The sequence below is a fragment of the Bufo bufo genome, chromosome 2 (genome assembly GCF_905171765.1).
Source record: "Bufo bufo chromosome 2, aBufBuf1.1, whole genome shotgun sequence".
Classification (NCBI taxonomy): domain Eukaryota; kingdom Metazoa; phylum Chordata; class Amphibia; order Anura; family Bufonidae; genus Bufo; species Bufo bufo.
Window position 1 is genome coordinate 287502373 of NC_053390.1, and position 144179 is coordinate 287646551.

General features: G+C 44.7%; 2 protein-coding genes and 3 long non-coding RNA genes across 7 annotated transcripts; 3 read left to right on the forward strand and 2 right to left on the reverse strand.

Annotated features, from left to right (window-relative positions):
- Positions 1-19982: 19982 nt before the first annotated feature.
- On the reverse strand, positions 19983-29647 carry RASL10A (RAS like family 10 member A). Its single transcript, XM_040420271.1, has 3 exons — positions 29432-29647; positions 22983-23104; positions 19983-20613 (listed from the first exon to the last, which is right to left on the reverse strand). The coding sequence occupies exons 1-3, from the start codon at positions 29645-29647 to the stop codon at positions 20352-20354; spliced, it is 600 nt and encodes a 199-aa protein (XP_040276205.1). The 3' UTR covers positions 19983-20351.
- A 36947-nt stretch (positions 29648-66594) lies between these two features.
- Positions 66595-87990, forward strand: LOC120988902. The gene is made up of 3 exons (XR_005776201.1): positions 66595-66605; positions 66681-66685; positions 87814-87990. It is a non-coding gene; the product is annotated as an uncharacterized LOC120988902 (long non-coding RNA).
- Positions 72675-80768, forward strand: LOC120988901. Its single transcript, XR_005776200.1, has 3 exons — positions 72675-73139; positions 75585-75591; positions 80758-80768. It is a non-coding gene; the product is annotated as an uncharacterized LOC120988901 (long non-coding RNA).
- Positions 74266-117413, reverse strand: AP1B1 (adaptor related protein complex 1 subunit beta 1). Of its 3 annotated transcripts, none has more exons than XM_040416677.1 (22): positions 117296-117413; positions 112057-112118; positions 111139-111244; positions 110687-110822; positions 108166-108411; positions 107696-107886; positions 107396-107617; positions 107186-107306; positions 106997-107092; positions 106674-106789; positions 104990-105155; positions 104560-104658; positions 104126-104385; positions 103644-103848; positions 101206-101235; positions 97606-97740; positions 96632-96777; positions 96420-96549; positions 95637-95721; positions 94939-95025; positions 82928-83082; positions 74266-74687 (listed from the first exon to the last, which is right to left on the reverse strand). In XM_040416677.1, exons 2-22 carry the CDS (start codon positions 112091-112093, stop codon positions 74613-74615), a joined length of 2844 nt encoding a protein of 947 aa, XP_040272611.1. In that variant the 5' UTR covers positions 112094-112118; positions 117296-117413; the 3' UTR covers positions 74266-74612. The 3 variants fall into 3 exon arrangements, with proteins under 3 accessions (XP_040272611.1, XP_040272612.1, XP_040272613.1); XM_040416678.1 differs by lacking the exon at positions 117296-117413 and adding an exon at positions 117161-117183 and having other exon boundaries at positions 112057-112120; XM_040416679.1 differs by lacking the exon at positions 117296-117413 and adding an exon at positions 117132-117151.
- LOC120988900 lies at positions 83057-83671 on the forward strand. Its single transcript, XR_005776199.1, has 2 exons — positions 83057-83178; positions 83505-83671. It is a non-coding gene; the product is annotated as an uncharacterized LOC120988900 (long non-coding RNA).
- Positions 117414-144179: the final 26766 nt, after the last annotated feature.

The window sequence follows — 144179 nt, forward strand, 5'->3', positions numbered from 1 at the left end:
AGTTGCAGTAGTACAATTATGCAGTTTTAGATGATACAGAGTTAATTCTGCAAATCCACTGTTTCTAGGCTTTTTAGGTTTCTTAGTTTTGGAGCAGTGGGTTAGGTGTACCTGGTTCCTTTTAGATGTGTTGGATCCTATTCCTTGTCTTTCCCTACAAGCTGAATATTTTAGACAGGAAAACTCAACTGTCCCTCAGAAGGTTGGTGTGGCTGCCTGAAGCTATAAACCTCCACCATGCAAAGGTGTCTGTGGCCCTCAATAATGGCTCTTATCACCGATGATTCCTAGGAATGCTTGTTTCTTTTCCAGGGAGGCAAACTCTTCTCCTACTGGTCAGGGATGCAAGTCTATAGTCCGGCCACAGAAGGAAAACGCTCTTCTGCGCCTCACATCTGAGTATCACCTCCTAGCGAAGTTAGCTCCACTCACTAATCTGTGTCATGAAGTCTTCACTCTCTCTTCTCTCCCACTAATCTGATCTGACTACCTCAGATCTGCTCTCTTCTGAACTACATTTTTCCAACTAAACTCTGATCTGCCTCACTAGGCCCGACCTAGGTATATATATAAGACCTAAGCTTTATCCCCATCTAGTGGTGGGATGTATGAATTACACCTAATCTGCCTGGTAACGGATTTTGCAGATACACAAATGCAAAGTTATACATTACAACCTAGAGCTTGTAATAGAGTAAAAAGTGCTTTTGAGCAGTGCCCACACACACGTAGTGGGACGCTGCACCTACATATCTAGATAGTCGGGATTTCAACACCCAGAGAATTTCTCTTATTATTGAACTATTGGACTTTGTCCAAAGTAATAACTGTTTTCTGTTTGAGGGCTTGTCCTATAAAAAGGTATCCAGTACCGCAAGGTGGTACTATTTTTGAAGAATGGTTTGTGTATGTAAATGTCGTCTGTGTTTGACAGGGAACAGTCAAGTCCCTCACTGAATTTCAGTAATTTTTCACTAAACCACATCGCATAACTAATTCTGTTTCTTGATGTGTTGGTTGGTATAAGTGTGAGGCCCAAACTTCTGTAGTAAACCCACAGACAAGAACAGTTGTTAAAAGCCATCACCCATATTCACTGATCAATTTGCTTCTTCATGTAAATGATGCCGGTGAAGTGTGTCTGACCCTGAGACCACTGAGGTAAGACTGTGTGCAGTGTGAAAATGTAACCAAAGTCCCCACATTTACACATTCACTTTCAGACAGGAAGTTCCAGATCAAGGGACCTTTTTCATGCAATAGTGACTGTGATCTATCTCATGCAGAGTAAGCCGTTCAGAAAATTATTTCCCAACTGTAATCTGGTGGATTTACACATACCAATAATTGGCCAGATTATCGGGAACGACCGATTTTGCCATCTTAATGTGCCGCTGATCACCCTATGAATGTGCGAAACGCTCATTCATCTGGCGATCCTGTTCGTGCAGGCACTCCAGTCATCGTTCCTGGGCGTCAGATTGCGCTGTCTAAACAGTTATTTGCTGGCCAGAAACAATGATTCTGTATGGGGACAAGGGATCACAATAGCCACCCCTCGTCATACTGTGAAGGAGATCGCTGAGCGTCAACTGACTGTTGGGAAGGAACGCTTCTTCCCTTACAATAGGCTGTTCCACCGGCCTGTGTAAACCCATCTTAACTCCCTGGGTCAACGACCGTTCTCTAGAAGTCAAACATAACCTGTAATATTACACTCCAGAAATACATCCAGGCCTCTCTTGAACTCTTTTAGTGAGTTCACTACCACAGCCTCCTCTGTCAGAGAGTTCCATAGTCTCACTGCTTTTACAGTAAAGAATCCCCTTCAATATGTTGCTGTAGAAATCTTCTTTTCTCTATTTGTTGTGGATGTCCTCTTATCACAGTCCTGGATATAAACAGATCATACTATTAAAATGTACAGGTGAAACTCGAAAAATTTGAATATCGTGCAAAAGACCATTTATTTCAGTAATGCAACTTAAAATGAATTGCATTAATTCAGCTTAAAATTAGAATTTTGGGAAAAAAGGTTCAATATTCTAGGCTCAAAGTGTCACACTCTAGTCAGATAATTAATCCATACCCCCAGACAACAACTAAAGGCTTGAAATATCTCGCTTTGCATGTAATGAGTCTATCTCATATGTTAGTTTCACCTTTTAAGTTGCATTACTGAAATAAAAGAACTTTGCACGATATTCTAATTTTTCGAGTTTCACCTGTATATAGTGGCTCATCCCTTTAAACTATGGATGACCTTTTAGTAAGTGAAAATGTGTTTTTTGTACTCAGAGCTAGAAAATAATAATACAAAATAAAATATAATCACCTCTTGGGGACCAATAAAAAAATCAAAGCAATATACAGCATAAATAAAAACAGTATAAAACATAAGGAAAAGCAGACAATGTAATCGTCCTCTATGCTGTATGCAAACGTTGAGCAAATACAGTTTGATTAAATATTTGCAGTCTAGTGACATTAGCCAGCGGTGTACACTCTGTGTATTTGTAGTTATTTCCAACTATATGCCATCTCCACTCTGGTAGTTATTTCCAACTCTTTACCTTTGTGTATATAGATATATATATATATATACCCACTTTTGTTGGCAGCGTATGTAGACTATATAGACAAAGTCCAACAATATGTATATATATATCTCCCGTTATTATTCACAAGCAGTTCAGTTATTGGAACAATGTTGCATGTCTTAGGCTACTTTCACACTAGTGTTGCTAGAATCGGGCAGGCAGTTTCGGCAACGGAACAGCCTGCTGTATCCAGCAAATTGTATGCAACGGGATACCTTTTTTTTTTCCGGATCCGTTTGACAGATCCAGCAAAATAACTGATCCGTCTCATCTGTTATCATCTGCTTTCAAACGGAATAACTGATCAGGTTTTTAAACTTTTCAAAGATCAAAAGAACCAATTTCAGATGCAAATTGTACAGTGGCTATAAAAGAGGACCGAAGATCACATATCCATCAGATGCTGCCTCAGAAGATAGCAAACATGATGCCAGACCCCATTCAGTTTGGATTTTAGGCTCTAATCCTTGTTTCCCACTGGAGGAGATGTCTTCGAGCCAGACGACGCCGTCGCTATTGGGTTCATCCGATCACGTCGGCCCGAATGAGAAGGGATGCATTTGAAGTTCTTTTTCCCGAACTGTGGAATTATCCTGGCAAATTTATTAACTATTTACGGATGAGCGTCTCCAGTTTTGACGATCTGCTACGAAGGGTCTCTCATTGGATGGAAAGACCGGACACCATTTTCCATCAAAGTATTTCACCTGCAGAACGGTTAATGCTTACCATAATGTAATTAGTAATTTATTTTATTTTATATTTTGCTAGTAAATGTTATTTTTGTATACTTTTTTAATAAAGATTTAACGTAGGTTTTCCGGGTTCAAAAAGCTGAACCCAGACATATTTCCCTACCCCTTGGTACAAAAATTTTCTGTATTTGAAACTGTACTCTACCTAGCGCAGCTCTTGATTGCGCAGGCCAAGGGCTTCGGAGGCTCTGGAGTAGTATTGTTTACTGTGACTTCACCGGCTCCTATGGTCAGGATTTACCTCTATCTCGACCATTAGAGACGTTGACTTCACTCTGAGCAATGCTAGCCAGAAGCGTACGCCTATCGTTCTCCATCACTGGATTTTCCAAAAATCTCCTTTGCCCTGTGAGATTCACCACAGAACAAAGGAGAGCATTAGAGCATTTAACGGTGGTAAGGACAGTTTCAGGTCCAAAGCAAGGCCAACCAAATTATATAGCTTGTATGTTTTTTGGGGGGCTTGTTTTTACATCTTTGCTCATTTTTATTTACTCTTTATTTTATTTTTTTATAGATTTCTTGCAACTGGAGAGGAGTTTGACATCCCTCCATTATCAGTTTCGGCTAGGTATATCCACAGTTTTCTTGATTGTTAAAGATACCTGCCGTGCTTTGTGGGAGCTGTTGCATGAGGAGTTTATACCTCACCTAAGTAGGCAACAGTGGATCGAAATTTCAGAAAAATTTTGGGAGGTGTGCCAGAACTGTCTTGGGGCAGTGGATGGGAAACATATACGTATTATCAGTTCTGAGTACTTTAATTACAAAAAATATTTTCCCATCATATTAATGGCCATCGCTGATGCCCAGTACCGATTGGTGGCAATCTATGTTGGAGCTCATGGCCAAACCAATGATTCAATGGTCTTCAAAAATTCAGACATGGGGCGAAGGGTATACAATAGATTATTTGATTTTCCACCTCCTCAACCTATACCAGGTACTCATTCTCCCCCATGCCCTTCATGTTGGTTGGTGACAAAGCATTTCAGATGTGTTGCAATCTAATTAAACCTTATTGCAGCCGCGGATTAAACTGGAGCAAACCCATATTTAACTACCGCCTGACTAGGGCCAGAAGAATAGTGGAATGCGCATTCGGCATTCTAGTGACCAAACCCATTCAACAAAAAATAGAAACTGTTGATGAGGTAGTAAAGGCATGTGTGGTGTTACACAACTACCTCCTCATAAAATTAACCACTTCATGTCGAACAGATCCCTAAAGACAGCGATTTGGCCAGTATTGAAAATTTTGGACCAAGGGCCACTCTAGCAGTTTCCAGGATGAGAGACTCCTTTGCGAAATCTTTCTGCTCTGCTGCAGGAAGAGTGGACTGACAGGACCAAATGATTTAAATTAATTGTGTTATAATTTTTTTCCATCAAAAATGTATGTAATATGAATATATTCTAAATTAGCAGTTTGGGTGCATGGTTATGTGGGTGAGCGGGTACAGTAGTGTCTGTTTGTTGATTTTCAAAACCTGTTTTGTAAAATTAGTTTCAGTTTATTAAACTTTTTTTTAATACCATATCCTGAGACTTTTAGCATATATTGATCTCCCCAATACTTGTGTTGCTCCGCCAGCTTAGGCAAAATATGTGGTCACTAGAGCCCTCTACTCTCCTCACGCTGGAGGAGCGACAATTACTTGTGTCGCTTCGCCAGCGTAGGGAGATTATGTGAGGCCTCTCTTCTCCACACTAGTGTTCTCTTGTCTACACACTCTCCTCACGTTGGAAGAGTGACATATACTTGTGTCGCTCCCCCAGCGTAGGAAGATTATGTGAGGCCTCTCTTCTCCACACTAGTGTTCTCTTGTCTACACACTCTCCTCACGTTGGAAGAGCGACATATACTTGTGTCGCTCCCCCAGCGTAGGGAGATTATGTGAGGCCTCTCTTCTCCACACTAGTGTTCTCTTGTCTACACACTCTCCCCATGATGGAGGAGCACCAAATACTTGTGATTTGGCTATATTTAAGACGCCTCTGCACTTCTTCCAGGGTCACACAGGCCACATTTTAATAGGGAATCTTTTTTGACACTCAGCATTTCATCTGACAGTTCATTACAGTGGAGAAAAATGTCTAATAAATTTGCTTTCTCCTCATCCTCCTCTACAACTTCTCCCTCATCACTTTTCAAAGGGCCAACTTTTTAAAGGGCTTGTGTGGTATCTTAAAAAATTTAATTTCATTGTGTAAACATAATCTAGTTTCCTACAGAGTATAATAGTGTCCCTGCCAACTTTTCTTGAGTCTTCACTTCAATCTCCATGCTCCCACTGCACGTCCTTGCTCACAACCAGAACTTCCAAGTTGTAGGCATAGATGAGCTGCAGCCCCAACTCTTCCCATAGTGCTGTGTGCTGCGAGATCGGCCAGAAATGTAAACACCTACTACACCCTTCCCTAGGCTGAAAACTCTGCCCATTACACCCCCCATCATCCCCTTGCTAATGGTTCCTCCCACACAGCTTGGATATGGCAAGTAGTGGACTCCACCTACCCTGCTTGTGGACTGAGACCATCGATCAGCCCATTCCAAGATTACATGGGTCTGACATCACAATCATTCGGGTGGGCATTCGGACAGAGGGGATCATGGGAGGCCTGGTTGTAATATCAAAGGAAGTGCAGTCTCCACAGAGGACGCAGTCACGTGACCAATTTCCAGAGTGAGATAGAAAAAGTAGTGCAAGTGCATTAGTAAGTTGCAGGGCCTGGCAGAGGAAGCACAGAGAAAAGGAATCATTTATATCTGAATAACCCATTTTAAGTTTTAACCTTTTTACCATTGATAGAACATTTTAGGGTTAGTTTAACTCTCTTTGGTAATTAACCTCTCTGTCTCCAGCTTGGCTGCCTTAATCTGTCTTTTACATATTTTATTTTTTACTTATAGTTGTTTAGTGCTTCTTCACTACCTTTCTACTTTAGTAATTTAAATGTTTTCTTTCTCTTATTTATTGCCTCATGTACATTTTTTTTTATCCACATATTTATTTTTTGTTACTGTTCCTAACCCTTGTATTCCCACAAAGCAACTTCTATTATGCCTGGACAGCCCACAGGTATGCACTGTTCAGAAGGAAAATTTGTCATTCGATATACTTTTGGATATGCTTCATAACATTCAATACCCATGGCTTATAAACACTGTTGACTATTTTGCACCACCATACACCAATGGCCTGCTTTTTTTTTTCACCAGTACACATCTTTCTTGGGTATCGAATGTTCAGGCTTATAATGTACAATGTGGCAATCGCTATTCATGAAACCACTATCATATCATGGATAGCGATGGTTCAAGTTTAACAAGTTCAAGTCAACCCTCTGCATAGTTCTAACCTCACAGGGGTACTGATTATTCTCTACCTTCTCTGAGTGAGTTGTTCATAGTGAGTGTTATTCATGTATCAGTGATGTTTGGGATAGAGGCTGGTATATTTCCAAAAAGGTTCTAGAATATTGATTGTTTTTACTTAGTTATTATGTGTTTTCTAATAGATTTTAATATACAATTTTATTAGCCTGGGTTTTAACAGGGCAGCACCCACCCCCGATGGTCAATAAATTTGAAGGTAATACCTCTGCTAAGTTATGTGTTATATATCATCATTATTGTTGTGATGTTATTCAGAATTTTTACCTCTGTTGATAACATCTGCATGTCTTCAGGGAGAAGCATGTTCATGCCTGTCCTCAAAATCCTATCTACACTGTTTAACACCGAGAATGTAATCTATGGGGACAGCGGCTCCACAGAATTGCTGATTTGAGAGTCAAATGTAGCTTCCATTAGGAGGGGTGGTTCAGGGGGACAGTGCTGTTCTCAGTGAGGGAGGGTGGGAAGGGAGCAATGCTGCTGCAGTTAGGAAAGGGGTAATTTGAGCAACATTGTTGCTGCCAGTAGGGATGGGGTGATCTGTAGACAATACTGCTGTATGTGAGGGAGCAATAGGAAGAGAGGACAATGCTGCTGTGAGTAGGAAGAGAATGCTGTTTTCAGGTGTAGAGAACTGGGGACAATGCTGCTGTTATTGAGGGTGAGGTTAGAGGGACAATACTGCTGCCAATAGGGGAGGGTGTAAGGTATGATTTAATTAAGGGACTGGTGTGGGGTCTGAATTTATGTTGTTATAGAGATACCAAAAGGCTGCAGAAGCCAAAGTCTGGGCAACAAATGTTGCAGTCTTTGAGAGAAGATTTCATAAAAGAAGAGTTTGTGTCACAGTGTAGGGGGAGGGGAGGAACACCAGAATGACAACAGAAGGAAAATGACCAGGAACTAGGCATCAAGGCTAGGGAAAGGGAAATGGTGACCACCTAAGGAAACCCTAAACCTAGACCTAACTCCTGTTAGTATGAATAGACCCTGAAGGTGGGAATATTCATGCACCGGAAACCTAGGCCCTAGTAACCCTGAAAAGCCCTAGGATTAGTTAAGGGGTCTGAGACTACTTGTTCCTTCCCAGATGAATGAACCAGCGTCTCCCTGAGGCCTAGTAAACAATGAGCAAATGGGAGCAACAAAATACCAAGAGAAGTAAACTTATCTTCAATAGAAAATGGATGAGCAGGAACTCAGATGAAGACCACACACCAGCTCTTCCAACTCCAGGCAGAGAATATCACCCGCATGGTATGAAGTGTGAGTCCAGACTAAATAGAGGAGCAGTAATGACCACAAGCTACACCTGAGACAAGAGGTGTGGTCGTTACCAACAACAACACTGCAACAAGTGAAAACAGGCTGTCGGGTGACCTAACGTGCAGCCAGTCTCTCAGATCTTCCTACCTCTGTCACTGGAGGGATCGTGACAGTATATTGCCATGCTCAGAGTAATATTTTATGCATCTTTTATGAGAACTTTGGGGGTAATTTATTAAGACCGGCGTTTTAGACACCAGTCTTAAAGGGGTTATCCAACCCCTATAATGACATCCCAATGCACAGGCACCTCATATAGGTTATAGTTACCTGCTCCCTGGCACCCACTTCACTCCTGATCACGCACGGCCGCCGCTGCATCTCCCTGTCCTGCGATGGTGGGGAGGGGGGCGGTGTTCAGCCAATAGCAGGCTGGGATGGGGAAGAGCCTCCCTACCATCGCAGGTGACACGAGGGAGGCTCGCAGGTGCCCAGACATTGGCGGTGTCCTTATAGGGGTTGGATAACCCCTTCAATAAACCTTGCAGTGGTGGTGGATGTGCCTAAGTTATGCTGAGGCGCCGGACTCTACATGACTTACGCGTATCCACTGTCTGTCTAAATCTATGACAGCTCCCTCACTGGCATAGATTTAGACCATTTTCTACGCCTAAAACAGGTGTAGAGGATGATAAATTAGATGGGCCTACCGGCCCCTTCCCTTCGACTCCACGACACCTTTTTTGATCTGGTGTGCTCAGGAAAAAGTCACAGATTACGGAGCAAATAACCTTTGTGCGCAATTTGCGACTAGGGATGAGTGAACCCGAACTGTATAGTTCGGGTTCGTACCGAATTTTGGGGTGTCCGTGACACGGACCCGAACACGAACATTTTCGTAAAAGTCTGGGTTCGGTGTTCGGCGCTTTCTTGTCGCTTTTTGAAAGGCTGCAAAGCAGCCAATCAACAAGCGTCATACTACTTGCCCCAAGAGGCCATCACAGCCATGCCTACTATTGGCATGGCTGTGATTGGCCAGTGCAGCATGTGACCCAGCCTCTATATAAGCTTGGGTCACGTAGCGCTGCACGTCACTCTGCTGTTACAAGTGTAGGGAGAGGTTGCAGCTGCGACGTTAGGGCGAGATTAGGCAGTGATTAACTCCTCCAAAACACTTAAGACAGTGATCGATCTACAGCTGTGGATCATTGAACTGCTGCTATTCAATTGCTCACTGTTTTCAGGCTGCCCAGAGCGTTTTTTTGTCACTTTTTTTCTGGGGTGATCGGCGGCCATTTTGTGGCTTGTGGTGCGCCAGCACAAGCTGCCACCAAGTCCATTTAACCATCAATAGTGTGGTTATTTTTTGCTATATCCTACATCAGGGGCAAGCTGTCACCAAGTCCATTTAACCATCAATAGTGTGGTTATTTTTTGGCTATATCCTACATCAAGGGCAAGCTGCCACCAAGTCCATTTAACCATCAATAGTGTGGTTATTTTTTGCCTATATCCTACATCAGGGGCAAGCTGACACCAAGTCCATTTAACCATCAATAGTGTGGTTATTTAAATCTATCCCTAAAAGGGTATATTAGATTCAAGGTGCTGATAGGGTCATTCTCAATAACTTCACACACACGCTACTGTGCATATCCAAGTCTAATTCTGTCCGTAAACGTATACCTGTCACCCAGCGCCTAAATAATAGGCCTCAAATTTATATTCAGCTAAATCTGTGGCTATTGCTGTAGCTGCTCAAGTTATTTTGTGTCCGTCAAAGCACAGTTTTTGTTCTGGGTTGAAATACAATTCCCAACCTAGCAATTTTCTAAATTAGTGGTTTCTGCTGTATCAGGCCTACTTTAAATCTATCCCTAAAAGGGTATATTAGATTCAAGGTACTGATAGGGTCATTCTCAATAACTTCACACACACGCTACTGTGCATATCCAAGTCTAATTCTGTCCGTAAACGTATACTTGTCACCCAGCGCCTAAATAATAGGCCTCAAATTTATATTCAGCTAAATCTGTCATTACTGCTGTGCCTGTATTAGTGTAATACGGTACCTAAATAGATAGCCAGATAGTGTTAGGTGTCTGTAAAAAAACGCCTGAATTTGAATTCAATACATTGGGCCAAATAATATTTTTCTTATTGTGGTGAACGGTAACAATGAGGAAAACATCTAGTAAGGGACGCGGACATGGTCGTGGTGGTGTTAGTGGACCCTCTGGTGCTGAGAGAGGACGTGGCCGTTCTGCCACAGCCACACGTCCTAGTGTACCAACTACCTCAGGTCCCAGTAGCCGCCAGAATTTACAGGGATATTTGGTGGGGCCCAATGCCGTTCTAAGGATGGTAAGGCCTGAGCAGGTACAGGCATTAGTCAATTGGGTGGCCGACAGTGGATCCAGCACGTTCACATTATCTCCCACCCAGCCTTCTGCAGAAAGCGCACAGATGGCACCTGAAAACCAAGCCCATCAGTCTGTCACATCACCCCCATGCATATCAGGGAAACTGTCTGAGCCTCAAGTTATGCAGCAGTCTCTTATGCTGTTTGAAGACTCTGCTGCCAGGGTTTCCCAAGGGCATCCACCTAGCCCTTCCCCAGCGGTGGAAGACATAGAATGCACTAACGCACAACCACTTATGTTTCCTGATGATGAGGACATGGGAATACCACCTCAGCACGTCTCTGATGATGATGACGAAACACAGGTGCCAACTGCTACGTCTTTCTGCAGTGTGCAGACTGAACAGGAGGTCAGGGATCAAGACTGGGTGGAAGACGATGCAGGGGACGATGAGGTCCTAGACCCCACATGGAATGAAGGTCGTGCCACTGACTTTCACAGTTCGGAGGAAGAGGCAGTGGTGAGACCGAGCCAACAGCGTAGCAAAAGACAAAGAGGGAGCAGTGGGCAAAAGCAGAACACCCGCCGCCAAGAGACTCCGCCTGCTACTGACCGCCGCCATCTGGGACTGAGCACTCCAAAGGCAGCTTCAAGGAGTTCCCTGGCATGGCACTTCTTCAAACAATGTGCTGACGACAAGACCCGAGTGGTTTGCACGCTGTGCCATCAGAGCCTGAAGCGAGGCATTAACGTTCTGAACCTTAGCACAACCTGCATGACCAGGCACCTGCATGCAAAGCATGAACTGCAGTGGAGTAAACACCTTAAAAACAAGGAAGTCACTCAGGCTCCCCCTGCTACCTCTTCTGCTGCTGCCGCCTCGGCCTCTTCCTCCACCTCTGGAGGAACGTTGGCACCTGCCGCCCAGCAAACATGGAATGTACCACCAATACCACCACCTCCGTCACCAAGCATCTCAACCATGTCACACGGCAGCGTTCAGCTCTCCATCTCACAAACATTTGAGAGAAAGCGTAAATTCCCACCTAGCCACCCTCGATCCCTGGCCCTGAATGCCAGCATTTCTAAACTACTGGCCTATGAAAAGCTGTCATTTAGGCTGGTGGACACAGACAGCTTCAAACAGCTCATGTCGCTTGCTGTCCCACAGTATGTTGTTCCCAGCCGGCACTACTTCTCCAAGAGAGCCGTGCCTTCCCTGCACAACCAAGTATCCGATAAAATCAAGTGTGCACTGTGCAACGCCATCTGTGGCAAGGTCCACCTAACCACAGATACGTGGACCAGTAAGCACGACCAGGGACGCTATATCTCCCTAACTGCACACTGGGTAAATGTAGTGGCGGCTGGGCCCCAGGCGGAGAGCTGTTTGGCGCACGTCCTTCCGCCGCCAAGGATCGCAGGGCAACATTCTTTGCCTCCTGTCTCCTCCTCCTCCTACTCAGCTTCCTCCTCCTCTTCTTCCACCTGCTCATCCAGTCAGCCACACACCTTCACCACCAACTTCAGCACAGCCCGGGGTAAACGTCAGCAGGCCATTCTGAAACTCATATGTTTGGGGGACAGGCCCCACACCGCACAGGAGTTGTGGCGGGGTATAGAACAACAGACCGACGAGTGGTTGCTGCCGGTGAGCCTCAAGCCCGGCCTGGTGGTGTGCGATAATGGGCGAAATCTTGTTGCAGCTCTGGGACTAGCTGGTTTGACGCACATCCCTTGCCTGGCGCATGTGCTGAATTTGGTGGTGCAGAAGTTCATTCGCAACTACCCCGACATGTCAGAGCTGCTGCATAAAGTGCGGGCCGTCTGTTTGCGCTTCCGGCGTTCACATCCTGCCGCTGCCCGCCTGTCTGCGCTACAGCGTAACTTCGGCCTTCCCACTCACCGCCTCATATGCGACGTGCCCACCAGGTGGAACTCCACCTTGCACATGCTGGATAGACTGTGCGAGCAGCAGCAGGCCATAGTGGAGTTTCAGCTGCAGCACGCACGGGTCAGTCGCACTGCGGAACAGCACCACTTCACCACCAATGACTGGGCCTCCATGCGAGACCTGTGTGCCCTGTTGCACTGTTTCGAGTACTCCACCAACATGGCCAGTGGCGATGACGCCGTTATCAGCGTTACAATACCACTTCTATGTCACTTAGGGCGATGATGGAAGAGGAGGTGGCCCAGGAGGAAGAGGGGTCATTTTTAGCACTTTCAGGCCAGTCTCTTCGAAGTGACTCAGAGGGAGGTTTTTTGCAACAGCAGAGGCCAGGTACAAATGTGGCCAGACAGGGCCCACTACTGGAGGAGGAGGTGGAGGAGGATGAGGATGAAGCATGTTCACAGCGGGGTGGCACCCAACGCAGCTCGGGCCCATCACTGGTGCGTGGCTGGGGGGAAACGCAGGACGATGACGATACGCCTCCCACAGAGGACAGCTTGTCCGTACCTCTGGGCAGCCTGGCACACATGAGCGACTACATGCTGCAGTGCCTGCGCAACGACAGCAGAGTTGCTCACATTTTAACGTGTGCGGACTACTGGGTTGCCACCCTGCTGGATCCACGGTACAAAGACAATGTGCCCACCTTACTTCCTGCACTGGAGCGTGATAGGAAGATGCGCGAGTACAAGCGATCGTTGGTAGACGCGCTACTGAGAGCATTCCCAAATGTCACAGGGGAACAAGTTCCCTGGCATGGCACTTCTTCAAACAATGTGCTGACGACAAGACCCGAGTGGTTTGCACGCTGTGCCATCAGAGCCTGAAGCGAGGCATTAACGTTCTGAACCTTAGCACAACCTGCATGACCAGGCACCTGCATGCAAAGCCTGAACTGCAGTGGAGTAAACACCTTAAAAACAAGGAAGTCACTCAGGCTCCCCCTGCCCAAGGCGAAGGCAGAGGAGGAGCAAGAGGTCGCCAACGCAGCTGTGTCACGGGCAGCTCCTCTGAGGGCAGGGTTAGCATGGCAGAGATGTGGAAAAGTTTTGTCACCATGCCACAGCTAACTGCACCACCACCTGATATGGAACGTGTTAGCAGGAGGCAACATTTCACTAACATGGTGGAACAGTACCTGTGCACACCCCTCCACGTACTGACTGATGGTTCGGCCCCATTCAACTTCTGGGTCTCCAAATTGTCCACGTGGCCAGAGCTAGCCTTCTATGCCTTGGAGGTGCTGGCCTGCCCGGCGGCCAGCGTTTTGTCTGAACGTGTATTCAGCACGGCAGGGGGCGTCATTACAGACAAACGCAGCCGCCTGTCTACAGCCAATGTGGACAAGCTGACGTTCATAAAAATGAACCAGGCATGGATCCCACAGGACCTGTCCATCCCTTGTGCAGATTAGACATTAACTACCTCCCCTTAACAATATATTATTGTACTCCAGGGCACTTCCTCATTCAATCCTATTTTTATTTTCATTTTACCATTATATTGCGGGGCAACCCAAAGTTGAATGAACCTCTCCTCTATCTGGGTGCCGGGGCCTAAAAATATCTGACAGTGGCCCTTTCCAGTGTTGGGTGACGTGAAACATGATTCTCTGCTATGACATGAAGACTGATTCTCTGCTGAGTCGCTGACATGAAGCCTGAATCTCTGTTATGGGACCTCTCTCCTCTGTCTGGGTGCCGGGGCCTAAATTATATGACAATGGACTGTTCCAATGTTGGGTGACGTGAAGCATGATTCTCTGCTATGACATGAAGACTGATTCTCTGCTGACATGAAGCCTGAATCTCTGCTATGGGACCTCTCTCCTCCGCCTGGGTGCCTGGGCCTAAATATGTGACAGTGGACTGTTCCAGTGGTGGGTGACGTGAAGCCTGATTCTCTGCTATGACATGAAGACTGATTCTCTGCTGACATGAAGCCAGATTCTCTGCTATGGCATGAAGAGACTGATTCTCTGCTGACGTGAAGCCAGATTCTCTGCTATGGGACCTCTCTCCAATTGATATTGGTTAATTTTTATTTATTTTATTTTTATTTTAATTCATTTCCCTATCCACATTTGTTTGCAGGGGATTTAACTACATTTTGCTGCCTTTTGCAGCCCTCTAGCCATTTCCTGGGCTGTTTTACAGCCTTTTTAGTGCCGAAAAGTTCGGGTCCCCATTGACTTCAACTTCGGGACGAAGTTCGGGTCGGGTTCGGATCCCGAACCCGAACATTTCCGGGAAGTTCGGCCGAACTTCTCGAACCCGAACATCCAGGTGTTCGCTCAACTCTATCTGTGACAAATATACACCAAAAAGTGGCATATATCTGTTAGTAAATGCTCCCTTGAGCTTTACTACTGTACAAAATGCCTGCCTTAATGTAATTTGGAGGTTCTATCAGAAAAAAGGTGTCTGAATAATAGAGGCACTCCTGAGCATGGGATCCCCTTCTGTGAGCCACAGTGGAGAGACCTGCTACAAACAGCAGCTGTCCTTTGGGACGATGTAGAAAAACTACTGACTTCAATAGATGCTGCCTTGTGGGGGAGGAATGACTCTTACCAGGACAACCCCTTTAACACAGTGTCCAGCTTTTTCAGAATTGGTCCCTGATCTCTAAGGAACAAAAGGTACATCCACCTAGCCAATTAGTCCAACCATTTAGCAATAAATGGGGTGAGATTTTGCAGCCAGATCTCTCCCACATACAGTTTTATTATCCTCTCTTGAATGCTAGATGGTGACTTTCCTTGAGGTAGTGGTATGCTATTTTCATGTGATTGTAAATAAAGTTGTGACCATTTGACACATGGTTACAATGCTGTATTTATTTTGCATTCTTTGGTTTGATTCATACTTTTTGGGAGTCAAGATCCATCACGTATCACTAGGTCATAAGGCTAGACATCTGCCTTCTGCAGGACCATAAGGGTACTGCCACTGCAGTTTTTGAAGCCAAGACCAGGAGTGGATTTAAAAAAAGAAGAGAAGTAGTATCTGTTAATAATACTTTCTATTATTTTATAATCCACTCCTGATTTTGGATTCTTACACTGCATCAAAATGTCTGTAGTTAGGTATGGCTGCACCCTAACCTACTCATTGACTGCGTTGCCCCAGTAGTTGCCACCACTCTGGCAAATAGGATGGAGCAGAGAAGATAAGTTCTCCAGTGTGCACTTATCCTTGGTATAATGTATTCTATTACAGCACAATTACAAGCTGCTTGCTTGGGTTGTTCCATAACCCTCAGTGACTTCAATAGAGAGTGCTATGCACAAGCAAGTCTATGGGAACATTGGCAAGCGCTAGGCCATGTCTGCCACTGGGCAGGGGGGGGGGGGGGTGATCAGCCAGGGTACCAACAAGCTAGCTTTAATTGGGCCCTCCAGAATCAGATCATTATTAAATATCTTCCCACCCAGCAGGTCCTGTTGAGGAAAGCAAACCTATCTGCTCCCAGATGCTTTGTTCCAGCTCTGTGGGTCTCAGGCTGTCTTCAGTGCACTTTGGTTCCCTGCACGTAAATGTCAGGCACGGACGGGAGGTCATGTCCACCGCACGTCAATTACTCTCCCCAGTACTTCATGCTGCATGTGACCACAGTGACTGTAGCCACACTCCAAACATCTGGCTTCTTGGACTCCAAGAAGGAAATGTGTCCTCCAAGCAGCCTCAGCTGCTGCAAAGTATTACCCTCATAAAATAAGATCAGTCTCCTGTTAAATTCTGCTGATATCTGGAGCATCATGTATGAACTCTTGAAGACAGAAAGTGGAGACTAACTACAGCAGGGATCGGCAACCTTCGGCACTCACTCCCAGCATGCAAACATGCTCTGCTACTCTTCTAACTGCCCTATTTTCCAATCTAAAATAACAGATCTCTGACAGAAATGGCTCAAACGGATGCCAATGTGCATAACTGAGGCTCAGGATTTGTTTTCATACAGGATCTGTTTTTTCTTTATTTGTATGTTCTTCTGATGGATCAGAACCGAAAAATAAACAGTGATGTAAACTACATGTAAAAACAAAAGATTAAAGTAAAAAAATATTATAATAACACAATGGACACCTAGAGTCATGTGTCCCCCAAGTTCATATCTGTGATATACATTATATGAAAAGGATTATAATCTTTAGAATGTGCTGGGCTCTTATAGATCAGTCAAAGAATGTATACTACTGCCATCTGTAAAATTGATCCATTCTGGGGGGGTTTTCAGATGGATCCAAGTACATGGAGGGGGGGGGGGGCAAATCATTAAGCCTACTGGTCCATAAAAGTGGTGTCAGAAAGTTAGATTTATTTTTATTTTTTTAACGTTTCTCTAAAAATTGGGTGGGACAGGAGGGAATACACGAGCAGACAGATCATTAAGAAAGCCAGCTCTGTCCTAGGTTGTCCCCTTGATCCAGACTGTTGCATCCTAGGTGCACGAAGGAACGTTATTGTAGGTCCTTCCTCCCAGCAGCGGTTAGGATTTATAACCACCACTTTTCCCCAAAAAAACATTAGTGAATTTTTTAAAGTAAATTCTGTTATGTTTTTCTTGTATTTTTACTCTTTCATTTCTAAATACTCTTATTTTTGCTCCTGTGGTGAATGTGATTGCTGCTGTTATGCCAAAATTTCCCCACTGACGGACAATTAAGGAATTTTCTTTTTCTTCTTCTTCTTCTTAAGGCCGCTTGCACACAAACGTTTTTTTTCCCCGTTTAAGGTCCATTTTTTGCGTTCCGTATATGGACCGTATACGGAACCATTCATTTCAATGGATCTGCAAAAAAACAGAAGGTACTCCGTATGCCTTCCGTTTCCGTATTTCAGTTTTTCCGTTCAAAGATAGAACATGTCCTATTATTGTCCGCATAACGGACAAGGATATTACTGTTCTATCAGGGGCCAACTGTTCTGTTCTGCAAAAAACATAATGCACACAGAGGTCATCCGTATTTTTTGCGGACCGCAAAATACTGAAAAAGCCATGCGGTCGTGTGCAAGAGGCCTAACACTGCTTACGCCAGGAAATTGGTGTAAGTTACATCTGAAACCAGTTCTGATTTCAGCTTCTGCAACGGCAAATGTTCAAAGAAAAAGCTATATAGAATACGCTAATAGAATACAATGTACTAGAGGACACAGACTTAAGATAGTGGATAACTGGAAATGACTATGCCCCAAGTAGTGTGAGATTTTTGGGCTAAAAAAGGGAAAATGTGTGAGCCAGTAAATTACAGGTTTCTTGAGAAGTACTTGAATGGGTCCACAAATCCGGAGATGCGGTGCAGAACAGAACCCCACGGAAGCACTACGAAGTGCTTCCGTGGGGTTCCGTTCCGTGCTTCCGTTCCGCAAAAAAATAGAACTTGTTCAAGTGAATGGGTCCGTGATCCGCATGCAGCTGCCCCACGGTCTGTGCCCATGCATTGCAGACCGCAATTTGCGGTACGCAGCACGGGCCCGGCCAGCACACGGTAGTGTGCAAGAGGCCTTATTCTAAAACCTTTTGTGATAGATTTGCTTAACAGCCTTCCAATGGTACTGTGGGGACTTGTTGTGATAAAAACTTTAAAGGAACACTCCAGGCAAAACTGTGAGGCCTCTTTCACACTACCGTATGGCTATTTCAGTGTTTTGAGGTCTGTTTTTAACTAAACCGTTGTTCTGTTTTTTTGTTTTCCGTTGTGTTTCCGTTTCGGTTCCGTTTTTCCATATGGCATATACAGTATACAGTAATTACATAGAACAAATTGGGCTGAGCATAACATTTTCAATAGATGTTTCCGCAAAAAACAGAACGGATACGGAAGACATACGGATGCATTTCCGTATGCATTCCGTTTTTTTGGAGGACCCATTGACTTTAATGGAGCCACGGAACGTGATTTGCGGCCAAATATAGGACATGTTCTATCTTTGCACGGAACGGAGATACGGAAACACAGAAATGGAATACATACAGAGTACATTCAGTTATTTTTTTTGCGGAACCATTGAAATGAATGGTTCCATATATACGGACCGTATACGGAACGCAAAAAACTGCCCGCAAAACGGAAAAAATAAACGGTAGTGTGAAAGAGGCCTTAGGGTCCATTCACACGTCCGTTGTTTCTTTCCTGATCTGTTCCGTTTTTTGCGGAACAGATCTGGACCCATTCATTTTCAATGGGTCCTGAAAAAAATCGGACAGCTCAATGTCTGATTTTTTTTCAGGACCCATTGAAAATGAATGGGTCCAGATCTGGTCCAGAAATGTTCAGCAAAAAACGGAACAGATCAGGAAAGAAACAACGGACGTGTGAATGGACCCTTATGTGTATTGCCTGAGCGGTGGTACATGTCACCCAAGAATAGAAGTCATGTGCTGGCCCAAACTCAGGCCCTGAACTGGACATAATTGTGCACACCAAAGCTTTAGACCTGTCTGATAAAAGTGTCCTAACTCTAAACCAGTCCATTAGCTGGAGGGAATCCCCCTCAAAAATCAAACAAAACAACTAAATAACTAGAAAATAACAGAAAATGGATATAAACGTGTTTTTATTATATTACTTCAAATGCTGTTAAGAAGTGTAATGGAACAAAAATCAATATACACTTGTGGAAGATAACAAATCGCTGCATATATTAACTTCCCCCACCGCATGCCCATCTCCAGGGGTATGCACCAGAATTACATTGAACACGACATGTAAATGAAGTGTCATACATGTGATCTAGACCTTTTATGCAAGAGTTTCATGATAATGCTACTAATAAAATGGACATGATAACAGTGAATTAATGGAGGAGCCCTTTTATTACTGTGTGACATGACAGGTGGAGAGGGAGACTTTTTTGCTGTTGGTGTACAAAGGTCTGCCGTTATCATAGGCTTTGACAAGGTAATATTTGTGTTTGACATACTATTGAATCCTCATAGAACATAAGGCTGAGCGGAGGATTTAGGACTATTGCTTGTGTCAACACTGGCACTCATATAGCAAAGCTATCTCAGAATATGTGGCCTTGTTAGCAATGACAGTCAACTTGTTTCACTCTTCTAGTAAAGACAATGTACAGTAGTCCTTATCATTGGTAAATGCCTGAAAAAGGAACTAAAGCTGGGTATACAGTTAGTGAGCTCTTAAGCCTCATGCACTAGACCGTAAGTTTGGTCCATGTCCGATCCACATTTTTAGTGGATCACATGCGGACCCATTCATTTCCATGGATCCACAAAAAATGCGTGGCCATTCGGCAAATTATAGAGCATGTCCTATTTTTGTCCATTTTGTGAACAAGAATAGGTATTTCTACTGAGAGGAGTAAGAAAATTGCAGAATGCATACGGATGGTATCCGTATTTTTTTACGGATCAATGGTTTACGGACTGCAGAAAGGATACAGTCATGTGCATGAGGCCTTAGGGGCCTTTCACAGGGACTGATAATCATCTGAAAGGAACGCTTTTCTTCTCATTGAAGCAATGGATCGCTAAGTGAAAGGTACCATTAAATTCAGCTGAGTTAGAACTACAAGGCGTTGTGTCTGGTGACAGATTACCGTTAATGGGTCTTTCCATGATATAGCATTGCCAGCCTTGCCAGAAAGGGTAAAATCCTTCTCTTGGTACCATACCAAACACATGTCCATATGAGTGTGGCACTGCCAGGTACTGCGGCTAAGCCTATTCAAATGAATGAGGCTGCAGTAAAGGCACAGCCACATTTTGCATGGACATTGTTGTGTCAGGTACCGTCAGAGGGAACCTCATTAGTCAGATGGCCTATTTTGAAGATATCTGTGGAACCCCCATTAACTCTACACTGCCATTAAATGAGATCAATTGCTTTAGTGACAAAGACACTTTGAGAGATAGCTTCAGTGTATGAGGCCCTCTGTGCAAACTGTATGAGGAACGAATGATCATAGTAATGATTGTTCATCCCCTATTCAGTTTTGCAGAGCATACTTTACAAGTGGTGCCTCTGTCCTACATGATGCAACTTTCTCACATAACACTGCACCGCTCTCTGTGAAGCGCCCCCTGCAGGCAGATGCTGGGTGTGTGGCTCCTGCTTCTTGTCGTGGCGCTAATGAGTAGTTCCTTGAAAAGTAGCAGAATGTGCCAGTTGTTTCGAGCTGAACATTCCAAGTAGCCACATTTCCAGCTCTTCTTTACCAGAATAGACAGAACGTGGCGTGGTACAAAGCGATGCTTCTGCTGGTCTCTCTTGTTCCCAACCACCACGATAAGTGCGGGTTTGCTGGTGCTGCAGAATGTCAACCAGTAAAACATCATAAATGCCAGCCAGAAGACAGGAATCAAAGCAACAGAGATCAAACCTTCAGCACCGCTCACAGATTTCTGTTGCTGGAAATCTAGCACCACCTTCAAGACCATTGAAATCAATGCTGGTTTGTTCACTTATATCATTTGTGTCTGATCGGTAGTTTTTATTTTTTTTGCCTGACCCGGACATAAGTGATGGCAATGTTGTGCACTTTCTGTTCCAGCCCTGCATTAGTTTGTCATCAATTAGATTGGATGGTGAACAAATGTGAAGAATTTGTGTCAGATTTTCATTAACAGAAATCAGTGAACGAAATAAAAATTCTTTTTAAGTGTTAAAGTTTTTTTTTCCAGGAGATTGATATTGATCCCCTGTTCTCAGGTTAGGTCATCAACATCTGATCAGTGGGGCCTGACACCCAACACCGCCGCAGATCAGATGATTGAAGTGGCCGCTGTGGGCACGTCACGGCTCACCAAGCACAGCGCCATTAATTGTATAGTGGCTGTGCTTGGTATTGCAGCCCAAGCACATTCACTGGAGTAGGACTGATGAATGTGATATCACTGGTCTAGGCAGAAGCTGCAGTGCCATGGCATCTTCAAGCAGCTGATCAGCGGGGGTGCCTGGTTTCGGACCCCCAAATTGATGTCCTTTTCTGAGGATAGGCCATCAATATTGATCTCCCAAAAAACGCCATTAACACTTAAAAATGATTATGTATTAGAGGTTCAGCCTCTGTCCTGTCATTGACAGGACCAGAGTAAAATAACAAAAGCAGGATAGTAACCCATCTATGGCTACAATTAATCCCTACTCCTGAGAGTTTATCTCCATGTTACAAATTCACTGTTCAAACTATATTACACATTACAATGTGGTTCGGATAACGCAAGGTGAATGAAATCTGCTCTCAAGTGTGCATGGCTTACGTTTTTTTTTTACACTATAAGGGCTCGTTCACACGAACGCAATTTGCGTTCCATATACGGGCCGTTTTTCTGCATTCCGCATACGGTCCGTATACGGAACCATTATCAATGGGTCTGCAAAAGATGCGGACAGCACTCTGTGTGCTGTCCGCATCCGTTGCTCCGTTCTGTGGCCCCGCAAAAATTATGAGTCCTGTCCTATTCTTGTCCGTTTTGCGGACAAGAATAGGTATTTCTATAGTGGGTCTCCTGTTCCGTTCCGCAAATTGCAGAAAGCACACGGGCGGCATCCGTTTTTTGCGGATCCTCAATCTGCGGACCGCAAAAAACGGCACGGTCGTGTGAATGAGCCCGAACATTGGGGTTCTCCTTCCCTCAGGGGAAAAGCAGGGACTGGGTGACCAAAAGCAGTAGTGCTATATCGAAGCATGACATGTCATTGTTGCTTCCCTTTCTTATATGGCATTGTGTGGAGGTGTGCCATATGGGAACACCTTTCCACGTGCTTCCACGGTACCTGCTCTTACCTACTTGTACTGTAATGCAACTGAATAGCCTTTGTCAAATACTGTAATTTCATCCATCAGAGGCCATTGCTGGGAAATGTAGCAAGTCGAAATTTTCCCCAGAAAAAGTCTGACCTTCCTTCCTTAGGCCTCATTCACACATAAGTGGATTTTCACAGACCATACGAGTGTACTACTGTACAGCGGCGGCGGCACGAAGCGCACGGCATCATAGCAACCTATGACGCCGTGCGCTCGTGCACTCAGCAGGGTGGCAGGCCGGGTTTTCACAGACTGTGGTCCGCGAAAATCCACGTATGTGTGAATGAGGCCTTAAAGAGGACCTAACAGCTCTACTGACATGTCTGTTTTAGTGATAACTTGCATGCTAAAACATCTTTTCATACAACTCCATGTTGTGCCATCCCTCTATTAATCCTACTAGAAGTATATGAATGGACAGCTGGGTGTTACCAGTTGGGGGTGCACCAGCAGCACCCATTGGATAGTGTCAGACTGTGCAGAGACACTTCCCCAACTGATAACACTCAGATTGACCTTTATTGTAGACTGTTGGCAATTCATTCATAAACTTCTAGGAGGAATAATACAGGAACAGCACGAAAGAGTCATAGTAAAAGATGCACCAGAATTGTTATTACATGCAAGTTACTAAAACATATGTATCAGGAAAGGTGGCAGGTCCGCTTTAAGGATCTCTCCTAGTTTGGCAACAAAAAAAAAAAACATTAAAAATTGTATGAACCTGAGCAGAAGGTATTGAGTCCAAATAAGCATAGGGCACTTGTTGACAAGCTGATTTAAGGGTTTGCAATACAGTATGCACTTTCCTAATAAATACCGTAAGCACAATTTGTCATAAATGTCATTAATTGTATGATGATTGTACCTCTCTATGATTTGCTGCCTTAACTGCTTCACATGGTGGAAACTCTCAGGGCTACAGATATCAAAGACCAGTATGAAGACCCTGCTGTTCTGGAGACCCCGGAATCGTGGATCCAACCACTCCTGGGAAGAAAAATAAGAAGGGAAAATCAATATTGGAGCTCTAAGCATTTCGTTCTTCCATGTAAGATGTAGTGACAGCCTGTTATTTATATTTCCATGCTCCATTAAAATGCATTCACTGTCAAATATTTCCACACACCCCTCTAGTTCTCCCACTGACAGCCATTTGATAAAAACTAGTATGTACATAAATGTGTGGACATTTCATAGGACACGAGATAGTCCAACATCGGGCTCTCAATTTGTATATGGATGTTAGGATTGATTACAAACCATTTTATTGTGTTCCCTTTTAGACCCGGGGTGAACTGGTCATAGACCCTACAGGGAGATTTCCCGATGGGCCAATGCCCAGAGGGGCCTCCCAATCCCTTCAAATGGCTGGATACACAATGATCCGATGCTCTCAACAGTAATTAATGCTCAGAGCATCAGGTACTTATTCACATGGCCGACGGCTGCAGATGCCCTCCTGAATTCAACTGTATCACTGTCCTCAGTATGGCGATACAGTGGAATACCGCAGCAGGGTCGGCAGTATTTTGTGCTGCACTGTTGTATTTGCTTGTGCTAGGACGGTATTTTGTGCTGCACTACAGTATTGCTGGCCCCGCCTACTTCTGTTGTTTCTGCCTACTTCTGTAACCCCTCCTTCTATCAGTTTGGACCCGCCTACAACATTGGGCATCTTTGTAAGTTTTTTTCCAGGGCCACTTCAGGCTCCCAGTCTGCCCCTGTTTAGACCTCATGCACACTTTAAAGCTATGTGCACGGAGCCTGTATGGTAGCACACAGAGAACCTATAGGTCGGTATTACTGAGCCTCTGCCATTCTGTGTGCCTTTATATGGAGCAGGGAGAGCACCTGTATAATAAAACATAGGCATATCACCCATCTGTACAGCGAAAATCAGTAATACCTTCCTGTGCATGAGGCCTAATAGCATTTACTGGTCGCATACAATGTTACATCAAGACAGTATATATATACAGTTGTGTTCAAAATTATTCAACCCCCAATGCTGTAAAGGGTTTTAGGGAATTTAGTGTACATTTGTAATTGTGTTCAGAATGAAATCTTACAAGGACTTTTTAAAGAACCAAATGCAACTAAAATGACATCAATTGTTTTTGTAATACAGTATTAAATGTTTTTTTTGTGATTTCTTCATTGACACAATTATTCAACCCCTTAAAGACTACCACTCTTAAGAACAGAGGTTCATTCAAGTGTTTTCGATCAGGTATTGAAAACACCTGTGGATGTCAAGGAGCAGCAATCAAGCATAATAAGCACCAATTAGGCAGATTTAAAAGGACTTTGATACTCAGCTCCTTCTAGACATTTACTGGTGTGTTTACAAACATGGTGAAGTCAAGAGAATGGTCCAGGAAGACAAGAGAAGAGGTGATTTCTCTTCACAGGAAGGGCAATGGCTATAAGAAGATTGCAAAGATGTTAAACATACCAAGAGACACCATAGGAAGCATCATTCGCAAATTCAAGGCAAAGGGCACTGTTGAAACGCTACCTGGTCGTGGCAGAAAGAAGATGCTGACTTCGACTGCTGTGCGCTACTTGAAGCGCAAAGTGGAGAAAAGTCCCCATGTGACTGCTGAGGAACTGAAAAAAGATTTGTCAGATATGGGTACTGAAGTTTCAGCTCAGACAATAAGGCGCACACTGCGTAATGAAGGCCTCCATGCCAGAACTCCCAGGCGCACCCCCTTGCTGTCTCCAAAGAATAAGAAGAGTCGACTGCAGTATGCCAAAAGTCATGTGGACAAACCACAAAAGTTTTGGGATAGTGTTCTGTGGACTGATGAAACAAAACTAGAACTGTTTGGGCCCATGGATCAACGCTATGTTTGGAGGAGGAAGAACAAGGCCTATGAAGAAAATAACACCTTGCCTACTGTGAAGCATGGTGGGGGGTCAATCATGCTTTGGGGCTGTTTTGCTTCTACAGGTACAGGGAAGCTTCAGCGTGTGCAAGGTACCATGAATTCTCTTCAGTACCAGGAGATATTGGATGAAAATGTGATGCAGTCCGTCACAAACCTGAGGCTTGGGAGACGTTGGACCTTTCAACAGGACAATGATCCCAAGCATACCTCCAAGTCCACTAGAGCATGGTTGCAGATTAAAGGCTGGAACATTTTGAAGTGGCCATCGCAGTCACCAGACTTAAATCCGATTGAGAACCTCTGGTGGGACTTAAAGAAAGCAGTTGCAGCGCGCAAGCCTAAGAATGTGACTGAACTGGAGGCTTTTGCCCATGAAGAATGGGCGAAGATACCCGTAGATCGCTGCAAGACACTTGTGTCAAGCTATGCTTCACGTTTAAAAGCTGTTATAACTGGAAAAGGATGTTGTACTAAGTACTAAGATTGAATGTCACTTGGGGGTTGAATAAAACTAATAATGATGTGAGCACAGAAAATACATTTGTGGTTATTTCATTATAAATGTTATGTTATATTTGTCTGACTTACAAGTGCCTCTTTGATTTAATTGTAAACAAGATGACTGAAATGATCAAAATCAATGTCAAACTGACCAAAACACTCAATTTCAGTGGGGGTTGAATAATTTTGAACACAACTGTATATACAGTACAGACCAAAAGTTTGGACACACCTTCTCATTCAAAGAGTTTTCTTTATTTTCATGACTATGAAGGCATCAAAACTATGAATTAACACATGTGGAATTATATACATAACAAACAAGTGTGAAACAACTGAAAATATGTCATATTCTAGGTTCTTCAAAGTAGCCACCTTTTTGCTTTGATTACTGCTTTGCACACTCTTGGCGTTCTCTTGATGAGCTTCAAGAGGTAGTCCCCTGAAATGGTCTTCCAACAGTCTTGAAGGATTTTTCAGAGATGCTTAGCACTTGTTGGCCCTTTTGCCTTCACTCTGCGGTCCAGCTCACCCCAAACCATCTCAATTGGGTTCAGGTCCGGTGACTGTGGAGGCCAGGTCATCTGGCGCAGCACTCCATCACTCTCCTTCATGGTCAAATAGCCCTTACTTTCAAAGTTTTCCCAATTTTTCGGCTGACTGACTGACCTTCATTTCTTAAAGTAATGATGGCCACTCGTTTTTCTTTACTTAGCTGCTTTTTTCTTGCCATAATACAAATTCTAACAGTCTATTCAGTAGGACTATCAGCTGTGTATCCACCTGACTTCTCCTCAACGCCACTGATGGTCCCAACCCCTTTTATAAGGCAAGAAATCCCACTTATTAAACCTGACAGGGCATACCTGTGAAGTGAAAACCATTTCAGGGGACTACCTCTTGAAGCTCATCAAGAGAATGCCAAGAGTGTGCAAAGCAGTAATCAAAGCAAAAGGTGGCTACTTTGAAGAACCTAGAATATGACATATTTTCAGTTGTTTCACACTTGTTTGTTATGTATATAATTCCACATGTTAATTCATAGTTTTGATGCCTTCAGTGTGAATCTACAATTTTCATAGTCCTGAAAATAAAGAAAACTCTTTGAATGAGAAGGTGTGTCCAAACTTTTGGTCTGTACTGTATATACATACAGTGGATATAAAAAGTCTTCACACCCCTGTTAAAATGTCAGGTTTCTGTGCTGTAAATAAATGAGACAAAGATAAATAATTTCAGAACTTTTTCCACCTTTAATGTGACCTATAAACTGTACCACTCAATTATAAAACAAACTGAAATCTTTTAGGTGGAGGGAAGAAAGCAAAAAAAAACTAAAATAATGTGCATAAGTGTGCACACCCTCTTATAACTGGGGATGTAGCTGTGTTCAGAATTAAGCAATCACATTCAAAATCATGTTACATAGGAGGCAGCATACACCTGCCATCATTTACAGTGCCTCTGATTAACCCCAAATAAAGTTCAGCTGCTTAAGTTGGTCTTTCCTGAAATGTTCTTAGTCGCATCACACAGCAAAAGCCATGGTCCACAGAGAGCTTCCAAAGCATCAGAGGGATCTCATTGTTAAAAGGTATCAGTCAGGAGAAGGGTACAAAAGAATTTCCAAGGCATTAGATATACCATGGAACACAGTGAAGACAGTCATCATCAAGTGGAGAAAATATGACACAACAGTGACATTACCAAGAACTGGACGTCCCTCCAAAATTGATGAAAAGACGAGAAGAAAACTGGTCTGGGAGGCTACCAAGAGGCCTACAGCAACATTAAAGGAGCTGCAGGAATATCTGGCAAGTACTGGCTGTGTGGTACATGTGACAACAATCTCCCGTATTCTTCATACGTCTGGGCCTCGGGGTATAGTGGCAAGACGAAAGCCTTTTCTTACGAAAAAAAACATCCAAGCCAGGCTACATTTTGCAAAAACACATCTGAAGTCTCCCAAAAGCATGTGGGGAAAGGTGTTATGGTCTGATGAAACCAAGGTTGAACTTTTTGGCCATAATTCCAAAAGATATGTTTGGCGCAAAAACACTGCGCATCACCAAAAGAACACCATACCCACAGTGAAGCATGGTGGTGGCAGCATCATGCTTTGGGGCTGTTTTTCTTCAGCTGGATCTGGGGCCTTAGTTAAGCTAGAGGGAATTATGAAGAGTTCCAAATACCAGTCAATATTGGCACAAAACCTTCAGGCTTCTGCTAGAAAGCTGAACATGAAGAGGAACTTCATCTTTCAGCATGACAACGACCCAAAGCATACATCCAAATCAACAAAGGAATGGCTTCACCAGAAGAAGATTAAAGTTTTGGAATGGCCCAGCCAGAGCCCAGACCTGAATCCTCGCAATCTGACAGATTTGGAGTGTTTTTGCAAAGAAGAGTGGGCAAATCTTGCCAAGTCAAAATGTGCTGTGCTGTTAGACTCATACCCAAAAAGACTGAGTGCTGTAATAAAATCAAAAGGTGCTTCAACAAAGTATTAGTTTAAGGGTGTGCACACTTATGCAATCATATTATATTTTTTATATATTTTTTTCTTCCCTTTCAGTTTGTTTTTTAATTGAGTGGTACAGTTTATAGGTCACATTAAAGGTGGAAAAAGTTCTGAAATGATTTACCTTTGTCTAATTTTTTTACATCACAGAAACCTGACATTTTAACAGGCGTGTGTAGACTTTTTATATCCACTGTATATATAAAATATATTGTCCTGCATATTTGGAAATAATTTTGAAACGGGCCCCATGCACATAACAGTATGTATCTTATGGTCCGCAAAATTTGAATGACGTCCGTGTGATGTGTTGTATCAGTTTTTTTGTGGGGACCCCTTGACTTCAATGGGTCCATGGTCCACATCTTGCAGCAAAGAATAGGACATGTTCTGATGTTTGGGGAATTCACACAGGGATGCAGAAAGCACACAGATGCCTTCCATATTTTGTGGAGAGCAAAATACATATGGTCGTGTGCATGAGGCCTAATAAGACAGATGGCAAGTGTTCACCATGACAGTGTGTGCTTCATGCCAACAAAAATATCAAAAAACATAAATGACAGGAAAAGAGCATATAATTAAAGGGGCTGTCCAGGCTACAGATATTGATGATCTATTCATCAGTGTCAGATCAGTGGGGGCCCGCCTCCTGGCACCCCCGACAATCAGCTGCTTGAAGGGGCTGCAGTGCATTTGTGAGCACTGCGTCCTCTTCAATGTTTGCCTGTCTACACTGTAGCGGTGGTGCAATGTACAGTAATTACACCTGTTTGTCCCATTCATGTGAATGGAAGTGGAAGCTGTAATGTCACTGCGCCACCACTACGAGGGAGACGATATGCAGGTAAATAGTGAAAAGGACGCAGCACTAACAGGAGTGCGAGGCACCTTCAAACAACTGATCAGCAGGGGATGCAAGGAGTCTAACCACCACTGATATTGATGACCTATCCTGAGGTTATCAATATCTGTAGGTCGGACAACCCCTTTAATGCCACAACTGTGATGATTGGATAAGCTCATGGGAAAATGTCACACTTTCACAAAACTGTCAGAAACTATCAGGATTGCCAACCATCCATAAATTCCTGGACTGTCCACAAAAATCAAACAACCCTTTTCAGTGTCTGAAATAAAATTGATGTGTCCCTCAATTTTTAAGATGGAAAAATTGGAATTACAATCATTTTGTGGTTCACTAAAATGTGTTCACATCAGTATATTGACATAGAGACACGTATCGCTTGTAATCTTTATGGTTCCAATTTGTCTGTAAAAATGTTGGCTGTCCAGGATTTTTGGATAAATTGTCCATTAAAAAATCTGGTTGGCAAGCTTGGAAATAATATACTGTAAGGATTGTTTTATTAAGTATGGCAATATGGAAGTTCTCACCTGTCCTGCAGAGCCTGGGTATCTTGGCAGGTATGGTAAATCCAGGATTAGGAGCTCATACATCCTCTCGCTTAGAACAGCAGATGCTCGATACAGATGCCTGCTCTCTGTTGGAGTGTACTCCTCCTGGAACTCCTGGGCTACAAACTGCCGGATGATGGAGGTCTTCCCAACTCCAGGCGCCCCCAGTACTGCCACTTGCACGGTCTGCACCATGGTCATAGAAGCACATCTGCTCTCTCATACATGTCCATCAGAAACCCACTATTACCTTAGCATTATGAAGAAAAGTGGCATTCTCACTCTGAGATCTGCAATGACAAAGTGCAAAATGACCTTAAATATAGAGCTAATCCAAATATCCATATTGCTTTGTGAAAATTTAATAGGACAAAAATTATTATATAAAATAAAAATACAACGCATTACAAGGGGACGCTGAACCTATTGCTTGTGCAGTATTCATTTGATGTGCACCTACTGTATTTCAGCCTGGAGAAAGGTGGATTGTGGTGTTCTTCACTGAGCATACTTGACAGTAACTACCCCCATCATCTCTAGTTCTTGATGCATTCATATACAGATTCTGAAAAACCACCACAAATATAAATGGATAATAGCACTACACACATAAAACACACGGATGCATGGACATCACCACTGTGTTAGGGGAATGTGTCCTACCTTTGGGCTGATTTTAAGGCTCCATTGAGCTGATGAGTGCTAGCACTAGACAGGTAAGCAGATTACAACCCAAGGTCACCTTCAGGTGAATGTAAGAAGATTTTCTATGGCATGAGATCAATGACAGCACATACACTGCTCACTTCACCCCCTTCCTGTTATGTGCACATGCTGGACATAGCAGCTGTAGACTTACCCTTTGCGCCCACATGCAGCAGGATCTCAGAAGCAAGCACTAACCTTCAGCACTATGGACAGCGGCGGTGCATCCAGCTAGTGCTTTGGACTGTACCTCCCCCACTGCCTCTATACTGCTGAGAGCAGCAGGATTCTGGGTATATGCTGCAGAATACAAATAAGATCCCCTCCCCCTTTTTACTAAACTGCGGCATCTTGTATCACATCAGTAGAGGGGTGTCCATACACTAAAGTCTATTATTGCTGGGCTGCAAACACATATAATCTACGGTACCCCAACTTCTTAAAAGCCGGCATCACTTTCCAGTGATAGAAGTCCAGGGAAGAAGTCATCTACACCCTCACCTAAAAAAAAACTTTGTAATTTATTTTACTTTATTGGATAGTTTGACAGAAAAGTCAATTACATAAAACCATTAATTACATGTACAGTACAGACCAAAAGTTTGGACACACCTTCTCATTCAAAGAGTTTTCTTTATTTTCATGACTATGAAAATTGTAGATTCTCACTGAAGGCATCAAAACTATGAATTAACACATGTGGAATTATATACATAACAAACAAGTGTGAAACAACTGAAAATATGTCATATTCTAGGTTCTTCAAAGTAGCCACCTTTTGCTTTGATTACTGCTTTGCACACTCTTGGCATTCTCTTGATGAGCTTCAAGAGGTAGTCCCCTGAAATGGTTTTCACTTCACAGGTGTGCCCTGTCAGGTTTAATAAGTGGGATTTCTTGCCTTATAAATGGGGTTGGGACCATCAGCTGCGTTGAGGAGAAGTCAGGTGGATACACAGCTAATAGTCCTACTGAATAGACCAGTGATGGTAAACCTTTTACAGACCGAGTGCCCAAACTGCAACCCAAAACCCAGTTATTTATCGCAAAGTGCCAACATGGCAATTTAACCTGAATACTAATATAGTATATCTCCCATATACTTTATCATGTAGCTATAATAGCCTGCCTACATTCAGTGCGCTGCCTGTGCTGTTCATAGAGCGCCCTGCACTGATGAATAGCAGGAAAAGTCTAAGGCATATTGGTACACCATAGGCTTTTTCCAGGGTGCAGGTGCCCACAGAGAGGGCTCTGAGTGCCGCCTCTGGCACCCGTGCCATAGGTTTGCCACCACTGGAATAGGCTGTTAGAATTTGTATTATGGCAAGAAAAAAGCAGCTAAGTAAAGAAAAACGAGTGGCCATCATTACTTTAAGAAATGAAGGTCAGTCAGTCAGCCGAAAAATTGGGAAAACTTTGAAAGTAAGGGCTATTTGACCATGAAGGAGAGTGATGGGGTGCTGCGCCAGATGACCTGGCCTCCACAGTCACCGGACCTGAACCCAATCGAGATGGTTTGGGGTGAGCTGGACCGCAGAGTGAAGGCAGAAGGGCCAACAAGTGCTAAGCATCTCTGGGAACTCCTTCAAGACTGTTGGAAGACCATTTCAGGGGACTACCTCTTGAAGCTCATCAAGAGAATGCCAAGAGTGTACAAAGCAGTAATCAAAGCAAAAGGTGGCTACTTTGAAGAACCTAGAATATGACCTATTTTTAGTTGTTTCACACTTGTTTGTTATGAATATAATTCCACATGTGTTAATTCATAGTTTTGATGCCTTCATAGTCATGAAAATAAAGAAAACTCTTTGAATGAGAAGGTGTGTCCAAACTTTTGGTCTGTACTGTATACTATCTACCAACAATCTAACCTTCTATTTCATGGCTATGTATCCGTCTGTCTATACATCTATCTCATATCTATCTATCTCTCATATCTATGTATCTAACTATAGGTGCATTTACACCCACAGAGGTAAAGCCCATTGTCGGGAAGGAAGCGTTCCTTCCCGACAGTCAGCTGCTCGTTAAGTGGAGGTGAAGGACTACATTTATATGCAGCGATCACCTCCACAGTCTGAGGACAGGGATGGCTATTGAGATTGCTCCATACAGCTGCATTGTATCTGGGCAGCAGATCGCTGTTTAGATCCCACAATCTGCTGCCCAGAAATTATAATTTAGTTGCACAGGATCACCTGATGAACGAACATGCGGTGATCTGCGGCACCTTTACATCATCTATCTATTTATGTGTTTCATGTATATCTCATCTATCTAGAGTCTCCTGCATTTTGGGGTGCCAGTTAATAGTAAATTAACAGTAATAGTGTAACGGGGCGCCGAAGGCGCACTCGGTCTCCCATCAGCCGCAGACCTGCTGCTTAGCTTCGGGAGTGAGGATCTGTGTTTGGCCTCGTTCCCAGGGCGGCTTTGCTAGCTGGGAGGCTCCCTGCTCCTAGGTCTGCCTTGAGCGCCGAGCTGATCACTCGGTGCTCGACTTGTCTGTCTGTCGGTCATGTGACGCTGGCCACGTCACATGACCCTCACTCCCCACTATAAATACAGGCGGCCTGCTGGCTACAGGTTGCCTGTGATTTTCGTCTCTAGGGCTGTGTGTACTATTATTATCGCTTCCTACTTGACCTCTGATATTGACCTTGTTTGTTTCCTGACCTCGCTTTCCCCGCTCCCTTGGTACCTATGCTATCTCTCGGATTTGACCTTGGCTCGTTCTCGGATTTCGTCTCTTGCCTCATCCCTTGTATTGACGTGAACTCCCGGACCGACCTCGGCAACTTGACCCGCCATTGCCTTTCCCATCACTGGGTACTGTTGTCTTATCTACCTCCCTGTCTATCCGTTTGCCTTAGTCTTGTGTACCGCCTTCTGCCTTGGCTGTCTGTTCCTCTCTTTCGCTGTTCGCTCTGCTCTACACTTACGTAGGTCAGGGACTGTCGCCCAGTTGTGCCCCGTCACCTAGGGCGGGTGGTGCAAGTAGGCAGGGACATGGTTGAGGGTGGCAGTTTAGGGGGTGCACTTCCTCTCTACCTTCCTTACACGTGACAGAATCACAGGCCTCAAATTAACATGGACCCTCTACAGAGTCTTACCGAGCATATGCAGGGTCTCGCCCAAATTGTGCAAGAATTAGGGGAGAGGTTACAGGTACAGGAGACCGCCCAGACACCCCCCATTCTCGCTCCCGCCGCCATTCAGGTAAAACCGCATATTAAATTACCTGACCGCTTCTCAGGTGACCGCCAGAATTTTTTAGCTTTCAGGGACAGCTGCAGACTTTATTTCCGACTACGACCTCACTCCTCGGGCCCTGACCGACAAAGGGTTGGGATAATCATCTCTTTGTTTCAAGGGGACCCCCAGGAGTGGGCCTTTTCTTTGCTGTCAGACTCCCCTTGTCTGAATTCTGTCAACCTCTTTTTCCAGGCACTAGGGGTCCTTTACGATGAGCCTGACCGGGCATCTGTGGCTGAATCTAATCTAAAGGCCCTTACCCAGGGAGAGCGGCCCGTGGAAGATTATTGCACCCAGTTCCGCAAGTGGTGCATTCCCTCAGGCTGGAACGAACCTGCTCTCAAATGCCAATTTAGAGCAGGGTTGACAGAGAGGTTGAAGGATATGCTGGTCTGCTACCCCAGTCCTGACTCTTTAGAGGAGACCATGACCTTAGCCATCAGATTAGACAGACGGATTAAAGAGAGAGAGCGGGGGCATTTGTTTTCTCCTCATCCCCTTCTCAAACCTGAGACTTCTCCTACCGAACCCAAGATGAAGGCTCAGTTGGACGAGCCCATGCAGCTCGGGATGACGCGAAGAGAACTACGCCGTCATCGCGGCTCTTGTTTTTATTGTGGCGATTCCGACCACTGGGTTCGTCAATGTCCCAAAGCTCCTCCTTCTGGAAGATCGTCCAAGTCAGAGGGATCCAAGGACAAGGTATTCCCAGAGGTGGTAAGAAGCAAACTATTGCTGCCTGTCTCAATTTCCTTTGGGGTGTTAAAGGGGCCAGGAAGTGCTTTTGTGGATTCTGGGTTAGCATTTTGTTTTGTTGAACGGGTAGGGATCCCAATACTAAAATTGTCCACCTCGGTCCAGGTGGTTGCTATCGACTCTACTCCCCTCCTGGGGGGCACGATAAAACTCCGTACTCCTGGGATTACCCAGTCTGTAGGGGTCTGCCACTCTGAGAAATGTTCTTTTTTCATTTTAGAGAATCTTCCAGTAGAAGTAGTTCTTGGCATGCCCTGGCTTCAGCAACATAATCCGGTCATAAACTGGAGTTCGGGCGAGTTAGAGAGATGGGGTTCCAACTGTAGTTGAAGCTGGAGTTTCTATTGATGCCATTCCTCACTTTATTGCTGATTTTCATGATGTTTTTTCCACTGCTGAGTCCGACACTCTCATTCCCTTATGACTGTGTTATTGAGTTAGTTCCCGAGTCCAAGTTTCCTAAGGGATGCATTTACAATCTCTCTGGTCCTGAACGCACTGCCATGAGAGACTACATCCAGGAGAGTCTTAAGAAGGGACATATTAGGCCCTCCACCTCGCCCTTGGGAGCTGGGTTCTTTTTTGTTAAGAAGAAGGACAGTGGTCTCAGACCCTGTATTGATTATAGAAACTTATAAACTTATAAAGAAAGAATAAAATTACTATTAGGAATCAATATTCCATCCCGTTGATTCCGGATTTATTTAACCAGATCTTGGGTGCTTCTTGGTTTTCTATACTCGATTTGAGGGGGGCTTATAACTTGATTCGTATTAAGGAAGGTGATGAATGAAAAACAGCCTTTAATACCCCAGAGGGACACTTTGAGTATCTTGTTATGCCATTCGGTCTATGTAATGCCCCAGCTGTGTTTCAGAACTTTATGAACGACATTTTTAGAGAACTTATCGGCAAAGTTATGATTGTTTATCTTGATGATATTCTTGTCTTTTCACCTGACTGGAATACCCATGTATCTCACATCAGATCTGTTCTTAGAATCCTCAGGGAGAATCATCTGTCCGTTAAATTGGAGAAATGTGTGTTTGGAGTTCAAGAGATTCCCTATCTTGGGTACATTCTTACTCCACATTCATTGAAAATGGATCCCAGTAAGGTTCAGGCTATCCAAGACTGGGTAAGACCATCCTCCTTAAAGGCACTTCAACGCTTTTTAGGATTTGCCAACTTTTATCGTAAATTCATAAAGAATTTTTCTGTTATCGCTAAGCCCCTTACTGATTTAACTAAGAAAGGGTCTGCTCTTGTCAACTGGTCATTGGAGGCCTGTCAGGCCTTTGAGACTTTAAAAAATTGTTTTCAAGTGGCCCCAGTCTTGGTTCAGCCTAATCCTGAGGAACCTTTTGTGGTGGAGGTGGATGCCTCGGAGGATGGTGTGGGGTCCATTCTTTCCCAGGGGTCTTCCAACTTCACAAATTTAAGACCGTGTGCCTTCTTCTCTCGCAAGTTCTCTCCTTCGGAGAAAAATTACGACATTGGAAACCGCGAGTTACTGGCCATAAAATGGGCATTTGAAGAATGGAGGCATTTTTTAGAAGGGGCTAAACACTGTATTACGGTCCTCACTGATCATAAGAATTTAGTGTTTCTTGAGGCGGCTAAACGCCTTAATCCTAGGGAGGCTAGGTGGGCTCTATTTTTTAATCGTTTTAACTTCTCTGTTACTTTCAGGCCAGGAAGTAAAAATATTAAAGCAGATGCCTTGTCCCGGAGTTTTAATGCCATCCAACCTCCTGACGCTCCTCCTGAACCCATCTTACCGGCAAGCATCTTTGTGGCAGCGATATCCTCGGATCTTTCCTCTGAAATTCAACGAGCTCAGCAACTTGCTCCTCCACAAACTCTTTCAGATAAGTTGTTTGTTCCCGAGCATTTTCGTTTTCGTTTTATGGGTGAGTGTCATGACTCTGTTCTGTGTGGTCATCCAGGCATCGCTGCCACTAAGGAATTGCTGCTGAGGTCCTTCTGGTGGCCTACTTTGTCTAAGGATGTACGATCTTATGTTTTGGCTTGTGAGGTATGTGCCAGATCTAAGACCCCGAGAACACATCCCGCTGGTGAACTACAACCACTACCCATTCCCTGCAAACCATGGTCACACATTTCCATGGATTTTATTTCTGACCTGCCCCCCTCCGTGGGGAAGTCAGTGGTTTGGGTAGTGGTTGACTGTTTTAGCAAGATGGTGCATTTTGTTCCTTTAAGTAAGCTCCCTGATGCGAAAACCTTAGTATCCTTGTTTATTGAACATGTGGTACACCTGCATGGTGTCCCTGAAAATATCGTCTCTGATATCGTCTCAGTTTGTTTCCGGATTCTGGAGAGCTTTTTGTCAAAGATGCGACATCTCTTTATCCTTTTCGTCTGCTTTCCATCCAGAGACTAATGGGCAGACAGAACGGTTAAATCAGGCAGTGGAACTTTTCCTGAGGTGTTATGTATCGCACAATCAGCTTTTATCGAATATTGAATTTTTTCTTCATTTAGGTTTTATTGAAATTTTGGACATATTAATTTTGAAATTGGACCAAGCACCAAATTGAGATATCTCCCGCAGTAAGGATGGTAGAGAAATGCGTGGGTTAGTTATGTAGAGAAGGAGATCGTCAGCAAACGCCGCGCATTTATACTCTTGTGATCCGATCGTTATTCCCGTTATGTCTGGTTTGGCACGTATGTTCCATGACTAGGACGTATAGCAAAGGGGACAAAGGGCAGCCTTGCCGTGTCCCGTTATGGATTGGAAAGGGAGGGGATAGGGCCCCATTTACTTTGACTCTAGCAGTGGGTTGTTGGTAAAGTGTCAGGATCTTTGACAGGAATATTGGGCCCAGGCCTATATATGAGAGAGTCTCATGGATGGCACGCCAAGATTTATTTGGAGCAGTGCCCGTTTGACCTTTTTAATAGTGGAATATGTGAGGCAAGCACGTCCAGTCGAATTGTCAAGTGTGGGGTCAAGCGTCAGATTAAGGTCACCACATAAAATAACAGTCCCCCGGAGCAACGGTATGAGGTTGTTAATAAGGTTTACGATGAAGGGAGCTTGATTTTGGTTGGGGGCATACACGTTAAGGAAGGTTAATTCTTGGCCTCCAATAAGTAATGCGAGGGCCAGATATCTCGCATCTGGGTCGGCAGTACATCCCAGCATTTGATGAGGTAAAGACTTGTGGATCGCTATGGCGACTCCTTTAGTCTTGTTTACCGCTTTGTTTGCAAAGTGCCAGGTTGTGTAGTGTCGATGTCGTACGTTCGGGGCGCTACCCTCCTTAAAGTGCGTTTCCTGGAAATAAACAACATGTACCTTTTGGCGATGGAAATGGTGAAGTACCTGGGCCCTTTTTTCGGGAGTGTTGAGACCCTTCGCGTTGAATGATGCGATCTTCAATGACCCCATTACTGTGGGGGGAGGGGGGGGGGAAAAACACAAGGAAGGAACAGGGAGACAACCGACAAAAAACAAAGAGAAAAAACAATTAGAAGTAAACAAATGAGAGGAATACCCTGAGAAGAGAGGGTAGAGTAGTTTTAAGTGACCCAAAAGTCCAAAGAGGCTGTCACTCGGGGCACACACCCCAAGGGAGAGTCTCTACTTATTTGGGGGAGAAAGTGGCAGCCAGACAAGAGCTGACCCGCCACAACACCGGTGGATGTAAATAGAAACTTATAAGCACCAGCAGTTTAAGAGCATAAAGGCAGAGAAAGAGAATGGGCAAATAACTAAGAACCAGTATGCAACATTCAGCAAGTTAAAGATTTAGTAGTCCCAGGCAGGTTAAGCAGGAAGCCCCTCAGATGGCAAGGTGAGGTGGGGATCTGCGACTCGAGTAGCCTGGTCCTTTCTGGCGTCGTCCTCTTGAGGTCGGAGCAGAAGATCTGGGAGCTCTTTCAGCAGGTGATGGACGATGTCATCCCGTCGACTCAGAGGCAGGTGGGAGAAGAGATGGCCAGGGCCCCAGATCAACAGGCGGCAAGTCCAGCTGCTGCAGAAAGTGGGGAAGATCTGTAGGGTCCCGTAGGGTGACAACTTGATCCTTGGGGCCCGCAAGTAGAGCAAAAGGAAAGCCCCAGCGGTAAGGGATACTGCACTCTTTGAGAAGGTGCAAGAGTGGGCGCAGGGCAGCGCGCTGGGCTAGGGTATGGCGGGATAAGTCCTGTAGCAAGATAAAGGGGGCGCCTTCATAGGACAGAGACGACATCTGTCGGGCTTTGAGCAGGATCTGATCCTTGATGGCATAAAAGTGGACTCTGCAGATGACGTCCCTTGGCTTTGAGGGGTCAGGATTGGGGGGCCTCAATGCCCTATGGGCCCTGTCGATTTTGATGTTGGAGCTTGGTGGACGTCCCAGGAGGTCATTGAAAATTTTCACAATGGTAGGTAAAAGTACCGCCTGTGTTATTGACTCAGGGAGGCCTCTGAGCCGAATATTGTTGCGGTGACTCCTATTTTCGACATCATCCAGATGATATTGCAAGGCGTGCAGTTGCGCATCATGGGACTGTAATTTGTTTTTCAATACTTGCACATCTGCAGACAAGGAATCATGTTCCTGTTGAACGGTGTCCACCTTTGTATCAATCAAGGCAATCTCGGAGCGTACTTGCGTGAATTCTCTTTTACATTCTTGTAAAATGTTAGCTGCAAAGCTAGAGAGCTCTGCCTTGGTGGGAAGCGAGCACATCAGGTTGCGCAAGTCCACCATGGTAGGTGGTCGAGAGTTCTCGTCGAACAGAGGAGCATGAGACGCAGGTCTCTGCCAGTGGTGAGTTTGGGGCCGTTTTGTTCGCAATTCCGGACTGCCCCCGATGAAGAGCATCTCCCTGTGGAAGGGAATGTCCTATATAGCTGGCTGGAGCGCAAAACCAGGGGGACCCAGTGGGAGATCCCACCCCTGGGCGCAATGAGGCCGCAGACAGGCTGGAGGTTCCATGTCTCCGGGAGATAGGGTGAGAGGCTGGCTGAGGAGCCCTCTGTAGCGGGGGGGACTCCTCCTCACTGACCTGTATCACCGGAGAACAAGGGGACAGTGTGGCGGCTGTCAGGTCTCCTCTCTGAGCCGAAGGTGAGGGCTCAGAGCGCGGTCCAAGGCCTCCGTCTTCCTGGACATGAGGCGTCTGGGCCTGATCGGGATCACTGCATAAGGTCGGCACGGATGCGGACCGGGCTCTTCGTCCATCCTGTAGGTGCTGCACAGATCCAGGCTCCGCTATTTCCGTTGTGAGCGGAGTTATATCAGGGCCGGCGGCGCCATCTTGAAAGTTCTCGGCGCGCTCGGCCATGTCAGGGCCCGCTGTTGCAGGCTGCCTAGCGAAAATCCTGGGTATGTCCCCCTGTGAAGATGTCAGGGGGGCCACAGAGCGGGTCCTGGTCTTTTTAGGAACTTTGCTCATTGTTAAAGGGTCGCTGGCGGTGGATTATCTCCGGTGCTGTGGAGGAGCTCGCAGCACACATGTCCTCACTCCTGCATAGCTGGCCACGCCCCCCCCGAATATTGAATTTTTTAATACCTAGGTTGAAGTACGGAATCTGGGATCTTCTCTAAAATCTATTTTAACACCACAGGATTTCCATAAATATATGGAGAAACAGAATACTTTTCTTGCCAAATGTAAATCTTAAACAAAAGAAATCTTTAAAGGGTTTATATCAATACATACACAAGGGAAATCTGTCTAACGCACAAGGGTGCAAGGAAAGGAAAAATGTAGTATGAGGGGGGGTAGTGGGAGATAGGAAGAGTATAACTAGACTTCTTTATACATTCTTGAATACTAGCCACACACACAAAAACCATACATCGTCCATCCCTGGAACACCTCCAAGATACTATCAAGCTGGCCAATCAGCACATCCCAGAACATGTCACAGGGATCTCTCAGGTCTGGAAGAATGACCAATCACATGTTTACCATCATGTCCCTCTGCGGAAGCTGCATTTCTGGGAATACATGTGGAGTCTCCATACTACAGCACATCTTGTTCAAGTGATCTTGATGTTTGATTCCAGCCCCATGGAGGTGTATGGTATTTTATATGTGCCTACTCTTTTGTATATTCTCTCTTGCACATTGCACTTTTTTGGGGGAGGATTGCTTTGTTTTGTTTTTTAAATGTGTTTCATATGAATGTGATGCCGCATTATATTTATATTCATATTGTCTTTGTTCTCTTAGCACTTGCACTTTATATATGATATGGATTGTCATTACTTTACTAACAACACAGGAGTAGCTGAATAAATTATTGTACACCATCACGTCTTGTGGTTGTGGTGACCTTATGTCAGCTATCTCTGTATGCACACTTATACACACAATGCTATCAATCATTGATAAACCCTCCCTCCTCTTTAAAGAAGAAAAATTACTAAAAAATAATTGCACTCACATAATAGATACAAAATTATTTATAGGCCAAACGCTCAGTCTGATTCGATAAAATCTGATATTCTTAGCCAATATATTTTGATGTGATAAACGCAGCGGTCCTTTCGATGTAGATAAGGATCAGTACTTGTTACATTGCATCTTCAGTGTCAGTGCTGCCCCTCCCTGGGAAGCCATGTTGGTGGAGAAGAGTCAGCCTGAACCCGGGATCCAGGAGAGGAATAAGAAAAATGACATGTCCTTGGGTAGGTGACTATTGCTTATGCGGGGCTTCATTTAAAGGCAGAACATTTTATAGGCATTCAGAGTGACCCAGCTGCAGCAGGCTGTGACTGCATATGCTGGGCCACTTCCAAGGAGCTGGGTTTGAACATCTCTGGCCTACACATCACAGCTCCCTGGTGCCGGACCAGGGCTCACTTTAACAGATTGAGGATCATTTACTAAGAAGGCTATGCCAGCTTTTAGTGTAAAAAAAAGAAAAAAAAAGTCACAAGACCCCGTTTTGCGACTTTTTAAATTCCTGTGAGACAAAATGAGCCTTTACACTATCCTCGTCAGTGAAGTGGTGGAGGCGGTCTGGGCTACTGGACCGTGCAAATTCCTAGCATAAATGATGATTGAAAACTACACTAATCCAGGCGCACGAACTGCAAGAGGATACACTTTATTTACAAGACATGCTCCTCATCATAAATTAGGTTTATTTGTAGATTGAAAGCCCTTGCGGGCAGGGCCCTCTCTCCTTCTGTACCAGTCTGTAACTCTTCCTCATGCTTATTGCATTTGTCTGTATTATGTATGTGCACTCCTTATCATATGTACAGCGCTATGGAATGAATGGCGCTTTAATAATAAATAATAATCCTACGGATTCGAAGGCTGGTCTTAAGTCACGGCCAGCAGACCCGTACATATACAGGGCTGGTATTCTATGGGTTAAAGTCCCAGCTCCATACTCTGATCTGTTGCTGACAGCCAAGCCACTGCTCTATACGCTGGCATCGGTAAATACACCAATGTCGGTGCATTAACCCCTTGTATGCCGCAATCAGCGCTGAACTCTGCATAGCCCAGCATAATAATATTAATAAGAGGGCTTACTTTTCACACTGGCACACAATGGGCACTGAAATGGCATATCTGTGTAAAAACTGCAATTTTCACCATCTGCTGTGAAAAACATCTGTGGGGTCAAAATACTCATGACACCCCTTGGTAAATTCTCTGAGGGGTACGGTGTTGTCGTATTCAGGAGAAAATGGGTAACAAATTATGAGGTACATTACATCCTGTTACCCCTTGTGAAAATTTGGGGCTAAAGCAACATTTTATTGTAAAATAAGTAATTTTTCATTTTCAGGTCTTCCACTGTAGGGGTACCTCAGGGTGTCTTCAAATACGACATGGACCCTGAAAATGATTCCTGTAAAATCTGCTCTCCTAAAGCTGTATGGTGCAGCTTCCCTTCTGAGTTTTGCTGTGTGACCATACCACATATGGGGTGTTGCCACATACAGCACAAAATGGGAAACAAATTGTGGGGTGAATTTTCTCCTCTTCCGAAATTAAAAAATCTGGGCCTAAAGAGACATTTTCTTGAAATATATGTATTTTTTCATTTCCATGGCCAAGTGTTTCTAAATTCTATGAAATGCCTGTTGGGCCAAAATGCTCAATGTACCCCTTGAAGAAATCCTTGGGGGGGGGGGGGGGGGTATGTAATTTCCAAAATGGTGTCACATTTTGGGGGCTTCAAATCTAGGGGTACCACAGGATGTCTTCAAATGATACATACTTCCCAAAAAACTATTCCAGCAAAATCTGCCCTCTTTTCCTTTTGAGCCCCACCGTAGCTTATGACCACATTTGGGGTACTTCTGTAAACTACAGAATTAGGGTAATAAATAATGAGGTTTGTTTGGCTGTTAACCCTTGCTGTGTTACAGGACAAATTGGTTAAAATGAAAAAATCTGGCCAAAAAAATATAGAAATTTTAAAATTTCACCTCCATTTTTCTTTAATTCTTGTGGAACACCTAAAGGGTTAACAAAGTTTATAAAATTCGTTTTCAATAACTTGAGTTGTAGTTTCTAAAATGGGTCATTTGTGAGTGGTTTCTACTATGTAAGCCCCACAAAGTGACTTCATAACTGAGCTGGTTATTTAAAAAGTGTGTTTTGGAATTTTTCTAAAAAAAATTAAAAATTGAACTCTTGATATCAAAAATATAAAAAAAATTCAAATTGTCAATTTTTTTTTTTTTAAATAAATAAAAGTAAAACATTGACTAGACTTTACCACTAACTGGAGTACTAAAGTACAATGTGTCATGAGAAAATCTCAGATTGGCTTGGATAAGTAAAAGCATTACAGAGTTACAAAAATCAGCCTGGGGTTTAAGGTGAAAAGTGGCGCAGTAATGAAGGGGTTTATAAATAACCCCGGGAGCGTGGCCTGGACGTCTAGCAAGATGGCAGCGTGAGGTGCAAGCTCCGCCGCCTTGCTTCACAAAAGGAGACACATTAGCACCGGGAGTGCATCCCACGGGAAAAGAATTTACCGCCCAAGAAATCTAAAAACACTCCGGCGGCTGACCCGAGGATCCCAACGTTCAACACGTACCAGAGGCGTGAGTGCGGGACCCAGCATCTAGTTAGACGTGGCCAGCCATACTTAAAAACCTCCGGCGCAAATACTGGTGAGGACTATCACGCGTCTCTTCAACCGCGGGAATCCCGCAGAGCAATCCCCATTGGGTGGTGCAGTCGCTCCTCTCCCCAATCGCACGGGAGTTTGTTCCCGACCTTGGCGCAGGCAGCAACACAGAGGTGGCGTTTTCAACTCATGGGCACTCTAACAGGCCTATAAGCATGCCACCTAAAATGGCGCCCAAGCGCAATGGATCGCAGGCTACACCATCGCAGTGCCGCCGTGATGGAAATAACCCCCTTGGGGAGGCCACGGATCCACCTTATTATGAGGACAGAAATCAAGGAGAGAATGCCAATCTGGGATCAGCTGTCAGATATGATGGAGGAAGGAGAAGGGGCACTACAGTCTTCACAGGCATCCATTATACTTCAAAGAACATTACAGCATCTCCCTACAAAGGAGGATTTCAAAGCACTAGTGGCAGAGGTAAGAAGCACTTGTAAATATCGTCTTTGAGACAAGATCTCAGGCATATGTCAGCGCGTGTTGACTCCATTGAGGCGCAACATGACGACACCCGCAAATATGTTACTCACCTGCAGTCCATTATCTCATGTTACTCACAGAATATCAGAGAAAATACCCGTCACATAGAGGATCTGGACAATAGAGGACGCAGAAATAATATAAGGATCAGGGGCTAGCCTGAACCTGAAAAAGAGGAGAATTTGCATGATGTCCTTGGGGAATTATTTAACTCCATACTGGACTCTCAGCCGCCTCAAGTCATCAAAATGGATCGAGCTCACAGAGCCTTACGTACTAAGAACTCTTCTGCACAACCGCGTGATGTAATATGTTGTATACATGACTTCCAGCTCAAAGAAACTATTATGACCAAAGCTCGTGTGCTACGCACCATTGATTTTCATGGAGCACGAATACAACTCTACAAAGATCTCTCCTGGTTGATGCTTCACAAAAGAAAGTTGCTACAACCCCTTCTCACCTGCCTGAGAGATAAAAAAAATACCCTATCGGTGGGGATATCCTTTCGCACTAGTGGTCTAAAAAAATGGCAAAACTATCTCGTTAAGATCTCATGCTGACCTATTATCATTTTGTTCTGCCTTGGACATTCCGGTCCCGCCACTGGAAGATTGGGAGATCCCTGACCCTTTGCCTGCTCCTCCACCGATCTGGAACTTAGTGAGCCACAAGAGGCATCGTTCGCCACCTCAAGACGGGCTGCTGAAAAATGAGCTTCGGGATGTGCCTACCTGAACCATCGACATCTAAGAGATCCAAAGATCGCTTGACTAGATGGCGTTTTTTTTTCTTTCTTTTGGAAGCCCTGGACACTGTTTCCTTACTAACCTAGTTTGCTACTGTTTCACTTTTTTTTTCAGGACTCGTTAATTTCTAACGATAATTTGTTTTCCCTTAGTCCTAACAGCAGAACAGATGGGGTTAACCACCCCCCGTGGACTGGTAGGACCGGCAGAATTTTAAATGAGCCCAAGTAATAAACTTAATGAAACACTTAAACTTCCCCTATAAAGGAGGGAATCACCTCCAGCCCATTCTGTTATAGCAAGAAAAAAAACTAGTCTTACTAGGGTGGGAAAGTTGTGTGCTGCTGTTAGGACTAAGGAAAAACAAATTATCGTTAGAAATTAACGATTTCCTTACATCCTACCAGCAGCACAGATGGGGAGATAGCAAGAAGAACCCCTAGGGAGGGCCATCATGCCTGGCAGAACCAAGTATAGTCTGCCCAAAGGCCGAGTACTAAGCTAATCTGGCATCTAGTCTATAATGGGATATGAATGTTGATTCAGAGCTCCAGGAGGCAGATTTGCAAATCATGTCGAGCGGAAGAAGACTCCTCTCGGCAAAAGAAGTAGCTACAGCCCTCATAGAATGAGCTTTTACAAACCCCGGAGGGTCTAGAGATTGGGAAACAAAGGATTCCCTAATAGCCTCCTTAATCCATCGACTGATGGATGGTTTACATGCCTTACGGCCTTTAAACTTACCAGCAAACAGGATTAGAAGATTTTCATCTTTCCTCAACTGCTTTGATCTATCCACATAGATCCGGAGGCATCTCGAGACATCCAAAGGATGTATAGCAGGTTCCTCGGAGGAGGAAGAGGGTCTAGAAAGAACCGGGAGAGATATCACCTGGTTGATATTCTGGAATGAAAGAACCTTTGGCCTAAAGTACGGGAGAAATCTTGAAAGGACCCGATCTTGCAAAAAAATGTTATAGGGCTCGTGTGCTGAGAGAGCTAGAAGCTCAGAGACCCTCTTGGCCGAAATCACTGCAAGAAGAAACACAAGTTTCAATGTGACAAACCTTGAAATCTACCTCCTCCAAAGGCTCAAAGGGGGGAGAAGCTAACCCCTTGACAACTACTGATAAATCCCACTGAGGAATGGGTTTCAGTATTGTAGGTTTTAATCTTTCAGCTCCTTTAATGAACCGTTTGATGAGCGGGTCCTGAGAAAAAGACTTGTTGAGGCAAGCTGAGATGGCTGAAACTTGTACCCTCAAGGTAGATGGAGCAAGGCCTTTGTCAAGGCCATCTTGCAGAAATTGAAGAATGATGGGGAGGGGCGGACCTGCAGACGCCACATCCTTTGAGGAACACCAAGAAGAGAATATCCTCATAATCCGTGAGTAGGCTCTCTTAGTAGAGTCTGCTCTTGAATGAGACAGCGTTCTCAGGACCGACTCTGAAAGCCCTTCTATTCTGGGAAGGGACTGATCAACCTCCAGGCTGTCAGATTGAACCTGTGCAGATCTGAGCAGAGGTGAGTGTCCCACGACACCAGGGTCTGCTGAGGGGGGAGCCTCAAAAATTGCCCTCGACTCATTTGGGTGAGCTGGGTAAACCAGGATCTCTTTGGCCAAAACGGTATGATGGCTATCACCGAGGCCTGATCCTGACAGATTTTCATCAATACCCTCGGAATCATGGAAAACGGAAGGAAGATGTAAGCCAGCCTGAACCTCCAGGACATTGACAGAGCATCTATCGCCAGGGGGTTGTCCTCCCTGTAAAGGGAGCAAAACCTCTCCACCTTGGCATTGAACCTTGTTGCCATAAGATCCACCTCTGGCATCCCCCACTTGAGGACTATCTGCTTGAATATCTCCGGATGTAAAGACCACTCCACTGTTGGAAGACCGCGGCTCAACCGATCCGCTATCATATTGAGGGAGCCTCGAATGTGGATCGCAGATAACTGGGAAAGGTTCAACTCTGCCTAATCCAGAATCACCCCGATCTCTGATAAGAGGGGAAGTGATCTTGTGCCTCCCTGCTTGTTGATGTACAGTACCGCAGTCATATTGTCTGACTGGACTTTTACCGCTTTGCCCCGGATCTGAGGGGCGAAGTGAAGGAGGGCTAGCTGGATAGCTCAAATCTCGCGGAGATTGGATGAGAGGAGCCTCTCCCGAGGAGACCAGGATCCGTGAACTGGAGAATCGTCTAGATGAGCGCCCCAACCTACTTGGGACGCATCTGTTGTCAATATGACCCAGGTTGGCTGGGTAATAGACTTCCAGTCTAAAAGATGGCTCCACCATCTGAGGGAATGCCGAGTTCGCCAAGACAGGGAGACAAGGGAGTTCAGCCCGGCGGGGCTGCCATTCCATTTGAAGAGGACCTCCGATTGTAACGGCCGGAGGTGCCATAAAGCCCAAGGGACTGCTTCCGCAGACGCTGACATGAGCCCCAACATCTTCATGAGAGTCCGAATTGGGACTCGCCGAGGCACGGATAGGAATTCTGCCGTGTTCTGTATTCGGGATCTTCTTTCTGGAGTCAACCGAAGAGACATCCCAACGGAGTCGATTATGAAGCCTAAATATCTTACTGAAGTCCACGGGCTCACGTTCGACTTCTGCCAGTTGATAAAAAATTCCTTCCCGACTCCAATCAGGCAATCAGACTAACTCCCTGGATCAGCGACCCCTCTCTAGTAGCTATAGCCTGTAATATTATTACGCTCCAGAAATAACTCCAGGCCCCTCTTGAATTCCTTTATTGTACTCACCATCACCACCTCCTCAGGCAGAGAGTTCCATAGTCTCACTGCTCTTACCGTAAAGAATCCTTTTCTATGTTTGTGTACAAACCTTCTTTCCTCCAGACGCAGAGGATGTCCCCTCATCACAGTCCTGGGGATAAATAGATGATGGGATAGATCTCTGTACTGACCCCTGATATATTTATACATATTAATTAGATCTCCCCTCAGTCGTCTTTTTTCTAAAGTGAATAACCCTAATTTTGATAATCTTTCAGGGTACTGTAGTTGCCCCATTCCAGTTTTTACTTTAGTTGCCCTCCTCTGGACCCTCTCCAGCTCTGCTATGTCTGCCTTGTTTACAGGAGCCCAGAACTGTACACAGTACTCCATGTGTGGTCTGACTAGCGATTTGTAAAGTGGTAGGTCTATGTTCTTATCACGGGCATCTATGCCCCTTCTGATGCAACCCATTATCTTATTGGCCTTGGCAGCAGCTGCCTGACACTGGTTTTTGCAGCTTAGTTTGCTGTTTATTAAAATTCCTAGATCCTTTTCCATGTCAGTGTTACCGAGTGTTTTATCATTTAGTATGTACAGGTGACATGTATTATTCCTTCGCATGTGCATAACTTTATATTTGTCAGTGTTACACCTCATCTGCCACTTATCTGCCCAAGCATCCAATCTATCCAGATCCCTCTGTAGTAGTATACTGTCCTCAGTGCAGTTTCTAGGTAAAATTTCTCTCAGGGCGAGTGTCAAAAAAACTCCCCCCCCTCAAAACTGCTCGATGAAATAAGTGTCTCCCCATTGTAAAAAATGTGTAACCACATTGCACGGACGGTCACAGTGACGCACCCAGTGACCCACAGACTCAGGCTCTCACTCACAGCAGGCTTCTTTCTCAGCACTGCTCCGGGCGGGCGGTAACAGGCAGGCAGTGCGGGCGGCGATGCTCACCTCACTCACTGTACGTCACGCGGCGCGGGACGTACAGTGAGTGAGCGCCGCCGCCCGCAGAGCCTGCCTGTGGGGGGACATTATTTTTAATAAGGATCACTATGGACATTATTTAGAATGGAGGCTGCTGTGGGTGTCATTATAACTGTATAATGTCTGATAGGCCTAGTCCTGAGTTATATTACCCTGCCCTGTATAATAATGTACCCTGATGCCCCTTAGTTATATTACCCCAGCAGGGTAATATAACTAAGGGGTATCAGGGATGGGTACATTATTATACAGGGCATGGGCAGGGTAATATAACTCAGCTCAGGACTAGGCCTATCAGACATTATAGTTATAATGACACCCACAGCAGCCTCCATTCTAAATAATGTCCATAGTGATCCTTATTAAACTTAATGTCCCCCACAGTGACAGTGGCCCCCATTTTCATGTCTCCCACAGTGGCCCCCGCTCCCCATTGTAATTAATGCCCCCCCCCCCCCCCCCCCACACAGACCATCACTCGCCTCACAGCAGGCTTCTTTTCAGCATCAGCACTGCTCAGGGGCTCAGGGCGGGCAGTAACAGGCAGGCAGTGCGGCGCTCACTCACTCACTGTATATCACGCGCCTGCGCCGCCTAGTGGGAGGAGCAGGCGCGTGACGTCAGTAAGTGCCGCCCGCACGTACCGGAGCTGAGTGACTGGACTCGGTAGTACTGTCTGAAGAGTGAGAGGACTCCACACTCGGGCGCAGGTCGCAGGGCAGGCGAGATCTCAGAGGGATGGAGCCAGGGTGCACGGCAGAGAAACGACAAGAGGGCGCCCCCCTTCTGACAGCGCCCCGGGCGGCCGCCCGCCCCTAGATACGGCCCTGACTGTCCTCTTCAGTGTAAATTACTTTACACAGTTTAGTGTCATCTGCGAAAATTTATACTCTACTATGCAAGCCTTCTACGAGATCATTAATAAATATATTGAAGAGAATAGGGCCAAATACTGACCCCTGAGGTACCCCACTGGTGACAGTGACCCAATCTGAGTGTGTACCGTTAATAACTACAATTACTGTACTTTCCCTTTGAGAGCAGGGTTAACCAACATACACTACTACTGATGTCCTTTTGGACTAGATTACACCAATTTTTCCTGCACCTACCTACTTTGTTAAGACTTAACTTTTAATCACTATTATTTAATATTACTGGTGTAAATAACTGGTTGGTTAAAACTTCCAGTAATCACTGGCCTTTTTATTTTACTTAGACCACCTTGTCAGGATTGTCACCTGACTAGGTTAACCTTCTGCTGGGTTTGTACACACTAGTGCCAACCAGGCTGCGCGCTGCCTGTATGTTATATATGCACTGTGTGATTCATTTTTCATATACTGCTAGGCCACAATGATTAACTGTTTTAAAAATCAGAGCTTCACGCTGCCCCCCGACATGTTTCGCCGTATCACGGCGTCTTCAGGGGTTAGGGGGTTAGGGCAGAGTGACGCCGTGAAGACGCCGTAATATTAAATAATAGTTACCGTTAATAACCACCCTTTGTTTTCTATCATTGAGCCAGTTACTTACCCACATACAGACGTTTTCTCCCAGTCCGAGCATTCTCATTTTATATACTAACCTTTTATGTGGTACAGTGTCTAATGCTTTGCAGAAGTCCAGATATACGACATCCATTGATTTGCCGCTGTCAAGTCTAGAACTTACCTCCTCATAGAAACTGATTAAATTAGTTTGGCATGACCGATCCCTCACGTTATTTCCTTATTTCCGTTGAGATGCTCTAAGATAGCATCTCTCAGAAAACCTTCAAAAAGTTTACCCACAACAGATGTTAAACTTACCGGCCTATAGTTTCCAGGCTCTGTTTTTGGACCCTTTTTGAATATTGGGACCACATTTGCCATGCGCCAATCCTGTGGGACATTCCCTGTCAGTATAGAGTCCGCAAATATCAGAAATAAGGGTCTGGCTATGACATTACTTAATTCCCTTAGGATACGGGGGTGTATGCCATCCGGTCCTGGCGATTTGTCTATTTTAATCTTTTTAAGTCGCTGATGTACTTCTTCCTGGGTCAGACAGGACACTTTTAATGGGGAATTTATTTTTACATTCTGCATGTCATCTGACAGTTTATTTTCCTCTGTGAATACACTGGAGAAAAAAATATTTAACAGTTTTGCTTTCTCCTCGTCGCCCTCTGCGACTCCCCCCTCATTACTCTTTAAAGGAGCGACACCTTCAGATTTATACTTTTTAACATTTCTATAATTGAAGAACATTTTAGGGTTAGTTTTACTCTCTTTGGCAATTAATCTCTCGGTCTCTAGTTTGGCCGCTTTTATTTGTTTTTTACATGTTCTATTTTTTTTCCTTATAGTTTTTCAGTGCTTCCGTGCTACCCTCCTGTTTTAGTGATTTATATGCTTTCTTTTTGTCATTTATTGCTTTCTTTACAGTTCTATTTATCCACATTGTTTTTTTTGTTCCTTAACCTTTTATTCCCATACGGTATGCACCTCTCACAATGAGATTTTAGGATGTTTTTAAAGCCATCCCATTTTGTGGCTGTATTTTTATTTTTGAGGACTTTGTCCCAGTTAGTTAGGCCTATGGCCTCTCTTAGTTGGCTAAATTTAGCTTTTTTGAAGTTTGGTATTTTTGTTCCTCCCTGTAGAAACGCTCTTTTGAATGATATTTGGAAGGTTATTACTTTATGGTCACTATTTCTCAGGTGTCCACCAACCTGCACGTCTGTTGTTTTGTCAGGCCTATTGGTTAATACTAAGTCCAGTATGGCCGTCCCTCTAGTAGGGTCCTGAACCAGTTGGGAGAGGTAATTGTCTTTGGTTATTGCCAAGAACCTGTTTCCCTTATGAGATATACAAGATTCAGTTTCCCAGTCTATATCTGGGTAGTTGAAGTCCCCCATAATAACCACCTCATTATGATTTGCCGCCTTGTCTATCTCGTTTAGTAGTAGATTTTCTGTGGACTCTGGTATATTAGGTGGTTTATAGTAAACTCCTATTAGTAATTTATGGTTGTTTTTATCTCCATGTATCTCTACCCACAGTGACTCCACATGTTCATGTCCCTCACTTATATCTTCACGGAGTGTGGGCTTTAGACAAGACTTTACATAGGCAGACCCCTCCCCCTCTCCGGTTTTGACGATCCTTTCTAAACAGACTGTAACCTTGTACATTAACTGCCCAGTCATAGCTATCATCCAGCCATGTCTCAGTTATTCCCACTATGTCATAGCTCTCCTCACACATCACTAATTCCAGCTCCCCAGTTTTATTAGTCAGGCTTCTGGCATTAGTATACATACATTTGAGAGGTTTATGTATATTTTTTACCCTACACCTTTCCTTCTGAACTGTTCTAGTCCCTCCTTCCATTCCTCCCCCAGTCCCACTACCTTGCCCCCAGTCTCTATCTGCACTATCTTCCCCTCCTATAGTGTAATTACCCTCCCCCCCAGTCCCTAGTTTAAACACTCCTCCAACCTTCTAGCCATCTTCGTCCCCAACACAGCTGCCCCTTCCCCATTGAGGTGCAGCCCGTCCCTACGATAGAGCCTGTAGCCGATAGAGAAGTCGGCCCAGTTCTCCAGGAACCCAAACCCCTCCTTCCTACACCAGTTCTTGAGCCACTTGTTAATCTCCCACTGCCTTTCTTGTGTGGCTTGTGGTACTGCCTTCCTTGCCCTAAGCTTTTGACCTAAATCCCTGAAATCATTTTTAAGGACTCTCCACCTACCTCTAACTTTGTCATTGGTTCCGATATGGACCATGACCGCTGGATCTTCTCCAGCCCCTCCCAGTAATCTGTCAACCCGATCCGTGATGTGTCGAACTCTAGCGCCAGGAAGACAGCACACTGTTCGGCGATCATGGTCTTTGTGACAGATTTCCCTATCTGTTCCCCTAATAATGGAGTCTCCCACTACCAGCACCTGTCTGGCCTGCCCTGCTCTCCTGGTTCCCTGCTTACCGGAGCTGACATTCCCCTGACTGGCAGAGGAAGTGTCCGGCTGCAGCAGTGCTGTCCCTGGACTGACATCCCCCTCATCCGCCAAACGTGCAAACTTGTTGGGGTGTGTCAGATCAGGGCTAGCCTCCCTGGCACTCTTCCCTCTACCCTGCTTTCTAACTGTTACCCAGCTAGCTACCTCACTTTCCTCAGCCTCTTCTCTGTCACCCTCGCCCTCATCTACCCCAAAGAGTGCTTGCTCGGTGAGAAGCAAACTCTTTTGCAAATTGTCAATGCCTCTCAGTGTTGCAACTTGCCCATTTAGAGACTCGATTAGCGATTCCAAACGGGTAATTTGCTCACATCTTGAACAAAGATATACACCCTTGAACGGCTGTTCCAGGACTGCATACATCATGCAAGATGTGCACTGGACTGCGTTGTCAATTGTACAACACATACTAAATGGGGATTACAACAGTAAAAAAGTAAAACAGTAAATATGATTTAGAATTAGACCCTGTCTGCTGTAGTTGAAGGACTACCTAGAATTAAGCCAACAACACACAAGGAAATTATAACCAACCTTAGTTTCCAACTCCTTTTTTTTAACTCCACTTAATAAGAAGCCCACTTAGTAGAGCAAGCCTCAGGAAGAGCAGGCTCTAGAGAGTCTAGTGGGTCAATTTATAGCACCTGGTTGCCCAGGCCACTCCCCTTAATCAAGCAGAGAAAAAAAATGGGCTTAAATGGCAACACCCAGCAGAGGGGGAAAAAAAAGTTTTAAATGGCAGTACTAAAATGCAAAAACTTAACTTTCAAGGATCTCTGCTTCAAGCCACACTCAGCCACTTGCAATAACTCCCACAAAATCACACTCAGCACTAGAACTCCTTTTTTTTAACTCCACTTAATAAGAAGCCCACTTAGTAGAGCAAGCCTCAGGAAGAGCAGGCACTAGAGAGTCTAGTGGGTCAATTTATAGCACCTGGTTGCCCAGGCCACTCCCCTTAATCAAGCAGAGAGAAAAAAATGGGCTTAAATGGCAACACCCAGCAGAGGAAAAAAAAAAAGTTTTAAATGGCAGTACTAAAATGCAAAAAATTAACTTTCAAGGATCTCTGCTTCAAGCCACACTCAGCCACCTGCAATCACTCCCACAAAATCACACTCAGCACTAGAACTCCTTTTTTTAACTCCACTTAATAAGAAGCCCACTTAGTAGAGCAAGCCTCAGGAAGAGCAGGCTCTAGAGAGTCTAGTGGGTCAATTTATAGCACCTGGTTGCCCAGGCCACTCCCCTTAATCAAGCAGAGAAAAAAAATGGGCTTAAATGGCAACACCCAGCAGAGGAAAAAAATAAATAAAAAAAAGTTTTAAATGGCAGTACTAAAATGCAAAAACTTAGCTTTCAAGGATCTTTGCTTCAAGCCACACTCAGCCACTCAGCCACCTGCAATCACTCCCACAAAATCATACTCAGCACTAGAACTCCTTTTTTTAACTCCACTTAATAAGAAACCCACTTAGTAGAGCAAGCCTCAGGAAGAGCAGGCTCTAGAGAGTCTAGTGGGTCAATTTATAGCACCTGGTTGCCCAGGCCACTCCCCTTAATCAAGCAGAGAAAAAAAAATGGGCTTAAATGGCAACACCCAGCAGAGGGAAAAAAAAAGTTTTAAATGGCAGTACTAAAATGCAAAAACTTAACTTTCAAAGATCTCTGCTTCAAGTGGTATGTTAAGTAGTACTATTCCTATCAGTTTAATCCCTGTTACGTCCCCTATTAGGGGACGTGTATGGAATAGATTTTAGGAACCGGGAGATGGAAAAAGATGCTTGGTCGGTCCTCTTACTTCCAATTTGGGGCACTGCGCGTGCGCCGTGCAATGTACTGTGCTACCAGATATGAGTGGTATGTTAAAGGGCAGTACTCCCTCACTGCGCCTGCGCTGATGACGTCTTCTCTTTCGGTGATGTCATCGGCGCAGGCGCACTGAGGGAGTTCTGAGGAGACAAGCCTCCTCATCTCAGAGCGCCTGCGCCGAATGAACAGAGGCGCGCGATTTTTGAAATACTGACAGGGCCGGCCGGAGGAGGAGATCACGGCTGGCCCTGTCAATCAACACGGCGAGGGGGCGGTTTTCTGCTGCGGCTACCTGCAAGTAGACGCCCTACTTGCTGGTAGAGACCGGATTTACATATTATAAAACTTCGTTTTCTAAAGAAACGGCCGCATGAAAGTAAGTGACAAGATTATATTCTCCTATATCGCGCTATAAGGAATGTAACTATCCAAAAAAAAAATATGACTTTTGTGGGGTGACAGAAGCCCTTTAACCACTTCAGCCCCCAGTGCTTAAACACCCTGAAAGACCAGGCCACTTTTTACACTTCTGACCTACACTACTTTCACCATTTATTGCTCGGTCATGCAACTTACCACCCAAATGAATTTTACCTCCTTTTCTTCTCACTAATAGAGCTTTCATTTGGTGGTATTTCTTTGCTGCTGACATTTTTACTTTTTTTGTTATTAATCGAAATTTAACGATTTTTTTGCAAAAAAATGACATTTTTTCACTTTCAGTTGTAAAATTTTGCAAAAAAAACGACATCCATATACAGGGAGTGCAGAATTATTAGGCAAGTTGTATTTTTGAGGATTAATTTTATTATTGAACAACAACCATGTTCTCAATGAACCCAAAAAACTCATTAATATCAAAGCTGAATATTTTTGGAAGTAGTTTTTAGTTTGTTTTTAGTTTTAGCTATTTTAGGGGGATATCTGTGTGTGCAGGTGACTATTACTGTGCATAATTATTAGGCAACTTAACAAAAACAAATTTATACCCATTTCAATTATTTATTTTTACCAGTGAAACCAATATAACATCTCAACATTCACAAATATACATTTCTGACATTCAAAAACAAAAGAAAAACAAATCAGTGACCAATATAGCCACCTTTCTTTGCAAGGACACTCAAAAGCCTGCCATCCATGGATTCTGTCAGTGTTTTGATCTGTTCACCATCAACATTGCGTGCAGCAGCAACCACAGCCTCCAGACACTGTTCAGAGAGGTGTAACTGTTTTCCCTCCTTGTAAATCTCACATTTGATGATGGACCACAGGTTCTCAATGGGGTTCAGATCAGGTGAACAAGGAGGCCATGTCATTAGATTTTCTTCTTTTATACCCTTTCTTGCCAGCCACGCTGTGGAGTACTTGGACGCGTGTGATGGAGCATTGTCCTGCATGAAAATCATGTTTTTCTTGAAGGATGCAGACTTCTTCCTGTACCACTGCTTGAAGAAGGTGTCTTCCAGAAACTGGCAGTAGGACTGGGAGTTGAGCTTGACTCCATCCTCAACCCGAAAGGCCCCACAAGCTCATCTTTGATGATACCAGCCCAAACCAGTACTCCACCTCCACCTTGCTGGCGTCTGAGTCGGACTGGAGCTCTCTGCCCTTTACCATCCAGCCAAGGGCCCATCCATCTGGCCCATCAAGACTCACTCTCATTTCATCAGTCCATAAAACCTTAGAAAAATCAGTCTTGAGATATTTCTTGGCCCAGTCTTGACGTTTCAGCTTGTGTGTCTTGTTCAAGGTGGTCGTCTTTCAGCCTTTCTTACCTTGGCCATGTCTCTGAGTATTGCACACCTTGTGCTTTTGGGCACTCCAGTGATGGTTGCAGCTCTGAAATATGGCCAAACTGGTGGCAAGTGGCATCTTGGCAGCTGCACGCTTGACTTTTCTAAGTTCATGGGCAGTTATTTTGCGCCTTGGTTTTTCCACACGCTTCTTGCGACCCTGTTGACTATTTTGAATGAAACGCTTGATTGTTCGATGATCACGCTTCAGAAGCTTTGCAATTTTAAGAGTGCTGCATCCCTCTGCAAGATATCTCACTATTTTTGACTTTCTGAGCCTGTCAAGTCCTTCTTTTGACCCATTTTGCCAAAGAAAGGAAGTTGCCTAATAATTATGCACACCTAATATAGGGTGTTGATGTCATTAGACCACACCCCTTCTCATTACAGAGCTGCAACATCACTTAATATGCTTAATTGGTAGTAGGCTTTCGAGCCTATACAGCTTGGAGTAAGACAACATGCATAAAGAGGATGATGTGGTCAAAATACTCATTTGCCTAATAATTCTGCACGCAGTGTATAAATTTTGCTCTAAATTTATTGTTCTACATGTCTTTGATAAAAAAAAATGTTTGGGTAAAAAAAAAATGGTTGGGTAAAAGTTATAGCGTTTACAAACTATGGTACAAAAATGTGAATTTCCGCTTTTTGAAGCAGCTCTGACTTTCTGAGCACCTGTCATGTTTCCTGAGGTTCTACAATGCCCAGACAGTACAAACACCCCACAAATGACCCCATTTCGGAAAGTACACACCCTAAGGTATATCGCTGATGGGCATAGTGAGTTCATAGAACTTTTTATTTTTTGTCACAAGTTAGCGGAAAATGATGATTTTTTTTTTTTTTTTTCATACAAAGTCTCATATTCCACTAACTTGTGACAAAAAATAAAAAGTTCTAGGAACTTGCCATGCCCCTCACGGAATACCTTGGGGTGTCTTCTTTCCAAATGGGGTCACTTGTGGGGTAGTTATACTGCCCTGGCATTTTTCCAGGGCCCTAATGTGTTGGTAAGGAGTTTGAAATCAAATTTTGTAAAAAATGACCAGTGAAATCCGAAAGGTGCTCTTTGGAATGTGGGCCCCTTTGCCCACCTAGGCTGCAAAAAAGTGTCACACATCTGTATCTCCGTACTCAGGAGAAGGTGGGGGAATGTGTTTTGTGGTGTCATTTTACATATACCCATGCTGGGTGAGAGAAATATCTTGGCAAAAAGACAACTTTTCCCATTTTTTTATACAAAGTTGGCATTTGACCAAGATATTTATCTCACCCAGCATGGGTATATGTAAAAAGACACCCCAAAACACATTCCTCAACTTCTCCTGAGTACGGAGATACCAGATGTGTGACACTTTTTTGCAGCCTAGGGTGGGCAAAGGGGCCCCAAATTCCTTTTAGGAGGGCATTTTTAGACATTTGGATACCAACTTCTTCTCACGCTTTGGGGCCCCCTAAAATGCCAGGGCAGTATAAATACCCCACATGTGACCCCCATTTTGGAAAGAAGACACCCCAAGGTATTCAATGAGGGGCATGGCGAGTTCATTAAAAAAAAAAAATTTTGCCCCAAGTTAGCGGAAATTGATTTTTTTTGATTTTGTTCTCACAAAGTCTCCCTTTCGCTAACTTGGGACAAAAATTTCAATCTTTCATGGACTCAATATGCCCCTTAGCGAATACCTTTGGGTGTCTTCTTTCCAAAATGGTGTTATTTGTGGGGGTGTTTGTACTGCCCTGGCATTTGAGGGTCTCCGCAATCATTACATGTATGTCCAGCATTAGGAGTTTCTGCTATTCTCCTTATATTGAGCATACGGTAATGAGATTTTTTTTTCCGTTCAGCCTCTGGGCTGAAAGAAAAAAATGAACGGCACAGATTTCTTCATTCGCATCGATCAATGTGGATGAAAAAATCTCTGCAAAAAAAAGAAAAAGGAGGGGAAAGGCGTCTGCCAGGACATACGAGCTCCGCCCAACATCCATACCCACTTCAGCTCGTATGCCCTGGCAAACCAGATTTCTCCATTCACATCAATCGATGTGGATGAATAAATCATTGCCGGGATTTTTTTTTTTATATATACAAAGTGTTTGCCAAAGTATATGAACACCGCCACCTCCTCAGCTCATATGCCTCGGCAAACGTATCTTTTACTGCAGAGGAGAAATCTCGTCTTGCAGCGCCGCATACACCGACTTGCGTGTAATCTGACAGCAGCGCAATGCTTCTGTCCAAATGCACATCAGTGCTGCAGCTAGTCGATCGGTTGGTCCACCTGAAAGGTAAAAAAAACAAAACAAAAAAGAAAAAACCAGGCCGCAAAGCAATAACTTTATTAACTGTTGAACAGAACATAGAAACTTTTTTTAAACTTTTTTAACTGAACGTTTAACTTTTTTACTTACCGGTATTTTTTTTTTTTGTTTCGTTTTTTTACCTTTATAGAACAAACCTCTCCTTCCCCATGGGACAATGTGCAAAGCGCAAATCGCCCAAAGATGTGGCGAAGTACGTTATGCACTTTATCCCAGGTGAAAGGAGAGGTTTGCAGCAGCTGTGAGTGAATGGGCCCTAATAGCCCTGTGTGCCTGTCCTGGTGAGATGTGATCCCTATGCTAGGTGTACCTGTGTGTGGTACTTCCGGAAACACTCTCCATAGCATAGGGCAGGGTGGTCAGCACAGTCAGGACAGAAATAGCGGGTGTCACGCCTTATTCCACTCCTGCTACAGACACGACATCTTTTTCGGGGTGACGGTTGGGTTGAGGTACCAGGAACGACACTGGGGAAATGTCGCTCGTGTAGACGGCTAACTACACTGGTGGATGGGGCCACGGAACCTCCTGGGTAAAGGAGGTTCTCGATGATCTCTTCCTGGAATTTGAGGAAGGATCCTGTTCTCCCAGCCTTACTGTAGAGAACAAAACTATTGTACAGCGCCAATTGAATCAAATATACAGACACCTTCTTATACCAGCGTCTGGTTCTGCGGGAAACTAAATACGGAGACAACATCTGGTCATTGAAGTCCACCCCTCCCATGAGCGCATTATAGTCGTGGACACAGAGGGGCTTTTCAATGACACGGGTTGCTCGCTCAATTTGGATTGTCGTGTCTGCGTGAATGGAGGAGAGCATGTAAACGTCACGCTTGTCTCTCCATTTCACCGCGAGCAGTTCTTTGTTACACAAGGCAGCCCTCTGCCCCCTTGCAAGACGGGTGGTTACAAGCCGTTGGGGGAAGCCCACGCGACTAGTTCGCGCGGTGCCACAGGCGCAAATCCGTTCTAGAAACAATTGCCTAAAGAGGGCCACACTTGTGTAGAAATTGTCCACATAAAGATGGTACCCCTTGCCGAATAAGGGTGACACCAAGTCCCAGACTGTCTTCCCACTGCTCCCCAGGTAGTCAGGGCAACCGACCGGCTCCAGGGTCTGATCTTTTCCCTCATAGATCCGAAATTTGTGGGTATAGCCTGTGGCCCTTTCACAGAGCTTATACAATTTGACCCCATACCGGGCACGCTTGCTTGGGATGTATTGTTTGAAGCCAAGGCGCCCGGTAAAATGTATTAGGGACTCGTCTACGCAGATGTTTTGCTCAGGTGTATACAAATCTGCAAACCGATTTGAGCCGTCTCAACCCGAACTCCAGACTGGGCGGTGAAAGGGGAAACTACTGGTGCGGCTGAAGTTGGTGACTGCCAATCAGGATTTGCCAGCACCTCAGGGACTCTAGGGGCTCTACGGGCCTGTCTGTGCGGTGGCTGCGACGGGGTAACTAGTGCACGTGCCACCGTACCAGCTTAAACTGCCCTTCTGGTGCTCGCTACTTCACCAGGTTGTACGGCAGTGCTGGTACTAGGTCCAGGAAGGGCTGCGCTGCTGGTGTATGCCTCACCACGTGATCCGGCAGCGACAGCCCCACTCTGCTGCTCTTGAAGCGGATCCTGCGTAACCTGTGGTCTAGCGACATGGGGCCGGGTACGCCTGGTGCTGCCAGGGACCTCCACCTCCTCGTCCGAACTTTGGGTCAGAGAGCCACTGCTTTCCACAGGTTCATATTCTGACCCGCTAGATTCGTCAGATGAGGGTTCCCACTCCTCATCCGACTGGGTCAGAATCCTGTAGGCCTCTTCAGAAGAATACCCCCTGTTTGACATTTTGGACTACTAAATTTAGGGGTATTCCCTGAGACTACCCAAGAAAAAAAGCAAACCTGTCTTACAAAGGGGAGGCTAGCGAAGTACCGGAGGCCGCTGCGGTTGATAAAAAATATCAAAACTGATTTTTTTATCGCCGCAGTGCGTGTAAAATGAATGTGCAGTGATCAAAAAATATATATTTTTTGTCACTGCGGTGGGGCGGGCGTGGGTGAACGCACGTGTGGGCGACCGATCAGGCCTGATCGGGCAAACACTGCGTTTTGGGTGGAGGGCGAGCTAAGGTGACACTAATACTATTATAGATCTGACCGTGATCAGTTTTGATCACTTACAGATACTATAAAAGTACAAATGCTGATTAGCGATACGTTTACACTGATCACTTTTTTTCCTTTCACTAGTGATTGACAGGGGCGATCAAAGGGGTGATCAAAGGGTTAATTGGGGTGCAGGTGGGTGATCTGGGGCTAAGGTGTAGTGTTGGTGTACTCACAGTTCAGTCTGCTCCTGTGCTGGATCCAACCGACGAAAAGGACCAGCACAGGAGCAGACAAGCCATATAACAGATCATATTTACTAATATGATCTGTTATATGACTTTGGATTGGATTTTTTGAAAATCGCCAGCCTGCCAGCCAATGATCGTTGCTGGCAGGCTGGTGACGAAATACTTCTTTTAATTTTGCCGGCCCGCGATGCGCATGCGCGGGCCGGCTTTGAGCGAAATCTCGCGTCTCGCGAGATGACGCGTATATGCGTGACTCTGCGCAGCGCTGCCACCTCCGGAACGCAATTCTGCGTTAGGCGGTCCGGAGGTGGTTAAGTAGTACTATTCCTATCAGTTTAATCCCTGTTACGTCCCCTATCAGGGGACGTGTATGGAATAGATTTTAGGAACCGGGAGATGGAAAAAGATGCTTGGTCGGTCCTCTTACTTCCAATTTGGGGCACTGCGTGTGCTCCGTGCAATGTACTGTGCTACCAGATATGAGTGGTATGTTAAGTAGTACTATTCCTATCAGTTTAATCCCTGTTACGTCCCCTATCAGGGGACGTATATGGAATAGATTTTAGTTTTAAAATTGTTTTTATTAGTTTTTAACACAAAAACTGAACATACAGGTCGACAGTGTTTCACCATTTTGGAAGTAAACATAAATATAAATATATATCCTGAGCGTACATTACCCTAGTGATTATTATTATTATTATTATTTTTTTTTTTTTTCAATTGTAGAAGAAGGACATAATCCTAATCATTAGAGATAAAATACCAAATATCTCACTGCCTCTTATCTTGACAATAAGGCGAAGATCCTTCCATTAGAGATCTATATAGACCAAATATCAACCAACTAAAGAAAAACTGTAGAAGGAAATAAAATGATACAAATGGAAAGGGGAAGACATAGACATAACTTAAAAATAAAATGGAAAAGGAGGGGGGGGGAGAAGGAGAGCTTGATATGTTATGGATTACCATTGAGGCCGGTGCAACACGATATGTCTTATCACAATTCCATCCGGAAGCAGGCAATTCAAATAAGTACCATAAATGAGGTTCAAATGCGCAAGTGGAGACTCCCTTTCTCAATAAATTACCCTTTGCGTTGAGAAATCACACTCCCCAGAAATTCCTAAAAGACTTCCAAGGGTTCCAAATATTTTCAAACTTCACAGGGGTGCGAGCATCCCAGTGTGCTATCTGTTCTAAGCGGAAGAGCTGATCGCATTTAAGTATCCAGTTTTGAATAGACGGAGGATTAGATTGTTTCCATGCTATTGCTATCATAAGGCCCCTTTCACACGGGCGTTGCGGGAAAATGTGCGGGTGCGTTGCGGGAACACCCGCGATTTTTCCGCGCGAGTGCAAAACATTGTAATGCGTTTTGCACTCGCGTGAGAAAAATCGCGCGTGTTTGGTACCCAAACCCGAACTTCTTCACAGAAGTTCGGGCTTGGGATCGGTGTTCTGTAAATAGTATGAATCACCATGGTAAATAGTATGAATCACCATGGTAAAAGATCATGTGACGTACCATGTGATGACCGGAGTGACGTCATCCCAGGTCCTTAAACTATAGTTAATGCTCTCCACAGGTCCTATACAGTAAAAGAGTCAGACGGAGATGCCGGCTACGCGAGCAAGTGGATTAAGGTGAGTTAAATGATTTTTTATTTTTTTTAACCCCTCCAGCCCTGTTTTACTATGCATTCTGTATTCAGAATGCTATTATTTTCCCTTATAACCATGTTATAAGGGAAAATAATAAGGTTCGGGTCTCCATCCCGATCGTCTCCTAGCAACCGTGCGTGAAAATCGCACTGCATCCGCACTTGCTTGCGGATGCTTGCGATTTTCACGCAACCCCATTCATTTCTATGGGGCCTGCGTTACGTGAAAAACGCACAAAGAGGAGCATGCTGCGATTTTCACGCAACGCAAAAGTGATGCGTGAAAATCACCGCTCGTGTGCACAGCCCCATAGAAATGAATGGGTCAGTATTCAGTGCGGGTGCAATGCGTTCACCTCCCGCATCGCATCCGCGCGGAATACTCGCTCGTGTGAAAGGGGCCTAAGTCTAGCTGCAGCTAACAATGTGTTACTTAATGAGTGATTATATTTGGGGCCTCTAGTTTCTCCTAAAACTCCCAAGAGACAAACTTTAGGGCATAAGGGTATTTTCAGGCTAGATAAATTAGATATAATCTTACAAATCTCCTGCCAGTAAGAGGTTATTTTGGTGCATTCCCACCAGATATGGGCATGCGTGCCCACCTCAAGGTTGCATCTCCAGCACATAGGGCTACACTCTGGAAACATGCGATGAAGTTTATGAGGTGTGTAATACCATCTTGTTAAAACTTTGTAGCTGTTCTCTTGCAACTTGACGCACCTGGACACCTTAAGAAACGTCCTAAGCGCCTGTTTTACTTCTAAGGGGGATAAATAAATATTCAGATCCTCTACCCACTGTTGAATGAACTTAGGGGTCTCTGATCCCTGTTTTAAGAGTAGGATGTCATATAACTGCGATATTTTACCTTTTGGTTCCTTTTTTTGTAAGGCCAGTTTTTCAAAGGGAGTGTGAGTTGGTGCAATCGGGAGACCCGTAAAGTATTTTTTTATTTGTTGTAACAAGTAGGCCAAATGAAACGTAGAAAGGTTAGATAGCAACGGATGTGTGCGAAGATCTTCGAATGAAGGGATGTCGCCTTCCCTGTAAAGACTCAAGATGGGGGAAATGAGAGATTTCGCTCTCAACGGTAGAGTATCTAGAAACTGGACAGGAGCTTGGAAAAAAGCATCCCTTATTTGCATTAAAATCGGATAGTGTGGGGATAATGATGCGAGCCAATTTGATTCTAACCATACACGTAATGTATATATAGTTATAGAACTGTGTGTTTTCAGTGTATACTTAGCAACCGAGCCCTCCATAAACAGCAAAGAACGCAATGGGATGTTGGCCATGTTGTCTTCTGTTAAAAGGTCTAAACGGTTTGTAAAGGTTCTAGGCCATTCCAAACAGCGCATGCACATCACTGCTTTGTGGTATATGTATATATCAGGTATACCCATGCCCCCTTTATATGTCCGTTGTTTGACCTGTTTAAAGGGTAACCTAGCTTTCTTCCCCCCCCATAAAAATTTCAGGAGGATGCTCTGTATTTTTTTAAAAAAGGCTTTGGGAATTGGTATCGGCAACGCTTGAATATAATATAAAACAGTGGGCATGAGAACACTTTTAATCAAAGTTCTACGGCCAAACCAAGACACAAATGGGATATCCCATGAACTTATTAGATCTTCCAAACGTTTTGGAAGAGGGTGGAAGTTTTCGGGAAACAACCGAGAAAAACTAGAGGTCAATTTAATACCTAAAAAGGTGATATATCCAGTTGCCCAGTGGAAGACCACAGAACTTTGTACACTGAGCATGGTCGCTGTCGGCAAAGAGACGTTTAAGATTGTGGATTTGGAAAGATTAACTAGGAAATTAGACATCTCATGGAAATCTTGAAGCAATGACGCAATCTCTGTGAAAGCCGTTTCAGGATTGGTGATGAACAGCAACACATCGTCCGCAAAAGCTGCAGTCTGATGAATCGTTGCACCAATTTGAATACCTTTAATTGCTGCGTTGTTCCGAAATGCTTGTAAGAGGGTTTCAATTACCAGAACAAAGAGCAGCGGGGATAGGGGGCAACCCTGTCTTGTCCCGTTAGAAATACTGAACGTCGGAGAGAGTGTGCCATTCACCAGGACACATGCAGTAGGCTTTTGATACATTGCCATCACATTTGTAATGAAAGCGTCTGGAATACCAAACTTGACCAAAGTCTGAGTCATGAACAACCAATCCACTCTGTCGAAAGCCTTCTCTGCGTCCATGCTGAGAATTGCTAGGGGAGTTTTTGTATGTTGAGCCCATTGCATCAGTTGTACAACCCTGATAATATTATTTTTTCCTTCCCTGCCGGGTATAAACCCGACCTGCTCAGCAGATATAAGATCCGGCAGGTAAATTTTTAACCTGTTAGCTAGCATTTTAGCATATAGTTTAAGGTCGTTGTTGAGAAGCGAAATAGGCCTATAGTTCGAACAGAGTGAATGGTCTTTGTTAGGTTTGGGTATGATGGTAATTTGTGCCGCCAGCATGTCACTGGTGAATGACCCCCCCCCCCCCCTCACCTCATTGCAAACCTTAACAAAACGTGGCAGAAGTATGTTTTGAAAGGTGAGATAGTAAGCAATTGGGAGACCATCAGGGCCGGGGCTTTTATGAAGAGGGGAGTTTTTTTAAAGCTGTTTGTAACTCCGTAATAGTGAATGGAGAGTTCAGAGTGGCAATTTGATCAGGTTTTAATTTGGGTATATTTAAAGTCTCTAACCATTGTTGTATTATTTGGGTCTTAGATATGGTATGAGATGTGGTTGAGGAATCCCTGAGGTTATATAGTTGACTATAAAACTTACAAAATTGGTCTGCTATAAGATCTGTTTTATGAATAACTTGGTCATCTCTTGTTTTAAGACTTGAGATAAACGCAGCTAATTTCCTCTTTTTAGTTTGTGCCAGCAGCACCTTTGAAGCCTTGTTACCATGAGCATAGTATTTAAATTGATTTGCTAAAAATAATTTGGCTGTATTGGTGTTTAATATATTTTTTAATTCCGAACGCAAGGTGTCCAGGCGCGCCAATACAGCATCCGACAGCTGTCTTCTATGATGCTTCTCCAATCTAGAGATCTCAGAAGTGAGATCATCTATCTTCTTCTGTTTTTGTTTCCTAACATGAGACCCAAGGGCAATTAGATGGCCCCTTATTACAGCTTTGTGAGCAGCCCACAAAATTACCGGAGATGTGTTGGTATCCTCATTTAAACGGAAATATTCTTCAAGAATCTCAGTCACCTTTGGAATACTGGACCCGTTCAATAAGGTCTCATTGAGTCTCCATCTAAATTCGGACTTGGGCTGGAATAGATTTTAGGAACCGGGAGATGGAAAAAGATGCTTGGTTGGTCCTCTTACTTCCAATTTGGGGCACTGCACGTGCAATGTACTATGCAATCCCAATATGAGTAGTATGTTAAGTAGTACTATTCCTATCAGTTTAATCCCTGTTACGTTTCCTATCAGGGGACGTGTATGGAATAGAGTTTAGACAACCGTAAAGAGTTGTCAATAGTTGACACACTCATGACATAAATTTTATTCCTCTATGCGTCAATTTTCATGTAGTGATGACTGTGCTCGTGCGCACGTTTGGTAGATTGCAGGCGATGGCGGATTTTCAAAGCCTATGGTCGTGCTGAGGTAGTTCAGTGACAGTTAAGTGACCCAGAAAACAATGATTCTGCAGTGTGGGCCCATTGTTGGCCTAGTAGGCTTTAATGATCACCTTAGATGATCACAAAGAAAATTCATGTTTTTTCTATGCAAAATTATCCAGCCGATCGCTTTTGGTCTGTTCACAATGAAGCAACGACCTTATCTCATCTGGCGTGTGCCAACATTGCCATTGCCAACACACTCATAGAGGTGATCGCTTCATTGTGATACGCAAGCCCCTTCACCACAACAAGGTAACGATCACGAAGGGGAATTGACACATGTATGTGCCTTTTTTTTTGTTTTGTTTTTGCAGCCACAGTGCAGCACCAGAGGCCAGAAAAATTAGGCATGTACACATGCCTGAAAAATTAGGTATTGTTGCAGCCGCTGCTGTAGCAGCGGCCGGAAAAATTTACATTAGAAATTTATATTCCAGACTTCTTCTCACGCTTTAGGGCCCCTAGAATGCCAGGGCAGTATAAATACCCCACATGTGACCCCATTTCGGAAAGAAGACACCCCAAAGTATTCGCTGAGGGGCATATTGAGTCCATGAAAGATTGAAATTTTTGTCCCAAGTTAGCGGAAAGGGAGACTTTGTGAGAAAAAAAAAAAAAAAAAAAAAAAAATTTCCGCTAACTTGTGCCAAAAAAAAATAATTTCTATGAACTCGCCATGCCCCTCATTGAATACCTTGGGGTGTCTTCTTCCAAAATGGGGTCACATGTGGGGTATTTATACTGCCCTGGCATTTTAGGGGCCCTAAAGCGTGAGAAGAAGTCTGGGATCCAAATGTCTAAAAATGCCCTCATAAAAGGAATGTGGGCCCCTTTGCGCATCTAGGCTGCAAAAAAGTGTCACACATCTGGTATCGCCGTACTCAGGAGAAGTTGGGCAATGTGTTTTGGGGTGTCATTTTACATATACCCATGCTGGGTGAGATAAATATCTTGGTCAAATGCCAACTTTGTATAAAAAAAATGGGAAAAGTTGTCTTTTGCCGAGATATTTCTCTCACCCAGCATGAGTATATGTAAAAAGACACCCTTAAACACATTGCCCAACTTCTCCTGAATACGGCGATACCACATGTGTGACACTTTTTTGCAGCCTAGGTGGGCAAAGGGGCCCACATTCCAAAGAGCACCTTTTGGATTTCACAGGTCATTTACCTACTTACCACACATTAGGGCCCTAGAATGCCAGGGCAGTATAACTACCCCACAAGTGACCCCATTTTGAAAAGAAGACACCCCAAGGTATTCCGTGAGGGGCATGGCGAGTTCCTAGAATTTTTTATTTTTGTCACAAGTTAGCGGAAAATGATGATTTTTTTTTTTTTCTTCCAAAGTCTCATATTCCACTAACTTGTGACAAAAAATAAAAACTTCCATGAACTCACTATGCCCATCACGAAATACCTTGGGTGTCTTCTTTCAAAATGGGTAACTTGTGGGGTAATTATACTGCCCTGGCATTTTAGGGGCCAAATGCGTGAGAAGTGGTTTGAAATCAAAATCTGTAAAAAATGGCCGGTGAAATCCGAAAGGTGCTCTTTGGAATGTGGGCCCCTTTGCCCACCTAGGCTGCAAAAAAGTGTCACACATCTGGTATCCCGTACTCAGGAGAAGTTGGGCAATGTGTTTTGCGGTGTCTTTTACATATACCCATGCTGGGTGAGAGAAATATCTTGGCAAAAGACAACTTTTCCCATTTTTTTTATACAAAGTTGGCATTTGACCGAGATATTTATCTCACCCAGCATGGGTATATGTAAAATGACAGCCAAAACACATTGCCCAACTTCTCCTGAGTACGGCATACCAGATGTATGACACTTTTTTGAAGCCTAGGTGGGCAAAGGGGCCCACATTCCAAAGAGCACCTTTCGGATTTCACCGGCCATTTTTTACAGATTTTGACTTCAAACTACTTCTCACGCATTCGGGCCCCTAAAATGCCGGGCAGTATAACTACCCCACAAGTGACCCCAGTTTGGAAAGAAGACACCCCAGGTATTTCGTGATGGGCATAGTGAGTTCATGGAAGTTTTTATTTTTTGTCACAAGTTAGTGGAATATGAGACTTTGTAAGAAAAAAAAAAATCATCATTTTCCGCTAACTTGTGACAAAAAATAAAAAGTTCTATGAACTCACTATGCCCATCAGCGAATACCTTAGGGTGTCTACTTTCCGAAATGGGGTCATTTGTGGGGTTTTCTACTGTCTGGGCATTGTAGAACCTCAGGAAACATGACAGGTGCTCAGAAAGTCAGAGCTGCTTCAAAAAGCGGAAATTCACATTTTTGTACCATAGTTTGTAAACGCTATAACTTTTACCCAAACCATTTTTTTTTTTACCCAAACATTTTTTTTTTTTCAAAGACATGTAGAACAATAAATTTAGAGAAAAATTTATATATGGATGTCGTTTTTTTTGCAAAATTTTACAACTGAAAGTGAAAAATGACATTTTTTTGCAAAAATGGTTAAATTTCGATTAATAACAAAAAAGTAAAAATGTCAGCAGCAATTAAATACCACCAAATGAAAGCTCTATTAGTGAGAAGAAAAGGAGGTAAAATTATTTGGGTGGTAAGTTGCATGACCGAGCAATAAACGGTGAAAGTAGTAGCAGAAGTGTAAAAATGGCCTGGTCATAGGGTGTTTAAGGTAGGGGGGCTGAAGTTGTTAAAATGCAAGCTACTGTGACACCAGATATGAGTGGTGGCACTGGGCAAGTGGGCACAGTATACGCTGTGTGCCTGACACACACGCTGGCAGGCAACTGCAGTTAGATTACACAGAGGAAAAAAAAAAGCAGAGATGTACTAGCCCTAAAAAGGGCTTTTTGGGGTGCTGTCAGGACTGAGTCTTTCAGGACTGTAGTGGACACTGAATACACTGGCCTAACTATCGATTTCCCTATTAAATCAGCAGCAGCTGCACTGTCCCTCCTCTCACTAAGACTGCAGCTTACGAATGAATCTAAAATGGATGCTGTCCAGCAGGTGGGAGGGAGGGTATGCTGCTGATTGGCTGGAATGTGTCTGCTGACTGTGAGGTACAGGGTCAAAGTTTGCTCAATGATGACGTATAGGGGGCAGACCGAACATCGCATATGTTCCCCCGCCGCGGCGAACGTGAACAAGCGATGTTCGCCGGCGAACAGTTCGGGACATCTCTACCAGATAATACTAAATATTATTGGGCAACGCATTTAAGGCGTATCCCTGCCTGGTTGAACCTCTTTGCATATTCCAGATGGATGGAATTAGATAAATTATGGATTGCTCCGATACATCCTAATGCTTTGATATGGTCTCAGATACCAACTACCCAAATACCAAAGCTGCTGGGGCCTATGTCCCTCACATACAGTCCTGATCAAAAGTTTAAGACCACTTGAAAAATGGCAAAAAATCATATTTAGCATGGCTGGATCTTAACAAGGTTCCAAGTAGAGCTTCAACATGCAACAAGAAGAAATGGGAGTGAGACAAAACATTTTTTGGCATTCAATTTAATGAAAACAACGAATAAACTGAAACAAGCTGTTTTTCAGCTGATCAAAAGTTTAGGACCACACCTCCAAAAAAAACTAAACCCCCCCAAAACAGAAATCCAACTTCCAAACATGAACTCAGTAATGAGTAGCTCCGCCGTTATTGTTGATCACTTCAAAAATTTGTTTCGCATGCTTGATGCAAGTGTTTCCATAAGGGAGTGGGAACATTTCTCCAAGTGGTGAAGACGGCCGCACGAAGGCCATCTACTGTCTGGAACTGTTGTCCATTTTTGTAAACTTCCCTTGCCATCCATCCCCAAAGGTTCTCAATTGGATTTAGATCAGGGGAACACGCAGGATGGGCCAAAAGAGTGATGTTATTCTCCTGGAAGAAATCCCTTGTCCTGCGGCATTGTGTACTGTAGCGTTGTCCTGTTGAAAAACCCAGTCGTTACCACACAGACGAGGGCCCTCAGTCATGAGGAATGCTCTCTGCAACATCTGGACATAGCCAGCGGCCGTTTGACGCCCCTGCACTTCCTGAAGCTCCATTGTTCCACTGAAGGAAAAAGCACCCCAGACCATTATGGCGCCCCCTCCACTGTGGCGCGTAGAAAACATCTCAGGTGGGATCTGCTTGTCATGCCAGTAACGTTAAAAAAAAAAAAAAAAAAAAAAAAAAAAAAAAAAAACCCAGGACCATCAAGGTAAAAAAAATTCTCATCAGAGAATAAAACTTTCTTCCACCTTTGAATGTCCCATGTTTGGTGCTCTCTTGCAAAGTCCAAACGAGCAGTTCTGTGGCGTTCAAGGAGACTAGGTCTTTGAAGACGTTTTTTGTTTTTGAAGCCCTTCAGTCTCAGATGCCGTCTGATGGTTATGAGGCTGCAGTCAGCACCAGTAAGGGCCTTAATTTGGGTCGAGGATCGTCCAGTGTCTTGACGGACAGCCAATTGGATTCTCCGGCTCAGTGCTGGTGAAATTTTTTTGGGTCTTCCACTTGACTTTTTTGTTCCATAACCCTCAGGATCATTTAAGAAATTCCAAATGACTGTCTTACTGCGTCCCACCTCAGCAGCGATGGCGCGCTGTGAGAGACCCTGCTTTTGCAGTTCAACAACCCGACCAGGTTCAAAAAGGGAGTTTTTTTGCCTTTGCCATCACAACGTGTGACTACCTGACAGAAAATGACAATGAATCCACATCTTTGCACAGATTTGGCCTTTTAAAGGCATGTGGTCCTAGAATTTGGATCAGCTGAAAAACAGCCTGTTTCAGTTTAATCGTTATTTTCAATTAAAGGGGTTCTGCACTTTCATTTAACTGATGATCTATCCTCTGGATAGATCATCAGCTTCTGATCGGCGGGGGTCCGACACCCGGGACCCCCGCCTATCAGCTGTTTGAGAAGGCAGCGGCGCTCCAGCAGCGCCGCGGCCTTCTCACTGTTTGCCGCCGGCCCACTGACGTCACGACTAGTATCAACTAGCGTGGGCGGGGCTAAGCTCTGTTCACTTAAATGGATCTTAGCCCCGCCCACGCTAGTTGATACTAGTCGTGACGTCCCTGGGCCTGCGGTAAACAGTGAGAAGGCCGCGGCACTGCTGGAGCGCCGCTGCCTTCTCAAACAGCTGATTGGCGGGGGTCCCGGGTGTTGGACCCCCGCCGATCAGATGCTGATGATCTATCCAGAGGATAGATCATCAGTTAAATGAAAGTGCAGAACCCCTTTAAGTGAATGCTCAAAAAATGTTTTGTCTCACTCTCATTTCTTCTTGTTGCATGTTGAAGCTCTACTTGGAACCTTGTTAAGATCCAGCCATGCTAAATATGATTTTTTGCCATTTTTCATATGGTCTTAAACTTTTGATCAGGACTGTATAATGTTTGGAAAACTTGTAGGCAGAGATTTTCCCTAGTATCTGACAACTCATCTATAAAATCCTTCTTATTTTATCTGCTGTTTCCGGCAGGTATGGAGGCCTCTTTTTTTAAGGCTTGGTTGTCCAATAGAATATTCCGCTTCGTAGATATAGTGGATTATAGGACTTTAACGATTATACCTTTTGACACCCTTGCATCCACATATCACTTACCAGAGACCTCAAGATATCAACATTTACAAATACAGCACTTGTTTAGTAGTTTATTTAATACTACTCAGGTTTCTACACCAACGATGTTTGAAAAATTGTGTAAACTTTCAGACTCTACCAACTTATCTCTGAGATATACATTATACTTTCCTCTCCAGATCCTTCCACGTCACCTAGACACTCGTACATGTCTAAATGGGAAGCGCTTGTGGGGCGTAACATTTCCCCAGGTGAATGGAAACTAATATGGAGAAGGGCTACCTCTGCTACATTTAAGGAAAACTCTTATAAAATTCTGATGTTCTGGTACCATACCCCCCAACTGTTAAAACATTTTAATCCTAAATTATCAGATAAATGTTGGAGATGCGAAAAAGAGTTGGGATCATTGTTCCAGATTTTTTGGGAGTGTCCCGATATAACCATTTTGGAAGGAGACACAAGGGATCCTTTTACAATTAATAGATGTTGAGCTTTCCTTGAACCCATATCTATATTTGTTAAATATGCCTTCTGCTCCCCTGGGGAAATACACCCTATTACTTGTATTGCACATATTAACAGCGGCTAGACGTCTTGTAGCCAGTTTTTGGAAACGACAAGACAGGCCTACTCGCTCTGACCTTATAACCAATGTATTAGATGTTAGAAGAATGGAATACTTAACTGCCCTCACGACCAATCAGGTCGAACGATTTGACAAAATTTGAAAACCCTGGGACGACTATATTGATGCGCTTGCTTAATACCATACTGTTGCTTTTTTGGCATACCCTTCTCCCTCCTTTCCTGTCTTGTCTAGGTCCGTCTCTTCCCCCTGGGTGACATGACTAGGATTGCTGGCAATAAAATGCTCAATAACTTGATATTAGTCATCCAATAGACATCAACATGTCTACTTAAGTGCTGACCTACATTGTAAACTTGCATTGAAATCTCTATAAGTTATTAAGATTCCATATGTTTAATACCTTGGAGAACACTTTTGGGCAGTGGCCCAGTGTTTTTATTGTCCTTTTTTTCTCCTCTTGCTTAAGATATATGTGCCTATCGTTTTGATTCCTACACAGATATGTCATTACTCATTGCGGTTTCATTTCAAAAGAAAGCTTTAATAAAAAGACAATTATCTAAAAAAAATTATAATCGCCCACATTGTGGCCGACTGTGCTCAAAATGCTTTGGCCTTAACGCAAAACTGTCGTTAGTAAATGACCCCCCAATGAATTAAGGGAGGCCGGGTGGTCAACGGCATACTAAAAGCAATCGGCCTACCAGGAGTCTTCCCGGTGGGTTACACTGCCAATTTGCCCCCTGTATACAATGAGTTTATTGCTCTCATTTTTCCTTTTGGCAATATGTGTAAAGGGCTATAGTTCATATACAGATGTCAGATAAAGGTGGTTTGTGTCTACAAAAAAAATACTAAATTAAATTTTTTGGTTCATAACACACACAAAAAACTATGAATAAACACAACTAATGTAATTCAAGTTATTTAATGTGCTCAGAAAACAAGCAGAGGCAGATTTAAGTAACACACTGATCATAGTTACTGCCAGGACGATAAAAGGGATGGGCCGCTAATGACAAGCCTAATTGTGTATAGCTCTGGGCTGGATGCACATGGTGCGGGAAGAAGATCGGGCAGAAGAGCAATCAGTAGCTAAAACAGAACAGTTACAAAGTTCCATTTATGTTTATGAAGTATCGCTTTTCGCTTAGGTTAAAAACTCCAGAAATTGTAGGGTTTGGCAGTGTGGATCCAGTTTAGACACAGCTTAAATACAGATTTGGAAACACTTTATTGCTTTTAGTGAGGTCCTTCGTGTTTTTTTTAAAGGGGCTGTATGAGATTAAAAAAATATTGCTGCTTTTGTTCAGAACAGCGCCACTCTTCTCCTTGGGCTGTGCGTTGTACTGCAGTTTAGTATCACTCCCAGTCACTTGGTGCAACAATGTAGAATCTATACTAAATACAGAGAACAATGTGCAAATAGTAACACAGCAAAGATGAGCAAATAGATTTGTACGAATGAATTCTCCGTCTGTGAGGGACTGTCCCTCTACGGATGATTCCCTACTGTGCCTGCAGATTAACATCGCCGCACATCTTGCATGGCCTTAAAAGTCTTGGGCATGCTCTGTTACTGTATGTATATGCCTACAAAAACAAATCAGCGATTTTGCACATGCCGCTAAAATTATTTTTGAGGAGCAGGCAAGTTCTTTGGTTTGGATACGTAGGCATACCATCCAAGCATGCATACCATCCAAGCATGCATACTTTCTTTAACAGCGCATGCGCAAGATTAATTATTATGCAATTGCTTGCTATGGACGACTACTTTATTGTTTTCCGTCAGAGCGTTTTATTCCCTCATGTATAAAAACAGTTATAACAAAATGTGTTGGCCATAGCAACTAAACAGATGACTTATTAAGCTGAAATACTCCTAAATTAGGCGTATTAGGTTTTAAAAAGTGGCCGTGGCGTGGGCGGGGAAGGGCCGTCAGGCCCGTCTATTGCCATTTTCTACTCCTGGTTTAGGCGTAGAAAAAGGTCTAAATGTAAGACAGCTAGGAAGCTGCCTTACATTTAGAATCGGCGGTGGATGAAAATTATGGAGAGGTCTAAAAAGGTCGGTCTTAATAAATGTGCCCCCTACTGTATAAAAAAGGTGAACCTACACTGTATCCCCTCCTAAATACATAGAAAGGTGGTCTCACTATGAAGACTGAATGTTGAGGCTCACACATATCAATGGTTTTATTATGTACATTTTTATCCAAGTTCTTTATTGTTTAAATTAACAGGATCCAGCAGAACCAATACAGCATCTACCATAAAAATGGGATGGGATCTACCCACATTCTCAGGAGAGAAGAAACGGTTTACCCCCTGTGGGCATAAAATGAAGGCAGGATACGGAGCGACTCTGGGAGTAAGAGAATAAAATCAAGACTATTCATTATTTGGTCCATGTTCATTTATCCTGATTAGAAAAGTAGCAGAGACATGGGCACAAGGCCTCTTTCTTATAAGCCCAGCGTTCATACAGAAAGGTTGGTGATCGTCATACAGCTGGTGCAGAGGAAGGCTTAGTTCTTCAGCACTATTTCGAAGGCTTGGAAAATGAATGGCGATACTTCAGGTGCCCGGCACTTCAAAGATAGCTGTAAACAGAAAAAATAATTTGTCTACATCATGTTAAAAAACAACTGTCAGAATTCAAGTAACCACTCTGTCCAGAACCTCAGCCAGCCAAGAATGCTGGAAGATTTCAGCTCTGAAGGCTGCAGAATTGGAAATGCAGGCTGTACAGGAATACAACATAAGTTATGTTTCTAAAGCGTTAAGGCTAGAATTGCTTTCTGCAATTTTGCTCTAGGTTTCAGTGCTCCAGACTAAAAAAAAATAAAAAAATTACCTAGGAGCCATTAGCTCCTAAACTGAAAAATTTAGGAGCCAAATAAAATTTTTAGTCGCCAAATTTAAATACATATATAATTATGATATAAAAAAATTGCCACATTCACACGTCAGTGATTTCCATCATTGATTGTGAGCCAAAACCAGGAGTGGAGCTACACAGACATAAGGTATAAGGGAAAGATCTGCTCCTGTTCTGTGTTTAGAGTCGCAACTGGCTTTGGCTCAAAATCACTGATGGAAATCACTGACCGAACACTGATGCCTCATTCACACAGTCAGTGTTTGGTCAGTGATTTCCATCAGTGATTTTGAGCCAAAATCAGGTGCGGCTCTAAGCACAGAACAGGTGCAAATCTCTCCCTTATCACACTGCACTGTACAGACCCCACTGCACAGACCAACACTGAGAAGACCCCACTGAACTGTACAGACCACACTAATTAGACCTCACTGCATGCAGTGCACAGCGCCGGACACACACTCGTACGCTGCGGTCAGCTCGGGTCTGCGGGCCAGTCACAGCGCCCGGAGCTCTGTACAGTAACCAATCATAGCAGGTCACTGAAGTGTGGCGGGTCACCGCTAACACCCGCTGTGCACTGCGTCTGACCTGAGCCTGTATCACAATGCCCGCCCAGCCTAGAAGTGATGATCTAACCTGTGCACGTCCAGGACCGCACCCACCCTCCTTTTCCAGGCAGCTGTGCGGGACTCTCAGATGAAAGAGACAGTGCGGAGCAGCTAGTAGTCACCCGAGGAAGCCATTTCTTCCCAGCGTTACCCAGGGGGCGTGACTAATACACCTGGAGTCCGATTGGCTGCGGCCCATGCTTCGCGACTAAATGGATTATGGGAAAGTGAGTTCCTGACTGTCCTCCATCAAGCTTGCAGTCCTCGGTTGGTGGGCTGAATGTCAGGGGATTGGCTCCTCTAACAGATGTACTTAGCATGGTGCGTCTGCTGAAGAAAATTGGATTTTTTGTACTCACCGTAAAATCCTTTTCTCGTAGTAGGCATTGGGGGACACAGCACCATGGGTATATGTCCAACTACCACTAGGAGGCACTAGACACAAAAAGTGTTGGCTCCTCCCCGTTGGGCTATACCCTCTCCACAGGCACAAGGCTATTCAGTTTGTACAAAAAGCAGTAGGAGAGAGAAAAAAAGCAAGGAACCAACAACTCCCGTACCGGGAAAGATCAAGAGACCAGCCCGGAAAATCGGAAGTAAAAACATAGGGTGGGATCTGTGTCCCCCAATGCCTACTACGAGAAAAGGATTTTACGGTGAGTACAAAAAATCCAATTTTCTCGTGCATGGCATTGGGGGACACAGCACCATGGGACGTCCCAAAGCAGTCCCCGAGGGTGGGAAAAGAACAGCCATGCCACCGGTTGGGTATACAGGTGCAGGGAGAACCATGTGACCCAACAGGAGAAAACACGGAATGGGCAAGAGGTTCCATAACAAGGAAGAAACCTCAAGGAAGAATCAGAGAAGACTGTCAGCACCCCAGGAAAAATGCCTGGAAGAAAATCCCAAATGCAAGAAGGCGGCAAAAGGGAACACCGAGCTCAGCCAAGGGCTGGAGAAAAAATTAGGACAGCACCGCGTGTTGGGACTACCTAACGCTCTAAATTGTCTCAGACCCAAAGAGCGAAAAAACCTGTGGCCAACCCCTGACAGGCCAGGGGAGAAAGGAAACAAGGAATTACTGGAAGCCAAACGAGTGAGTGAAGCCGTAGCAAGGCTCACATGTGAAGGGAGAAGGTCTCCCCTCACCGCAAGGCAGATGATGAAGTTATGCGCCCTATTTAAAAGGCGAAAACCCAAGGCTGCTAGAGGAAACCACCAACCCTTGGAGAAGGAGGGGGTTGTAGGTAAAAGCCAGGAAAAAAGAGTAAGACCTGCGTCCCAAAAACAGGAGATGAGGCCCGAGCCTCGGAAAACAAGATATCACTGTGAAGCGTAAGACCAGAGGAAACTCTGGGCATGTGAAGCATCAGGGAAAAAAGGAACCAGATACAGGCCCAGGAAATCTCAGCAGGACACACTGGACTGAAAGACATGGAAGTAGAAGGAGAGTACTCCAACCGCCTAAGGAGGAAAGGTTCTACAACAGGAGGAGGTCCCTCCCGAAGGAGACCATACGGCGGAATTGCAAACCGCTGTGCTAAGCCACTCAATACCAGGTACTTGACGTGGGAGGATGGGAAAAGAGACACGAATCCCAAGAAGACCACAAGGTTATTGGAACCCAAAAAGGGAACAATCAACCCAGGCCCCGATCCCCCCAAAAAAAACAAAAACGATTGCCATGCAGAACCTGAGTGGTCAAATAAACGGGGACCAGGGACTCCAGAAGGAGTACCCGGGATGGGCTCACAAGGAACCAGGAGCTGAACCACCAGAACACAACGCAAGCCAGAATATCCAGGAAAGGAGAGATGAAACTACCATAGGGGAAGGGACCTTGGCCATGGACAACTACCCATTCCAAGAACAGTGACTAGCAAACTGTATACATTGTCCCAGAGAGGACAAGTACAGCAGCTCGGGATGTACCACTAAATTGACAGACATCCATATGCATAAGGAATGCAGAAAGTCGCCATGAAAAAGCCGGGTGAGACTACACAGAAATGTAGAAACCAGCCGCGACCGGCGTACTGAAAACTCCCAGGGGGGAGAAAGTACCTGACAGGTGCAAACGACGGCAAGGTCCAAGGGGACTGCCCCTCTGTCATGTAGTACAACTAAGCAGAGAATATAAGGGAATACCGAGAACACCTGGACCCAGAAGGAACTACGGGACCCTGTCCGATGCCAGAGCAACCAGCTGAAAAATTACCTACCAGGCAGGTGTGTGGCGCTCAGTGGTCCTGTCCCTGACCCGTCAGGGAGGACGTCCAGCGATGAAAAATGCTGATGACCCCAGAAGGATTCCATGTGGCAGAGGACATCCAGCGATGACCGAAAACTGCTGCAGCGGCCGATGCTCACCAGCTACGTGCCCCAACAATGGTAGAAGATCCAGTGGCGATCCCTGTACTCCACCAGGAATAGGCCATTCTGTAATAGGAAACAACGCGAGTACTCCTCTATAACATGGGGTAACGCGAAGCGCAGCAAACCGTAGTACCTTATAGAGATGGCAAGAGCAACCCTAGCACAAAGGCCAACAACCACCTGGCCATGGTGTAGGGAGCATGGTTGTATGTGGACCACCCGCCAGATCAGAACAGATCAGCCATATACTGGAGCTACAATAAGTAGCACTAGACCGACCAGGTGGGGGTTGGGCTGGCCCACCCCTGCCAGATATGGAAACCATGCACATGCAGAACCAGGATGGCCTGTTGTAGACAGTGCCCTGAGAAGTACAAGGAGACCATTGAGCACGACAGAAACGGAGTGGAGATGTATGGAAGAACCAAAAGGGTGAAACCAACATCCGCAGCACAGATTAGAACCTGGGGGCAGAAAGCACCCAGTAATACAGAAACTGTATGGGCCACAGATTGCACCATAGGGCCCAGCACCTTGAGTAATACAACCACACGCCTAAAATATAGGTAAAGTGGCTGCATGTCTAAGGAGAGTGGAAACATAGCCACAGAATCTGGGAATGCTACTGCATTTGGAGGGTACAGGTACTCAACCTGTAAAGTAGAAATATGGCTGCGTAGTGCAGAAAACGACCAGAAAGGTGTAATGGGTACAGCATCTGGAGATGGTAGAGGTACTACCTTTAAGATCGGAGCAATGTGGCCACATGGTGCACCCTAGAACCAGAGAGGTGCAACAGCTACCGCATTAGCAATGGTACCTATATTCCGCCCGGGAAGGGGAAAATAGGGCCGCACGGTACCACAAAGAACAAGACAGGTGCACACTACAATCAGGTAGGTGAAATGGCAACTGAAGGAGGCCCTCTATTTCGCCAGAAAAAAAGGGAAACAGGGCCGCATAGTACACCATAGAGCCAGACAGGTGTAACGGCTGCAGCATCAGAGACGGTGCAGGAACTCTACCTATGAAGGGAGTAAGATGGCCGTTTGGTGCACACTATGATGAGGTAGGTGCAATGACCACAGCAATTGGAGGAGGCCTCAATATCTCGTCCGGTAAGGGAGAGAAAATGCCACATGGTACACCATAAAGCAGACAGGAGCAACAGCTACACCATCAGGAAATGGTGCAGGTACTCTACCTATGAAGGGACCAAGGTGGCAGCTTGGTGCCGACTAGAACCAGACAGAGGCAATTCTACGGCAATTGAAAGTGGCCTCTATATCTCGCCCGTAGGGAGAAATGTTGCCGCATGGAACACAATAGAGCCCGCCAGGGGTATTAGCTACAGCATCGGAGATGGTGTAGGTACTCTACCTATGAAAGGGAGCAAAAAAGTCTGGGAACAGACAGGAGCAATTGCAACGGCAATTGAAGGCGGCCTGTATATCCCGCCCGGAAGGGAAAAATGATGCCGCATGGAACACCATAGAGCCAGCCAGGAGTAATGGCCTCAGCATCAGGAGATGGTGTAGGTACTCTACCTATGAAAGGAGCAAAGTGGCTGGGAACAGACAGGTGCAATTGCCAAGGCAATTGAAGGCGGCCTGTGTATCTCGCCCGGAAGGGAGAAATAGTGCCGCATGGAACACCATAGAGCCAGCCAGGAGTAATGGCTTCAGCATCTGGAGTAGGAGTAGGTACTCTACCTATGAAAAAGAGCAAGGCGGATGGAAACAGCCATATATAATTGCTTTTCCTTACCAACCAACAGGAGGCGCTTGCCAAGAACAGGGACCCCCTGTTATGAGGTAGAGTGGCGAACACCAGCACCAGGATGGGGACCCGGTGGAAACACTCTCAAATGTGTAGAGCATAGCCCCTGGTATAGGGGAACCAGGAAGGCTTGTCAGGTACAGCCTATAGCAGTGGTGCAGGTACCCCCCTGTTAAGGAGAAGGCGTACGTACCAGAGACACCAAGTAGGTGACTCATTATGCTAAATACGGGGACGGCTGCCTTACCTGTGCTGTTGAATACCTGTGCAGTCAGGGGAGCGCCATCCGAAAATCACTAGAGGGGATACCAACCCTGGGTAGGAGAGGTTCCTCCGTGCACGTTAGTCTTGACCTCACAGAGGCTTCTGTATGGAGGAAGACCGCCTGATGCTCTGTTCCGAGTCGGTGCAGAGGTGTCCCCCGAGGCAACGGATGGGGTGACGGGAAAGGATTCGTCACCAGCCTCAGGCCTGTCCTGGGGAGGACCCGAGGATGCCGAGGAGGGGTGGAATCCTGTTGAGACCACCCAAGGTTGTACTGTGAGCTACCCCTTGCCGGACCCGGTATCTGAGCATGCCTCATCTGCAGGGAGGACCCTGGGAGGGCATAGGTGGCCGCAATTGGATAGGTAGCGGTCCAGCAACTCCGCCAGGGATTGGGAGAGTCGGACAAGGTTCCCATGACTTTGACAAAGAGGGAGACCATTCAGAAGGGACCTACACAAAAGGATTTGGTCAGGGGACACAATGGGGTCTGGAAAGAGGTACTGCACACAAGCAGGGACAGGCCGACCGCATGGCAGCCTTCGTAGACAGCGGACGCACGTGAAAAGACGTGGCGATCCGAGGAGAGGCTGGGAGAGGAGACCCTCATAGAGCAGCCAGCAGAGGCTGTCATATCTGGACCCGGATGCCATGTTCCCCAAAGAGGTGCTGCAGCAGCTATAGAGGCTGCAGGAGAAATGAAGCAATTGAGGAGGGGTGGGGGGGAACGACTTGAGTGATCCCTATGTACAGCAATAGCTGCCTTCACACAGTACATAGGACAATGACCTAAAGGGGGTCTGCAGTTCTTTTAAAAATGAGGATCTATCCACTGGATAGATAACCCACGATAGACCAGTAAAGGGTGGAGGAGATAGCCCCTCCCGAGGGCCGGGCGGGGTCAGAAAAAGCCCGGGAAGCAAGGAGGAGGGGCCGGGAAGATCGCGGCCTAGCAGGCCCAAAAGCCGGGGCCTCGATTTATGAGGCGGCCGGGAATGGAGCGAGGGGGGCGGGACGAATCGCGGCCGACCGAGGGGCCTCCGGACCCACAAAACTAGGTGAGGAGGGTGGGGGGGGGGGGAGCGACGCCTGGGGGGGGGCGGAACAGGGCAAACAGAGCACCTGGGAGCCGGGAACGGGCCATGGAAGATGAGGCCTAGTCCCTGCAAAAGCCGGGGACTAAAGTAGCGGGGAAGGCCCAGGAGAAGCGACGCCTGGACTGTGTGGCCAGGGAGAGAGAGAAAAAACCAACCAAGGGGGAAGAGAAAGGTGGAGGAAGATGGAAGCTTCCCAGGACCCCCAGCTAAGGTGGATCCCACCCCCCTGGCCACAGGAGGGAACCTAACCCTGGGGCAGGGACAGGAGGAATATACTCACTATACTCACCATCTGATGTCTTCGGGCGCCGCAGGGTCACCCCTTCGGCAGACTCAACACGGGAACCGTGGGAATGCCGGCAAGCCACTGCGGATGCAGTCTGTGGGGACTGGGTGACCGGCGATGGTACAGAAGTACGCGCCCGCAGGGGGGGCAACTAAAGTGGAACACGATGGAGCCCCAGCCTGCAGCAGGTATAACGGTGGAGATCACCGAGACCTGCAGAAGAGAGAAAAAAAGAATAAAAAATAAAATAAAAAATAAACAGCAGGACCTGCAAAAAAGCAGGACAGGTCTGCCTCCTACGGACACTAGACAAAAACTGAATAGCCTTGTGCCTGTGGAGAGGGTATAGCCCAACGGGGAGGAGCCAACACTTTTTGTGTCTAGTGCCTCCTAGTGGTAGTTGGACATATACCCATGGTGCTGTGTCCCCCAATGCCATGCACGAGAAAGTTTTTTTTTTTTTTCCTTAAAGCTGCAGCGCGGCGGTGTGACAAGTCGCAAATGGCGATAAGACTTAAAAGTCTTAGCGCCATTTGCAAATTCCTGGTACCAAAATTTTGGTCGCCATCTGGAGCCCTGAGGTTTGCGACCAGATTTGATCCTATCACTATGCTAAGTGTACACATTAAAAGGGGTTCTCCGGTTAAATCTGCCCAGAGTACCCCAAACATTGCATATTTTTTATCCATATACCTGTTTTTTATGTCAGAGCTTTCCTTACCATTTTCTCAGCTTTACTGCACCTGAGCAGGATGTTTACATGCAGAACGTCCTGCTGGGTTTTCTAACCAAACCCAGCATGCTTTGCTCTGTAATGTTTCTCAGGGAGTGCTCCACTTGCTCCATTGTTCCCTCTGCTGTTCACCTCTAGATGTTAGCTAGGCGTAACAAGCCCTTAAAGGGGTTGTTCGATTTCAAGATTAAAAAGGACAATTGGGATGTACCTGCAATAAAGCCTTCCTTTCTAACCCTAGCGCAGAATGGCCTCATCCATATTTACTGCAGCACTTTTCAGTAAAAGAAATGTACGAAAAGTTACTCTGTCCTTAGCATCAGTTTTAAAGTGTGATCAATGCCTTCAGAGTCATGATAACCATGCACATGAAAGCAGTGATTCAAAGTAGATACAAAGATAGAGATCACGAAAACTAATGATCAGACTAGTCAGACTCCATATATAAATGTAATGACCAGACACAGATTCCCATCCACAGGATATGCCAGAAGAGTCTGATAGATGTGACTCCCACATCAATCTTGAAAAATGGAGGCCTATTTGCCAACTGCAGTGTATGGAGAGGTGGCCGCACATGCACAGCTCTACCTTCCCTTCTATAGGAGTTCCTAAAGCAGCCGAGCGCAGTTGCTCAACTATCCTTGGAAATCCTATAGAAGTGAAAGGAGAGAGCCCCACATGTGGGCTCAGCATACACTGCAGCTGGCAAATAGGGCCTCATACTAGAGATTCATGCAGGTCCCACATCTATTGGACTTTTATGGCTTATCCTGTGGAGATGGGAACACTCCTTTATTACCAGATACTTACTGCACAGCTAAGACTTCCAGGCTGCATCCTCAGTTCTGCTAGCACCCAAATGCCATTTGTGAGCTTTATAGACTGGTACAACATGTCCTGACCTTCAACGGTACGTCGAGCCACTGTGAAGACATTGCTGGCCTGCAGCTTATTGCTGACCGCGTCTGTGAAATCAAAGCAGAATTGTAAATCAAATGGCTCAGTACTAAACTTACATAAAAGAAACTAGCTAGAATGTGACTGCAATGCTGTCATTAATAGTCTAAGTCAGTGGTGGCGAACCTATGGCACAGGTGCCAGAGGCGGCACTCAGAGCCCTCTCTGTGGGCACCCGCACCCTGGAAAAAGTCTATAGTGTACCAATATGCCTTAGACTTTTCCTGCCATTCATCAGCGCAGGGCGCACTATGAACAGCACAGGCAGTGCACTGAATGCAGGCAGGCTATTATAGCTAAATCATAAAGTACATGGAAGATATATTATATTGGTATTCAGGTTAAATTGCCGTGTTGTCACTTTGAGATAAATAAGTGGGTTTTGGGTTGCAGTTTGGGCACTCAGCCTCTAAAAAGTTCGCCATCACAGGTCTAAGTCATCACTGCTATGTTAAAACTGATCAACTCAGTGATAATGGTCCCCCCCAAAAAAAGAAAACATACTCCCTTTAATATCACATCCAGTCCCAGCAGTCATTGTGAAAACAGGAGATATTGAGATGTATAACGCACAGCAATAATTAGATTTAGAAGCATTAAAATAGAAAAAAGAATTACTGTACATTTTCTAGGAGCAATACTCAGTGGATGTGTTATAGACAGCAAAGTATGAAAGACAGAATATTGCATCACGCCACTGGCCACGGTGTCCCATCACACTGCAGCATTATATTACCAGCCACAGTGCTCCATCATTAATCCCTTTAGCTTAGATATGTGACTTGGGTGCTGAAGCCCCAGCAAGGCCTAACTAGCTCCGAGCGATTTACCTGGCTGACTGATTTGTGGTGCTGTCGTACCCTCTCGTACCCTGCTACCCTTTCTCAGAAAGCTGTTTGGAGAACTGTCCTGGCAAGCACTAACAAGTGCTTTGAGTCACTCTTCAGCACACCCTCTACTCGTCTTTACTGTGCTACTCACCCCGCTGTCAGTGTGTGTGTGGACATGAGACAGACAGGGGCGATTCTCAAGATGACGCGCCAAGACAAATGCAGTTGTGCAGCCTGCTTGGAATACACTACAGGCTGGCCTGGGGCCTTGATAAGGTCCCAGGCTGCCATGTGGAGACATTGATGGGAGACAGAGGGAGGTCCCTCCCTTCCTCTAAACCACTCTGATGATGGGTCACTATCGACCGCGGCATCTAAAGGGTTTAATGTCCCAGATCGGCACTTCTACCAGTCTGGGCCATTAGAGCAGGAACCAGGCATGCGAGAGCGGAGCTCCCACTCTCCTCTGCACGAGACACCCATGCAGTGCTAAGACTAGACCACCACAAAAAGGCGATAGCCCAGCCTAAAGCCCCTTAGTGACTGCCATTAAAGAGTTAAGGGAATTTCTTATTACATATTTAAAAATTAAAGAAAAGTGGGAAGCAGATATTGGACTCATCTCTATAGAACAGTGGACAGCAATTCTTTCGATGGTTCCTCAACTTTGTTAGTGTCCAAAGGCTTTCATCATTATATCTACTCCACCATGTATATTGGTCCACATAATTTTTTTTATAAAATTGGTATATACGCGCTTATTCTCGGTGTACTGCTGACTCTGCAGATGTTTTTCATAGGTTTTAGTCATGAGTGATTTGTTGTTTTTGGTCTAATCTTGTAACCTGTATCTCATCCCCTTGTTAAATCGATGAACATGTCAAATTGGCACTGTAACATATTCTTTACCAGGCATGGAAATTAATACCTAAACACTGGTGAGACTGTGAGGCTCCTACTTTATCAGAATTTTTGGGTAGGATGTATCCTACGATTAGACTGTAGAAAGGAATATACCGGAAGAGTAGAGCTTTTTCTATATTTGAAAGAATTTGGTGGATATGGAGACATGCACAAGGGCTTCCCCTACAATAACCTGAGTAGAATAGAGTAGCAGTTTAAGGTGAATGATACAAGAACTATGAGAGGTCATTTTCCTGGTCATACTGACGATTGTAAACTTATGCTTAAAACCGGAAGCATTTTGCACGACTGAAGAGGGGGTGGCAGATGAGGGAGGTTCTGTTTTGTGCTTTGCATTATTCTGTCTCTGGCATTGTGTTATAGGAAAATAGAATATTCTATAAAAATTGTATCTGATTAAAAAATAATTGATCTCTTCAGTTTAAAGACAGTAGTCACATGCAGCAGCATGGATCTGCTCCCTGTCAGCATGTAGATGAGCAAAGCTCTTGGCTCCTTTAGTTGTAAGTTGGGGGGGGGCCATGGTCAATTACAACCAAAGCATCTGAGTGGTCACTCCTGGGGCCCAAACGGCTGCCACACACTGAGATTGAGTAAACCGTTTGGTTGCTATGGCAGCATCAAGCCTTCTGAAGGCTCGGAAGCCTGTCATGGCTCCATAGAAACATAGTGAATCTCCTATAGGCTGCGATGTTAAATATCATTGCAGTCCATGGGAGAAATGATCAGACGATCGCATATTAAAGTTAAAAGACTGCATTAAAAAAAAAATTAAAAAAAAGTAAAAAAAACCATTTTTTTTTAAATATAAAAAAAAAATATAATTATATATATTATATAGAAAAATCAACTCCTTTCTCCATAAAAAAATAAACATCAGTAGTATCGCTGGGTCTCAAAATGCCCGAAGTATTAAAACATAGCAGTATTTATCCCATACGAGGAATGGCATAACAAATAAAATCAAACTGGGCGAGTTGACGCTTTTTGGTCGCTTCACCGCCCCAAAAAATAAATAAATAAAAACTGAATAAAAAGTGATCAAAAAAGGTCATACTGGTATCAACAAAAACTACAGATCACCACACAAAAAAAAATGAGCCCTCACAGAACTTGTAATGTAAAAAAGTTATATGGGTCAGAATATGCAAGCAAAGAAAAGAAAACAAAAATGATAGAAATGGTTTTTCTTGAAACCCATGTCGACAAGGACCTCCCAATCCAGGGACAGGAAACCTGAAGAGATAAAATGGTTCACACCCCCACCACACCTCAGTGATTCTAATAAACAGACCTCCGGAGGCATGTCGTAAGAGTAATTATTGTTTTCCCCTCACCCATGACGGCACCCATGCGAGAATAAACTATAAGATAAAGAATTCAGGGTGGGCTACAGCTTGTAGCACTTTTCTTCCAAAGGCTGCATCTGAGTCAAGATGCAGTCTGTAATGTCTAAAAAAGGTATGGGGAGAGCTCCAAGTTGCAGCTCTGCATATCTGGGCCAGAGAAGCATCAGACCTCCAGCCCAAGAGGCCACCACAGCTCTAGTGGAATGAGCCCTGAAGGAGGAGTCAGGATAAGGGAAAAATAAGCGAGGGAAATAAAATTCTTAACCCATCTAACAATAACACTAGTAGAGACTTTGCGACCTCTAGCTCTATACAAAAAACTGAATAAGGAGATCCTCATCTATTCTCCAAGATGATGTGGAGTCTAGCTAAAAAACTAAACACCTTCTGACATCAAGGCAATGGAATCTTTCTTCCAACAGATTGGTTGGATTTGGACAGAAGGAGGGTAGAATCACATCCTGACTTCTATGAAAACTGGAGACCACCTTAGGTGGAAAGGATGGAAGCGGTCTAATAATCACCTTGTCCTCTAGAATGGTAGTATAGGGAGGGAAGGCAGAGAAAGCCTGAATTTCTGAAACCCGTCTAGCAGATGTTATAGCTAAAAGGAAGGCCATTTTGAAAGTAAGAATTTAATAGAAATCTGAGTTAATGGTTCAAACGGCTTTTGTAATAGGGCTGAAAGGACAGTATTCAAATCCCAGGGAGGAGACAAGGATCTTAAAGAAGGGTGCATTCTTGATGCTGCCGACAAGAATCTTTTTAATCCATGGATGATCTGCTAATCAAACAAATAACTTAAAGCAGCTACCTAGACTTTTTTTTTTTTTTAATCAGATTCTTTTTATTAAAGGTTTTCAAATTTAACAAAAGACAGAACACTGTCACCCCAATCCCCCCTCCCTCCAACATACCCCTTGGGACAAGAGCATTTATATGATAAACGCATCATAAGATCTGACATATCACCTTATTTTTACATATCACAATGTATTAAATCAGAACAGTGCACCTTCGAGCAATGTGGTACATTCTACAAGAGTAAGCAGACATGTATAAATATTCATTAAACACTCCTATTCCTGAGACCATTAAAAGTAGCTATTTTATGTATATAAACACTCCTCTTATAATTCTTTGCCCCCCTTTCCACCCGTTCCTATACATCCCTCAATCACTCACTTACATTTGCAGATTATAATGTTGAATCCAAAGTGACCATATCTTTTCAAACTTTTTTAAACAGTTTCTCTTTTGGTAGACATAATTTTCAAGACTAATCAGCACATGCGCTACCTAGACTTTTAATGTAGATGCTTTAAGATTCCTGTCTAGCCCTGCTTGCAAAAACTCTAGGATCTTTGGTATTTCAAGAGACTTAAAAGGGGTCTGGGCTATGTCCTAAGAAGGCTGAAAAAACATTCCAAACTTTGTTATATTTTCTTGAGTTAACCAACTTCCTACTCTTCAGCATAGTTGAGACTAATTTGGCAGATAATCCCCTTCTAGATCAGACTTCCCTTTCAAAATCCACACCGAAAGATGGAGATTTCTGGGCTGGGATGACTAGCACACCCTGGTAAAGAAGATCCTCCTTTAAACGGAAGGGTCCACGAAGGCAAAATGGAGGAAGGGCATACCCTAATTCCTGGCTCCAGTCCTGTGCTAAGCCGTCTATTGCTGGTTGAGGGAGAAGAACCTCTCTAATTTTCTGTTGGCTCTTGAGGAAAAAATGTCCACTGTGGGAAGACCGTACCTCTGGACTATTTGCAAAAAAAATTATTTGTTTAGACGCACTGCTGCCAGAAAAAGCCTCCTCTCCTCTGCTATATAAAAGATCTTCTGGCATAGAAGTAAAAGGGAAGGGACTCACATTCCCCCATGATGGTTTATGTAGGCCACTGCTGTAGAATTGTCGGAATAGAAGACAATCTTCCTGTGTTTTATCTCTGGTATAGCCAACTTCAGTGCCATCTCTACTGCCTTTAACTCCTTGAAATTGGAGGATGCTTTCCTCGTGTTCAAGTTCCATCTCCCCTGCCAGCACCTGTTCTGGGAGTGGGCCCCCCAACCCCAAGGGCTGGCGTGTGTGGTAATTATAGTTGGGTCTAGAAATGTCCATGGAACCACTGTGGATAGATTCTCCGGAATTGTCCACCACAACAGGAAGAGTCTTGTCTTTGAAGAAAGGTGGAAACTGATCCAAGGAATAAGGGGAGCCATCCCATGATTTTAGGATGTTTGCCTGAAGCTCTCTGGAGTGGATCTATGCATAAGGTACTGCTGGAATCGCTGATGTCATCTGCCCGAGTGCAGCCATTGCTTCCCTGAAAGTACACTGGTAAGAAAGGAAGACTGACAATACTTGTTCCCTGATCGACTCCTTCCTTGGAAGCAGAAGAAAACTTCTTTGCAGACAGGAGTCCAGCTGAATTCCTAAGAAAATGCAAACTTGAGAAGGAATCAGGTATGATTTTTTTTTCCAGTTTATTTTCCATCCTAGATTTTTCAAAGTGGAGCAGAGGAATTTTATATCTTTTTCTAGTCTCTCTTTTGACTGAGAGACTATAAAAAAAAATCGTCCAGATAGGGCACTAGCATAATTCCAGACAGTCTTACAAAAGCCGCTACTTCTGCTACTACTTTGATAAAGACTCTGGGAGCCTGAGAAACCACAATGGGCAGTATTCTGTATTGGAAATGCAGTAACTCTCCCTTGACCAAGACTGCTGTTCTTAAAAACTTTTGGGAGGAAGCATGGATTGTAACATGGCAATATGCATCTTCCAGATCCAAGCTCCATCCAGCAATCCTGGAAGAGGAGATCTACAGTTGATTTTATCGTCTCCATACAAAAAAAATTGTAGACCAGAGATTTGTTTAATTTATTTAGATTTAAAATCACTCTGAATGCTCCATTTGGTTTCTTCACCAAAAATAGAGGGGAATAAAACCCTTTGCCCCTCTCTGTTTTGGGAAACGGGCAAACTACCCCTTTGTCCGAGAGGGAGAAAACTTCTAATTCCAAAGCATTTCTTCTTTCCGGATTTTTGGGACACGCTGTCTGGGCAAAAAAAATCTGGTGGATGAGAAAGGAATTCCAGCCAGAATCCGTTTTCTATCACACTTAGGATCCATTTGTTCTGAGAAATGGACCTCTAGGCTGTGAGAAACTGAGACAGTCTTCCCCCCACCTGAGATCTAGCGTCATTGTTGTTTGTCCTTTGGTCTATTGTCCTGGGGCTTGAACAGGCCAAGACCCTCAAAAACCTGATCAGCAATAGATTTAGGTTGTTTTATATCCTCTAATTGCATGGTGGCTTTAAAGGCTTTAAGTAAAGTCTCGGTATCTTACAGTGGAAAAAGAGCCCTCCCCGCCGAATCCTCATCTGAAGAGAAGAAATCATCTGATAAGGCCGGGCCGGATTCTCTATCCTCGTCCTCCCCAGAAAAATCTGAATCAGAGTCCTTATTATAGGTAGACCTTTCTGGAGCCCTTGGGTGACTCCGACTGAGTGATATAGAAGAACTTCTGACCGTACCAAGGCCTTAATATTTCTAGATAAGCTGTGAGACTCTTCCATAACCAACTTATCTATACATGCATGACATAGTGGTTTAACATAAGAGGCTGCTAAAGCTACTCTACATCCTCCACATTCTTTATGTTTAGTCTTTCCGGATGATTTCTTTCGTGTTTTTGCTACCTACAACAATAAAAGCAAAAACAACACCCAAAATTAATTAGGAGATAATAAATCTCACCAATAGTAAAGCCAAGCTTTCCCACTCCTCAGGACCAATACCAGGCTTGTGGGCCTCAAGGGCTCCAGGGGGTCGGCGCGTCCTGCATCACCTGGTTCCGACATGCTGGTGGAAACCCGGATCCTGCACAGCACTGTGTGCACACAAGGCTGGCTGCCTTCTCCTGCTGCCAATTTATCAAACGCGCCTCGGCTCCTTTTAACCCCTAGGCCCGCAGAACGCAAGAGAAGCGCGCGTCGCCATCTTGGAAGCAGGACACCGGGCACCCTGCTGCAATGGACCGGGAGCCGCCTGAACACAGCCACAGCGGCTCCCCAATGAGGCTTGGGACGAGGCAGTAAGAAGAGCAGGCTCGGGCAGCGGCTCCCAAGAAGACTGCCGCCGCCAGGGATAGGTCCCTTTACGGTATAGTAGACCCGGACCTCCCCAGCCTCCCGAGGTGAGAACCAAAGCAACGGTACGAGCCAGAGCTCCTCAGGTACCTCCTATCCAGAGGACAGGAAACCTGAACTGAGGTGTGGTGGGGATGTGAACCATTTTATCTCTTCAGGTTTCCTGTCCTGGATGGGAGGTCCTACTCGCATGGGTGCCGTCATGGGGAAAACATTTTTTTTGAAGGTATTAAAATGCAAGAACCACCATTCCTGACGAAGACGTAGTCACTTTGGAAGATGATTTTACTCACCCTGAGCTAGAATCAGTGATCAAGAATCTGAAGAATGGGAAATCCCCAGGCCCTGATGGGTTGACCTCTCGGTTTTATAAAATCCTCCGCGAGGACCTTACACCCTTATTGGTCGAAACCTTTAATTCCATTTCACCGGATTGTCCATTTACACGGCAAGCTCTCCAGGCGCATATCACTGTCATCCCTAAACCAGGTAGAGACCCAGCTTCGTGCTCCAATTACAGGCCTATCTCTTTGCTCAATGTGGATCTCAAAATGTATGCCAAGCTTTTGGCTCTGAGGCTCCACCCACACATTCCAGGTTGTATCCACAAAGAGCAAGTGGGATTTGTACCTAGACGGGAAGCCCGAGATAATACACTTAAAACGTTAGGATTGATAGCGAGAGCACAACAAACCAAAATCCTGCTATGCCTTCTCACTGTAGACGCAGAAAAGGCGTTTGATAGGGTAAGTTGGCGGTTTTTAGAGGAAACTCTGCGCCACATTGGCCTAGGAGACAGAATGATTCATAGGATATTAGCCCTTTATTCCTCCCCTTTGGCCTGTGTTCGTGTTAATGGGCTTCTATCTGCTCCTTTTGAGATCCGAAATGGAACACGTCAAGGGTGCCCCTTGTCACCTTTTTTATACACTTGTGATGGAATCCCTAGCTAATGCTCTTCGGGCAAATCCTTCTATTTCGGGTCTCAGACTTGGTAATACAGAACACAAACTGTCTCTGTTCGCAGACGACCTGCTTATATATTTGACCTCTCCCAGGATTGGCTTGCCCTCGATTCGATCTCTTTGGTCACCTTAGTAACTTTAAAGTCAATGAGCAGAAATCAGAGATTTTGAACATTAACATGTCCCAACGGGAAGCAGATTTTCTAAAGGGTTCTTTCTCCTTTAAGTGGACCTCTCAGCACATTAAATACGTAGGAGTGTACATACCAGCGAACTTGACACATGTTTTTAAGCTTAACTATTTGCCCTTGCTTAGATCTATTGAATCTAGTATCCATAAATGGACTCCACTCCAGATCTCTTGGTTTGGGAGGATTAATGTGGTGAAAATTGACATTTTACCGCGTCTCCTATATTTGTTCCAGACGATCCCATGTAAAATTACCTTAGCCTATTTTGCCAGGATCAGGAGAATGGTTTCGGTCTTTGTATGGAAAGCACCCAGGGCTAGACTTAGTTACAGCCTGATATCTCGTTCTAAAGCTTTGGGAGGTACGGGACTGCCAAACTTCATCTCATATTATAGAGCGACAATCATGAATTTTGTGCTCGATCTGTGTCACAACCGCTCTACTAAACTATGGGTGGAAATTAAACATGAAATGGCACCGCATTTGGCCACTGGAATCTGTTGGTTGTCTCCTACTTCCTTAAATACACTGCCTAACTCGCAATCTCCGATGCTTCTCTATACTTTGGCTAGGCTTTGGACTAAATTTGCGGTCAAACTTGGCCTTATACAGTCTCCTGGTCCTCTCACGACACTCACAGGCCATGCAGATCTTCCCATAGGCTTGAGCCAGCTCCCAGCTCTGGGATACCGGAATAGACATCCAACTAAATTGATGGACGTCTATAAACAGAATGGTCTACTCCCTCTTGAAGACCTCTCCCACATTATACCTTCGTGTCCTGGACGCTGGCTCCTCTATTTTCAGCTACGAAGCTTTATTAAGTCCCTGATGCCTGGATTGCAGTCATGTCCCCCCTTAACTGAATTTGAGAAAATGAGTACAGCAAGTTCAGCTCCTGATCATGCTATATCTCTACTATATGCCATGTTGAACTCTGGGCAGAAAGGGGATTCTTCCACAAGTACTCAAGGAGCTAAATCTAAATTCATGTCTGATTGGGAATCGGAACTGGGATCCACCTTCTCGGTAGACCAATGGTCTAGATCACTCCTCTTCACAGGAACTTAACTACAAAATCCTTACCAGATGGTATAGGACCCCAGGTGCCAGATGTCTGCTGGAGGTGTCTTACTGCAAAGGGCTCAATGACACATATTTGGTGGGACTGCCCGGGTGTGGCTCCCCTGTGGCGAGAGGTCTTTGTCTTTTATAATTACTTATATAAGGCTACTGTTACGCCTTCACCAGCGATAGCTCTTCTATCCATGTTTTCAGGGCGGATTTCGCAGATTAAGAAGGGTGCCCTTCGCTTGTTTATCCTAGCTATGAGACAGATAATTCCCCGTCAATGGAGGTCTACGGAGAGTCTTTTGAGAGTGACCTGGTCTAACGCACTAGACTCTCTAGTTCATATGGAGGAGTTAAGTGCTGTGGATTCAGGATCTGCTTCGGCTTTCTGGAGGATTTGGGACCCATGGAATCAGTTTCGCACCTCCACGTCCTTCCATGATTGGTTGACAACGGGTATCATTCCGGGTAGTGGCTCCTGAAGTAATACACATGGTAGGGCCCTTCTATTCTATTCCCCTCCTTTCCCCTTCCTTTTGTCTATGTCATGTCTTGGTCTGTCACGTCCTGTGATGTTTGTCCTTGTTTTATGTGGTTGTTTGTCTAGAAATTAGAGAATGTATACCATATGTGCTCTTATCCTCAATTCCAGAAGCCCCCATTGGCTTGTTACTTGCCAGTCATGTTCTGTATAGCTAATTATAGACTGTACTACTACCTCTGATTTATTGGTGTGGCGAGTTTTTCGGCCTCTGTATTTCTTTTGTACATGTATTGGATATACTTATTCATTATTCATTTATATGCTTTAATAAAATAATGATTGAACCGTAAAATGCAAGAAAATCTATAATGGTGGCAGCACACTGCAGAAAATCCACAAGAATTCTGCACCAAAACCGCACATAAATCCGAACTAATTATCACTGTTTTTATGCATTTTTTGGTGCAGATTTGATGCGAATTTTCCACAGAGCTCATCCTTTCATTAAAAAGCGTGAAATTCAAAATTTTAAAAAGCTGTGATTTCAAAACCTCACAGCAGGTCAATTTCCGCACCTAAGAAAAAAACAAAGTACACTTGAGATTTGTCTAGTCTCATACACTTCTTCGCTGGTACTGTATTACACTGCAGTTTGTCCGTACAAACTCTGCGCAGACAAGCCATATGCAATCCGCAACGTGTGCAGGCACCCAAAAATGTTGCATCACTGTAATTGTACTGACCCAGACAATTAGGATAACAGTTTTATTGTTTTATCACAAATGAAACGTCGTAAAAATTAAATCCATAAAACTATGGTGGAAATGCGTTTTTTTCCAATTCCCCAGAAAGTAACTGCAGCGCAAAATAAAATCCCTTGTACAGCTATGTGAGTGCAAAAATAAAATGTTATAGCCTAGAGAATGTCAGGAGTAAAAAAAAACTCAAATGAAAAACCCCCCAGAAAATAGCTCTCATAAAGGGGTTAAAGGTGCAGCAAATATAATAAATAATGTGCGCCATTTGGTGAATTTGCTGCACAGTATGCCAATGCAGACTCCGGCAAAACTGACTTCACATATTTCCCTGGTGATAAATTTCTGCCACATAAAAATGTTAATTTTCAGAAGCACATCTCCCTGTGTAAACATATTAATCTTTCTCCCCATAAAGTAGGATAATAGGCATGTTGTTTAAGGCTGTATACACTTCAAGTTTTTGTCCCACGTTTAACATACAGACACGACATATGCATTATACAGTGTCATCTGTCACTATAGGGTTCTATTGTAATTATAAAATATATTATATTATATTATATTATATATATATATATATATATATATATATATATATATATATATATATATATCCTTTGAACAGACTGAACAGGATGGAAAGGAGTAGTAAATTACACTTTTGCATCCTTTTTTACCATATATATGTTAAACATTGAGAGAGAAAAAAATTAGATTTTAATAGTGTCTAAAAGCACTACACACCCGTGGCAATTAACATGCTACCATATATTGTCAGTATCATCAATCGGCACTAATTTACCAAGTAAAAAGACCTTTAGATCTGACTACTCAGTGAGCACATAATACGGTAATTCAGTAGAAATGCTGCTTCCTCACAATTGCACTACAACTTAGGGTACTTTCACACTAGCGGCAAGGAACTCCGGCAGGCGGAACAGCATTCAGTATAATGGATGCCCCAGCATATTGCGGCACAAAAAAAAAAAAATCTAATATTCTAAAAATAAGGTGCTGTCTTTGGGACACAAGAACACAATGCAATCTAACATCCATTATTTGTACATTAGTCTGTGTGACTGTTTCTACATGTCATTTATTGTGTATTACTTGATATCCATACAACACTTACCTGGACTCGGAGGGCAGTCTCTAATTTGGAACTGTGCCTCATTCTCATTTGGGATGTCTTTCCATGTAGCCAAAAACATCTGTCGCTCTGTTCATAAAAGTGAATAGAAAGTGGTTGAGTCTTTACCCTATGTTTGATAACCCAGGTCTTCCAATCCATCCAGCCCTTCAGTAGTGGTGCCTTCATTTTTTCATAAAAAGAAACACTTAAACGGGTATTCTGGTTATAGTAAGTTGGTTATCCCCTATCCTGTGGATAAGGGCTATTAAATGGGTGGGGGCCCTCCCGCTGGGGCCCTGTACCCAGTGGAGGAACCCCCAAAATGAACAGAGCGACTGGTCATGCATGCGCTCAGCAGCTCTATTCATTTCTATGGGAGTTCAGGAGAAAGCGGATAGCTTTACTCGTCAATCTCTGGAACTCCCATAGAAATGGAGTGCCTGTGGGGATGCCGACCAGTCACTTAACCACAAAGTGAACACCACCATCTTTCTACAAAATGATGCAGGCATAATGGACATGGTGCAGATGGTGCTGTCTTTCTGTAAATGATATAGGCATGAATCATACTGTCTTTCTCCGAGTCAACACTATTCGAAAAGCGGGAACTTCCAGGGAGAAAAAAAATGGCCAGTGAGCTCAATACTTAACAGATAACCATTTCTAAAAGATTACTGATGAACCCTGAATGTACTCACCCATCTTTCCATCCTCTACAAAAAGAATGTGAAGTGGATACACAACACTAAAGTAAAACACATCAATGTTGTTCTTTACTGCCACCTGCAGGAAAATAGGAAAACGGCATCAAACCACAAAAACATTACACTATAGGCCTCATTATATGTACGAGTAGATAATAGTTAAAAAAATTGTAAAATACAGAGAAAGTGATTAGTTATCAAGCAGTGTAACAGTCGAACGACTAGCGATAATTGTTTAGTTTGTCGCTCTTGCGATCGCTGACGTAGACACCTGAATTATCGCTCGTAAGCCAGAAAACCTTTACACTGCCTGGCCCTGTCAATCAAAGTGCAGAGGGCGCAGCAGCTGCAGAGAGAGCAGAGCCTCTAGGTGTAGCGGCAACGCCCCCGTTGCTCCTAGAGGCTCATCTGCATAATTTTTCTCAGCAATGCTGGCACATATGAACATGGGACCAACACAGATGCCTTCTGCTGCCAAGCGCACATGTAAGAGGTCAGCCAATGTCATAGGTACAAATCTGCTGACAGATGCCCTTTAACTCCTCGAATATCGACTCGTTCGTCGCTCAGTTGAATTAAGTATCTACTTGTGTATAGGTGTCTTAAAGGGGTTCTCCTGGCTTTCAATACTGATGACCTATCCTCAGGATAGGTCTTCAATATTAAAAGCCCGGAGAACCCTTTTAAGGTTCATAACTATTACATGTTTTGCTGATCTTGTTTTTATACAGACATACAGAGATGACAGATTAACATACTACACTAACAGTAATTTACCTGCAAGTTATTGAGAGGTTCCATTTTCATGACAGATCCAACTGTATTTAAAGGAAGAGAGACTTCTGTAGATTGGTTGGGGGCCAGGGGAGTAAGAATCTGTAGTGGAGCAGCTGGTGCCAACCCAAAACTGTAGTAAATTGACAAGAACCAGTTTAGTAAAAAAATAACAAACACTTGTTCCGGAGGCCTTAGTGCAGCACATGTTATACCTGTTGCGATTGAACTGTATAGCAAAGTCAGTCATGACCTGAAGGGCTCGATTGGTAAAATGCAAATCCATGAATACTGCACCAGATCTTCTGGCAAAAGTGCCACTAATTTCCAGGCCTTTGCCTTTCATGGCATGTAGCCATACCTGTCATACAAAACAGAGTGGTCAATAGCTACACTCACTGCTTGTCATTTTAAAAGGGGTTAAAAACTAAGGCTTAATAGGGTACTTTCACACTTGCGTTCGGGGTTCCGCTTGCGAGTTCCGTTTGAAGGCTCTCACAAGCGGCCCCGAACGCATCCGTCTAGCCCCAATGCATTCTGAGTGGACGCGGATCCGCTCAGAATGCATCAGTATGGCACCGTTTGGCCTCCGTTCCGCTCAGCAGGCGGACATCCGAACGCAGCTTGCAGCGTTCGGGTGTCCGCCTGGCCGTGCGGAGGCAAACGGATCCGTCCAGACTTACAATGTAAGTCAATGGGGACGAATCCGTTTGAAGTTGACACAATATGGTGCAATTTTAAACGGATCCGTCCCCCATTGACTTTCAATGTAAAGTCTGGACGGATCCGTCTGACTAACTTTCACACTTAGATTTTGTTTATGAAATATAATGCAGACGGATCCGTTCTGAACGGATACCATCGTTTGCATTATAGGAGCGGATCCGTCTGTGCAGACACCAGACGGACCCGCTCTGAACGGTAGTGTGAAAGTAGCCTTAGAAGACATCAGAGTATGTTCAGGGTTCAAACCCTCTAGTATGCACACTAACATTTTAGCTGGAGTGAGTGTGTGTGTAACAGTTTTACTGAAGCATCCCATCTACAGACACTATGTATTTGGGGGTACTGTCCTATGCTGCTTGACTGCCCAATAGTCTACTCTCAAGTTTTAGCTACTTCAAAGAAATATTAGCACTCATTTAATTTAAATAATTGTTAGGTGGATATATAAAGAAGAATAACTTACTGACTTTGGAGCCACATACGATCCAATAATTGCACCTGTTCCACTACCCAAATCAAAGAGGTCACTAAGTCCTCCAGAGAGTGGAGGGCCAAGGGGGGCAGCAGCCACTGGAGGAGCCATGAATCCAGTAGGCATCTACAAGAGAGAAGAAAAAAAGGACATATAGTATACAAAGTAGCATGACATCACTAAGTCAAGATACACATTATTTCACAAAACCAATTAAATACAGTCCTGATCAAAAGTTTAAGACCACTTGAAAAATGGCAAAAAATCATATTTAGCATGGCTGGATCTTAACAAGGTTCCAAGTAGAGCTTCAACATGCAACAAGAAGAAATGAGAGTGAGACAAAACATTTTTTGAGCATTAAATTTAATGAAAATAACGAATAAACTGAAACAGGCTGTTTATCAGCTGATCAAAAGTTTAGGACCACATGCCTTTAAAAGGCCAAATCTGTGCAAAGATGTGGATTCATTGTCATTTTCTGTCAGATAGTCACACGTTGTGATGGCAAAGGCAAAAAAACTCTCCCTTTTTGAACGTGGTCGGGTTGTTGAACCTCATAAGCAGGGTCTCTCAGCGCGCCATCGCTGCTGAGGTGGGACGCAGTAAGACAGTCATTTAGAATTTCTTAAATGATCCTGAGGGTTATGGAACAAAAGAGTCAAGTGGAAGACCCAAAAAAATGTCATCAGCACTGAGCCGGAGGATCCAATTGGCTGTCCATCAAGACACTGGACGATCCTCGACCCAAATTAAGGCCCTTACTGGTGCTGACTGCAGCCCCATAACCATCAGACGGAATCTGAGACTGAAGGGTTTCAAAAACAAATAACGTCTTCAAAGACCTCGTCTCCTTGAACGCCACAGAACTGCTCGTTTGGACTTTGCAAGAGAGCACCAAACATGGAACATTCAAAAGGTGGAAGAAAGTTTTATTCTCTGATGAGAAAAATTTTAACCTTGATGGTCCTGATGGTTTCCAACGTTACTGGCATGAGAAGCAGATCCCACCCGAGATGTTTTCTTCGCGCCACAGTGGAGGGGGCGCCATAATGGTCTGGGGTGCTTTTTCCTTCAGTGGAACAATGGAGCTTCAGGAAGTGCAGGGGCGTCAAACGGCCGCTGGCTATGTCCAGATGTTGCAGAGAGCTGTGTGGTAACGACTGGGTTTTTCAACAGGATAACGCTACAGTACACAATGGCCGCAGGACAAGGGACTTCTTCCAGGAAAATAACATCACTCTTTTGGCCCATCCTGCGTGTTCCCCTGATCTGAATCCAATTGAGAACCTTTGGGGATGGATGGCAAGGGAAGTTTACAAAAATGGACAACAGTTCCAGACAGTAGATGGCCTTCGTGCGGCCGTCTTCACCACTTGGAGAAATGTTCCCACTCACCTCATGGAAACGCTTGGATCAAGCATGCTGAAACGAATTTTGGAAGTGATAAACAATAACGGCGGAGCTACTCATTACCGAGTTCATGTTTGGAAGTTGGATTTCTGTTTTAGGGGGGTTTCGTTTTTTTTTGGAGGTGTGGTCCTAAACTTTTGATCAGCTGAAAAACAGCCTGTTTCAGTTTATTCGTTGTTTTCATTAAATTGAATGCTCAAAAAATGTTTTGTCTCACTCCCATTTCTTCTTGTTGCATGTTGAAGCTCTACTTGGAACCTTGTTAAGATCCAGCCATGCTAAATATGATTTCTTGCCATTTTTCTTCAAGTGGTCTTAAACTTTTGATCAGGACCGTATATGCAAGGGCCCACATTTATCAACCCCGTCCTCCAGAAAACTAGAGGCAGAGTCTCAAATTTTGGTATATACCCGTCTTGAACAAATCAGATTTTTTTGTGGTTTTTACGCCCCGCTTGACACTTTCCAAAAACAGGGCCGGAGTGGGCAGTGACTAGGACACTGCTGTAAATTATACCTGAAATCTATGGTAGCTCTCCTGCTGATGTACATTTCACTGCAGCACTTCTTTCCCAGCAGGGAGAGATTAAATGGGTTCTCCGGAAATTATTTAATGGCTGCAAGCGACATGTCCTAAAGTGTGAGGCGAACCGGTTACCTTCACTTGCAGAGCTGCCTGGAGGGGTGAGGAGACAGGGCCTCACTATACTCCTCTAGATGGTAATGATGCGATCCTACCTACAATACGCCATCATGGCTGAGCAGCCTGACAGGAATGCTCACCAATGTGTAGAATATACAAAAGTGTAGTGAGGTCCCATCCCCTCATCTCCCTAGGCAACTAGTCTCGCTCACATTCTAGACCAGGTTGCTTGCTGCCATTTTAACTCATCCCCAGAGAACCTCTTTAACCCCTTAGTGACCAGCCTGTTTTGGGCCTTACTGACCTTTTTAAATCGTCGCATTCCAAGAGCTATAACATTTTTATTTTTCCGTCTTTATGGCGGCTTGTTTTTTGTGGGACAAGTTATAGTTTTTAATGGCGCCATTTTGGGGTACACATAACTTTCTGATTAACTTTTATTAGCTCTTTCTGGGAGGGAGATGGGAAACACAGCAATACTGCCACTGGTCTGGGGCCTACATCAGACCCCAGTCAGCCTTCACACACATCGGCACCCTGCAAGTGGGCCGATGGGAGACAGAGGGATTCCGCTCCCCCTGTCAGCACTTTACATGCGGCGCGCTCCATTGCCCGCGGCATGCAAAGTGTTAAACAGCCTGGATCAGCACTCTTGCCTGTCTGGGCTGTTAGAGCAGCGCCGCGGCTCTCGCGTGAGAGCCGGGTCCCCACTGCACGGGTGACCCGTGCAGCCCTTAGGCTGCTCCGCCGTAAAAAAAAAAGCGGAGGCCCAGCCTAAGGCCCCTTATTGACCGTCGTAAAAACACGTATGGGTGGTCACTAAGGAGTTAAGATCGGCATACAAAATGTGTGCTTTATACATTCTGTTACTGCAGGTTAGTAGACAAATAATGCTCTCTAAGCATTTTGGTGGGATATGAATATTTCAACATTAATATATTAGCTAACATTCATAAACCACTGGAACACCCAGAGACCCAGGCAATATTTTTTTCCTTTTTTAAAGGAACGTTTCTTCAGCAAAGTATACAGTAGAATGCTTAAGACCATAGAATCCAAATCCACACACCGTGTTCAATACTGAGCGGCTATTCATGTTTCTAATCCTTTTTTCCAATGTCCCTCAGGAAGCCATCTCTGCATTATGCGCACAGGTTATTAGGCTGTGGCTACATGGCGGTCATCAACTCACATGACCGTAAACTGCTGTGTAGCATTGCAGTCACTGCACTAAATGAGGGTGCAGCGTGACTTTCAAGTTATGCTGCAACCCCATTCACCTCAACAGTGGCAGTGCTACACATTGATTGTTGGTCATTTGGTGCTTGTCGCGGCCAAGATAGCGGTGTAGCCCCAGCCATAAGGTTACATACAGTGAGCAGCCCATATTACTTTTTGAAGACAAGTAATGTGAAAACCGTGGGTGCAATCAATGAAATGGCTAGCTTAATAAGTAATAATGTAAAAAGGCAAATCACTGAAATGATACACAAATTGCCCATTAATGAAAAAAAGGCATAAGGAATTGCACTTACATTCATATTTGGACCCATGTCACCACCCAGCTGTGAAAGAAGAAAGAATTCTTTAAAACAAGAAAAGTTCCAATAAGAAGATCAAAGTGAAAAAGTGTCCACGGAGCTACCCTAGAGTCCCTAGGATGTGATGACGATTCCTAGTGATTGCGCTCCATGAATGTAATTCTGCACAGTGTGTGATGAGTCTGGCGAAACCCTAGGGGGTTCAAAAGAAACCCCAACAATCCATGCAGTATACATGTATAGTGCGCCCTAGCATACCCCTTCTGTGTCTTCCACAATCTTTGGAGTTGAAGCGGATGGGAGGGGAGGCAGAGTACAGGCAACCAGAAAGAGGCAGGGAGACACACACAAAAGCCGGAGAACAGCAGGCAGGAGCAGCACAAGAAAAACAATGACAGAAAGAGAAAAAAGGGAAATAAAAGATCAGCCCCATACATTATGGAAGAGAGATGAACTATTTTGCATTTTAACCCCAAAGTCAAACATAAGAGATTTAGAGGGGCTATTGAAAGTAGGATTTATTGAAGAGGGCAGCTGTGGATGCTCACTATTTATATAGTACAGGGCCTGAAGCGGAGGTTAAAAAGAATATGTCACCATGAAATGCAGTGTAATCTGCACACAGCATGTTATAGAGCAGGAGGAGCTGAGCAGACAGATAGTTTTATGGGAAAAGATCCAGTAAAACTTACAATTTAGGCTACTTTCACATTAGCGTTTTTTTAAGGATCAGTCATGGATCTGCAAAAAACGCTTCCGTTACAATAATACAACCGCATGCATCCGTCATGAACGGATCCGGTTGTATTATGTCTTCTATAGCCATGACTGATACGCCTTGAACACCATTGAAAGTCAATGAGGGACGGATCCATTTTCTATTGTGTCAGAGAAAACGGATCCGTCCTGACACACACTGTAAATCAATGGGGACAGATCAGTTGTCTTGCTCCGAGCACCACGTCGCGGTCTGAAAAACGTTGCATGCAGCGTTTTGGTGTCTGCCTCCAGAGCGGAATGGTGACTGATCGGAGGCAAACTGATGCATTCTGAGCGGATCCTTTTCCATTCAGAATGCATAAGGGCAAAACTGATCCATTTTGGACCGCTTGTGAGAGCCCTGAACGGATCTCAGAAACGGAAAGCCAAAACGCCAGTGTGAAAGTAGCCATATACATTTAATTTTGTTCTCTGTTATCAGTGACCGACAGCTATCTATGTATACACAATTAAGGCCCCTTTACAATGACAGATCAGACTGATGATTGTCAGGAAAAAAGTGTGCCTTCTTGACAATTGCCTGCTCATCAGTGAAGGAGACCAGTGCTATTCCATGCAATAATCTCCTCCACAGTATGGGGAGTGATCACTAATGCCATTGGGCAGTGTAAAGAGGCCTTACACAGAGAATGTTATCAATCACTGATAGCACCACCCACATGAAAAATGAAGTTAGGGCTCTTTCACACGAACGTAAGGGCTCCGTGCACGGGCACCGACGGTGGGGCAGCTGAATGCAGATCTCAGACCCATTCACTTGAATGGGGTCCGTGATCCGTCCGTTCCACAAAAAAGATAGAACTTGTTCTATCTTTTTGCAGAACGGAAGCACGGAATGGAACACCACAGAAGCACTCCGTAGTGCTTCCGTGGGGTTCCGCATCTCCGGATTGGCGGACCCATTTAAGTGAATGGGTCCGCATCCGTGATGCGGAATGCACACGGCTGGTGACTTGTGTATTGCGGAACCGCCATATGTGGCCCGCAGCCCTTAAAAAGAGGAGAGATTTAAAGGGGTATTCTGATTATATAAACCCTACACATAGGATAGGGGACAACTATTAGATCAGTGGGGATTCTACCGCTGGGACTCCCACTGATCATCAGAATGAGGGCATCATACCCTGTGGAGCCCCCTGAAATAAATAGAGTGCCCGGTCGGGCATGCCCACAGCCGCTCCATTCATTTTTATGGGAGTTCTGGAGTACAGCGCTCCAATATATTCTCGCAGTGGATGCACGCATGCCTGACCGAATGCTCTGTTCATTTTTGGGGACTGCACGGGGTACGAGCCCCTTGTTCTCGTGATCAATAGGATTCGCAGTGATAGGCTCTCCAGTGATCTAATAGTTATCCCCTACCCTGTAGAGAGGGGAATAACTATATAACCAGAATACCCTTTTAAATGTATAAATTAAAAGTTTTGCTGAATCTTTTCCCACAAGCTATACATCAATCTGCTCCGCTCCTCCTGCTCTATGACATGCTGCCTGCAGATTGCACTCCAGAACAGGACGACAATATGGCATACATTAAACATGCTTTCTCTTGTACTACAAAAACATTTTACTGATATAAAGACTGAGTGCCCCTTTGAACAGTCACAAGTACAAAATGTAATTATTTTACAGGGGGAATGTTATTTACATACCAGTGTGTCCAGTCCGCCACTCAGGAGATCCACTCCACCCAACGGTACAGAATTTGTAGTAAGGGGAGGTCCACTGACTGGTGGTGCTAAATCAAGGTTAAGAAGGTCACCCAACAGGTCGCCCTGGGATGGGATGACTGAAGGGTGTGCTTCTGCTTGGGGTTGCACTGTGGTAACTGTATCTGGACTCTCTGTGCTCTCGTTGCTGTAGACAAAAAACAAGTTAATTAGGAAGAGTCTGTCTGTAATTTAATACTACTGCCCCTATTGTTTGCTTTAGATTTCCTCCAAAGAGGTTCTCATATCAGATGTCTATGTAGTGAAGTTCGAGAGATGCTTTCATTTGGGGAAATGAAAAGCAGTTAAGATGCACAAATCTAGTACAGCCTACCAAACATAAGACATCAGCTACTGGCCATAAAAGCCATACTTTACATGGTACATCAAACCCATAAGAAAATTGGCAACCCATAAACACTCACGAGCCAGTTCGAGGGGGTAACCTTTTGGGAACAACTCCACGACTTCCCTCTACAAAAGCATTTGGAGGCTTGTGGTAGACAGAGGCTAGTGTACCAATGTAACAGATAAGTTCCTCCAGCAAAGTGGGCTCAATGAGGTCAGTTTCTTCGGAGATCAAAGGTTTTTCTGCCAGCACCACCTCCTTGGCAGCAACAGGATCTGTGGAGAGCAGTCGCCAGTATATATAGCCACGATCTCGGAGATCAGGGTTATCTGAATCCTATGATAAAAAGATAGGCAGCACATGCATTAATCACTAGTCGTGGTCCATAACATAGTCACCTATTGTCCACCTCCTCAGGTATGTACTTCTTATAAGCTGATCTGAAATGACAGCTTATAGGTTTTACACAACACTGTAACCAACATGGAAAACGTTGTGCGATACACCCACCTGAGTTGCCAAGCTTAGTACTTGCTGTACCAGCTCCTGCGTCTCTGTTGGCTTCTTTAAGAACAGCTTTACAATAGCCGTAAGAAGTTGCAGTTGAACCTATAGCAGAAATACATCATTTAATCAGTTCAACACAGATAAAAGTGCTCCACATACATCTGACACTATAGCTGGTATGCAGTCTATTCTAGTTCAAACAACTAGACTGGCACTGTGCGGACAACAGGGAAATCAAAAGCTGTGCCAGTCCCTATCTGATCCTGTACTATTAAACTAAATTTAGGTGGAGAGCCTCTTTAAAAAGCATTTCTCTTTCGTACAATATTACGAGTCTTTAAAATAAGCTTAAAGGCATGTTTATTACTTTATTATCGACATAGCAGATTTTACTGAAATCAAGGCAATGTAGAGTGCCAGAAGCAAGACTCACCTGAGTGCTCTCATCATGGAATCCCTCCAAGAAGCTTTCCAGCAGCTCATCTGCATTGTCAATGCGCTCAGCATACTCTCCTACTATCCAGATCATGGCAGCCCTTGCCTCTGGTTCATCAAGAGAGTCCAGGTTTTCACACAGTGTGGCGATGACGCTCTCGTATCTAATCAAGAAACAGAGAATATGAAACTCAATTGGTTGTTGTTGACCTATTATGACATGCTGGGAAATTATTAGGTATGCATAAAATGGACAGATCTTCTGACAACTGTGACTAGCTGCATTTTCATCCAAGCTAATATTCATTACAAGCAAACACAACTTCTCTTTCATATGAAAAAAATTCTACATATGACAATGAACACCAAGGAACACACATCACCCAAGTACAATAACACACATCTATGTGCACTACAGGTTAGAGTATCCAGAGATACCTACTTGTTGGGGGGCACATCTATGTGCACTACAGGTTAGAGTATCCAGAGCTACCTACTTGTTGGAGCACACATCTATGCACACTACAGGTTAGAGTATCCAGAGCTAACTACTTGTTGGAGCACACATCTATGCACACTACAGATAAGAGCATCCATAGCTACCTACTTGTTGGAGCACACATCTATGTGCACTACAGGTTAGAGTATCCAGAGATGCCTACTTGTTGGAGCACACATCTATGCACACTACAGGTTAGAGTATCCAGAGCTAACTACTTGTTGGAGCACACATCTATGCACACTACAGATAAGAGCATCCATAGCTACCTACTTGTTGGAGCACACATCTATGTGCACTACAGGTTAGAGTATCCAGAGATGCCTACTTGTTGGAGCACACATCTATGTGCACTACAGGTCAGAGTATCCAGTGATACCTACTTGTTGGCGCACACTACATGCATTACAGGTTAGAGTATCCAGAGCTATCTACTTGTTGGGGCACACATCTATGTGCATTACAGGTCAGAGTATCCAAAATACCTACTTGTTGGAGCACACATCTATGCGCACTACAGGTTAGCTTATCCAGAGCTACCTACTTGTTGGAGCACACATCTATGTGCATTACAGGTTAGAGTATCCAGTGATACCTACTTGTTGGAGCACACATCTATGTGCATTACAGGTCAGAGTATCCAGTGATACCTACTTGTTGGAGCACACATCTATGTGCATTACAGGTCAGAGTACCCAGTGATACCTACTTGTTGGAGCACACATCTATGTGCATTACAGGTCAGAGTATCCAGTGATAACTACTTGTTGGCGCACACATCTATGTGCATTACAGGTTAGAGTATCCAGTGATACCTACTTGTTGGGGCACACATCTATGCACACTACAGGTTAGAGCATCCATAGCTACCTACTTGTTGGAGCACACATCTATGTGCATTACAGGTTAGAGTATCCAGAGCTGCCTACTTGTTGGAGCACACTACATGCATTACAGGTTAGAGTATCCAGAGCTATCTACTTGTTGGGGCACACATCTATGTGCATTACAGGTCAGAGTATCCAAAATACCTACTTGTTGGAGCACAAATCTCTGTGCACTACAGGTTAGAGAATCCAGGGATATCTACTTCTTGGGGCACACATGTTACAGTATTCAGTGATACCTACTTGTTGGGGCACATCTATGTGCACTACAGGTCAGAGTATCCAATGATACCTACTTGTTGGGGTACTTTCTGAAGATGTCCTTTATGACCACAATGGCTTCTTGAACCACATAATTCACCTTGGTTTGAATAAGATCCAGTAGGGTGCTCACACAGCGCTCTGCAGATTGCTGAGAGGGAAGCAAATCACAATTGAGAATCTATTTCCATCATAGACTTTGAATGGGGCAGTGATCTATCATGCGATCTTGTGGCTGGCCAGAATGGTGGACCTATGTTCTAGAGATTGGTGGGAGTCCCAGCAATCGGACCCCCACACACCCAGCATATGGATAAATGCTTCTGTCGAACTGCATATCTGAAAAGTCATTTCATACCTCCACTTTAATGGCACAGCGTCCAATTGCTCTAACAGCCTTCCGTACAAAATCTACATCCACCTCTGTGGCATATTCCTTGAGTTCAGCCAGAACCTAAATTGTTTAAAGGAACAAATGATAATCAAAAAAAATACAGATATACTAAGGGGGGAGAAGGCTACATATGTATATAATACAGCCACTAACCTGGGCAATATTTGCTGGAGATGCCAATCTGATCATGATGTCAAGTTTTTCAAGTTTAACATAGATTGGGTCATTATATTTAACAAAGAAAACTTTCATCTCATGCTTCAAAATCTCAGGCCTGAAAGATAAGACACGTAAAATAAGCAACAGACTCCCGTTTACATAAAGCATTGATAATGCCAGCCTTTATGGAAATTAAAATAGTACCGTTTCTGCACAATTAAGTTGATGTTGCGCAGTGCAACATACTGCAATTCTGGCTCAGCAGACAGCAAAGTAACAAGAGGGGGTGCCAGCTTCTTTAACAATGTCCCATAGTAATCCAAATCTTTTGATAAGAGTTCCATGAGTTTCATGAGAACCTTCACTGCAGAGAGGACCACAGCTGAATTGGCATGAGAAAGCCGCGGCGTAACACGTTCACAAACACTGTGGAAAGGACAAAGCCATCAAATATTGGTCTAAAAACCTCAGAACTTACTTCCATTGAAGCCACTTTCAACCTACCTTTGAGCTTCCCGGTCATCTTTTGGAACATAGTTGGCCAAACAGTCCAGGATGAAGATCTGACCCCACTCTGTACACTCATTAAGAGCGGTCAGCAGCTTATTGATTGACTGTGGGTTGAGGTCCAGAAGGTTACTATTCGGGTGGGACTCTGCAATCTCTGACAGGGCTGCCACAGCATTAGCCACAACCTAGAATGAGAAGTCAGAAAGCACATTTACAACTGGGTATACTACTTGACTGCAACAGCACCTATGCTCTGCATTATTTCTAACCATTTTCAGTGATGAACATTAACTTCGAAAGACCTTAGAGTACTACAAAAGTGCTAAACTGGCAACAGCCTCTTCGGGTATAGAGATGCCCTGACACCTGGCTAGTCAACTTATAGGATCTGCTGTCATAATTTTACACTCTCCACCGGTACTTTGCCCCTCATCTCTCACCAACAACAATGGCAGTTCCCTTACCATAGGATTGGAGTCAGAAATTAGATCTTTCAATGTATCGAGGAATCCCTGATCTTCCACTAACTGGGCATTGATGTCATGCAGCTTGGCAACACACACTGCCGCCGTCTTGCGCACATATGGGTCCTCATCCTTCAAGCACTTGCGCAGTGGCTCGCAGAGATACTCTGTGATTTTGTCCACACGGATACAGCCCATGGTGCGCACAGCTAGTGCACGGATCAAGGGGTTTGGGTCTTCACAGTCCTGAGAAGAAGAAAGAAGAAGCCAAAAAATGTCAACATCAGAAGCGATTCTAAAATAAGTGGAATTAAAGGTATTTAGCACAGTAGTTGGCATAAGATGAATGTTAAATAATTACTCGTCCATTCTAAGATAGTGTTAGAGGTCGAAGCTCTGAAATGTCTGCACAGATGAACGGAAGAATACAATTTAATGGGACCTATATAAGGGCTCATTCAGACGGCAGTATTTCTGGCTTCTCATTCATTCATTTCAATGGAGCCGCAGAAGATGCGGACAGCACACGGTGTACTGTCTGCAGCCCTACAAAAAAACATTGAGCATGTCCTATTCTTGTCCGCAATCGCTGTTTGAGAAAACTGATGTTTGCAGTTGCGGCCATGTGTGGTCCGCAAATTGCGGAATGCACACGGCCGGTATCTGTGTTTTGCGGATCCGCAAAACACTATGGTTGTGTGAATGCGCCCTAAATCTGATTCGGAGCTTTATGATAGGATTGGATGCTATATCAGTATGTGTATCAATTACGACATATGAATTGTGCGCTGTATTAAAATGCAGTTGACATGCGCTCAATGTAATTATTTAAGGGCATATTCTGAGCAAAATTCTAAATCTGATGGCACATTCTTTTGAAAAGGGTTATTTCCAGCTGGACATTTATGGCATGTCCACAGTACTTACCTCTAAGATCCTCACCTATTTCAAGAACGGGGCCTGTCTTGTGGCTACTGTGAATGGAGAGGTGGCTGGCCACACATGCACGACTCTCTCCATTTACTTCTAAGGAGTTCCAGAAATAGGCAAGCTTTTTGTAAACTACTAGGAGCGCCCAACATACGTAATAAAAGACTGTGCAAATAAAATCACAGCAGATGCAACCGTTCTGTGGTAGTCTAGAGCTGAACCCGTGAAGTGGTTGTAGTGTTTATGAACGACATCAGGGATGCCCAACCTTCAGCCCTCCCGGTGTTGCAAAACTACAACTCCCAGCATGCTCGGACAGCCTACAGCAGGGCATGGTGGGAGTTGTAATTTTACAACAGCTGAAGGAACGCAGGTTGGGCATCCCTGAACTCCATGATCAGGTTGTGGTTTCCTTCCCACAAGAGTAATATAACCACAGTGATATCTGAAGCGTCCACTTGACTGGCAGAGGACCGTTAATATCAGTATTTTAGGGTGTGTGCAATATACTGTCAAAACTGAAAGTTTGTCTGTTTTATGTGGATGTGGCATGTTTTATACTGATATGGCACATTTCATGTAGCTACAGCACGTTTTATATTGATAAGAAATGTTTTATATTCAGTTGCTTTACATGCTGCAGAATATAGATGTCAGATGATATACAGCAGATGACATAAAACTTGCCTTGCGGCAAACTAGCATCTTAAATGATGGATGCAAAACCAAGCACACTAGAAATGATCACGTTAAATAGTTTTTCCTGGAGTTAACCTGACACTTTTGGTATGTATGCCTCTATGTACCATGAGAACATTGTAGTATACGTTCGTATGATGGCAAATGAAAGGGGCGCAGGGCTGCAACCAGCACCACAGCCCCATTATTCTATTGATCTGTTGGGGTCTCAGGGCATGGAGCTATACTAATACCAGCTTCTGATACATCATGTACATCAGATGTATTAAACAAACATGATGTGACTATATATCGTTAAAGGGGTTGTCTGAGAATTTGATATTGATGACCTATCCTCAGGATAGGTCATCAATATGAGATCAGCGGGGACCTGACTGAATTTCTAATGTCCCAGATAAGCCCTTTAAGAGGAGTCTGTCACCAGTGACGTCCCTATCCCACTGTTTGCATAGACACATAGCTGTAGTTCACTTGATTAAAACACTTTTTTTATTTTGTTGATCAAAAGGCTCCTTTCCTAAGATACAATACTTTTTCCTAATATGCAACTTAGGCGTTTGGTGCAACGAGGGTGTCACCATTGCTTGTACCCAATGTCCACTCCTTTCTGTGGTCAGCCCCTCCCTGGCTGCTTTGACTGACAGGGCCAGGCAGTGGCAAAACAGGAAGGGGGGGCTCGTCACAGAAAGGAGTGGCAATTGGGTGCAACGAGAGCAACGGTGACACCCTTGTTGCACTGAACGCCTAATTTGCATATTAGGAAAACATAACTTGGAAAAGGAGCCGCGGGTCAACAAAAGAAAAACAGCATTTTAGTTGGGTGAACCACAGCTATGTATCTACGCAAACAGCTGGTGACAGATTTCCCGTAAGTCTGAAAATCATCACCCACCTTAACAAAAGTGTTTACAGCCATGATGGCCATATCCGGCTGGCTCTTAGCATAGTTCATCAGGTACAAATACACAAGCTTCTTCAGTTCCAGGTTATCAGTCTGCATGCAGTTCACCACATCAGGAAACAAGGCACTGTCACACAAAGAGGAGAGATTCAATTACACGGTGACATACAATCCTGTCCATACCCATGAAGCATCCCCCTCGCCCGCTACTACTGGCAAACTGCATTTATCACCCTACAAATAAAATGCATCAACTACTTATAATGGAAGACAATCGGAGCAAACATGGGACTTGCAGATCACTGGGCCTCTCAGAAAGAGCTGAACTAGCATAACTTCCTGGCACTAATAAAAGCCATGTCAGCATGTCACTATATGAAAGCCGTCCAACTTCCCACTCGTCCAGTCGGTACTTCATGTGAAAGTCTACACCCCCCGCTCACCTGACATCCTTCCCAACGGTCATAGATGCAATGACTTTCTTCACAGCTTCCCTCTTCTTCTCCTTCTTGTCGCTGTTCAACTCTGCTTTTAGCTCAAAGATCTCACCTGTGGGTGTGAAATTCAAAAATAGCTTTAGCACCGACTACTAACAAGGACGCTTTAGGCCACATTCACATGAGTGTATGCCGGACGTATTATCCTCCTGCATTGCTTGTATGTGTCACGGCTTGACCAACCCGAACTTGTGGCATCGTAGGGATCCACGATACTGCGAGTTCGAGTCAGTTAAACCTGCGGTCAGCCCGTGACACACGAGCAACATGGATGGATAATGCATCCGACGTGCGCTCATGTGAATTTGGCCTTAGGCCTTCTGCACATGACTGTATTCATTTCGCAGTCCGCAAAATACGGATGCGGTCCGTGTGCAAAAAAAATAAATTATTCTTTTAATAGGACCGGTTCTATCATTTTCGGCCGAGCCACAATGATACGGACAGCACACGGATGACAACTGTGTGCTATTTGTTTTTTTTTGCGGACCCATAGAAATGAAGGGGTCCGTGTACGGACAAAGATGAAAAATACGGTGGTGTACATGAGGCCTTAGGGTCCATTCACACATCCATGTGTGTTTTGCGGATCCACGGATGCGCAAAACACGGACACCGGCAATGTGCGTTCCGCATTTTGCGGACCGCACATCGCAGGCGCTATAATAGAATATGCCTAATCTTGGCCGCAATTACGGACAAGAATAGGACATGTTCTATTTTTGTTTCGGGAATGGAAATGCGGACCCGGAAGTGCGGATCTGCATAGAAATGAATGGGTCCGCAATTCCGTTCTGCAAAATGCGGAACAGAATTGCGGACGTGTGAGCGGAGCCTTAGTCAGAGGCTGCCCAGAGGTCTTACCTTTCTTGGTGGTGGTGAAATACTTTGAGTCGGTCATGTTTGCACAGGGATGTTGCTCTTAGCTGTAAGAAGAGATACAGGAGGTCAGTGCCTAAGTGGAGAATATTTCTACGGAGCTGAGGCTGCAGGAAGGAACAAAGCTGCACCACCCCCATCCAACAGGAAAGAAAACAAGGAGAAGGTCAGAGGGGAGGAATGGAGCAACACCCCATTCATTCTATCTGCATCCCCTGCTGGAGAATCTGTATGTGCCAGGCTGCAAAACATACAGCCCAGTAACATAGGTAACATGCATGTCCGACACATGGAGATTAGACAGCGAGGCCCGCCAGGGACATGGACTGATGTGAATACAGAGATGCAGAATACATCACTTATAAAACGAGTTATTCGCCCGATGTAACCTTGGAATGTAATTGGAATTTGGTAATTACTACACAAGTAACAGGCGGCAGTGTGCAAGGTAACATGGGGTCACCGGAAAGGCTGCTGCACAGCGGAGCGTATTACAGGGGTTCAATTTATGAATCCTTTACCTTTAGAGGAGGTAACACACTGTGGGCACTTAAAGGGTTGGTGCAGGATCAAGATGCTGATGACTTATCTTCAGGATCACATCGGTGGGGGTCTTTCACCCAGCACCCCCGTCGATCAGCTGTTTCAAGAGGCTGCCTCCCCTGTAACGGCGGTGCAGCGTAATTACAGCAGTTAGTGGGAGCTGGATTTACACTGTACTGCCACTACATTCTAGACCCTGAGGAGTCCCCCGCCAATTTGATATTAAAGAGGACCTGTCACCACTCCTGACATGCATGTTTTAACAGATGCATGCATCCCCATGTTATACCAATTCTGGAACATCTATTCTTATGGCTCTATGTTGTGTCATTCCTTTATTATTTCTACTAGAAGTTATGAATGGATTTCTAGCAGTCTGCAGTAAGGGTATACAACTATACACGGGAGATTATAGTGATTTCAGCCAACAATTGTTTGTGATGTATGACGTCTGACGTCTGTGATTACCCAGGCTGGAAAATTTTAGCCGTTGTCATTTGTAGTGTTGTCACGATACCAGAATTTTGAGTTAGACTTCAGTAGCAAGAAATGTATTGCTATACATTATACCATGCAAAAAAAAAGCAACATGGGGTTAATGTGTGAGCATTTTTTTGTTGGCAAAGTATCAATTGCCCATTATTTGAGGAGGTACCTGCTTGATGGGGTCACTTACTAATAATGTGAGGCACATGGAAGTCTAAAGTTGATAAAACTATGTGTCCTCACATTAAGGGTCCATTCACACGTACGTTTTTTCTTTCCTGATCTGTTCCGTTTTTTGCGGAACAGATCTGGACCAGATCTGGACCCATTCATTTTCAATGGGTCCTGGAAAAAAAATCAGACAGCACAATGTGTGTTGTCCGTTTCCGTTGTTCCGTTCCACATGTCCGTTTAAATATAAAACATGTCCTATTCTTTTCCGCAAAATTCGGATCCTGGTACAATACAAAGTCAATGGATCCGCAAAAAACGGAAGACATTCGGATGTCATCCGTTTTATGCGGATTCCGTTCCTGGAAATTACATTTTAAATTTTTTTTTTTTTCAAAGAAATCCAAACAACTTTATTTGCTTATTGAAATTTATACATGTTTCCGTTTTTTGCGGATCCGCAAAAAACGGATGACATACGGAAACATTTTCAGGAACAACGGATCCGCAAAAAACGGACCGAAAATCGGGATATAGAAAAATACTGACGTGTGAATGTAGCCTAAGGGGACGTCTACGTAACATTTGTTATGTGACATTAGGTCCCACCAAAAAGGGGCACAACTACACAGATTGGATATTAATAATATATCCTGAGAATAACTCAAATCAGGAGCCTGGAAAACCCCTTTAAGGGCTCCTGCACAAAACGCAGATCCGCAAAATGCAGATGATGGACATGTGCTTTCCACATCTGTATGTCCGTTTCACAAAAGATAGAACATGCCCTAATCGTGGTCGTAAAGTGCAAATAACGGACCCATTTAACAGATGCAACGCAAACACAATCTGTATTTGGTGGACATGCAGATGGTCGAGTGCATGAGCCCTAAGTCAAAGGCAACAAGGACAACCCCCTTCGCTGCTGCCCGATTTACTGACTATCCAGTTCTCTGATGTCAGTGGCCAGTACATTCATAACTGCTGGCATTATTTGGGGCACACCACTTTGATGAGATGCCGTCTACAGAAAAGGTGGCTGAAGAGACTGACCCCATAAGGCACCAAAACATGAACAAGTGGCCAGACCTGTCCTACTGGTTTTCCTTCCAGGTAAGGTTTCAGGACTTTAGAACTATGCCACAGACGACGCCACCCTCAGGGGCAGTGTGATAAAAACTGAAATCTAGTACAACCAGTATTACATTACCCCCCACTGTACCAGCAGTCTCCTAGCTCTCTTCCTGTCCGCTGCTGCTGTCTATGGCAAAGACCACAGCAGCGGTGAACAGCACGTGCGCACGCCGTCTCCTCATACAGCCGCTCGACGGGGTGCTGGGTGTCGGACCCCCACCGATCTGATATTGATGACCTATCCTGAGTATAGGTCATCAATAGTAAAAGCCCTGAAACCCCTTTAATCCTCCTGCACACGACCATTCTGTAGTCTGCAAAATACAAATGCGGTCCGTGCGCATCCCGCGCTTTCTCACAGGCCCCATTGTTGATATGCCTATTCTTTTCAGCAAAATGGACAAGAATAGGACGTGCTCTCTAATTTAAGAACACGGGTGGCATCCCTATGCTGTCTGCAGTTTTTGCGGCCCCATTCATAAAAAAATGCAGACTGAAAACGCTTTCACACGTCAGTGTTCGGTCAGTGATTTCCATCAGTGATGTGAGCCAAAACCAGGAGTGGAGCCTCCACAGACATAAGGTATAAGGGAAAGATCTGCTCCTGTTCTGTGTTTAGAGCCGCACCTGGTTTTGGCTCAAAATAACACTGACGTGTGAAACCAGCCTTAGGTATGTCTCTGGGAATAAAGCTGTCCTCTGGTTCCAATATCAACTACTGGAATTGTGAAGTATAAGGGTACTTTCACACTAGCGTTATTGTTTTCCGGCACGAGTTCCGTCCTAGGGGCTTTATACCGGAAAATAACTCATCAGTTTTATCCTAATGCATTCTGAATAGAGAGAAATCCATTCAGGATCCATCAGGATGTCTTCAGTCCAGTCACCGAACGGCGTTTTGGACGGAGGAAATACCACAGCAGGTTGCAGTATTATCTCCATCCAAAACTCCGGATCAGATGCTGGAACCGGCATTAATTTACATAGAAATGTATTAGTGCCGGATCCGTCATTAAAAATACTGCAATGCCAGACCGGTAAAAATGTGAAAAACATATATATAACGGATCCATTTCTCCGGATGACAAGCGGAGAGACGGATCCGTTCTTGCAATGCATTTGTAGACGGATCCGCATCCGGATCCGTCTACAAATGCCATCCGTTTGCATGCAGATTGACGGAACTGCCTGTCGGAATCCTCTGACACAGGCTGAGCACCATTTTTGCTTTTTAAATGATTTAGGTAGTGTTACTATATTCCGGCAGAGGAACAGCCTTCAGGATACACCTTTCCCCACTGGAGCCCAGGGACTATAATGGGACCCGGCCTTTTTCCAGCATTCAGCCAGACAGAAACCGATGAAAACATCATTTTTTTGTGATCCCAAATCCCGGCACTAATGCTGGTTCTATTCTAGTCAATGAGGCCCAGTAGTGCTCCGGCCCTTTCCGGCTATGCGGTTCCTCTGCCGGACCATTCTAACACTAGTGTCAAAGTAGCCCGATTATTGAAGGACACAAATATGGCTGCTGGAGCCAGCATCTGTCCACCTCACCCCGGGTTAACCCTCGCACACTACCATTATAATAGCAGGCTGTGGGGGATCAGTGCAAGGTCAGAAACGGAATATAGCTGCAAAGTTACTCCACTAACGCAACGTGGTGTACAAAGGGTATACATGATGCTGTGCCCTAACGCATTGTACACTGGCATTACATCTCTACATTGTCCCTTGGGTCACACACAGGGTGACACTACTGCTAAACCTGGAAGGACTAGAATAACCACTCCTAGGCCTCCATCACATCTCCGCCAAGCAGATCCGGCAAAAATGACGGCTGTCGGCAGGACAGAAAAAGTTACATGCAACAATTTAAGTCTGGACGAAACCCAAAATTTATGCCGGAGATGCAGACAGATTACTGCCGGCCCTCATTACAGTCAATGGGGATCTGGCGGTGAACTAGAGAATTTGGAAATCCGGCAGGCTGATCTGTGCCGGATCTGTTTGATGGAGACCTGAACGAGGCCTTACTAATGAAAGGGACAACTCCAATATACCTCGTACCACAGCTCCAGCACTCCAGCTGTTGTGAAACTACAAGTCCCAGCATGCTCCATTAACTTCTATAGGAAAACAGCCAAGCAAGTGTGCATGTTGGGAGCTGTAGTGCCGGAGGTTGCTGATGCCCGTCATATCATCAGTGTGGACTTATGACAACATGCAGCGTGTATGTTCTCCGTGACCTCCCACACCGGCTTTCTATGACCCTACTGGCGCTAGGCGGTGAGAAGACTGGGAACTAGTGTTGAGCGAATTGTGTTTTAAGTTCTGCGTCATCGAGGAATCGCCTTGTGGATTCGGCTACAACGCACCATAACGGAATTTAGAATCCATAACGCGATTCTTCGATAACCCGACAACACTACTAGGAACCCGTCACATGCAAGATAACCATTAAAGGGGTTGCTCACCCATGGGGACCTTTTGCCGGACCTGGGGTGAGACTTATACTTACCTGACCCCTGGCCTCTACTGCTCCCCCTCATACACATCTGGGGGGAAGGTCACATGGTGATGTGTCACCTGCACGTCACACGGCCACAGTGACATGCCAATGTATGTACAGCACTGACCCACATGGATCTGCTCCTGTATTTCCAGCCACGACCCTTGTGGCACTACTGCTCCCAGAATGTCTCGCCCTCCATCACAGCACTCACTTGTACCGCAGGGAAGGAATGGGGCCGAGCAGGGAGCAGGCTGAGAGTTGTCATTCACCTCTTCCCCGGAAGCTGTGACAGCGCCAATCACACCCCTCAGCCATCAGCTGGTCGCCCACTTCCGGTCCCACTCTGTCCAGGTCTAGGGGTACGGAGAGACTGACCTGAGTGAAGGACACGGTGACCGGTCCCAGGCTGCGGGCTTCTCGGGTGTCAAGCGTATGCAGATCTTCCTCCTCCTCCCGGCAGATCAACGTAAAGATGGCCGTCACCTGCACCCGGAAGTGACGACAGAAGGGACATCCTGTAGCCGCATCTAGGAGCTGCAGTTGCTATGGAAACCTGGAAACTGACTGAGGGGGATAGATCAGCAGACGCCAGACTGCAGATACGATGCTGTGCATGTCATAGACTTCTGTGCGGAGAATGTAGTGATAGACAGAACTCTGCACTCAGTGACCACCCTCAGGTGCCGTGCCTGTCTTCACACCCTGGGAATATGAAAGCTTTGCCCTATGTCTGTCATACATGAACCCAGCTAGATAAAGAAACAGAATGTAATGATCTGTAAATCTCATAGACCCATATTTTATTCACAATAGATCATATATGACGTATCAGATATTGAAAGTGAGACATTTAACTATTTCATGAAAAAAATTAACTCAGAATGTGATGACGCCAAAAAATAAAAAATAAATGCTGGGACAGGGCCATGTCCACTGTTCTTCTAACAGTCTGTAACTGGGAAGTGTGGAGACCAACTGCTGGAGTTTTGGGATAGGAAGATTGTCCCATTCTTGTCTGACGTAGGATTCTTGCTGCTCTTTTCTGGATTTTTCGTTTCATGATCCGCCAACTGTTTTCTGTTGGTGGGAGGTCTGGACTGCAGGCCGGTGCAGCACCCGGACACTTCTTCTGTGTATGCAGTATGTGGTGTATCATCATCTTGCTGAAATATGCAAGCTAGGCCTTCCATAAAAGAGGTTGTCTGGATGGGAGCATATGTAAAACCTCTATATACTGTTCAGAAAGTGCCTTTCCAGATGTGTAAGATGCCCACGCCATGGGCACTAATGTAACCCCAAACCATCAGAGATGCAGGCTTTTGAACTGTAACAACTGGATGGTCCTTCTCCTCTGGAGTCCACCGAACACCTTGTCTGTAGTTTCCAAAAATAATTTCAAATTCTGATTAATCTCACGACAGAACAGGTTTTTATTTTAAATGAGCTTTGGCCCAGAGAAGACAGCAGCGTTTCCGGATCGTGCTGACATACGGCTTCTTGTTTGCATTATACAGCTTTAGGCCGCATTCACATGACCATTTTGTGAAACGCGGATCTGCAAAACATGGGCACCAGCCGCGTGCACCTCGCATTACAGGGTGGACCTATTGATTTCAATGGGTCCGTGACCCACAAGATGTGGCCAAAGATAGGACATATCCTATCTTTTGTGGCACGGAGCCACAGACTCGGAAACACAAGGAAGCACCTATTGCATTTTGTTTTTATTTACATTTATTTAGATTTTACCCAGCATCCTAAGTTTTTTGGAATTTAGGTTGTGTGTGTGTGTATATATATATTACAACACCAAAAAGTTAGGGTCCATTCACACGTCCGTAGTGTATTGCGGATCCGCAATACACGCTGCCGGCATCCCCATAGAACTGCCTATTCTTGCGGACAAGAATAGAACATGTTCTTTTTTTTTCGGGAGCCGCTGACCGGAAATGCGGATGCGGACATGCATACTGTGTGCTGTCCGCATCTCTTCCGGCTCCATAAAGAATGAATGGGTCCGGATTCGTTGCGGATCGGATCCGGACCCATTCTACGGACGTGTGAATGGACCCTTAGGGATATTTGCCTTTCGGGTGAAATTTATGGAAAATATAAAAAGCTACAGTGATATTATATCATGAAAGTAGGACATTTAAGAAGAAGCATGCAATGGTGATTTCCTCATCTCAAACCATTTATTGAAACAAAAGCCAACACCAGTGCTGGGTATACCCCCACAAAAATGTCAATGTCTCAAAAACTTGTCATGTGGCCTTGAGCATCAATTACAGCCTGACAACGACATCTCATGCTGTTCACAAGTCGACTTATTTGCTGAAGCATGACATCCCACTCTTAACTCCTTAACCACTTCCCGCCACGCTAACGCCGAAAGGCGTCATTTCTGCGGCGCTCCCAGGTCACACTAACGCCAATAGGCGTCATCTCGCGTGAGCCGAGATTTCCTGTGAACGCGCGCACACAGGCGCGCGCGCTCACAGGAACGGAAGGTAAGAGAGTTGATCTCCAGCCTGCCAGCGGCGATCGTTCGCTGGCAGGCTGGAGATGTGTTTTTTTTAACCCCTAACAGGTATATTAGACGCTGTTTTGATAACAGCGTCTAATATACCTGCTACCTGGTCCTCTGGTGGTCCCCTTTGTTTGGATCGACCACCAGAGGACACAGGTAGCTCAGTAAAGTAGCACCAAGCACCACTACACTACACTACACCCCCCCCCCCCGTCACTTATTAACCCCTTATTAGCCCCTGATCACCCCATATAGACTCCCTGATTACCCCCCTGTCATTGATTACCCCCCTGTCATTGATTACCCCCCTGTAAAGCTCCATTCAGACGTCCGCATGATTTTTACGGATCCACTGATAGATGGATCGGATCCGCAAAACGCATCCGGACGTCTGAATGAAGCCTTACAGGGGCGTGATCAATGACTGTGGTGATCACCCCATATAGACTCCCTGATCACCCCCCTGTCATTGATTACACCCCTGTCATTGATCACCCCCCTGTAAAGCTCCATTCAGACGTCCGCATGATTTTTACGGATGCACTGATAGATGGATCCGATCCGCAAAACGCATCCGGACGTCTGAATGAAGCCTTACAGGGGCATGATCAATGACTGTGGTGATCACCCCATATAGACTCCCTGATCACCCCCCTGTAAAGCTCCATTCAGATGTCCGCATGATTTTTACGGATGCACTGATAGATGGATCCGATCCGCAAAACGCATCCGGACGTCTGAATGAAGCCTTACAGGGGCATGATCAATGACTGTGGTGATCACCCCATATAGACTCCCTGATCACCCCCCTGTAAAGCTCCATTCAGATGTCCGCATGATTTTTACGGATGCACTGATAGATGGATCGGATCCGCAAAACGCATCCGGACGTCTGAATGAAGCCTTACAGGGGCATGATCAATGACTGTGGTGATTACCCCCCTGTAAAGCTCCATTCAGATGTCCGCATGATTTTTACGGATGCACTGATAGATGGATCGGATCCGCAAAACGCATCCGGACGTCTGAATGAAGCCTTACAGGGGCGTGATCAATGACTGTGGTGATCACCCCATATAGACTCCCTGATCACCCCCCCTGTCATTGATTACCCCCCTGTCATTGATTACCCCCCTGTAAAGCTCCATTCAGACGTCCGCATGATTTGTACGGATGCACTGATAGATGGATCGGATCCGCAAAACGCATCCGGACGTCTGAATGAAGCCTTACAGGGGCGTGATCAATGACTGTGGTGATCACCCCATATAGACTCCCTGATCACCCCCCTGTAAAGCTCCATTCAGATGTCCGCATGATTTTTACGGATGCACTGATAGATGGATCCGATCCGCAAAACGCATCCGGACGTCTGAATGAAGCCTTACAGGGGCATGATCAATGACTGTGGTGATCACCCCATATAGACTCCCTGATCACCCCCCTGTAAAGCTCCATTCAGATGTCCGCATGATTTTTACGGATGCACTGATAGATGGATCGGATCCGCAAAACGCATCCGGACGTCTGAATGAAGCCTTACAGGGGCATGATCAATGACTGTGGTGATTACCCCCCTGTAAAGCTCCATTCAGATGTCCGCATGATTTTTACGGATGCACTGATAGATGGATCGGATCCGCAAAACGCATCCGGACGTCTGAATGAAGCCTTACAGGGGCGTGATCAATGACTGTGGTGATCACCCCATATAGACTCCCTGATCACCCCCCCTGTCATTGATTACCCCCCTGTCATTGATTACCCCCCTGTAAAGCTCCATTCAGACGTCCGCATGATTTTTACGGATGCACTGATAGATGGATCGGATCCGCAAAACGCATCCGGACGTCTGAATGAAGCCTTACAGGGGCGTGATCAATGACTGTGGTGATCACCCCATATAGACTCCCTGATCACCCCCCTGTCATTGATCACCCCCCCTCTCATTGATCACCCCCCTGTCATTGATCACCCCCCTGTCATTGATCACCCCCCTGTAAGGCTCCATTCAGACATTTTTTTGGCCCAAGTTAGCGGAATTATTATTATTTTTTTCTTACAAAGTCTCATATTCCACTAACTTGTGTCAAAAAATAAAATCTCACATGAACTCACCATACCCCTCACGGAAACCAAATGCGTAAAATTTTTTAGACATTTATATTCCAGACTTCTTCTCACGCTTTAGGGCCCCTAGAATGCCAGGGCAGTATAAATACCCCACATGTGACCCCATTTCGGAAAGAAGACACCCCCAGGTATTCCGTGAGGGGCATATTGAGTCCATGAAAGATTGAAATTTTTGTCCCAAGTTAGCGGAACGGGAGACTTTGTGAGAAAAAAATTAAAAATATCAATTTCCGCTAACTTGTGCCAAAAAAAAAAAATTTCTATGAACTCGCCATGCCCCTCATTGAATACCTTGGGGTGTCTTCTTTCCAAAATGGGGTCACATGTGGGGTATTTATACTGCCCTGGCATTCTAGGGGCCCCAAAGCGTGAGAAGAAGTCTGGTATCCAAATGTCTAAAAATGCCCTCCTAAAAGGAATTTGGGCACCTTTGCGCATCTAGGCTGCAAAAAAGTGTCACACATCTGGTATCGCCGTACTCAGGAGAAGTTGGGGAATGTGTTTTGGGGTGTCATTTTACATATACCCATGCTGGGTGAGAGAAATATCTTGGTCAAATGCCAACTTTGTATAAAAAAATGGGAAAAGTTGTCTTTTGCCAAGATATTTCTCTAACCCAGCATGGGTATATGTAAAATGACACCCCAAAACACATTCCCCAACTTCTCCTGAATACGGCGATACCACATGTGTGACACTTTTTTGCAGCCTAGGTGGGCAAAGGGGCCCACATTCCAAAGAGCACCTTTAGGATTTCACAGGTCATTTACCTACTTACCACACATTAGTGCCCCTGGAAAATGCCAGGGCAGTATAACTACCCAACAAGTGACCCCATTTTGGAAAGAAGACACCCCAAGGTATTCCGTGAGGGGCATGGCGAGTTCCTAGAATTTTTTATTTTTTGTCACAAGTTAGTGGAAAATGATGATTTTTTTTTTTTTTTTTTTTTTCATACAAAGTCTCATATTCCACTAACTTGTGACAAAAAATAAAAACTTCCATGAACTCACTATGCCCATCAGCGAATACCTTGGGGTCTCTTCTTTCCAAAATGGGGTCACTTGTGGGGTAGTTATACTGCCCTGGCATTCTAGGGGCCCAAATGTGTGGTAAGGAGTTTGAAATCAAATTCTGTAAAAAATGACCTGTGAAATCCGAAAGGTGCTCTTTGGAATATGGGCCCCTTTGCCCACCTAGGCTGCAAAAACGTGTCACACATCTGGTATCCCCGTACTCAGGAGAAGGTGGGGAATGTGTTTTGGGGTGTCATTTTACATATACCCATGCTGGGTGAGAGAAATATCTTGGCAAAAGACAACTTTTCCCATTTTTTTTATACAAAGTTGGCATTTGACCAAGATATTTATCTCACCCAGCATGGGTATATGTAAAAAGACACCCCAAAACACATTCCTCAACTTCTCCTGAATACAGAGATACCAGATGTGTGACACGTTTTTGCAGCCTAGGTGGGCAAAGGGGCCCATATTCCAAAGAGCACCTTTCGGATTTCACTGGTCATTTTTTGCAGAATTTGATTTCAAACTCCTTACCACACATTCGGGCCCCTAGAATGCCAGGGCAGTATAACTACCCCACAAGTGACCCCATTTTGGAAAGAAGAGACCCCAAGGTATTCGCTGATGGGCATAGTGAGTTCATGGAAGTTTTTATTTTTTGTCACAAGTTAGTGGAATATGAGACTTTGTATGAAAAAAAAAAAAAAAAAAAAAATCATCATTTTCCACTAACTTGTGACAAAAAATAAAAAATTCTAGGAACTTGCCATGCCCCTCACGGAATACCTTGGGGTGTCTTCTTTCCAAAATGGGGTCACTTGTGGGGTAGTTATACTGCCCTGGCATTCTAGGGACCCGAATGTGTGGTAAGGAGTTTGAAATCAAATTCTGTAACAAATGACCTGTGAAATCCGAAAGGTGCTCTTTGGAATATGGGCCCCTTTGCCCACCTAGGCTGCAAAAAAGTGTCACACATCTGGTATTGCCGTACTCAGGAGAAGGTGGGGAATGTGTTTTGGGGTGTCATTTTACATATACCCATGCTGGGTGAGAGAAATATCTTGGCAAAAGACAACTTTTCCCATTTTTTTATACAAAGTTGGCATTTGACCAAGATATTTATCCCACCCAGCATGGGTATATGTAAAAAGACACCCCAAAACACATTCCTCAACTTCTCCTGAATACAGAGATACCAGATGTGTGACACTTTTTTGCAGCCTAGGTGGGCAAAGGGGCCCATATTCCAAAGAGCACCTTTCGGATTTCACAGGTCATTTTTTACAGAATTTGATTTCAAACTCCTTACCACACATTTGGGCCCCTAGAATGCCAGGGCAGTATAACTACCCCACAAGTGACCCCATTTTGGAAAGAAGAGACCCCAAGGTATTTCGTGATGGGCATAGTGAGTTCATAGAAGTTTTTATTTTTTGTCACAAGTTAGTGGAATATGAGACTTTGTAAGAAAAAAAAAAAAAAAAAAAAAATCATCATTTTCCGCTAACTTGTGACAAAAAATAAAAAGTTCTATGAACTCACTATGCCCATCAGCGAATACCTTAGGGTGTGTACTTTCCGAAATGGGGTCATTTGTGGGGTGTTTGTACTGTCTGGCCATTGTAGAACCTCAGGAAACATGACAGGTGCTCAGAAAGTCAGAGCTGCTTCAAAAAGCGGAAATTCACATTTTTGTACCATAGTTTGTAAACGCTATAACTTTTACCCAAACCATTTTTTTTTTACCCAAACATTTTTTTTTTATCAAAGACATGTAGAACTATAAATTTAGAGCAAAATTTCTATATGGATCTCGTTTTTTTTGCAAAATTTTACAACTGAAAGTGAAAAATGTCATTTTTTTGCAAAAAAATCGTTAAATTTCGATTAATAACAAAAAAAGTAAAAATGTCAGCAGCAATGAAATACCACCAAATGAAAGCTCTATTAGTGAGAAGAAAAGGAGGTAAAATTCATTTGGGTGGTAAGTTGCATGACCGAGCAATAAACGGTGAAAGTAGTGTAGTGCCGATTTGTAAAAAAGGGCCTGGTCTTTAGGGGGGTATAAACCTGTGGTCCTTAAGTGGTTAAAGAGGACCTTTCACCCATTATGACAATGTGAACTAAGTATACAGACATGGAGAGCGACGCCCGGGGATCTCACTGCACTTACTATTACCCCTGGGCGCCGCTCCGTTCTCCCGCTATGCCCTCCAGTATCTTCGGTCTCTAAGTTATGGTAGGCGGAGATTTCGGTCACTAAGTTATGGTAGGCGGAGTCAGCCCTTGTTCTGCTGTAGCGCTGGCCAATCGCAGCGCAGAGCTCACAGCCTGGGAGGTTCTTTTCTCCCAGGCTGTGAGCTCTGCGCTGCAATTGGCCAGCGCTACAGCAGAACAAGGGCAGACTCCGCCTACCATAACTTAGTGACCGAAGATACCGGAGGGCATAGCAGAAGAACGGAGCGGCGCCCGGGGATAATAGTAAGTGCAGTGAGATCCCCGGGCGCCGCTCTACATGTCTGTATACTTAGTTTAGATTTTCTATTCTAGTGAAAGGTCCTCTTTAAGGACACAACCTTATTTCACCTTAACCCCTTAAGGACACATGACGTATCGGTACGGCATGTTTCCCGAGTCCTTAAGGACACATGACGTACCGGTACGTCATGTGTTGTTCCGATCACTGCCGCCCGGCCAGCTGTGATCGGAACAAGGTGCCTGCTCAAATCATTGAGCAGGCACCTCGGCTAAATGCGCGGGGGGGTCCCGTGACCCCCCCATGTCCGCGATCGCAACAAACCGCAGGTCAATTCAGACCTGCGGTTTGTTGCGCTTTCTGCAGTTTCTGATCGCTGCGGTCCCTGACCGCGGCGATCAGAAACTTTAGTGTGCCGAAAATATATTTTTATCACCCCCCCTGCACCTCTGAATGATTTTAGCCCGGTGGGAGGTGCAGGGGGGGTGTTGCGGGCGGTGGGGGCGGTGCGGGAGGCGGGCGGTGCGGCAGGCGGGATCGCGATCCCCCGCCCGCCTCCCATTGAATAATCGTTGGTGTAGAGTGGGTATACCAGGGTGCCAGCACATTGCTGGCACCCTGGTATAAACGGCTGACATCGGTGATGCGATGTCAGCCGTTTAACCCTTTCCATACAGCGGTCCGTACGGACCGCTGTATGGAAAAAGTTAACAGTAAGAGGGAGCTCCCTCCCTCTCCGATCGGGGGGCTGCTGTGCCTTTGCAGCCCCCCGATGGAGAGGGAGAGAGCTCCCAGACAGCCCCCCGCCAGATCCCATCCTTACCCTTCCCCGTCTGCGCAGTTCTGAGCCGACGGGGAAGGTTCCCATGGCAACAGGACGCCTCTCAGGCGTCCTGCTGTCCATGGTGCTGAACAGATCTGTGCTGAAAGCATAGATCTGTTCAGTGTAAGTAAAATACAGTACAGAACAATATATATTGTACTGTACTGTATTATACAGACATCAGACCCACTGGATCTTCAAGAACCAAGTGGGTCTGGTTAAAAAAAAAAGTGAAAAAAATGTAAAAATCAAAAAACACATTTATCACTGATTAAAAATTAAAAAAATAACATTCCCTACACATGTTTGGTATCGCCGCGTCCGTAACGACCTGATCTATAAAACGGTCATGTTACTTTACCCGAACGGTGAACGCCATAAAAATAAAAAATAAAAAACTATGATGAAATTGAAATTTTGCTCACCTTACTTCCCAAAAAAAGGTAATAAAAGTGATCAAAAAAGTCGCATGTACGCCAAAATTGTAACAATCAAATCGTCATCTCATCCCGCAAAAAATGAGACCCTACTTAAGATAATCACCCAAAAACTGAAAAAACTATGGCTCTTAGACTATGGAGACACTAAAACATAATTTTTTTTGTTTCAAAAATGAAATCATTGTGTAAAACTTACATAAATAAAAAAAAAGTATACATATTAGGTATTGCCGCGTCCGTATCGACCGACTCTATAAAAATATCACATGACCTAACCCCTCAGGTGACCACCGTAAAAAAAAAAAAAAAAAAAAACTGTGTAAAAAAAGCAATTTTTTGTCATCTTATGTCACAAAAAGTGTAATAGCAAGCGATCAAAAAGTCATATGCACCCCAAAATAGTGCCAATCAAACCGTCATCTCCTCCCGCAAAAAATGAGACCCTACTTAAGATAATCGCCCAAAAACTGAAAAAACTATGACTCTTAGACTATGGAGACACTAAAACTTTTTTTTGTTTTAAAAATGAAATCATTGGGTAAAACTTACATAAATTAAAAAAATGTAATACATATTAGGTATCGCCGCGTCCGTGACAACCTGCTCTATGAAATTACCACATGATCTAACCTGTCAGATGAATGTTGTAAATAACAAAAAAAAAAAACGGTGCCAAAAAAGCTAATTCTTGTTACCTTGCCGCATAAAAAGTGTAATATAGAGCAACCAAAAATCATATGTACCCTAAACTAGTACCAACAATACTGCCACCCTATCCCGTAGTTTCTAAAATGGGGTCACTTTTCTGGAGTTTCTACTCTAGGGGTGCATCAGGGGGGCTTCAAATGGGACATGGTGTCAAAAAAACAGTCCAGCAAAACCTGCCTTCCAAAAACCGTATGGCATTCCTTTCCTTCTGCGCCCTGCCGTGTGCCCGTACAGCGGTTTACGACCACATATGGGGTGTTTCTGTAAACTACAGAATCAGGGCCATAAATAATGAGTTTTGTTTGGCTGTTAACCCTTGCTTTGTAACTAGAAAAAAAATATTAAAATGGAAAATCTGCCAAAAATGTGAAATTTTGAAATTGTGTCTCTATTTTCCATTAAATCTTGTGCAACACCTAAAGGGTTAACAAAGTTTGTAAAATCAGTTTTGAATACCTTGAGGGGTGTAGTTTCTTAGATGGGGTCACTTTTATGGAGTTTCTACTCTAGGGGTGCATCAGGGGGGCTTCAAATGGGACATGGTGTCAAAAAAACAGTCGGCGCACCTTTCACTCTACGCCCCGCTGTGTGGCCGTACAGTAGTTTACAGCCACATATGGGGTGTTTCTGTGAACAGCAGAGTCAGGGCAATAAAGATACAGTTTTGTTTGGCTGTTAACCCTTCCTTTGTTAGTGAAAAAAATGGGTTAAAATTGAAAATTAGGCAAAAAAATGAAATTCTCAAATTTCATCTCCATTTGCCAATAACTCTTGTGCAACACCTAAAGGGTTAACGACGTATGTAAAATCAGTTTTGAATACCTTGAGGGGTGTAGTTTCTTAGATGGGGTCACTTTTAGGGAGTTTCTCCTCTAGGGGTGCATCAGGGGGCTTCAAATGGGACATGGTGTAAATAAACCAGTCCATAAAAATCAGCCTTCCAAAAACCAAACGGCGCACCTTTCACTCTACGCCCCGCTGTGAGGCCGTACAGTAGTTTACGGCCACATATTGGGTATTTCTGTAAACAGCAGAGTCAGGGCAATAAAGATACAGTCTTGTTTGGCTGTTAACCCTTGCTTTGTTAGTGGAAAAAATGGGTTAAAATGAAAAATTAGACAAAAAAATCAAATTCTTAAATTTCCTCCCCATTTGCCAATAACTCTTGTGCAACACCTAAAGGGTTAACAATGTATGCAAAATCAGTTTTGAATACCTTGAGGGGTGTAGTTTCTTAGATGGGGTCATTTTTGGGTGGTTTCTATTATGTAAGCCTCGCAAAGTGACTTCAAACCTGAACTGGTCCCTAAAAATTGAGTTTTTGTAAATTTCGGAAAAATTTCAAGATTTGCTTCTAAACTTCTAAGCCTTATAACATCCCCAAAAAATAAAATATCATTCCCAAAACAATTCAAGCATGAAGTAGACATATGGGGAATGTAAAGTCATCACAATTTTTTGGGGTATTACTATGTATTACAGAAGTAGAGAAACTGAAACTTTGAAATTTGCAAATTTTTCCAAATTTTTGGTAAATTAGGTATTTTTTTGTGCAAAAAAAATAATTTTTTTGACTTCATTTTACCAGTGTCATGAAGTACAATATGTGACGAAAAAACAATCTCAGAATGGCCTTGATAAGTCAAAGCGTTTTAAAGTTATTAGCACTTAAAGTGACACTGGTCAGATTTCCAAAAAATGGCCTGGTCCTTAAGGTGAAAATGAGCCCGGTCCTTAAGGGGTTAAGGACCAGGACATTTTTTGCAAATCTGACCAGTGTCACTTTAAGTGCTGATAACTTTAAAACGCTTTGACTTATCCAAGCCATTCTTAGATTGTTTTTTCGTCACATATTGTACTTCATGACACTGGTAAAATGAAGTAAAAAAAAAAAAAACATTTTTATTTATAAAAAAATACCAAATTTGGATATTGAACACATCATGAGACCCTTCACTTTGACAAAATGGTATCTGGAGGAGCAGTTGAAAGGGTCGCTAGGCCGATTGGCACAATAACAGGTTTCCTACAAACACCCACATTGTTACTAATATGATGATATCATTGCTTTAAACCATGTCTGACGAAAGGTATGGCGATTGTTTTGGCAGGAGGATAGTTAGTTTTGAATAGGGGTAGGGGGGGGGGAGGGCAATTGAGTTTTCTCAGAGTGGGGGAGGGGGGGGTTATTTTGAAAGGTCAGGAAAATAATTGAAGTGAAGGACAACTTGTTTGGAGTCTCTACTGTATACATAGACATAAATGTCTGTTTTCTGAAAATATTTTGTAACAAATATGCAATGCTTCTGAATTGTACTTTGTATATGTCCTTACTTTTGAAAATAAAAAATTTTCTTGGAAAAAAAAATACCAAATTTACCAAAAATTTTAAAAAAATTGCTAATTTCCAAGTTTCAATTTCTCTACTTCTATAATACATAGTAATACCTCCAAACATAGTTATTACTTTACATTCCCCATATGTCTACTTCATGTTTGCATCATTTTGGGAATGATATTTTATATTTTGGGGATGTTACAAGGCTTAGAAGTTTGGAAGCAAATCTTGAAATTCTTCAAAAATTTTCAAAAACCCAATTTTTAGGGACCAGTTCAGGTCTGAAGTCACTTTGCGAGGCTTACATAATAGAAACCACCCCAAAATGACCCCATTCTATAAACTACACCCCTCAAGGTATTCAAAACTGATTTTACAAACGTCGTTAACCCTTTAGGTGTTCCACAAGAGTTATTGGCAAATGGGGATGAAATTTGAAAATTTCATTTTTTTGCCTAATTTTCCCTTTTAACCCATTTTTTCCCACTAACAAAGCAAGGGTTAACAGCCAAACAAGACTGTATCTTTATTGCCCTGACTCTGCCGTTTACAGAAACACCCCATATGTGGCCGTACACTACTGTTACAGCCCCACAGCGGGGCGTAGAGTGAAAGGTGCGCCGTTTGGTTTTTGGAGGGCTGATTTTTATGGACCGGTTTATTTACACCATGTCCCATTTGAAGCCCCCTGATGCACCCCTAGAGTAGAAACTCCATAAAAGTGACCCCATCTAATAAACTACACCCCTCAAGGTATTCAAAACTGATTTTACAAACGTCGTTAACCCTTTAGGTGTTCCACAAGAGTTATTGGCAAATGGGGATGAAATTTGACAATTTCATTTTTTTGCCTAATTTTCCCTTTTAACCCATTTTTTCCACTAACAAAGCAAGGGTTAACAGCCAAACAAGACTGTATCTGTATTGCCCTGACTCTGCCGTTTACAGAAACACCCCATATGTGGCCGTACACTACTGTTACAGCCCCACAGCGGGGCGTAGAGTGAAAGGTGCGCCGTTTGGTTTTTGGAGGGCTGATTTTTATGGACCGGTTTATTTACACCATGTCCCATTTGAAGCCCCCTGATGCACCCCTAGAGTAGAAACTCCATAAAAGTGACCCCATCTAAGAAACTACACCCCTCAAGGTATTCAAAACTGATTTTACAAACGTCGTTAACCCTTCAGGTGTTGCACAAAAGTTATTGGCAAATAAGGATGAAATTTGAGAATTAAATTTTTTTGCCAAATTTTCCCTTTTAACCCATTTTTTTCACTAACAAAACAAGGGTTAACAGCCAAACAAGACTGTATCTTTATTGCCCTGACTCTGCCGTTTGCAGAAACACCCCATATGTGGCCGTACACTACTGTACGGCCACACAGCGGGGCGTAGAGTGAAAGGTGCGCCGTTTGGTTTTTGGAGGGCTGATTTTTATGGACCGGTTTATTTACACCGTATCCTGTTTCCACCCCCCTGATGCACCCCTGGAGTAGAAACTCCCTAAAAGTGACCCCATTCTGTTTGTTTTAAAATTGTTTTTATTGTTTTTACAACATAAAGATCATACAATTATTGATATGCCCTAAGAGGGCGGCAATGAGGAAAATACAGTAAATACCATACAATCAGGCTGGTAATAGTCAAATTATAAAAAATTATAAGATTTAAAGTAATAATAGAAAAGGGGGAGGGAGGAAGGAAGGTCGGAGGGAGAGAAGGGGAGGGGGTAATGGCACCATTTTTGATGCAAAATGCTCTTTCTAGGGTACGGATAATTAATTGGACACTATCAAACGTGTTCACGAACAATATATTTAAAGTTATCACTTCGTAAATCCCCTAAAATCTTTCCAAGGTCTCCAAATTGCCTCAAATCTGTGTGGTGTTCGGGCCTCCCAGTGTGCCATGTGTTCAAGGCGAAACAATTGGTCACATCTTTGAATCCAATGTTTTAGTGGGGGTGTCTCCACTTTTTTCCAGTATACAGCAATGAGTAATCTGGCTGCTGCCAATAAAATTTGACCCAGTTTTTGTGTGTCTCTAGAGCATCTGAGACCCCCGAACACCCCGAAAAGGCACATTTTTGCAGAGATCGGAAAACTAACTTTGCACACATCTGAAATGACTTTACATATCTTTTGCCAGTAAGAAGCAATTTTAGAGCAGCTCCACCATATATGGCAGTGAGTGCCTACTTCCGACTCACACCTCCAACAGAACGGGCTACTTTCCGGAAACATACGGTTAATTCTTTGTGGGGTGTAATACCACTGGGAAAGCACTTTATAGCTATTCTCTTGTAGTTTGACACACCTGGACACCCTATGGGGCGCTTTTAGCACACTAAGCACTTCTTTTGCTGAGAATTGGATCTTTAAATCATTCTCCCATTTAGAGATGAAGGAAACTTTTTCCGGGCGCGTTAGGGTCAGTAGAAGGCTGTATAGCTTGGATATCTTTCCTTTTGGTTCTTTTAATTGTAAGGCTAGTTTCTCAAGTGACCCCATTCTGGAAACTACGGGATAAGGTGGCAGTTTTGTTGGGATTATTTTTAGGGTACATATGATTTTTGGTTGCTCTATATTACATTTATGTGAGGCAAGGTTACCAAAAATTTAAATTCTGAAATTTCATCTCCATTTGCCTTAACTGTTGAGGAACACCTAAAGGGTTAATAAAGATTGTAAAATCAGTTTTGAATACCTTGAGGGGTGTAGTTTCTTAGATGGGTCACTTTTGTGGAGTTTTTACTCTAGGGGCGCATCAGGGGGGCTTCAAAAGGGACATGGTGTCAATAAAAAAGGCCATAAAAATCGGCCTTCTAGAAACCATGTTGGTTCTTTCCTTTTCGGCCTCCCTTTTACTGATACAGCAGTTTACGACCACAAATGTGGCGTTTCTGTAAACTGCAATATCAGGGTAATAAATATTAAGTTTTGTTTGGTTGTTAACCCTTGCTTTGTTACCAGAAAAAACGGATTGAAATGGAAAAGTGCCAAAAATAGCGGTTTTGGCACCTTTTTTTTTTTACCGTGTTAATCTGGAGGGTTAGGTCATGGGGTATTTTTATAGAGGAGATTCTTACGGACGTGGCGATACCTAATAAGTCTACTTTTTTTTACAATTATTTAGGTTTTAGACTATATTATCCTTTTTGATACAAAAAAAATGTTTTTGTATCTCTAAAGTCTGAGTCATTATTTTTTTTTTTTTAGCCGATTATCTTATGTAGGGGCTCATTTTTTGTGGGATGAGAGGACGGTTTTATTGGCACTATTTTGGGGGCTATAGGACTTTTGGATCGCTTGCTATTAAAATTTTTGTTGGGTAAGGTGACAAAAAAAGTTATTTTTTGCGCCGTTTTTTTATTTATTTTGGACCGTGTAAATCTGGGGGGTTAGGTCATGGGGTATTTTTATAGAGGAGATTCTTACGGACGTGGCAATACCTAATAAGTCTACTTTTTTTACAATTATTTAGGTTTTAGACTATATTATCCTTTTTGATACAAAAAAAAGTTTGTGTATCTCTAAAGTCTGAGTCATTTTTTTATTTATTTTTTGCCGATTATCTTATGTAGGGGCTCATTTTTTGCGGGATGAGAGGACGGTTTTATTGGCACTATTTTGGGGGCTATAGGACTTTTTGATCGCTTGCTATTAAAATTTTTGTTGGGTAAGGTGACAAAAAAAGTTCTTTTTTTGCACCGTTTTTTTTTTTTTTTTTTTTTTGGACCGTGTTATTCTGGGGGGTTAGGTCATGGGGTATTTTTATAGAGGAGATTATTACCGATGCAGCGATACCTAATTTGTATACTAATTATTTTAGTTTTTTCGGGTGTCTTAAGTCTGAGAACCAGTTTTTTTATCCGATGTCAGTGCTAAATTGGGATATAAATTTAGTACTCCATAGAAGTGTGATACTCCCTGAAGCAACCAATAATGCAGAGGCCCGGATGATCGGGGCACGTGTCACATTGAGTAGTGGTGTCCTTCCATATCCCCCTCCTGTGACACACTCTGCACTTTTTTGGGGTTCGTCCCTTCTTTCCAGTATGGGGGACCACACCTGGAAAGTGTTGGCCAGGGACGATCCGGGCACTTCCAGTTCCCGAGGTACTCCGGCCTGCTCTTTCCCGGTCCGAAAAGATCAGGGCCTTGAGGACTGCTTCATAGAACTGAAGGAATGTCCCTGTGCTGCCAGCGCTTCGGAATAGTACAAAAGAGTTGTACAAGGCAACCTGTACCAAGTAGACCGCAACTTTTTTGTACCATGCCCGGGTTTTGTGCATGGCGTTATATGGCTTGAGGACTTGATCAAAGAGATCAACTCCTCCCATATACCGATTGTAGGCGACGATACAATCGGGCTTGAGGACCGTTGCCGCGGTACCTCGCACAGGGACAGGGGTGATGCCGTTACCATGAATTGTGGACAGTACAAGGTGTAGTGTCCCACTAGGTGAATGTGGGCACTACACAAGGGTCAATTGGGCCACGTGGTACTCCTACTCCTGAGGGACAGTGGCAGTATATTTAACCGTCCATTTTAATGTATTTTCTATATGTTTTTATATGTATTGCTCCCCTGTGACATGTACAGCAGGCCTATTGGGGTGTAGTGTAGTATCCTAGACACTAGAGGGAGATAGGGAGCCCCTAGTATAAATGTTCAGGCCCAGACAGGGAGGAGTGAGTCTGTAGTCAGGAGTCTGTGGAGACAGAAGTGAGAGGGCATCTTAGCCAGAGATATGCTGAGGGCCTCCTCCTGATATGCAGCTAGATAGTCCAGGCTGCTAGTTGCTACCAGGAGGCTAGTGAAGGATTATAGCCTACCTGAGGATAATGAGCCTCAGTTAGCTCAGAAGATTTACCCCATGAGAGATGTTCCTCCTGGGAGAAAACCTGCAGTTCCCACAAGCCAAGCAGAGCCAGTGTATCCAGCTAAGACAAGTAAGCTGAAGGGCAGAGGAATCATTAAGTAAATGCAAGGATGAATACCTGAGGAAGATTGTTACCAAGGATAAAAGCCAGCATTGAGGTATCCGGGCCTTGGGATAAAAGCCAGACAGGAGTTCTAAGGAACAGTGTACACTATATCTGAGGAGAAGGTACAGCCTAGTCTGAGTGTGGATTATTATTGCCCTCTGAGTATCTTGCAAAGATTATACCTGCCAGTATTGAAATTAGCCTGCTTGTGAAGCACTTGATGTAAGGGACTGTATTACCATCATATTGTACAAAGTTGGACTGTTCTCCAGTAAAGCAAAGTTTGGTTCACCATACCATCTGTGTACCTCACTTATTACCACTATAAATCGGTGTGCCACCGTTACAGGCACTGGCGTCACGAATCTTAAAGGGACCTTGCACTAGGCACATAAAACACCTGCAACATCCAGGGCACCTCATCCACCATCAGGCCTGGTCCCTAAATACAGAGTGTGCCCCAAAGGACTACTGTGCCAGCCTCTCCTTCACTGTCGCATGCCTGCCCAGGGTCTCCTATGGACAGTGAGTAACCCTCGATTGCCCATAACTGTGACCTCACTTCACAATACCCTGCAGGTCTGGCGTGCTGCATAAATTGGCGTCACGAACAGGATGCGATCATTCCTGCGCCATTGCAGAAGATAAACTGTGTGCCATTATATGCCCAAAAAGTGATTAGCCCTACTTTTTTATTGAAGAAAATTGCTGGGCCAAAGAATTGTAAAATTTGCGGTGTGAAACTGTATTGCATGGACTGTATGCCGTTTATTTAAAGCCACCGCTTGCTGTCAGTGAATAGACAGCGTTTGCTTAAAGATGGCTGCTTGAACTGACTGAAATTAATTGCTGCGTCATCTTTGTACTTGTTTGGCGGGAAAAATTGGCGCCTTCTGCTAAAAAGTGCGGGAAAGACTGTAAGTCCGCGCCACCGCCCTGTCTACAAATCTGCATGCCTGCTATGCCGAACTCCGCCTCCCCATGTTGGAGTACCCGTGGGGCGGCCTCCCGGAGCAGTGGGAGGTCGCAGGCGAAATAATATGTGCCGCCCTGTCGCTCTCCCAGGAAGGGATCAAGCATGTTGCAGAAGGGAGAGTCTCCAGCCGGATTGGCCTTACCTGTAAGCGAGACCCCAGAGCCTACGATGATCGACGAGAGAGAAGCACCGCCTGCCTATACTCCGGGACCGGAGAGGCCACCTTGCTTCCCACCGCGATCGCAGCCAGAAAGAATTCGGACCCAGCGCCGGAAACCTGATGCGACTGTACCGGATCCCTGCAGCGGAACATCGCATGAGACGCTAGAGGACCAGATTGCCAGGTTAGAGATCCATCTTGAAGGCCTGCGCCACATCGCTGCGTCCAGCGTGGCACCGATGCCCCCTGAAAATGCTGATGCGTCCTTTAAGAACTCTGATGTCCCCAAACCTGCAGTAGAAGATCCCGTCGCCACCAGCTCGGCGATTATCATTGCTGTACCGGATATACTCTGTTATGTAAGAAGCCGGGTCCGTGGCATTGCAGCCAGCGACACCCAGACCTGCGGAGCCTCCTGCAGTGATTATGTCTAGGCCCATGGAGCCACCTACAGTATTTACCCCTAGGCCTATGGGGCCCATACCTGTAAGGGGTCCATTTATGCTCCAGTTACCGCCTAATGCTATTTTGTGGGCCCATCCATATATGGATCATTGTGTCCAGCCCAATTTACAAGCGAAGCCATGATGTGCCACTAATGCACCAAGTGGATTTGACACACACCTGTGAATAGGCCTGCTAGGTGAATACTGCTTTTGTTTGCCAAGGGACCCTATTAAAGTGGATTAACCCTTTCAGGACAGGAGTCCTTCGTTTTGGCCCTATGTTGCTGCTGCCAGTTTCCCACGGCTCAGTGGTGGTGGTAGGCCACTGAAAATACCAAATGCATCAAGGCCATATTGTTTACAGGACCTCCTGCCTGCTTCCAAGAACTCAAAGCCAAGTTGTGCCTGGTTATTTTTGCACTTTAACCCTTTTAACCTCCTTTTCAGGTTGATTAAGAGGCATTGCAGCATTATTTTACATAGCCATTTTTAATAATGAGGACTTTTATGTGCTGTGACTTTTATATGCAACTTACGCTCCAAGGCCTCTGAGATGCTGCTCTTCTGCTCTATATTTATGGCTCTTTAGGTATATATCACTTGCTTTAACCATTTACAAGACTAGGGTACGGACTCAGTTTTGTTCTTTGAGCCTCCAGGCACTGGCGTCACGAATCTTAAAGGGACCTTGCACTAGGCACCTAAAACACCTGCAACATCCAGGGCACCTCATCCACCATCAGGCCTGGTCCCTAAATACAGAGTGTGCCCCAGAGGACTACTGTGCCAGCCTCTCCTTCACTGTCGCATGCCTTCCCAGGGTCTCCTATGAACAGTGAGTAACCCTCGATTGCCCACAACCGTGACCTCACTTCGCAATACCCTGCAGGTCTAGCATGCTGCAAAGGACATCCCTCTTGTCCTTATATCTGACCAGCAACAGGTTTCCATTGGTAAGGGCACATAGGGGAGTGTGTGTCTGCGTGTGTATGTGCGTGTGTGTAAATCTTTATTTGGTGTGCGTGTGTGTGTTCACGAACTCACCCTAAAACGAACAGAAAAAAAAAAAAAGTGAAAAAATAAATTCTAAACCGCTGATCAACCGTCCGAAGTTGATCAGCGGTGGGGTGTGCGATGCGCTAACAGTGGCCGGACGCTAAGGCTGGTTTCACACGGGCGTTGCGGATTGGGGCCGGATGCGTTCAGAGTGCGTTCAGTGAAACTCGCACTATTTTGCAAGCAAGTTCAGTCAGTTTTGTCTGTGGTTGCGTTTAGTTGTTCCGTTTTTATCCGCGCGGGTGCAATGCGTTTTGATGCGTTTTTCACGCGCGTGATAAAAAACTGAATGTTTACAAACAACATCTCTTAGGCCCCTTTCACACGGGCGAGAACGCATAGCTCCCGCACTGAATCCTGACCTATTCATTTAAATGAGTCTGTGTACATGAGCGTTTTTTTTCACGCATCAGTTCTGCGTTGTGTGAAAAACGCAGCATGTTCTATATTCTGCGTTTTTCACGCAGCCCTGGCCCCATAGAAGTGAACGGGGCTTCAGTGAAAAACGCATTGCATCCGCAAGCAAGTGCGGGTGCGATGCGTTTTTCACTGATGGTTGCTAAGAGATGTTGTTTGTAAACATTCAGTTTTTTATCACGCGCATGAAAAACGCATCAAAACGCATTGCACCCGCGCGGAAAAAACTGAACAACTAAGGCCTCATGCACACGACCGTTGTGTGCACCCGTGGCCGTTGGTCCGCAGAAAATCACGGAAAACGGAACCGTTGACTTTCAATGGGTCCGTTGAAAACTCGGAAAGTGCACCATTTGTCATCTTCCTCCGTGATCCGTGTATCCTGTCCGTCAAAAAAATATGACCTGTCCTATTTTTTTGACGGACAACGGTTCACGGACCCATTCAAGTCAATGGGTCCGTGAAAAAACACGGATGCACACAAGATTGGCATCCGTGTCCGTAGGCTACTTTCATACGAAGATTATGGTGATTCACCATGGTAAAAGTGTGACGTACCATGTGATGACCGTAGTGACGTCACCACAGGTCCTTCAACAAAGGAGACACAAGGAGATGCCGGGCTACGCGAGCAAGTGGATTAAGGTGAGTTAATTTTTTTAAAAAAATTTTTAACCCCTCCAGTGCTATTTTAATTCAGAATGCTATTATTTTCCCTTATAACCATGTTATAAGAGAAAATAATACAATCCACAGAACACCGATCCCAAGCCCGAACTTCTGTGAAGAAGTTCGGGTTTGGGTACCAAACACGCACGATTTTTCTCACGCGAGTGCAAAACGCATTACAATGTTTTGCACTCGTGCGGAAAAATCGCGGGTGTTCCCGCAACGCACCCGCACATTTTTCCGCAACGCCCGTGTGAAAGAGGTCTAAGAGATCAGGGGCTGCCAGGCAGCAGGGGGCAGACCCCCCTCCCTCCCCAGTTTTAATTTCATTGGTGGCCAGTGCGGCCCCCCCCGACCCCCCTCCCTCCCTCTATTGTATTATCATTGGTGGCCAGTGTGCGCCCCCCCTGTATTGTATTAATATCATTGGTGGCCAGTGTGCGGCCCCCCCTCCCTCTATTGTATTAATATCATTAGTGGCCAGTGCGGCCCCCCCCCCCGACCCCCCTCCCTCTATTGTATTATCATTGGTGGCCAGTGTGCGGCCCCCCTCCCTCTATTGAATAAAGGAACTGCTCTTACTAATTAGAGTGCTGAAAGGGTTAACCCGCGTCCTGTGAGCAGAGGTGGAGAATGAAGGGCGGAGTGGAGCTCGTCTGAGGAGGTGGCTTACCTGCTGCGCGGTCTGTGATCGGCCGGGAGCTCCTCCTACTGGTAAGTGACAGATCATTAAGCAATGCGCCGCACAACCTGTCACTTACCAGTAGGAGGAGCTCCCGGCCGGTCACAGACAGCACAGCAGGTAAGTATGATGCTTCTAATATTGCTAAGTAACCATGGCAACCAGGACTGCAGTAGCGTCCTGGTTCCCATGGTTACCGATCGGAGCCCCAGCGATTAAACTGGGACTCCGATCTGAACTCTCCGCTGCCACCAATGATCGGGGGGAGGGGGGAGGCCGCACACTGGCCACCAATGATATTAATACAATAGAGGGGGGGGGGGGCGCACACTGGCCACCAATGTTAATACAATAGAGGGAGGGAGGGGGGGCCGCACACTGGCCACCAATGATAATACAATGGAGGGAGGGGGGGCCGCACACTGGCCACCAATGATAATACAATAGAGGGAGGGGAGGCAGGGGGGCCGCACACTGGCCACCAATGATAATACAATAGAGGGTGGGGGGGCACACTGGCCACCAATGATATTCAAACTAGGGAGGGAGGGGGGTGTGCCCCCTGCTGCCTGGCAGCCCCTGATCTCTTACAGGGGGCTATGATACGCACAATTAACCCCTTCAGGTGCGGCACCTGAGGGGTTAATTGTGCGGATCACAGCCCCCTGTAAGAGATCGGGTGCTGCCAGGCAGCAGGGGGCAGTCATGTACACAGTTTGTAGTATATTCTAACTTGAAGTGTCCCCATCACTATGGGAATGCCTCTGTGTTAGTATATACTGTCGGATCTGAGTTTCACGATGTAACTCAAATCCGATGGTATATTCTAACATAGATGCATTCCCATGGTGATGGGGACGCTTCAAGTTAAAATATACCATCGGATTGGAGAAAACTCTGATCCTATGGTATATTAACTCCTGACTTTACATTGAAAGTCAATGGGGGACGGATCCGTTTGCAATTGCACCATATTGTGTCAACGTCAAAAGGATCCGTCCCTATTGACTTGCATGGCCAGGCGGACACCAAAACGACTTTTTTTTCATGTCCGTGGATCCTCCAAAAATCAAGGAAGACCCACGGACGAAAAAACGGTCACGGATCACGGAAAAACGGAACCCGTTTTTGCGGACCGCAAAAAAAAAACGGTCGTGTGCATGAGGCCTAAATGTAATCGCAGACAAAACTGACTGAATTTACTTGCAAAGTGGTGCGAGTTTCACTGAACGCATCCGGCCCCAATCCGCAACGCCCGTGTGAAAGGGGCCTTAGCAACCATCAGTGAAAAACGCATCGCACCCGCACTTGCTTGCGGATGCAATGCGTTTTTCACGCAGCCCCATTCACTTCTATGGGGCCAGGGCTGCGTGAAAAACGCAGAATATAGAACATGCTGCAATTTTCACGCAACGCAGAACTGATGCGTGAAAAACAACGCTCATGTACACAGACCCATTGAAATGAATGGGTCAGGATTCAGTGCGGGTGCTATGCATTCACGTGACGCATTGCACCCGCGCGGAAAACTCGCTCGTGTGAAAGGGGCCTTAGAGTGCCGGCCACAGTCAGCGTACACAAAAAATAAAAAAAATAAAAAATAAATCCTGCACCCCAAAAAAGTTGGGGGGGGGCAAGCGGCAGCACCCCTGGGGGGTCTAGGGTCACACAGCTGTGCTGTGGACCCCAGACACCCTAACTTAGGGTGATGCAATAAAAGTTTTTCAAACTAACTTTCCCTTTATTTTCCCTGCCTAACCCAAACTTTCCCTATGTACCTGCTGTATAGATGGGGGGTGCTGGGGCACAGATCGGGTCCTGGGGGGCACAGATAGGGTGACGCTGGCATAGACGGACGACGTGCAGGCAGCTCCCTCTCCTCCTGCTCCGGAACACAAAAGGAGGAGGAGAGGAGCGCTTGCAACATTTGAATCTGCCGCCGTCCAGCCCACCAACCAATCAGAGGCGATCCTGAGAGGTGATGTCACCATCACCTCTCAGGATCGCAGGATAGTGATTGGTGGGGTAAAATCACACCACCATCACCATCCTGTTCCGGGTTATCGGGTCCTGAGAGACCCGAATAACCCGGAAACGCAGAAAACCGCAGGTCTGAATTGACCTGCGGTTTGCTGCGATCGCATACATGGGGGGGGGGTCACGGGACCCCCCGGCGCATTCGCCCTGTGTCCGGAAGAGGTTAAAGGGAACCTGTCATGTGGATATTTGATTATAATCTAACTAATTATATACAATCATTAACTACTAAAAAGTACCTTAGATGTATTCACTTACTGGTGTGACAGATGGTTACCTCATAATATTCACACAAAGATGCCACATGCCGCATGCTAATGAGCTGATTGGAGTCCGGCGTGATGTCATTGAGTCCAGCGTATATTTAAAGGGGTTGTCCGAGTTATGAAAAAAATAATATAGCACTGAAAATCTGACATATAACTGAGCTAAGCAAGTTTTATGCAAAAAAATATATATTTTTCCTCATTTCCCTGGTTCTTTTCTGGCCCTTTGTTTACTTGCAATAAAAACAATCTCTGCCCCTCCCCCTGCTCTGCTAAGGGAGTGAATACAAGTGCTGCCCTGAGTGACATGTCTGCCTGCTGGGAGACTCTTCAGCTTGTTGTATGTGTAGAACTACAAGTCCCAGCTGTATAATGACACTGCTAAGGGAGTGAATACAAGAGCTGCCCTGAGTGACATGTCTGCCTGCTGGGAGACTCTGCAGCATGTTGTATGTGTAGAACTACAAGTCCCAGCTGTATAATGACACTGCTAAGGGAGTGAATACAAGAGCTGCCCTGAGTGACATGTCTGCCTGCTGGGAGACTCTGCAGCATGTTGTATGTGTAGGACTACAAGTCCCAGCTGTATAATGACACTGCTAAGGGAGTGAATACAAGTGCTGCCCTGAGTGAAATGTCTGCCTGCTGGGAGACTAAGCAGCATGTTGTATGTGTAGAACTACAAGTCCCAGCTGTATAATGACACTGCTAAGGGAGTGAATACAAGTACTGCCCTGAGTGACCTGTCTGCCTGCTGGGAGACTCAGCAGTATGTTGTATGTGTAGAACTACAAGTCCCAGCTGTATAATGACACTGCTAAGGGAGTGAATACAAGAGCTGCCCTGAGTGACATGTCTGCCTGCTGGGAGACTCTGCAGCATGTTGTATGTGTAGGACTACAAGTCCCAGCTGTATAATGACACTGCTAAGGGAGTGAATACAAGTGCTGCCCTGAGTGACATGTCTGCCTGCTGGGAGACTCAGCAGCATGTTGTATGTGTAGAACTACAAGTCCCAGCTGTATAATGACACTGCTAAGGGAGTGAATACAAGTGCTGCCCTGAGTGACATGTCTGCGTGCTGGGAGACTCAGCAGCATGTTGTATGTGTAAAACTGCAAGTCCCAGCTGTATAATGACACTGCTAAGGGAGTGAATACAAGTACTGCCCTGAGTGACATGTCTGCCTGCTGGGAGACTCTGCAGCATGTTGTATGTGTAGGACTACAAGTCCCAGCTGTATAATGACACTGCTAAGGGAGTGGATACAAGTGCTGCCCTGAGTGACATGTCTGCCTGCTGGGAGACTCAGCAGCATGTTGTAAGTGTAGGACTACATGTCCTACCTGTATAATGACACTGCTAATACACACAGGATCTTCCCCCTACCTCCTTGTGTAATGCTCTCTGTAGTATGTCAGCTCCAGTGCCCAGCATTGTCTCCTCACTGCCTGCAGAGCTACCCAGTGTGTGCAGCTGAAGGGGTTAAGAATCCTAGCATAGAGTAGACGGCAGTGAAGGGGGGGGGGGGGCGTGGCCAGCACAGTGACGTCTCGTTTACAGGCTCGACCTTTATCAGAGCAGGGAGAGACGCTGACATCACAGGTCATGTGACCCTCAGTCAAATCTGAGAAACCAGCCACTGGAGATAAAGTGAGTGAATTGGAAAGCTGTTACATTTGCTTAGTTAGGAACATAGAAAGAACAAAAAAATAACTCGGATAACCCCTTTAATTCAGAGCTATAGCCACTCCCCTGCCCACCTGCTGCTGATTCATATGGAAACAAACTGTGATTCAGCAGCAGGTGGGCGGGGAGAGTCAGGAGCTCATGAATATTCAGGACTCATCATTATCAGCTGGAGCTTTTCAATACAAGATGTTGGCAGATTGACTGGGTCAATTAAAGAAAGTGACACAGCATTGTGCTAAGAGAATCAATCACTTATTTATGTTGCCCTTAGTTAGGACACCATAAAACTGGTGACAGGTTCCCTTTAAGGTCATTGAGGTTCTGGGGTACAGAGTTACGAGCCTCTGCACAGCAACTCAGCTGATCCCATAGGTTTTCAATGGGATTCAGGTCTGGAGAAAGTGCAGGTGTAATGATCGGCGTCATGCACAGGGAGGGAAAAGGGAAAGCCCTGCCCAAGGGAGAGGGTAAGGTGGTGACCCCTGACTCACCTTGCGGCTGGCACCTGACTGCCCTGACGTCCCTAGACGGGTTACTCACCCGTGCGGCGATCACGTGCCTAAACCCTGGCTTTCCCTAAAATGAGTCCTAGATAATGAACGGGGATCGCTAGTCCGCACCACTGACACTAAAAGGGAAACACCAGGGAGAGGACAGACAATACAGACAAACACATACACCCAGGTGGGCAACCACAGCAGACCACAAAGGTCCAACAGGGATCCGGAGGGTAGCGTTCTGGACCAACAACCAGAGAACGCAGCAACACAGCTCCAGAGGGTCAGAATAGATGTCCAGGCAGGAAGCTCTATATCTGGCAACCAGATAAGTGTGAGAGGGGAATATAAGGAGGTTGGGAGTGCTGGACAAGGAACAGCTGAGGAGAAGGAGCTACGGATCCCTGAGTGAGCCAAAAGGGTTTGCAAAGCAAACCCAGAATGCTACCATAAGGAAACAGCCCTATCTTACATAGAGCGCGCAGCCAACCGCTGCGACTTCCTGACCCCGGGTATAACGGAGTCAGGCGTGGTTCTTGACACCCTCGTGACAGTACCCCCCTCTCTAGGAGGGGCCTCCGGACACTCAGGACCAGGTCTCTCAGGATGAGAGGCATGAAAAACCCGAACTAGCCTGTCGGCGTTTACCTCAGACGCAGGAACCCACATTCTTTCCTTGGGACCGTAACCTCTCCAATGCACCAGATATTGAAGAGAGCGGCGGACCCGACGAGAATTAACAATTTTGGATATCTGAAATTCTAGATTACCATCCACGACAACAGGAGGGGGTGGCAGCGGTGGCGGTTCTAGAGGTGGAACATATTTTTTGAGTAACGACTTATGAAAGACATTATGGATTTTAAAAGTCTGAGGTAACTCCAGGCGAAAAGCCACGG

Coding starts and splice junctions, on each gene's coding strand:
- RASL10A (XM_040420271.1), bottom strand. CDS start 29,647: ATGGTGCAGACCGTGCAAGTGGCAGTACTGGGGGCGCCTGGAGTTGGG. Junction 23,105..29,431: donor ACCCAGGCTCTGCAGGACAG/GTGAGAACTTCC, acceptor TTTTCTTCCCAG/GAGTGGTTGGATCCACGATT. Junction 20,614..22,982: donor AGGCAGCAAATCATAGAGAG/GTACAATCATCA, acceptor GACATTCTGCAG/CACCAGCAAACCCGCACTTA.
- AP1B1 (XM_040416677.1), bottom strand. CDS start 112,093: ATGACCGACTCAAAGTATTTCACCACCACCAAGAAAG. Junction 107,307..107,395: donor AACTTAATTGTGCAGAAACG/GTACTATTTTAA, acceptor CTTATCTTTCAG/GCCTGAGATTTTGAAGCATG. Junction 83,083..94,938: donor AGACTGCCCTCCGAGTCCAG/GTAAGTGTTGTA, acceptor TTGATTTCACAG/ACGCGGTCAGCAATAAGCTG.